The sequence below is a fragment of the Diceros bicornis genome, chromosome 26 (genome assembly GCF_020826845.1).
Source record: "Diceros bicornis minor isolate mBicDic1 chromosome 26, mDicBic1.mat.cur, whole genome shotgun sequence".
Lineage (NCBI taxonomy): Eukaryota > Metazoa > Chordata > Mammalia > Perissodactyla > Rhinocerotidae > Diceros > Diceros bicornis.
In genome coordinates this window covers 26174401-26318579 of record NC_080765.1, presented here as the reverse complement: position 1 = coordinate 26318579, position 144179 = coordinate 26174401, and positions in this window count along the sequence as shown.

Here is a 144179-nt window from a genome sequence, read left to right as displayed (position 1 = left end):
TCCCACCCCACCACGGATGAGGAAGAGGTAAAGAAATACACAGAAAGAGGACTATGGGTTGGCAGCTTGGTGTTAGGCGGCATGAGAAATTAGAGGAGTAGGCATGGTGGGCTGGAAGCATCCTTGGAGTGGACACCATAAGACCTTGGATCTGGTCCCAGCTGGGTCACCAGCTTAGTTGTGTGGTCTCAGACAAGTAATTTAACCTCTCTGTGCCTTTCCTTCTAGAGAATGTGGAAGTGTAGGGTAGATGGTACCTCAGGTACGTTTCGTCGCTATAATTTTATTATGGATATAAGACATATTAAGTTCCAAGGACATTCTGGATGCAATATAAGGGAGAATGAAGATCTATTAAACTCAGAAACAGACACACAGAACATCAGCACAGAACCAGAGTGCTGAAAATACTCTGGCAAAGACCTTGATCAAGGGGAGGAAAGCGGTGATTATCCAAGAAGTCCTTTTACATGTCTCAAGGTCTTCAAGTAATTCAGAATGACTCTTCTCTGGAAGAGATGCCTTTTTATGAGAAAAGGAGCTGGGATCCTTCTCTTTCTTGAGACTTGCCTTGATGCCCCAGGCTGGCTTTAGTTACCTCCTACTACTTGGTCCCATATCACACATCTTAACTTATTTACAAGTGTGCCTTCCAAATACATCATGAGTTCCTCTAGGGCAGGAACTGGTTTTATGATAACAATGCCAACTGAGGGTGCCTCAGCTCTCACTAAAGTGCTTGATCTTGTCTTTTCCTCAAAAAAAAAAAAAAAACCCTATGAGTTATGTACTACATTACTCCTTCTCCCCTCTTTTTACATAGGAGGAAACTGAGGCTCAGAGACGCCCAGGGACTTGTCCAAGGGCATTTAGCTTGTAAGTGACAGAGCCCAGATGTTAACTTAGTTTTCTCAGCTTGCTGCTCCTCGTTCCAGACTACTATATTATGTCATGTCCTGTATCTTATTCATCTTTGTAACCTCATGAAAGATGACGTGAGTGGAGCCATATTAAAATAGAGCCAGAGCAGCCACTTCAGAGGAATTGCCTTGCATGTCATGTTTTCTTTATCTTCCAAACTGGACCAAACGGCCAACATTCCAAGAAGTCAGTAAGGACAGTATCCTGTCTGTAAGGACTGATGAAACTGGACTTTGCTGATGACCAAATTGGTAACCAATCAATGAAGTGCAAGTCTAATCTCACCTCCTCTAGCACCAGTGAACTCTTCTTTAATACGATGCACCTCATCCTCCCTTTTTCCCATAAAAACTCTAAGCCCCTCCCCTGTAACTGGAAAAGTTTTGGGTTTCTACCTGAATCTGTATCTCCCGAACTGCAATTCTAATTGCCCAAATAAATATCTGCTGTTTAAATTGTAGCGATTTTCCCTAAGTTGACACCCCAGATCCCAGTACAGTGTTGGGAACAGAGTAGTTGATCAATAAATGTTTGTTAATGGATGGATGGAAGGGTAGATGGATAAAAGAAAGGATGCAAGGTTGACGGATTGATCAATAGATAAAAAAGACTGAGAGGACAGATGGATGGATAGTTGGATGCAATACCCTGACATATGTAGTGGGGGCCTAAGATGTGTTGGGGAGCCCAGGCCATGCTTAATAGAGAGCTAATAGTCTCCAGTAAGTCCTGTCTTTCTTTTCTCCAACCGTTCATGCAGCTAGAAAGCAGCAGAGCATGGGAACCTCTTCTTCTTGATGCAGCCCATGTTCTTGATCCCTCTGGTATAATTCTGGAGAGTGTCCCCCATATTCAAGGGCCTCCTCTAGAGGTAGAGCTCCATTGCAGGAATGTCTGAGCAATGGGATTCTTGTAGTCAGATGAGTGGGCATCATGGTTTGGGATATGAAGAGGGAAGGATTCAATCAGCTTGGAGCAGATACAGAGACTGGGTCCAGTTCCCAGGGGAGGAAGCTGGCAAGCCTTAAATAATGCAGATATGACAAACTGAGTCTTTGATTTATTAGCTGAGTGTCCTTAGGTAAGTTATTTTATCTCATCGAGCCTCTGTTTCCAAATGAGGGTATTATTACATCCATTTTACAAGATTGTTTCAGGAATTAAATGAAATAGTACATGTATAAAAGTGCCTGATATGAGTTCTTAATAAATGATAGCTGGCATTATTATTATTATTATTACTGAAAAGTCCTTAGATTCAGAAGAACTGCCTTTGCGTCTCAAGTCAGGGAGTTACTACTAAATATGCAGCTGTGGACTGGTCATTTAACCTCTTTCTTTTTTTTTCATTCATCACATATGTACTGTTCTAAGCATCAGGTACTGTGCTAGCTGGAGTGGGTATTAGGGATGCCCTGGTCTTTGCCTGGAGGAGCTCATAATCCAGTAGAGGAGACAGACATATGCATAGCAAATATAACCCAAGAGCTAATGGCTATAATAGCAAACAGGTTAGCACCTTGGAGTCAAACAGACAGGGGTTCAATTCTTGGCTCTATCTCTTACTAATTCACGGACCACAGCAAATCAGTTAATCTTTTTAGGCCTCAGAGTCCTCATTAGTAAAGTAGGCACGATGATAATAGAACATGACTTAAAGAGTAGTTCTGAGCTTTGAATGAAATAATACGCATCAAGTCCTTAGCACAGTATCTGGCACATAGAAAGCAAAAGTTTGAGAACTTTTTTGCATTTGTATAATGGGGACATTAATCCCTATCCTGCCTGCAACTATCACACGGAGTATTAAATGAAGTAATATAAATGAATGGGATTTTTAAGATGTGATGTAAAATATTTGTTGTTACCATTCTAAATTTCTGGACAAGAAGGCGTGTACAGAAATTTCTCAGTATCCACTGTCATTTAAACTGATCACATAATAAATATTTGGTGATGTGCAATTATGAAGGTTGATTCTGTCCTGTCCTTCTTCTTGTCTAATGGAGCTCTGTTTACAGAGCATTCTGCAGCCAAGAGAGAAGGGAGCAGAAGCAGGGATTAGGTGAGCAGGTTCCAGATGAGATTAAAATTGGAATAGCAGGTGATTACATGCAATTTATTTTCCAAGCAGCTATTCCAACTTCATGCCTAGCTCTTTATACCAATTCCACAGGTCGCCTCCTGCCGTCCTCGCAGCAGGCGTGGGCCATGAGAGTGAAGGAGATGATAGAAATCTAAAGCCGACTGGGGTGGGTCTTCAGAGGAGAGAGCTCTTCTGCACAGGCTCGGGGCTGGTGATGGGCAGGGATGGCGCTGAAATGAACGAGGGTAATGGTGAAGAGCTAGCCTGGCTCAGCTCTGCTTGAGCTTACCTGGACTCTTTCTGTTCCTGTAATTCATTCATTCAACAAACCTTTTTTGAGCATCCGCTATGGGCCCAGCTCTGTGCTAGGTGCTGCAGACAAGGGAGTGATCAAGACATCACCTCTGTCTTCCCAGAGCTTATGCAGGGATCCCAAGTTCCGATGCCTGTGGGGGCTGTGTTACATGAGCTGCTTGTAAGGGTAACGTTAGCTGCTGTAAGAAACAAAACCTAACATTTCAGTGGCTTTCACACAGTAAGAATGTTTTACTCTCTAACAAAACAGTCCAGTGTGGGCAGAAGGAAGGCAGGGAGGTCTCTATGCAATCATTCAGGAACCTAGGCTGATGGAGGCTTTTCCATCTTTAACCCTTGCCTTCCAGGATTGCCCTGGGCATCAATATTCAGCTGACAGAGGAGAGAAGAGACAGAGGACCTTGCATGGCTTTTTATGGTCCAGGACTGGAAGTGACCCTCATCACTTCTTCTTAGAGTTCATCGACTAGAACTTAGTCACATGGCCGTGCCTCGCTGCAAGGCAGGCTGTGGAAATGTCATCTAGCTGTGAGCTCAGGAAAAAGAGGGGAAAGGTTTGGTGAGTGAATATTAGTCTCTGCCATAGGAGTCCAATGGAAGTGAGTGACAAAGGGAAGATTAGGACTGTGGTGGTCAGGACAACTGAGCTCTGAAAAGAGCAGATGTGTCTGGTTTGGAGGATCGTTGCCATATGGGAAATGTTGCCAAATCTTTGGCTTTTTCAAGAGAAGCTGAAAATCTGGATTTTTAAGTGTAATTTTCCAGTTCTTAATATTGGCAGTTAACTCAAAAATGTGAAGGCGTGATGGTGTGGGCAATATTCTGCAGGCCAAACTAACCAAGCTGCAGGCCAAATGAGGCCCATGGGTTGTCAGGTTTTGGCCTCAGGCTCATGGTCCAGCTGGAGGGAACTAAACAAGTAATTACAATTCAGTGAGATCAGAGCTGCCACTCCGCATAGTTATTCATTTAGTCCTCTGATATTTAGTGAGCATTTACTATATGCTAGCTTCTCTCCCAGCTGCTGGAGAGAAAGGTGTGAATGAGACAGACACAATCCCGATGTTAAAGGAGCTTACAGTCACTGCGAAGGCAGATATTGAACAAATGCAAAAGAGGATAATAAATGCAATGGGTATGAATGATAAAGGAATCTAAATTGGCCCGGGGGATTAAGGAAGGCTTCCTAAAGGATGAGAAGTTTAAGGGAAGATATGAGGTGTGAGGAGGAGCTATCCAGGGCAAGGGTGCCGAGGAGAAGTATGACTCAGGTACGGGAGCAGCACGTGCAAAGCCCCTGTGGTAAGAAAGAGGACAGTGCACTTGAGAAACTCAAGGAATTCTCATGAGATTGGCAGTGTAGAGCTGCCCTGATACCAGTATATTCAGGGCCCAAGGGTACAAATGGGGGCCCACATACCTTATGCCTAAATATTTTCAATTATCTATTAAATTTAAAAAGTAAAATACAAATGATAATGAATATAAAAATCCAAATCAAAATTGTTTAAATAAAACTGAAATTTATTTCAGCTTTAAGAACTTAAATTCAAACTCGAATAATTTTTGCGAAGTTGGGCTAGTTGTCGATGTAAAGAATAGATATCATGCTTCATGCTTGTCATGAATGGAATGTAGACCTCCATACGTACAAATTTCAGAGTAATATAAGTTGTTTAATATTGCAAATGTTTTTCTCAGCTGCTGTTTCCATATTTCAAACACCGTTCTAATTTGTGAGTACCTCTGGACCTCTGAATTGAAACATGCAGGGAAGCAAGAACATGGTTGCTTGGCATTACTGGGAAATAATGCTTCATTTTGTAAGAATATATGCATTCGTGTTATCTGAGAGGAAGCATGTGACAAGTTAATTAATTCGTATTTTCTCTTACCTAAGTGTTTTCTATGCTGAAATCTCTGCCTTCCAAGGAAGCATTTGTTTCCAAAATCAGCAGTGGCACCGTGGACAATCCTTCATGGCATTTGAATGCATTTGCCTTTTGCTTTAAAGATATAGAGCAGAGGATGCAGAGAAGCATTTCCCTGGGGCTCGAATCGTATTAGTTATGAGGGTGGGTGTTTACGGTATAGGTCTCACTGTGCTGGCATTGAATGCCAGACCTCAAGTGTTCTTAAGAGCTGCCTAGTGTTTTTTAATAAATTTATTTCTCTGTGTGTTCATGATATGTGGGTGGTCTGAATTATGGGAACCCAGCATGGGGGCCTCTCTTTCCCAGATCTGTGTGTGGCACTGACTCAGATAGTAAGGAGGAAAGAGGCACCAGAGAATTTGCAAGAAGTAGGCAGGGACCCAATCATGTTGAACCTCACAGGCCACGTTAAGAGGTGGATTTTATCCTAAGTGCATTGGGAAGCCGTTGAAAGATTTTAAGCAGAGAATGACATAATCAGATTTGGATTTTTAAAATATCCCTCTGAAAGCTGTGAGGAAGAGAGATTTGAATGAGGCAATAGTGGATATGAATTCCCATTCAATAGAGAATTGAATGACCAATTTGGAGGCCATCACCATAGTTTCTCACATCCAAGATTCTGTATTTCTATAGATGCATCAGGGTTCATTGGGGTCCCTTACATGGGAGGACGTTAGCATTCATTGTGGATTTGTTTTCATTGGGGAATTAGGCTTAGCAAATACTTTTATGGGCTTAGGGAAAAGCCCTTTTTTCATATTTAAATATTTGGTCCAAAGGATTCTCCTAATTTGGAGGAGATAGGGAGTTGAGGTGGGAGGAATTGCCCTTCATTCCCTTATGCCTTAAGATGGACAGCCAATTCCGTGAGTGGGGATGGAAGTAGAGATGGTGAGTTGAGAAAGGAGTGAGTTGAGAAGAGGAAAGTGTGTGTGGAAGTCAGGTGAGCATTGGCATCATCTGGGGGGCGGTCCAGGTCTCTCCAGTGGGTGGGGGATGTTGCAGGCTCCCATGGCAACTCCTTCCCCGTGGACAAGGAGTATTTCATTTGGAGGTTATTGACTCTGGTCTCACTTATTACCCTTCTGGAAGTTACTACAAGCCTTAGGGGGAAGGGCATAGAGGAAGAGGATGCCCTGGGATTGAGCAGGTCATCTTTCTCAAACACTTAGTAATTAGCCCCAAACCATTTTATTATTTAGATAAGTCCAATGAGTGTCTTGACCATGTTTAACAGTGGTCAACTTCAAATTTCAGAATGACCTTTAACATTGTCTTTGCCCCCCATCCCATGAATAACCCAGGCTGGCAGATTATCCTTTTGTGGAGTCTCCTCTGTGTATCTCCTCTTTCTCATTCCTTATGTCACTTAGTTCAGGGCTTTATCATCTTGTGGGTCATGGTGTGAAAAGGGCTTGCGTTCTCCTGTCACACCAGACTGGATCTGAGTCCCAGCTTTCTTTGGACAATTGATATAACCTCTACAAACCACAGTTTACTCATCTATATAATGGGAACAATGACAGAGGCTGTTAGAGGAAGAAATAAGATCACGTGGTTCAAGTCCCCAGCATGGTTAGTTCCCTTCCTTCCTGTGCTTCTTTAAGGACTAGTGATGGGTTGGAACTAGCTCTCAGGTGCCCTGGCACTGCTAGAGGGCTGTTCCCTGCTTTAGATCCTCCCTTCTCTCAGGCAATCACTGCTCTCTCTTGAGAGACCTGTCTCGAATTTCTTGAGTCTCAGGGCTCTGTGGAAGAATTCTACTCTTCCAGCCCAGACATCTCTGACACTGTTGGTCTCCCATCCAAGAGACATCCTACCCTCTTCCTCAGTAATAAAGCCTGTGGCCACATGCTCTGGAAAGGAGAACCATATCCCCAGCCTCTGGGGTTGAACCATATTGGCCCAGCTCTCTCACTTATCTTGTGTACATTGCTTTAACTCTCTGAATCTCAGCGCTGACATCTGTGCAGTGGGGAGAAGGACAGATGAGAAGATACATGGAAGGTCCTTGGCATGCCGGGAGCCCTTGATAAATGGTAGCTGTCCTGATTCTTCCATGGGCATCTGACTGCTTTGCCTCTGACTAAATTTAGAGCGATGAGTTTCTAACCACATGGGTTCGGAGGCTGTGATGCCCTCAAAAAGTGCTTCTCACACTTTAATATGCACAGGAATCACATGGGGATCTTGTTAAAATGCAGATTTTGATTCAGCAAGTCTGGGGTGGGCTCCCAGGTGGGAGCCAGATTCAGCAGGCTCCCAGGTGATGGTGCCGCTGCTGGTCCGTGGACCACACTTTGAGAAGCCAAGGTCTATAAGGAATACAACAAGTGGAAGTCTCGTTGATGGAAGAGGGAGGAAGAAGCATGAGACTCAATCTGTCTTCTCTTGGCTTTTTGCTTCTCATTCGGGCTTCTCTGGCTTCTAGCCCCACTGGATGGGGTCTCTGTTGAGTAACAGAAATGGTTGTTAGACTCTGAATTTTGGAGGCCTCACGCCTCAAGGTCATCCAGTCCAGGTAGAGCAACACGGGAGCCACGAGTCATGGCCTGATTCTTCGAGTCCAGTCAGTGTATTTCTGAGTGATGGCTCCTATGAGCAGCAAACTGTTCTCCTAATTTGGGTTTCCACTCAACTGCTTCAGGCAAACCTAACCTTTCAAACACAAGCGCTGTCTGTCTGGGAGTGCTGAGGCACTCAGGACACCGGGAAGAGGTGACTCCAATTAGAAGAATTGCATTTAAGATGCAGCTTCTGATTGGCCCCTGCAAATAGCATGTCCGCCAAAATGGCTGTGTCTGGAGGATGTGTCTGGAAATTCAGTCTTGCGGTGATTTGAGGGAGGCACGTGCCATCTGAGGTCCCAGAGTGGAGTCACCTGGGCTGCAACCTCAAACTTGCTAGAAAATGGCTGTAGGGGTTCGACTGCTTGACTTTGTGTTGGCAAGTGCTGCCTCTTCTATCCACCTCTCAGTGTCTACCACACGGCCTGGCGAAGAGGGGCTTCAAGGTTTATGGCTGTGCCTTTTGATGTGCAATTCCCCTAATCCCCTACCCAATTTGGGGAATATTCTCTGCTCTGACTTGGATGTTCTTCTCTGTCTTCAAAACTCATTTTAGGAGTCACTTCTTCCTGGAAGCTGCCTCCTCCTCCTGCTTCATCACTGGTATCATCAGTATCGTTATTATAGCTGCCGTCCTAATTATTGCTGTTATTATGACTGTTACCCTTTAATGCCATTCCACCAGGTCCTGAGCATTGAGACAGGGCCGTATGCCTATTATGTCATTTGATCCTCCCCACAATTCATTGTCCTCTCCATCTTACTGGGTCTCAGAAGGGCTAAGTCACTTGCCCAAGATCAGAATTAGAAAGTGATGGAGCTGGAATTTGAGGTTAAGTTTTTCTCTCCCCAGAGCCCATGCTCTTAACCTTCCTGTTATCAGTTTCCCAATCTTAGAAGGAGAAAAGTGAGGCTCTGTTGTGCCAATTCCAAGGATTGCTCCTTCACTCTGTATCATCCATACACTGGATAGTATACTACTTAGAAACTTGGCCTGTGGAGCCAGACATCTTGAGTTTAAATGTTGGCTCTGCTGCTTCCTAGATATGTGACTGGGAGCAAATGTCTGAACCTTTCTGGCCTTGGTTTGTTCATCTGTAAAATGGGGACAAAACATCTTCTTAAGGTTTTAATAGGGATTAGACAAGTTAGAAAGTTTGAAAATAATTTTGGCATGTGTCAGCTATTATTATCCAGTTTTGCTATTTTAATTGGCCTTTACTGAGAAGTTATCCCTTTTGTTCATTCAATCACTAATACAGCAAATATGTAGTAAATACCTGCTCCATGCCAGATATTGTAATTGGTTCTAGGAATATTCTTTAATCATTCTTCACTAACTGTGGCCAAAAACAAGTTGTTGCCACTCTTGTAGCCTCAGTTTTCTCCTTTGTCAAATGGAATCAATGACGCCTACCTCATTCGATGATTTGGGTGATTCAGGGCTTGGTTTGTTAGGCAGAATATGAGTGAAAATCCTCAGCAAGCTCTTATCATCCTGTGAATGACATTCAGGTTCAAGAAATATATCATTATTATTTTTTTCTTAAACAAATTAAATTGATCTCTGAGGCTCACCTGCTTGGTTGATGGGGCACGTCCCACTTCCTGCTGGGATCTTATAAGAACCGCATCGCCTGAAGAAAACCGAGGGAGGGCCCATCCTTGGTCCTCAGAGGTCTCCATCCTTGTGTTTCCTTTTGCGGATACCCTAGCTGAGTGTTGGTCCTCCTTCCTCTAGGGGGCGCTCCTGCTCTGCCTGGGAATTAGTGATGTTGTGTCCAGGGCTCGCCTGGCCTGCCCGAGCTTGCCCAAAGAAATGGAGCTCTGAAGTTGTTTTTGGTGGGCGGGGTCTTGGGTCCTGGGGGCTGGATGGCAACAGGGCTAGCGGTCTTCTCATCGTGGACTGGCCCCTGTGGGTGGTCCCGGACTCAGAGCACCTCTCTCTCTGCCTCTGCTGCCCCCTTCTCTCTTCCTCCACTCTCTCTAAAGTAACTTCAACTTGATTCCTTGATGGGCCTGGCTTTTTTTCAGCAAGGCCCCTTTATTCTAGCATGGGAGGGGTCAGGGAAATTACCTTTCTTTCTTCCTTTCTTATAAGAGTATGAAGAACATGATAAATTGATATGTGAATCCAAGCCCATTGTAAATATAACACAAATGGTAGCCATGGCTTCTCTGTGTATCTTACTTCCTCTTCCAGAAAATCAGCTCCCACCTGTGGGCAGGAGAAGGGTTCTAACATTATTTTTAACTAGGTACCAGATATTTTGCAGGCATTATCTCACTGAATCCTCAAAATGATGCTGTCAGATAGGGACAAGTCTCATTTTCCTGATGGGGTTAGAAAACCCACCTGTCTAAGGTCATGCACCTAGAAAGTGGCAGAGCTGGGCCTTGAGTCCAGGTCCGTCTGCTCCGTGTCCACACACTGGTCACTACATTTCCTCATCTTCCATGTCTTCTATTTCTTCTTTGAACCCTATGGCATCTAGTGCAGTGGATTATAATAAATGCTGATGGAAAGAAGCACTTCACAAGCAAAGAAAGTTCAAAACTCACCTGTGTTGACGTCTTGCATAACTTAAAGCAAACGGTCTGTGAAACAGCCTCTTTCATAGACGTCTTAACCACAGCTCATGAGCTTCTCACTCTTCTCTTCAATGACTTAGCACCTTAGGTGTACGGGAGCATTTTCAATTAGGGAGCAATACTGAAATTTAAAAACTCTTAGAAAATTATTTGTTACTATTTGGGAGCCTATCAATTGGGAGCCCTAGACTCAGTGCTAAAAGTCTTTGTGTTTTCTCAAACCATTCTTCTCTGGGAGCTAGGTACTATTATTATTCCCAATGTAGAGAGTATGAAACTGAAGTTGAGAGAGGTTAAGAAATATGCTCGAGGTCACTCAGCTAGAAAGTGACAGTGATGGGGTGTGAACTCAAGTCTATTTGAATCAAAAGGCTGAGTTCTTGATCATTTCATTATGTCAGCCCTCAGGGCTGGACTAATAGGAGCTTTATGATTCCTTCTAGCTTGAAAACAGCCACCTTATGTCAAATTTCTCATATTCAGTGGCACAGCCTAGGAATCCCTCCACTCACTTGGGATCCAAACATGAGGAAGTCAGGGGTTTTGAACTTTTAGGATATGTTTCTCTAGAAACTCCATTATAAAACGTGTACTATAAGGTCTCAGACTAACAGATTATTGCTGGATACTTGGAATATAGGGGAGATGACTCTGTGATGGTCAATTTTGTGTGTCAACTGGACTGGGCCACACGGTACCCGGACATTTGGGTAAACATTTCTGGGTGTGTCGGTGAGGGTGTTTCTGGATAAAATTAACATTTGAATCAGTAGGCTGAGTAAAGCAGATTGCTCTCCCCAGTGTGGGTGGGCCTCATATGATTTGTTGAAGGCCTGGATAGCATAACAAGCTGAGTAAGAAAGAAGCCTTTCTTTCTCCTTGAATGAGACATCAGTATTCTCCTTCCTCCGGACTCAGACTCAGACTGAAACTTACACTGTCACCCCTCAGACTAGAACGGGAACTTACCCCATTGACTCTTCTGGATCTCCAGCTTGCACATCTTGAACTTTACAGCCTCCATAATCATGTGAGCCAATTCCTCATAGTAAATACCTACATCTACCTCTATATCTGTGTCTATCTCTATTTCCTATTAGTTCTTCTTCTCTGAGAACCGAGACTAATACGGCTATCTCTATGTTTTGCAATATGCTTTTCTCTTCCTGGCATTCCTAATTGCTATGATGAGTCCTCATCTGCATGTACATTTAAGGAAACATCTCAGTTTATTACAGGTTATTTAGAAGAACTTGGCCGTGGTGTCTGTTTGCAGTTAATATTGGGCAAGATGGAAAATGGGTTGGTTCTAAGTGGTTTCTAATCAGTGACAACAGATGTTCTCAGGAGGCAGAATTTTCTTTGAATTGGTGTTTTGGTAACATTAAACACAGATCCTAAGGTAGAAAGAAGAGCTTTAGCTTGGGCCATCTGTGCTTTTGCTGCGAGATTCCAGGTAAATGAGTGATGGAGCTTTCTACAGTATCTCAAGAATACTGTAGCTGGCTACCCTGAGGTCACTGGAGCTGTCTCCTGCTTCTCCCCTAACTCTGCGGATAAGAGAAAGAACATCTTCAGATTATAAGAGACTTAAACTTTTACTTAACAAAATCCAAAATACAAAGGGCATGAAAAATCTCTTTCCTCTTATAAGTACCTCCCCTCTGCAAGAGTTCTACTCTTCTTCTTCCTTTGGAGGATGCAGTGGTGTGCTGAAGCCAGTTTATGAAAAGTTTATGAGAACAGACTGTTAAGGATTCAATAATTTTGGAAGCAGTTGTTAAACTGTTGGTAGCTTAAAATTAGCCATGGTGGGATTATTTACATCAATGACTTCTTCAATTGTCACAAATCAGGGTTTGTTTGTTTTCCTGAGAGCCGGTTCACCTGCAGACCACTGCTCATAAAGACTACAGTTGATATTTGTGGATGTTGCCTGCCCACCATCCATTCCTTTGCCTCCTCTGATAACAGCAAATTTCCTTTGGGAAAACACTCTCCACTCATCTCAGGCCAGTGGTTTGGATAGGACTGACCATGTTTACCCCGTGATCCAGCTTGGCCAGTCAGAGCATTCCATCCCTCTGGCCACAGTGATTGGTTCATAGATGGGCATGTGACCCACTTAAAGCCAATCAGATCTAATTATGGCTCTTTTGTGACCACTCTAGGGAAGAGAATCTTGCTGCCATGACAGAGAGAGGTTGTAGGAGCTTAGAAAGAGCACAAGAGAGAAAAAAGCCTGGAGAGAACTCAGGAGAACAAGACGCTGAAGAGATGGATAGCTACCAGGTCCTGTTGACGTGGGTTGAGCACCTGCAAGCTATGCTTGAAGCCAAATATCCCCGAACTTTGAAATTGCTGAGCCAATAATTCTGACTCCATTCTCATCTTTGCTTGGCTTAAACCTGTTTATGTTGGGTTTTCTGTCCCTGGTAAGTTACAAGTTGTACCGAAAAAGGCCCATTTGTTTCAGGGTCCTTCCAGCTTTCGTGCTCTGGATCAAATTCCACGGGACCTGGCAAGAAAATCTAATGGAGGGTCTTAGAGAGAAAGGAAGAGCTTTTGGAGGGTCTTAGAGAGAAAGGAAGAGCTTTTGTCTCCAATTCCTCCTTAGCTTAATGAAACATGCCATGGTTTTCAGCCCCCCTCTCCTCCACACCTACACAAATCTTTGTTCAAATACCAGTTTTATCATTTTCTAGCTGTGTGAACTTGGGCAACTGCTAAACTTCTCTGAATCTCAGTTCCTTCATCTGAAAAGCCAATGTATTAATGTCTAACTCTCATGGTTGATGTGAAAATTAAATGAGACAATTCCTAAAAATGCACAGTATTTTGCACAGAATAAATAATATATTACTATAATTATTGATTAAATAAATGTATGTGTGGGTAGTCTGGGACTTTATAGGACACGTTTGATAATGGAGTTTCTAAGGAAAAATATCTTTCAAGTTCCAGGCCCCTGACTTCCTCATGTTTGGACCCCAAGTGGAGGAATCCTAGACTATGAAACTGAAAATTGGAAATTTGAGGTGATATGGACATTTAGAGATGGAAGGGATCATATATCTCCTCTCGGTCTAGCCCTGAGGGTGGGTTCTATGCTATTTCATTCACGCTATATCCCCAGTGCCAGTTGCATTGTGGGGTTCCAGAACTGTTTGTCAAATGAACAGCCCCCTCATTTTATCACTGGAGAAACAGGCTAAGAGAAGATGAACTTCTGTGCTCTAGTGTCTTCACCTTATGGTGTATGAAGAGGAGATAGATACTAAACATCATCTTAAAATCTGGCACTGGAATTTCTCTTGAGGAAACCACTGCCGTAAGCTCAATGGTTTAGACAAATGCTGTTCAATAGTAATATCATGTGAGCTGCATATGAAATTTTAAATTTTCTAGTAGCCACATTAAAAATTATAAAGAAAAAAGTGAAATTATTTATTTTAATATATTTAAAGTATTATCATAATAAAATTATAAATGAGATATTTTGCATGTTTTTTTGTACTAAGTTTTTAAAATCCAGTGTGTATTTTACACTTATGGAAGATCCCCCTTTGAACTAGCTACATTTCAATTGCTCAGTAGCCACATGTGGCTAGTGGCTGCCATATTGGTTTAAGGAGTGAGACTCAAAGGATTTACTAAGCTGTTTTGCAGGAGATAAGAGGGGGAGTGGTAGAGGCATCTAAGTGGAGAATGTTCCAGCAAAATGGCAGAAAGAGATGTACTTCTTGAGCACTCGAGATACCTCTCTGGGAATCTCCAAAAATTGTAGGAAAGTCAAACAATTCCTTCCCTGTTGATGAGAGTGGTTTTGAATGTGTAGGCTGGAGGGGTTTCCTATTGGGTGTAATGTGGTCAGCCAGAGGAGCCTGTGAAGAATTTCCTCTGTTGCCCTGGAATTCACAAAGTCTCTGGGAGGATTTTGGGAAGGAGTAGAGTTCATTGGGAAATCATGGCTCAATGCAGTCTTATTTAGCTCTCCCAGCTGGTAATGGGACCATGCAAATAATAAAGGATATTGAATGATAAGGGAAGAACAGGGGTTTGTAAGAACAAGGGAGGGTTCCTTGAGGTTGGGATATTTAAGCCAAGTCTTGGAGAACAGAAGAGTCCCAGAGGAGGGGATAATGTGTGTCACGTGCCAGAGGCCAGAGAGAGCAGGGAGAACTCTAGGAGTTTCAGGGACTTCCTTACGGTGGTAATGTGAGTATGAGAGGGTGGTGGCCAGAGAGGAAATCAGACAAGAGGCTAGAGGGCAGATCCTGAAGGGCCCGGTGCGTCATGGTGAAGAGTTTGGATTCAATCCTAAGGCTATGGAATAGAATTTCTATGTGTAAAAGATCTCTCAGGCTGTGGGGAAGGGTTAGAGGGGTCAAGGTAGAGGCCAAGTGGTCAACTGGGTCTTGAAGTCATCCAGTTGAGAAGTGACGGTGGCCCTCTATTGTAGAAGTAGTGAAGGTTCTAGAGATGTTTTAGAGGGAAAGTGGACAAAACTTGGTGACCGGTTTGTGTATGCATGTACCTGAGTGGGTAAGTGTGTGGTGTATGGATTGGAGGGTCAGGAGAGACAGGGAGGAACCCAGGATAATTTCCAAATTTCTAGATTGGACAATGGTGTAGAAGATGACGGCACTTAGCTGGTAGAACAAATATCTAACCTGGAATGAACTCTGAGGGACACTGACAATGAGGGCATTTTTCCAAATTCCTAAATCAAGACACTCAGATTTCTGAGGGAGAGAAAGAGTAACTGAAATCAAGTTTGTCCTAGAAATTCCAGAGAGGCTATTGGCTCACAGAGTTGGGAAAATTGCATTTCCTCTCTCAGCCTCAATTCTTTTTTTCCATTTGCAAAATGAAAATAATAACTCATACTTTTATAACGATACTGACAGAATAAAATGCAATGATAAATGTAAAGGCATTTTGAAAGTAAAGCATTCAATTATTATTATCGTTATGCTTATCGGAAAGGGTTTGGAAAGTCCTCATCATTGTTATAGAAAATCAAGCTTGAGGCCCTGGGCCCTGGTGGATTATGTAGATAATTATTCCAAGAGAAATGGGCATCAGAGACAAAAAACCTGAGTTCAGGAAGCTTAAAACAGTCCCAGACTTTCAACCCATTCATTCATACATTTGTTTATTTATTCAGTTGTTCAGCATTTATTGAGTGCCTACTGTGTGCCAGTCATTGTATTGGGTGCTGGGGGACTAAAGGAGCAAAATCTATTTCCTGTTAACAAGAAGTATTAAGGAGGCATCCTCAGATAACTCTAATTATATACCTTTTAAAAGTTTATTACCACCTATGGAATATTTTTATATAGTATTCAATGCTTAAAAAAAAATCGCCTATAGTGAACATCATTATCCCCATGTTGTTGACACAAAGACTGAGGCTTAGAAAGATGAGCTGCCCTGGCCAAAGGGGCCCATCCAGGAGACCCAGGACTCAAATCAGAGACTTCTTCATCCCAGTTCAATGCTGATGGTGGGTGGCTTGAAATAATAACACCAACTAAGATTCGTTGAATGTTGTCTATGTGCAAGGTACTGTGCTGGTTGGAAATATGTTATTTTAGTCAATTCTCCTGACACCAAAGGAGTTAACATTATCTCTAGAGGATAGGCAGACAGACAGAAAACATGGGCATGCACTTACATACATACACTCAGTTGGTTGAGCACTTACTGTATACATCAAGCAGTTTACATGTATTATGTTGTTTGATTTTCACGACTATGCAAGGAAGTTGGCACTCTATACCATGGATGGGAGTACTGATGCTCAGAGAGGTTAAGTAACTTGCCCAAGTTCAGACAGCGAGAGATACAAATGAAGTGCGCTGAGAGTTCAAAGGAGAGCCATTTAATTGTTGGCCTGAGAAGATAGGTGAATGTTTCCAAACCCACAGATGTGAATATGCCTCTGGTGGATACTGGTAATGGACAAATGAAATATCTACATCAAGCATGTGACCCTGGCAGGGCTGACCTGGGGTAAATGTTTCAAAGTCCAGACATTGGTCTTTCCCCACCATCTGGAAACGGCAGCCTTCTCTTCTCCCCATAACCAGGGAGCCAGGAACCCTCCTGTTCCCCGTCAACTCAGAGGGCCCCAGAGTGCCCCAGGGCAGACCTATCCTCTCCCCAATCCTGACAAAACAGAACCATCAGTGTCTCCTGCCAGTGAGCCAGTTTTCTGTTGTGAAAATGATAAAATGTTACTTAATTTCACTGACCCTCAGTTCCCTCCATGGTGAAACGGGCTTAATAATATTTATTGCATCTGATTACTATGAGGAATGTATGAGATCAAGCACGTGCAGTACTTAACACAGTGCCTGGCACCCAGCAAGCCCTCAGAAATGTAGAATCTTATTGTGGGCAGTACCTCCTAGGTTAATTCCCCACAAGCTTTTCCTTGATGGCATTTTTGTGGTAAAAAACGTTCATATTTGCAGGTAGAATATCTGACTCTCGAATCCCTGGAGCAGCCAAGCTCATTTTATCCATTTGGTCCACTTTGTAGCGGGGAATTGTAGCGGGATTCTCTTGATGCTGACTGCAATGCCAGCTGCTGAAAAACACAACCCCCTAAATCCAGTAGCTTAAACACTACAAAAGTTCATTTCTTGTTCCTCTATTGGTTCAATGTGGGTGTTCCTGGTCACTGGGGTGGTCATTCACAAGATGATTCTAGGACCCAGATTCTTTCTAGCTTGTGGCTCTTCTCCCTCCTCTGCGGCCTTGGAATCTTCTGCACCCATCCAGAGGTTGGGGGAGAGGACGTCAAGTTTGGAGCAATGAGGGAGGTCTTCAAGGGCCAGGCATAGAAGTGACGTGTATCACTTCCGTCCACGTACTTTGCCTGGAATTCAGTTACATGGCCACATGTAACCACGAGAGAGGCTGAGAAATGTGGTCCAATCATGCACCCAAGAAGAAGAGAGAACTCCTCAATCATGTCAAGGAGTTTTCAAATTTGGTCAAGAAGCCCTAGAGGAATTTACCTTTCCTCTTCTGGGTAGTCTGGGAAGACTCTCTGGAGGAGGAGAGATTGTGGGAACTGCCAGGAAGAACGGAATTCACCTTGCTGAGGACCTACTATGTGCAGAGTATGCCTCATACTCTACTTCTGTTACCTTGTTTAATTCTCACAGCAATGACTTGAAGGCAGTTTTATTATCCCCGTGAAGCAAACCCTGGTAAATGTCTAGCTACCACTTATTGAGGGCCTACTGTGTGCTAGGTACCTTGCTTTACACGTGTGATCTTGTTTTAGCCTCACAAAACCCTGCCAGGTAGACATCAATTTGCACCATTTTACATTAAGGAAGTTGAGGTCCAGATGTGTAAGTGACTTGCCCAGGGGCACATAGCTAGTATGTGGCTGAACTGGGGCTGGAATTGAGCTCTGTTTTGACCTCGGAGTCCTAGTTCTTTCCACTGGGGTTTGGAAAGAAGCCCTTGGCTAGGACTTCTTTAAATAGAGGATTGATTTCATCTCAGAGTCCCCATCCCCTGCCTGCTTTCCCCTGAAGTGGGGGCAGCTCTGGAGCAACCAGGGATTTCCGGTGGCCAGGGAGAGATGGAATTGTTGAGGTCTTTCTGGACAAGACTCTGCTTCTGAGTTCAATTTGTTTCCGAATCCAACCTTTGCTACATGCCAAGCAGTGACTAAGCCATTGACTCACTTCTTTTATGGCCTGAGGAGTCCAGCTCAGATGAAATGTGCAGTGCCTGCAAGTTGGCCACCTGCCAGCATCCGGGCCTGATGCTGGGGGTACACCTTTGGATGTTTGAGTTGGGGATACCAGAAGCACCATTTGGGGCTATTTTCCATGCCGTACACAATCAATGCTCATCTGTGCCCTTTGCAGGCCATTGCGTTGGCAGATTTATTTATTTTATTTCAAACCTCTGTTTAGTTTCTAAACAGATACTTTAGGTAACAGAGAGTCTTATAATTTTTTTTTGCAGTTCTTGCTCAGCTTTATACTACTAAGTCTAACCATACAGCAATACCTCAATAGACAATGTTTATTAGGTGCTTATTACATATCAGGCTCTTCTACACTTGTGCTAGCGATGATCCTATTTCATCTGCATGAGTCTCTGAGGTGGGTACCAATATTAAGCCCATTTTAAAGAAGAGCAGACTGAGTCTCAGAGCGTTTAAGTAACATGTCCAAGATCATGCAGTTGGAGTTGGGTTATAGACCCGAACACACTGGCTCCAGAGCCCACTCTTAACTGAAAGGCCTAAACTGAAGGACGGTCAGGGCTTTAATGGTATGCCCTTTTATTGTCTGCTTCTTGAAAAGATTCCTGGGGAAGCTGAGGGTCAAGGAGCCTCAGAGATGGGCTTGACTTGAGCGCTAAGACTAGTTACAGGATGCGGTAGTTATCTATTGCTGTGTAACAAGTTACCCCAAAACTCTTAAAGCAAGACACATTTATTATCTCACAGTTTCTGTGGGTCTGGACTCTGGGGTCACTTAGTTGGGTGGTACTGGCTCAGGGTCTCATGATGCTCAAGGCTGCACTCAACTGAAGGCTTAAGTGGGGAGCATCTGCCTCCATGCGCACTCTGGACTCCCCCAGAGTGAGTGGCCCAAGAGAAAGAGCACCCAGACAAAAGCCATAGCATCTTTTATAACCTAATCTCAGAAGTGACTTACCATCACATCTGCCACATTCTATTGGTCACACAGACTGGTCTAATATGAGAGGGGACTGCAGAAAGGTGTGAATACCAGGAGGTGGGGATCATTGGGGGCCATCTTGGAGGCCAGCTAGCACACCAGGAATTGGGCTCCTACCATGTGCCAGACACTACACAGGTACTTTACCAAATGCACTTTTGCTGAAGGCAAGAAGAAAATGGTTTACATTATGACTCCCTCGCTCGGGGTGAGTCATGGCTCCTTCTGGCCTTCTATTTTCTGCTTGAGCCCTACCCAGGCAGTATAGTGCAGAGGCTAAGACCATGGGCACTGGAGCTCACTTGGGTGCAAATCCTGCTTCTATCCCTAAATAGTCCTGTGACCTTGGGCAAGTTGCTTAACCCTTTAGGTTTCAGTTTCCCCTTCCTTAAAACAGAGATAATTAGAGTACTTCCCAGGGGTGTTGTAGGGATTAAATGAGATAATAATGGAAAAGACGGTGGATGTTAAGACATACTTGTTACAGAGCTTAACACAAGCAGATGTTCCAGAATAAGTTTGAACTGTTACATTTTAAGTGAGAGGGTTGGACTTAGATCCCTCTGGCCATAACCTGAACTTCATAGTCACCCCGAACTGCTCCATCACTAAAATCCTAAATGTAAACACTTCATGCTCATGTCACACCCTCCTGTCCTTCAAACTTTTCACTCAGTTTACTCCCACTAAAGCTGGCCGTTGCCTCTTCAATTTTCTTTATGTCTATCAGCTCCCACATGTCTTCAGTTCCTTCTCTGTCAAGTCTAGGAACCATAATCCATCATTTGAGCTACTTTCTTAGCAATGTCTTCAACCTCCTTGCTCCACTGTCCCTCTCCTATCCCACTGATGGAACCCCCATTAATCCATCCTTCTGACTATCTGTACTTACATCTGTTCTGGTGAGCTCTCCTGGACTAAGTCCCAGAATGTTCTATATTGGCACCACTACAATTCAAAGGATCCATTCTCCAAGTAGCTTAGAATTCCTTTTGTGTTACTGTAGCCAGCTTTCTTTCTTATTTCTAACTTTCCTAACTTGCCTTAAACCTCCTTCCCTACCATGCTTTCTTTTGTTTTTTTCCTTCTGACCTTCTTTCTTTCACCAAATATTGATTGAGCACCTAGTATGTGGCAGGTATATTTACAGGCACTGGAGATTCAACAAGGAATAAAACAAGAGGAATATGGTTCCTACCCTCTGGAAATTTCGAAGAGAAAATATAAGCCATCAGATGGGGACTATCTTTATTTCCTATTTTAACAGGAAGTTGTGGTTATACCCACCTTCAGATTTCTCATCCTCTTCATCCTCTTCCTTCTCCTCCTCTTCATCATCAATACCATCATCTCAATCTCTTATATCGTGCCTACTATATGCTAAGGACTATTCCAAACAATTTATTTATATACATTAACTTACTTAATACATTATATGCATTAACTCACCAAGACCCTAGGAGGTAGGTACTATTATCATCTCCCTTTTTATGCATGAGAAAATGAAACCCAGAGAGATTAAGTAACTTGCACAAGTCACACCGCATTTAGTATAAAATCCATCCTCTACTCTTACAATGGAAGAGGTATTCTGTCCCCTGTTGAAGGTTAATCTGTCCATGTCTATCTTGGATCTAGGGTTGCCAGATTTAGCAAGTAAAAGTATAGGATGTCCAATTAAGTTTGAATTTCAGATAAAAAATGAGTAATTTTTAACATAAGTATGTCCCATGCAATATTTAGGACATACTTATACTAAAAATTATGTATTGCTTATCTGAAATTCAAATTTACCTGGATGTTTTATAGTTTATCTGGCAATCCTGTCTGGATCCCATGCCCTCTTCTCAGGGACTCCACTTCATCAATGCTCTCCACTCCCTGGAGACAGCCCCCTGGGAGTGTCATGGTCACTTTACACCAGTGCAAAGTGCGTGATAGTGCTTTGTGAGTGACATGATGCATCCTGGACAAGACCCCCTGAGGCTGCTTTTTGGGGGTGACCCTAATGGAGGGAGAGTTTGGAGGAGGGGAGCTCGGGTGTGGTAATGACCTGGGATTGTGGTATTCCCTCCCATTTTACAGAATCAAGGTTTTCCTACCCAGCAGGAGCCCTGGAGCTGGAAGAGAGGGGAGCCCTGAGTCTTCTGTATCAACAAGGTGCAAACAAGTGCTTCCATCTCCTCTCCTCGTGCTCCTGGGCAGAAAGCTGTCCCTCCAATGAGAAATGAGATCAGCAGGGTGGAGGGAAACACTCCCTGGTTCTTTATTGAATCCAATCATTTACATCTCATTGAGCCCAATCAAATTAGCCACTTATCACATTAAAATGGCAGAAGAGGGATGTGTCAAGCGGTGCTAATTCAGTAGGAAAGAGGCGCTGACTGAGAGTGCTGTGTCATTGGGATTCTGACACCCATTTTCAAGAGGTGGAAGTCTGACGTCCCCCTCTGCCCACAGTGGTCGTGATGACCTTCCTCAGACAGCTTTGCTGGATGCCAGCCTAGCAAAGGAAGGGAAAATGGAAGTCCTGAGCCCTGAGGAGATGTAGGCTGGGAAGAGTGGGCCAAAGGGGAATGTGTAATGGTATCTTCAGGGAGAACTGTGATTTCAAGATAGGGTGCTACCTGGGATTTGGGGTCAGACTCCAGAGCTTGCCAACTGTGTGATTTTGGGAAAATTACTTGATTTTTCTGATGCTTAGTTTCCTCATCCGTTCAATGGAGTATGGTAATATTTGCCACGGCAATGTTTCCCACAGATGTATTCCAGAGAAAGCCATTCCCTTTTCAATTCTCTTTTAATCCTCTTCATTACATTAAGGAGAAAGACTTAGCTGGGTACTAGCTGTCTTTAACACCTCTTTAATCCTTTGAAAACTCTCTGATCGTTTGATGAGTCTAGGGTCTTAGCGTATGGGTGAGCGTTGGAATCATCCAGGCTTGCATTTGAATCTCCCTGCCAGCCTTACTAGCTGTGTGATCTTGGATAAAGTGGCTTAACCACTCTGTGCATCAGTTTCCTCACATGTAAAATGGAAATAATAATAGGAACCACCTCATAGGTTTGTTATTGAGTGTAAATGAGTTCATGAATGTAAAATGCTTAGTACAGAACCTAGCTCGTAGAAACAATAAATGCTGGTGATTCTCCTTCTTTTCCTCCCTCCTCCTCCTGCGCCTCCCTCCTCCACTCCATCTCCTCGCCCTGCTCTCCCCCTCCTCCTCCTCCTCCTCCTCCTCTTCCTCTTCTTCTTCTTCTTCTTCATTCAGGCTCCTCTCTGCCACTTCCTCTCCCAGACCCTCATGCCCTCTGCACTCCATCCATTAGAACAATTTCTACTTCTTGACTATGCCATACTTTCTCTTGCCTCAGGGCCTTTGCACATACTTTCCTTCTGACTGGAACATTCTTCTCTCAGACTCTTTCCTGGCTAATTCTTACTCCTCTTCCAGGCCTCAGCTGATACATTTCTTCTTCCAAGAGGCCTGCACTGACTTATATTCCCCCTTGCCTGTGGTTCTTTCATATTGTAATGTTCTGTAGTTTGTTTCTGTCCTCTCCTGTGAAGGCTGAGGGCAGGATTCAAAACTCTGGCCTGTCTTGTGTTTTCTTGTACTCCCAGCATCTAGCACAGGATCTGACACCTGAGACCTCACTAGGGGCCTAAGACAATTGTACAGACTTTACATATATTAACTTGCTTAATCCTCACAACTTTCTGAGGTAAGTTTTATTTTATTTTATTTATTTATTTATTTATTTATTTATTGTGAGGAAGATCAGCCCTGAGGTAACATCCGTGTCAATCTTCCTCTTTTTCTGCTGAGGAAGACTGGTCCTGGGCTAACATCTGTGCCCATCTTCCTCTACTTTATATGGGACGCCGCCACAGCATGGCTTGACAAGCGGTGCATCGGTGCATGCCTGGGATCTGAACCTGCAAACCCTAGGCCGCCACAGTGGAGCACGCATGCTTAACCACTTGCGCCACCAGGCTGGCCGCAGTTTTACTTTATTTTTAACAGCTTGATTGGAATATAATTGGTATACAATAAACTACACATATTTAAAGTGTACAATTTGATAAATTTTGACATGTATACACCTGTGAGAACAAAACCACAATCAAAATAATGAACATCTCCATCAAGCCCAACCTTCCCTGTGCCCCTTCAGAATCCTTCCATCTCACCTGTCCTGGCCACTCCCTCCCCAGGCAACTGCTGGTATGCTTTCTGCCACTGTAGATATGTTTGTATTCTCTAAAATTTTATGTATATGGAATCATACAAAATGAACCCTTTTTTGTCTGGCTAATTTCAGAGGGCATAATTATTTTGAGATTCGTCCATTTTGTTGCATGTATCGATGTTAATTCCTTTTCATTGCTGAGTAGTAGTCCATTGTATGGATATACCATAGTTGGTTTATCTACTCACCCATTGATGGACATTTAGTTGTTTCTAGTTTTGGGCTATTTACAAAGAGAGCTGCTATGGACATAGGTTTTATTTTTACCCCGTTTTGCAGATGAGGAAAAAGGGACAGGGAATATATCAATTGCTTAAGGCCACAAAGCTAGTCAATGGCAGAGCCACATGCAGACCCAGGTATGGAAAGTCCAGAGCCCAAGATCTTTTTCCCCCTTTATGTTAAGGAAAGTTTCAAACATAAACAAAAGTAGAGAGACTAAAATAATGCACACGCATGGATCCATCACTCCCCTCCAGCAATCATTAAGTTATGGCCATATTATTTAGTCCTTCTTCCTACATTTTAAATCTTTTTGTTGGAATATTTTAAAGTGAATCCCAGACATAATGTCATCTCATTTACAGATATGTCAGTTTGTATCTCTGACTTACGTGAACATAAGAAAAAACACTTTACTGTGGAAATTTCAAACCCAGCCGGAAGTAGAGACAATAATATAATAACTTCCCTTGTGCACATCATCAGCTCTGACACTCATCAATTCGTGAGCGGTCTTGTTGCATTACACCTTCATCTAGATTTCTCTTTCTCTCCCCTGCCAATTATTTTGAAGCAAATCTCAGGCATTTTATCATTTTATCTGTAAATATTTCAGCATGCATTTATAAAAGATAAGGACTCTTTTAAAAAAACATAGCCATAATGCCATTATCACACCTAAACATTTTAGTTATTTCCTGTATGTCATCAAATATTCAGTTGACATTCACATTTCTCTGATTGTCTCCTATGGTTTTATTGTTTTTTTCTTCTCTCTCCCTTCCTCCTCCTCCCCCCTTTCTCTCTCTCTCTTTCTTTTTTTCTTTTTACAGTCTGTTTGAATCAGCACACAAACAAGGATCACATGGTGCAATTGGTTGAGATGTTTCTCAAGTCTGTTTTAACCTATAGATTCTCCATCTGTCTCTCTTTTTTTCCCTTGCAATTTATTTGTTAGAGAAACCGGGCCATGAAGGCCGTATTTTACATATCCTCCGTGCCATTATCACTCTCAGAAAATTAATAATCCTTAATATCATCTAACACCCATCTGTATTCACATTTCCCTGATTATCTCGAACTCGTCTGTGGATTTTTTCAAATCATCACCCCAGTGCCTTTGGTGGTGATGGTTCTGAGATCTATTCTGCCCCAAAACAGACCCTCTTCCCGTTTGTCAGGCTGTGCTGCATCCTGCAGCATACTCCACAGCCTGGGCCCTAAAACCCGTGCTGAGAGCCACTGGGCTGCGCTCCCTTTCCTGGTAAGCACTCTATGAATAATTGTGGAGTGAATGAATGAACGAATGAGTGAATGAGTATCTAGGAAGAAGCAGATAGGAGAGCAAGAGGTCCTAACATTCCCAAAACATTGTCTGAAGTAGTTTCTTCTATACTAGACTAGATCAATGATTTCCTATTATGTGTGTATATGCACACGTAACAAAATGGAATCTTACACAGAAACCTGCACAAATAAGGACCATGAAGACTGAGTGTTTAAGAGCCTGAGCCCTGACCCCACACTGCCTGAGTCAGAGTCCTGGCCTTACAAGCTGTGTGACTTTGGACCAGTTTACTAACCTCTCTGGGCCTTGGTTCCCTGTTCTGTGAAAGGGGATTTATAATAGTACCCACCTCTGGGAGCTGTTATAAGGATGCAATGAGTCGACGTGTGCAAAGTGCTTAGAACTGTGCCCTGAATGTTGTGAGTCCTCAGTAAATGTTGGCTCCGATGATGATAATAATGTTACTGTAAGGCAGTCTGGGGGAGGCTGACAGGGCCTGTGGATTGCCTTCCAGATGTCTGCGGAGCACAGTTTGACAACCTCCAGCCTCAATGACTTCAAAGTCTTCTCCCTCTGCTCCCACTTTATTTGGGGCTCACTGCAGCCCCCAGTCCCCTCCATCCCCCTGCAGTCCACGTCTAGGAGGTCACCAGGTGGGCAGGAAGCCAATGGGTTACATTCCTTGGCTTGTCCTAATTAAGCCAGAAAATACTTCCCCCAGCTTGCGCCCCCACCCCTAGCCCTGCTCCCATCGCTCCCAGCCACCGTCTTGCAAACATGAACTGACCCAGCGCCAACGTTGTGTTTTGAAACCCAAACCCTGAAACTGATCTCCTGCGACTTGGCTGGCAAACCCAAGTACATCTGCTCTAGAGCAATTAAGAAATTGCAGCCCCACGAAGGAAAACATGCTGTTGAAACAGGCTTCTGTGTGCCATGAGATATTCACGGCCCGCTGATGGGGTGTCACAACATACCCCGGAGCAAATCACGGGCGGTAGATCTGGAGATGCAGAGCAAAACCAGCCATCGATACCCCGAGGCCTCTGTATTAACAGTGAAATGGCTATGACCAACGTTTTCTGAGGTCTCTCTCTTTGCCAGGCACTGTGCTGAGCTAAAGTGTATGTTTTCCCTCATTTGATCTTCGCGGCTCCTCTAGGAGGTAGATGGAATAGTTCCCATTTTACAGATGAGGAAAATGAGGCTTAGAGGTTACATCATTTGTGCAAGATTTTCACAGGAGCAGAGCCAGGATTTGAACCCAGTTCTGTTCAGAGCTTTTAATTGCACCACTAAGCCTCATCTTGGCCAGGAAATATGTCAGTTCATAGGATGCCTTATGCATCAAGCTCAGAATTCTTGGTCTGCTGTGATTAGAAAACTTTGTTTTTCTTCCTGTAATAGGGACATGCTTCTGTCTCTTAAAATGCTTTAGTTCCAAAGATAAATTCAATATAATGCAAAATAGCACTGCAAATCTATAGGGGGAGAAATCTATTCCAGTTTGATGGTTAGTGGGTTAATGTCTAAAGATGTTTTCCTAGAGACGTGTGTGTGTGTGTGTGTGTGTGTGTGTGTGTGTGTGTGTATACATTAGCAAATTCAAGATAGATGCATTTGTTTTCAATTCTTCTTCTCAGTACCCCACTACTTGTTGATCAGTTATCCTAAACCCATAGGTCTAACCTCCTTCACCCCAGCTCTGCTTTCCTTTTCCATCTCCACCTCGGTCTGACTCCACAGTTTTGTCCTGATTTCAGCGTGCTCAGGAAAACCACATATATTAAACACACACAGACACACACATCCTAGCACACTCCCAGCCTGAAGCACCAGTGTGAATTTACACATCTTTGACTAATTGGCTGACAGTATTTCAGTGGTGTATTGGAATTTTTCCTTAGACAGTAAGCCAGAAAAATACAGTTTTACTTGAACTTGGCCCTCAGGAAAATCATGTCTTTGTGTGTCGGGGGCAGGGGCTGGGCGGGCAGTGAGAGGAGATCTTACTGGTAGCCAGTGGGCTGAAAATACAGTGGGTGTGTTCTAGAGAGGAGGTGCCAATTTTTTTTTTACCAGCAGAGATCCTTTGGGGATTTAAGTTATAAACAAATTGGTTGCAAGCTGGCCTTGTTAAAGAAAAGAAAATATATGATGGGAACAAAAAGTCTTCAGGCTGCTGGCGTGGTCAACGTGGAGGTGACCTGAGTGGCATTCTGTCTCACCTGGAAGTTTTAGAGGTCAGAGGACCTGCTCAGGGCACACCTGGAGTCCCCTGGACTCCTCTTTCTCCCACACCCAACATCAATTCTGCCACTTCTACCCTTGTGAGGAAGGAAGATAAAGATATCCTCCTCCACTGACATCTGGGTTCAACCCAGATGTCAGCTCCTATCTGGATGATGGCAGAAGCCTCCTGGCTGGTTTGCGGCTTCCTCACTGGGAGTCTGTTTGCTGCACAACAGCCAGAGTGACGCTGTGAAGACATAAGTCAGATCGTGTTGTTCTTCTACTGGCTCCCACCTCACTTGCAGTAAAAGCCAAAGTCTTCACCTCGACTGTCAAGGCCCTACAGAGCTGGCTCTGTGCCCTCTCACCTCCATTCACTTTCACTGCTCTCCTTCACTCCCTGCCCATCACATTGGCCTTCTCACTGTTCCTTGAACACACCTGCAGTCAGGCTCCTACCTCAGGGCCTTTGCACGTACTGTTCCTTCTGCCTAGAATGTTGTTTCCTCAGATAGCTACACACTGCTTCACTTTTGTACTTTATTCAAATGACTCTTCCATGGACTTCCTCCTGACCAATCTAAAATCTTAATTCCTTGCCTTCAACTCTTTATATATCTTCTCTTTTTAATTTTTTCCCCATAGTGCTTATCATTATCTAACATATCATATACTTTACTTGTCTTTCTTGTTTATTGCCTGTCTCACTGCCCCACGCCCCCTCCAGCACTTTATCTGTTTATCTGTTCTGTTAACTACTCTATTCTCCATGCCTAAAACGATCAAATGAGTGTCTTAGCCCGTTCAGGCTGCTATAACAGAACACCATAAACTGGGTGGCTTAGCAACAACCGAAATTTATTTCTTATTCTGGAGGCTGGGAAGTCCAAGATCAAGGTGCTTTGGCAGTTTTGGTGTCTGGTGAGGGACCACTTCTTTGTTCGTTGACTGCCATTTTCTCACTGTGTTCTCACATGGCAGAAGGGCTGAGAGAGCTCTCTGGGGTCCCTTTTATAAGGGCACTAATCCCATTCATGAGGCTCCACCCTCGTGACATAATCACCTCGCAAAGGTCCACCTCCAAATACCATCATATTGGGGACTAGGTTTCAACATAAATTTTCAGGTGGGGGTGGGTGGGGGACAAAAACATTCAGTCTATAGCAATGAGTTTATATTTTTTGCATAGTCCATACAAACCCACATTATCTACACTAATCGGTACAAGTTTTATAATGAGGATTTTTTTTTTTGGTTATGATTAAGCTCCCTCGCATGGAACCATAGTAGACAGTCTGGCTATTGAATTCTATTTTGTGGTTGGTGCATGGCACTGCCTTTAAAATCTGGTGGCCCCCCAAGAGATAACTGCAGAAGGAAGACACTTAGATGAAACTAGAGAAATAGAGAGTCACCTTCATGAGATACTATGGTTACAGGGCAGGGGAAGACTCGAGTGACCCCAAATGCTAGTGAGGCAAGATGGTATCCAGTTGAAGAGCACAGGCTCTTGCTTCAGACCGCCTGGGTTCAAATCCTGGCTCCACCTCTTACTAGTCGGGTGATGAAATCTGGGCATATTAATGTCTCCAAATCTAATTTCTCCATCAAAAAAATAGAGATGATGACAATAGTGCCCACAGGAGGCTTCAAGGATTCAGGGAAACAAGCCATGTACAATGGGTAGCAGGTTGATTGGAATGCAGTGGGAGCTCTATAAATGTGTCCTGTGGTTGTTAGCTGAAGAAAGAGAGATCAGTCGCTGATGTCACTGAGAAAGAGGCCAGGTAGGACAGCAGAGGGCTTGGGTGTGACACTTGGAGCTCACACACTGGGAACTGCAGAAGGGGGTCTATTAAGTCCCCAGAGCTCAAAGCCTCCAAAGTTGGAGTCATCATCCAGTTCTCAACTCTGGCTCTGGGCAGAGGATGTCTTTCTGGGCTGTCCTCTCAGGCAGGCCTCCCTTTCTTTGAGACTTGTTGTTTTCTGTGTTCAACGGGGAGCCCCTGTGGGCGGGTGCGTATTGCATGACCCTACCCTTAGGGTGAAGCTGATTAGACTTGACCCAGATTGGAACAATCTGATCTTGGCTCTCGGTTTCTGTTGACACTTGAGCTGGGAGAATGTGTGAGCTCATGAGCTGTGGGACAGCCATGTTTGGCCATGTGTGCTGAGAAAGTCTGTTTCAGAGAGGGAGAGATCTGTCATTCGGGGGCTGTCTGTTGTCTCACCTTCCTCCCTGTGTTTGGGGAATTTCTCTTTCTGTCAGCGTGGTGAGAGCAAAGAAGCCAGTCACAGAAGCCCAAAAGGCCACATCCTTGTTTCCAGCCTTCCTGGCCGCTGGTGCAGGGGCCCGTGGTGGTTGGCCAGCTGTGCTCAGCCGCCTGGGGCTTGAGTCTGGAGCCAGAGTTGCCAGGAAGCTGGGACACACTGGAAGGAACTAGGGCTCCTTAGAGAAATGACTGATTCCTGGCCGGGGGCAGGAAAAGTACATGATGAACCTGGAGTATTTTTTTCATACCAGGAAGCAAGGAAGCTACCCAAGACCACTGGGGTCCACCAAGAGGACTCAAGAGAAAAGTTGAAGGGACTTCTGCCTGCCAAGGATAGAACAACTTGAGCATCAAAAGGAATATAACTGCAATGGACTGAAGGCATTTCTAATATGTTTTAATTCATGAGTTTGTGATTGTACTAGCAACAATAAAACTCACAGGTTCCCTTTGGAGGCTGCTAGTTGACCAATGCATTATTTTGAAAACTGCTAGGTAAAGGGAACGAATTAAGCATCCTACTCTCCCTATACCAACGGTCTTTTAACGTAACCAAACAATTGAAAGGCAAGATTATCCTTATAAGTATTCTAGCTAATACATGAAGAAGGAATGATAGAAGTTCACCATTTTTAATCCCTAACGAGATCAAGTATTTAGGAAGTGACTGCCAACGGCTGCTGATGTCCAGCGAAGGGGCAGACAGGCATCCTGTCCTCTGACAGAAGTGCGCTCCGCAACCGCGAAACAGTGACCACGCCTGAAGCGGATCAAGCCTCTAGATCTAACTACTAATTTTCAGGAAATACAGAAGACAGAGGAGCATGTTAAATTAAACCATGGGGATACCAGCAGTAAAATGCAGACTGTGGGAAACTCTGCAGGACCTGATGGCTTAAACAAATCAATTGCAGGGGGAGAAAGAGAAGGCAGAAGGAGAAGCTCTTATTAAAAGAGGGTGGTGAGGCATATTAGCCGATTGCAAGGTATGGGCCTTATTTTAATCCAGAATTTAACAAACGAATATAGTGAAAATATTTATGAGACAATCAGATAAATTTGAACTCTGACTGGACAGTAAATGATATTGAAGAATCATTTTTAATTTTTAAAGTGTGATAATAGTTTTGTGGAGATATATATATATTTCTATAGAAATATTTCTATATATATCAATTTCTATATTTATTTCTATATATTCTATATAAATTTATATATTTATATTTATATGGAATTTATATGTATTTATATATATATATATATTTCTCAATCAAGGGCAATTTTGCTCCCTAGGAGACATTTGCCATGTCCAGAGACATATTTGGTTGTCTCAACAGGGGATGAGGAGGGCTACAGGCATCTAGTAGGTGGAGACCGGGGACGCTGCTGAACACCCTGTTATGCACAGGGCTGCCCCACAGCAAAGAATGATCTGACCCAAGATGTCAATAGTGCTGAAGTTGTGAAACTGTTCTAGAGACACATGTTGAAATAGTTATGGATAAAATTATAGGAGGAATGATATTTGCTTCAAAATATGATGGGGATTGGGGGAGAAGTGAGTGGGGATACAGATGAAACAAGATGGGCCATGAGTTGAGAATTATTTAAATTGGTGATGGGGGTTCATTATACTATTCTGTCTACTTGGATGTATGTGTATCTATATGTCCCTATATATGCGCGCGTGTGTGTGTATACATATATAGTATATACATGTATATGTGTGTGTGTATATATACCATATATATATACCATATATACACACACACATATATACACACACATATATAAAAATTTCCATAATGAAGGCTTTTAACATGATGCAGGCGTAGTGGAGACTGCATTCTGGCAGCAGCGCCCCCCAGCACGTGGCGCCTGGGGCCAGTGGTTGAGGGAGTGCGGGCTGAGATGTTTGGTTATCCGTGGGGGCAGCAGGGATGTCCTCACCAGGCTTGGTCTGTAGCATGATTTGGGCCGCCTCTGTCTGTCCAGTCTCTCCTCGTTCTCACTTTCTTTTGTCTTGTTCTTTGGGCTTCTTGGAGATTCTCTGAGTCTTCTGATATCCTTTCAATAAATTCCCTTTCTGTTTAGATCAGCCAGAGTCAATTTCTGTGCAGCCAAGAATTATGGCTGATGCGAGAAAAGAATGAAGCAGATGTATAGAGAGAAGCTGATAAGACAGCATGGGAGGAGAGAGCGAGAGAGGGAGAGAGAGAAATTGGAAGAGAGAAGTATATATAAAATATATTTGAGAGAAAGAGAGAGGATCCTGTGATTTTTGTCTTTCCTGTTCTTCATTCCTATCCTTCTTGAAGCTAAAGTTTAAGTCTTGTCTTTGGGTTCCCTGAGACATCCTTGCAGTTTTTTGGTAATAAACTATTCTTTTTGCTTAAGCAAAGGCAAGTGGCCCTCTGTCACCCACAACCCAAAGAACCTCAGTAGATTCGTCGATTACATGCTCACCACACCACCTTCGTGCTATGTCAGCTTTTGCTCACGCCAGTGCAGATGTTCCATAAATATTTGTTTAATGAATAAATGATTACAATTTGGCTCCAGACGAGGAACGAATGTGCTGTTCATGCCAGCAGAGGCATTCTGGTCCTTCTGGCACTTCTAATAATCCTTGTAAATGAACACATTTGCTATGCGTTCGTTCTGGTATATACGCCAGTCTCTCTTGAGTTTTGCCAGCATGCAACAGACTCTCTGAACACCACTGACTAGGATCCTGAGTCCTTGGGCTCATGAGGCTAGACGGAAATGAATCCGCCAAGACAAGGTCATCCATCAGGGCCTCTTGAGAGGCAGCTTGGCATCCTCTCCTGGTGATAGTCCTGTATCGATGGGCACAGCCCTTTCAGACTTCATTGATTAACATGCCAAAGAGGAAGAACGTAGAGGCAGGGTAGCCTAGAGTTTAAGAGAACAAGCTTTGATTAAACAGCCTTGGGTTATAACCCTAACTCCACCACTTGCTAATGTATTACCTCAGGCAAGTTATTTAACCTCTTTGTGACTCAGTTTCCTCATCTGTAAACTGGGCTATTTTAAGGATTAAGTGAAAAAAATATATATACACATACATACAAACAGGAGCTGGCACATAGGGAGCATTCTATAAATGGTATTTTTATTATTACAAACATTTTGGTTTTTATTATCAGAGGGAGGTTCTTCTGGTATAATGACCACCAACCAGGAGATGCTCAAAGTAGAAAATGGTAAACCTTTTGGCCCACTTCAAAGTCTGGTTGTTCCTATTATGTCACTCACTCACCAGCTCAGTGATCTCATGTTTGGTTGATTCAGTTTTGGCCACACATTAGTTATGCAGCATTGGTCACTCCCAACACCGGGCTGGTGGGGAGAGTTTGTGTGTTTGGGCTCTGGGGTCCTGCTGACCTGGACTCCACCACCTTCTATCTGTGTGAACTCGGACCCGGGACCTAATCGCTCTGAGGAGCAATTTACTCCTCTGTGATAGGAAGGTCATTATGCCTATCCCATGAGGTTGTGGGTGAGAATTGGTTGTAATAATATGGGTAAATGCTTAGCACATGATTGGGGAGGAGTGACAACAAATGTTTTACTTCATTCTATTTACTTTTCTTTCCAGCTCTCAGGATTCATAATGACTCATTTCTACCAAAGAGGTCTTTTGATGGTTACCATTGTTTCCTGTTTTGGGGAGAGGGTACTCAAAAGTTCCTTCAGGGTCACCCAGTCTGAAGGGATAAGTGGCAGTCCCTTGGTCTGCTATCACAAATCACTGCTTCAGATCATTTATCTTAGGAATCAACAAATGAAAACCCGTGGGTCTTCAGACTTGCCCTCTGGCTCACATGGTGTTTTTAAAATGGGGAAATTCCACTGAAAATTCCACGCTTCACTTGAGCTGAGTTATGGATGGTCTCTCCAGCCAGGACAAAGCCTCCATTTCCCCAGAGTCCCCACCACTCTCTCTTGTAAGACACCCAGCCCACTTCACTTGCTTCTTATACCTGGCTAGTCCCTGTAGGCATCTGAGATCATGTCTGTGGAGGTTTTAAAACATGGCTTCCAATTCTTTAACACTCCACCCATCAAGAGGTAGGGTCTATGTCTCCTCCTCTTGCACCTGGGTGGGCTTGTGACTACTTTGACTAATAGAGTGTGACAGAAGTGACACTATGTAACCTCTGAAGCTAGGTTAGTAAAAGGCCAAAGCTTCTGTCTGGTCATCTTGGGGTGCTTGCTGGGAAAGCTAGCTACCATGTAAGAAATTTACTACTCTGAGACATCTATGCTGGAGGGGCCATGGTAGGTCTGCCTGGTGACAGCCCCTGCTGAGCCCCAGCTGATAGCCAGCATCAACTGCTAGCCATATGTGTGAGCCATCTTGGAACTGGGTCCTCCAGCCCCAGTTGAGCCTTCAGATGATTGCAGCCCAGCCACCGTCTGAGGGCAACCATTTGTGAGACTAGAATTCCTGGCCCATGAAATTATAAGCAAAAGAAAGTGGTTGCTGTATGATGCCATTAAGCTTGGGGTTATTTCTTTCACAGCAAAGATATCCAGAACAAATATCCTGGTTCGGTCTACTTTGTAGTCCTTGAATTTGCAGAGGGTACACCAGAAGATAATGGAAGTTATCCTTTTTCCAATGGAGAGAGTGAGAACTAGAGATCAGAGTGTAGTAGTGGGTTCGTTCATTCATTCTTTCAACAAATATTTATTGAACCTCTACTATGTGCCACGCATTTGATAAGTGCTGGTATTTTGGCAATGGAACAAAGTAGACCAAGATCTTTGCCCTCAAGGAGCTTACATTCCCCATAAGGAAAAAATATAATTACAAATTAGGAAATATGTACAGATCTTCCTCAACTTATGATGGGGTTGCCTCCCAACAAACCCATTGTAAATTGAAAATATTGTAAGTGGAACACACGTTTAATACACCTAACCTACCGAACATCATAGCTTAGCCTAACCTGCCTTAAACATGCTCGGAACACTTAAACTGGCCTACAGCTGGGCAAAATCACCTAACACAAAGCCTATTTTATAAGCGAGTGTTGACTATCTCATGTAATTTATTGAATACTGTCCTAAAAGTGAAAAACAGAAGGGTTGTCTGGGTACAGAATGGTTGTAGGTTATGGGTTGTTTACCCTCGTGATCGCGTGGCTGCCTGGGAGCTGTGGCTCGCTGCCCCTGCGCAGCGTCACGAGAGAGGATCATGCTGCATATTGCTAGCCCAGGAAAAGAGCAAAGTTCAAAATTCAAAGTACGATTTCTACTAAATGTTTATCACTTTCACACCATCATAAAGTTCAAAAATCGTTAAGTTGAACCATCATTTAGTCAGGGACTATCTGTTATATATCAGCTGATAAGGGCTATGGAGAAAAATGAATGGGAGGGAAATAAGAGAGCTGAAGCAGGGATGGGGGTCCTAGGACTCTTACTGGTGGCCACTGAAGTATCTTAAGTGTCCTGTTCAATTACAATAAGAACAACAACAACAGTAATAATAACATCCATTTTTTGAGTGCTATGTATTGCTCTTATATGTATAGCTCCATTGAAATGTCACAACAACCCTGAATGGTAGGCATGATTATACCCGTTTTACAGATGAGGAAACTGTGGCTTGGAGAGGTTAGGCCACTCACCAGAGGACATATCACTGGCAAGTGATGAAGGAGGATGAATAGCCCAGACTGCTGACCCCTACACTCCATTTTTCCCTGAACTGCTCCTTCTCTCTTAAAGCTCCATTGTCAGTGTGGTGAATCAGAAATCAAACTGATGATCTCTGACTCCTCTGTGCAATGTCAAATGAACAGAAAAAGAGAAATAAAAGAGAGAACAGGGGGCCGGCCCGGTGGCGCAAGCAGTTAAGTGCGCGCGCTCCGCTGTGGCGGCCCGGGGTTCGCTGGTTCGGATCCCGGGCGCGCACCGACGCACTGCTTGGCAAGCCATGCTGTGGCGGTGTCCCATATAAAGTGGAGGAAGATGGGCACAGATGTTAGCCCAGGGCCGTCTTCCTCAGCAAAAAAAAAGAGGAGGATTGGCGGATGTTAGCACAGGGCTGATCTCCTCACAAAAAAAAAAAAAAAAAAAAAAAAAAGAGAGAACAATTCCCTTTGGAGAAGAAACAGGAAATGAAGGGACACACTTGAAAGATTATGTATTTAATATTTATGCCTCTTCCTCTTGTCCTCAAGTTCAGTTTAGCATCCGACTGTCGAAGCTGACAATTTATGAGAATCTCGGGCAAGTAACTGCTTGAAACCTCCCTCGGACTCTAGCCATGGCAGGCAATTCATCCAAAAGGCTGTGGGGCTTTTAGGATAAAATACTTTTCCAATATTTTTTTCCCTTCTGCTCAAGCTTTTCCCAAAGGGTGACAAATGGTAGTGGTTTGCCAAGTAAGCGCTGTATATGGTCTTGAATGAGACTGTCCTTACACCTCAAGTCACTCTTAAGAGAAAGGGAAGTGATCAATCTCCTTGTCCCCCATCCTCCAAGCTTGAGTGTGTATCTCCAGAACTCCAGTGACCATTCCAAGATTGTCTCTTCCTTGGGGTCTCTATCCCTTCCTCTCCTTTTTCCCTTGGCCACAGGAGAGAAAAAAAGTACCACTTTTCTTTATTCCCTGTAAATTATTCAGAGTTAGGTTTTCTGGGGGAAGAAAAGCCTTGGATAGGGGACAGGATAGTGTGAGATGCTTCCTTGGAAAAGTATGAAATTGACTAAGGTGCTACTGGCAAGGAGGATTCTGGGCCAGGGAGTAGACTCCCTCCCCACCATGGCCAGGTCGGGTAACTAATGGCTGCCAGGCCCTGTTCTGGGCATTTTGCACGTCTTGTCTTCCTTAATTGTCCAACCACTTCTGAGGGAGGGATAATGATTAGCCTTTACTGTCATGGCTGGTTGGTTGGCTCTCAGAGAGTTGAGGTGCCTTGCTGAAGGCCATACTGCTAGGCTAGTAAGTTGACGCAAGGTCATTCCAGGCATAGGAAACAGCATGAGGAGAAGTGAGGAAGTGAGAACTGGCTTGTGATGGCTGCGGTAACTGGGCGTGGCTGGAGAGCCAGAAATGGGTAAAGGAACGGCAGGAGATGAGTTCAGGAAGGACTTTGGATACTCTGACCTGAAAGACAGTGAGATCCCCTGAGGGATTTTTAAGCCAGGAGTGACATCACTTAATTTGGATTTTCAGAGATCATTCCAGACGATGGGCCAGAAGAGGACTCTAGTGGAGAAAGAGTGAACACAGAGGTGAATCTTGTTGCAGGGACCATGGCAGGCAATGTGGAGGGTTTGAAGCAGGACATGATATGGTCTGGGTCCTCAAGGAAGACACAGCCCAGTGGGGAAGAGGAGGCCTGCATAAGAGGGAGATGTGCCAAGTCGCATATGCTTGGAGCATCCAGCTTGGAACAACTGGTCACCTGGGCTTATGGGGCCAAGTGTCCTATGCACGGAGCAGCACATCCAGATTGGATCAACAGATTCTTCCAATTCTTCTTTGGTCAATAGAACCACGTGAGTCAGCTTCCCAAACTCCTGCTTTATTCTTACTGTTCTCCTCTTCCCAAGGGGCATGTGTATGTGTGTATGTTTGAACAGGGGACCAACATCATAGACACTGAACCGGGGAAGAAACCTTATTTTTATTTGTAAGTTGCTACCCCCTCCTACCCCAGCCAAATTCCATCATCCCTCAAAAGTCACTTCAGCACAGTCTTTGTCATTAGGTAGATCTGAATTCAAGTCCAAGCCCTGCCACTGCACTGTGTGACCCTGAGCAGATCACCTCATCTCTGTGTACTTCAGTTCCCTTATCTGTAAAATGGGAATTATTATGCTGTCTTCTTCCTAAGGTTGTTGTAAAGATGAGATAAGTCACATTTATACATTTATCTCAGAACATAGCGTGGAGCAGGTGCAAAATGTACATTAACCATCGCTTCTTGCCTTGTTATTTGTGGCCTTATTCCCAGATGTGACAGTTTTGATTCACATCCTGACATAATCCCAAAGTCTAGAGAGCCATTTTGTTTTCTACACAAATAGATCTACAGATCTCAATGAATATAAGAAAGCCCAAATACCTGACCAAACAGACTTGAAACTGTCCTCAGTGGTCTGGAGCATCTGATTCCCAAGAATGATCTAAGGATCCCCCATGTAGCCACGTGGAACTAGCTCAGGAGCATCCCGGGCCTCAGTGTCTTATGACTCTTCTCATCACAGAAGCCCACAGCTGAATTTCCCAGCAGGGATCATTAATCATGCCAGCCACTGATACCGCAAACAATGGGGCTGACGTTATTTACCAGGCATCAAGGACAAATATGGTTCTTGGTTATTTTCTTTGCTTCCAACCCACTAGAGGGAGGAGAAGCAAACTCCTACCTTCCTATGCAGGAGGTCATTGTAAGAGGCAGACCATGGATTAGCTTCTCACCTCAATCAGAAGCTCAGTCCTTGCTTCCTTCCACCCTCTTCTTCCAACAAATAGCAGCGAACGCTCACCTGCTGGGAAATGTTTGATGGGATTGAGGGGGAGGAAGGGGAAGGGAAACCAGTATATATTCCATGTCCTTTCACTTTGTCACCATCTGTTAACTCCAGGTTTCACCGAATGTTCACAATCATCCTTTGAGGTAGGTACTGTCATTTCCATTCCCACTTAGATTTTACATGAAGAAACTAGAGCTCAGAGAGGGGAAGTTAAATGCCCCAAGACACACAGCTGGTAACAGACTCAAAGAGATTCAAATGGCATTATATCGAACTTCTTCTGATTGGTTCTCACAATTATTCTACTATTCCATTTCAACAGATGGGGAAACTGAGGCTAGAGGGTGTTAGATAATTTGCTCAAGGACCCACAGCAAAAAAGTGGTAGAGATGGGTTTTGAACTTAGGTCTGTGATCCTAAATCCCAGGCTACTTCCACTATATAATCTACATCCTTGCTACTCAAGGTGCGATCTGTGAACCAGCAGCATCAGCGTCACCTGAAACTTGCTAAAATGTGGCCTCTTGGGACGCACTTAGCTCTGCTGGGTCAGAGTCTACATTTTAGCACAAGATCCAGGGTTGTGGGTACACTGAAGTTTGAGAAGCAATAGTCTACACAGTCCATCTTTGCTGTGGAAAGATGCTCGCTAAGGACAGAGGCACCTTGGCAGCTAGTCTGTAAAGATGGCCCCAGCAATCCATCCCCTCCCTCTATGCGTATGCCACTCTTCACATCAAGGGGTGCAACTTATTTCCCTTGAATCTGTGCTGGTCTTGTGACTGGCTTTAGCCAGCAGAATGCACCAGAAGTGATGTTCTGGGATTTCCGAGCAGTTTCCACTTCTTGGAACCCAGCTGCCATGTTTGAGAAGCCCAAGCTACATGGAGGAAGACACATGGATAAGAATGGAGGCACTCTGGTTGGTAGCCCCCTCTGAGCATCCAGCGAACCTCAACTGTTAGCCAGGGAGTAGACCACCTTGGATGTTCCATCCCAGCTGAGCCCCAGACAACTGTATCCCCAGCCAACACCATGTAGAGCAGAAGAATCGCCCAGCTGAACCCAGTCAACTCGCAGAATCAGCAGAGATAATAAAACGCTTGTTGATTTAAGTCACTAAATCTCAGGTGGGTTGTTATGCAGAAATACGTAACTGAAGGAGAAATGGGTAGGGTGCCGCCATAACATAAACCTAAAACATGTGGCAATGGCCTTGGAACCAGGCAGCAGGTGGAGACCTGAAGTTCCTCGAGGAGACTGTTAGTGGAGGCTGGAGGGGCAGTGAGGAAATGGCTGTTGGAGGCAGGAGAAAATGGGACTTGAATGATGAACTGCCAGAACACTTACCAAAATGTTCCTTGCAGTAACATGGAGATAGAAACGGTAGCTAATGAACCTGTCACTCTGGTTAAGGAAATTTCCAGGTAGAATGTTCAAAGTGCCAACTGACTTTTATTAGCTTAGAGTTAATTATTTTTATTAATTAAAATTCAATAAAATTAAAAGTCCAGTTCTTCAATTGCACTAGCCACATTTCAGGGCTCACAAGCCACATGTAGCTACACTACTGGAGACGGCAGAATTTTATAGAGCATTCCCGCTGTCACAGAAACTTCTGTTGGACTGCCCTCATCAAGTATTAGTAGAGAACTTTCAGGGAGTAGACCACACACTCAAAAGGAGGTCTGCTACTCAAAGTGTGGTCCCCGGACCAGCAATGTCAGCATGTCCTGAGAGCTTGTTAGAGATGAAACTTCTCAGGCCCCATGCCAGACATACGAGTCAGAATCTCGGGGTGGGAGTGGGGGAATTGGGGGTGGGATTGGAGGAGGGTGGACAGGAATCTATAGTTTAACAAGCCGTCCAGGTGATTCTTATGCACGTTCAACTTTAAGACGTACTTAAGAGAGTTTAATAAAAGGACTACTAGAGAGTTGAGGGCAGGCTTAAGAGAAGCAGCAAAGAACAGTGAAACAGGAACTAGCAGAGACCGAACAGTATTAATGGGACCCAAGGAGAGCAGGTGCCCTGGAAGAGAGCCCACCCCACAGACCCTCAGGCAGCTGAGGGACACTGTGGTTCCAGAGCTGGGGCAAGGCAGGCAGTGTTAGGGGGAGGGTGGCAAACACCCTCACCCCTCTCTCCTCTGCCAATTGATTGATTGATTGTGTGTGAGGAAGATCAGCCCTGAGCTAACATCTGTCGCCAATCCTCCTCTTTTTGCTGAGGAAGACTGGCCCTGGACTAACATCCGTGCCCATCTTCCTCTACTTTATATGGGACGCCGCCACAGCATGGCTTGACAAGCCGTGCTTCGGTGCGCGCCAGGGATCTGAACCCGGGCCGCCAGCAGCAAAGCGCGCGCATTTAACTGCTACGCCACCGGGCTCGCCCCTGCCCTCTGATTTTTTTAACTGGAGTCCCTATTGGCCCCAACTGACCGAAAGCCAGAGGACAAAGGAGGCTCCTCTGCACAGAGCAGGCGCTGGGGGGTGGAGAACGGATCTGAAGGGGCAGATGGAGTCGAACCAGCACACATAGTTTTGATGTGTTAGCTATATTTTTTAATACACATTTGATCTATGAATGTATAACTAATAACATTAAAAAGATATTAGTACCTTTGAAAATCATCCTATTTACATCTCGAGGAAACTTGCTATTGGCAATGAGGTTTCTCCATACAATTTTAAGAAGGGAACTAACCACTATTAATGTTTCCTTCCACTTGATTTTTCCATTCCTCCCCTCGCCTCTCCTCCCCTCCCATCTGCCTCCCTCCCCTCCTCTCTCCTCTCTCTCTCCCCTCTCTCCATCCATTTTTATATTCTATAACAATATTATAGTAAATAAAGTGTCATGTCCCGTCTTTTTTCATTTAAAGATGTTTTGAGCATTTCCTTGTGCCATTAAAGATTCTCTAAAACCATGTTTTTTAGTGGCTGTGCAGATGGTTTAAAGATGATTGTTATTGTAAGCTGTCTCAAATCTTTTTGGAAAGTAGGTGGTGTATAATGCATAAATTATAAATGAAAAGCAAGTTGTTCTTAATTTTACCTTCAACTTGTAAAGCGCAGAAGCTTTTTGAGGATCTGTTTCTCCAAAGCCACAGAGACAGAAGGGATAGTGACAATGACCAAAAAACACCACGAGGTGAAAGGGTGTTGAACTGGGGATCCATGCCCCAGACTCTGTCCGGTTTCTGCCCGTGTGACCCTGGAGAAATCTCATTGGTCGAATGAGAGTGCTTGGACTAGCTGAGGTTCAGGATCCTCTTTAGTTCCGACTCTGATTTCTGATATGCATCTAATGCCCTTGTAGACAGAAAAAAGCCAAGTTTCAGAGACTGCTCACATCCTCCATTACACCCTGGCCCCAGGCACCATCATCCCTCACCTGGTCAACCGTAATCACAGCCCCCAGTGGTCTCCTCCTTCCTCTCTTGCCCTCTATGGTCTATTCTCCACAAGGCCACTGGAGTGATCTGTTAAAGCCTGTGTTAGACGATGGCTCTCATCTTATTACCCCTTGTCCTGGCTGATGAGGCCGCCTGTGATCAGGTGCCCCACCGCCTTTCCGATCTCATCTCCTTCTGCTTCCCACTGGCTCACTGCGCTCCAGCCAAATATGTCAACCACACTCCCACTTTACACCTGCTGTTCCCTCTGCTTGGAATGCTGTACCTTCACAACACATACCTTATCAGAGAGGCCTTCTCTGACCTCCCTCTGTAAATAGCCCCGACCCCCATCGTTCCCTACACCTTTCGGCAGTTTTATTTTCTTTTATAGCTCTTATCCTGGGCATGGTATCTGTAGGGACTTACTTATTATTTGTCTATCCCCAGTAGGATGTAAGTTCCTTGAGAGCAGGAATTTGGTCTATTTTGTTCATTGCTATATTCCTTGCACTTGGAAATGAACTTAGTAAGTGCTCAATAAAGTCACTTAGTAGGAAATCAATAAAAATTATTGAATGAATGAATGAATAAAAGCTTTCTGGGGAAAGTCAGTCCTCAGGAGGAAAAGGTGCACAAACACCTCAGCCTCACAGTTGGAATGGATGGTTTGATGCTCAGCCTGTGCTTAGGGCTTGGATATTTTGTACAGAAGCCATGATGTCATTCTCTCTGTCACTCATCTTTACATTCCCTCAGGCCACCTCCTAACGGCTCCTCCTGGCATCTCCTCCAGCACTTTGCCCGAGTTCTAATTCTCCTCCTGCTCGTCCCCGCCCCACCCAGTGGTCTGTGATCCCCTCTGCACCTCGCAGACTGGGGCAGTAACCACCTTTCCTGTTTTGACGGCATTTCATGGCCTATAATGCACTCTGCCACCTGCGATGTTTACCTCCGGACAGTTCCTGGAGGTAGCTGCCAATGTCTTCATTTCAGTCACTCCCTCAAGCCACACAATTTCTTGAGCACCCACCCTGGTGGGGACTTGGGGACAGCAGTGAAGAGGCGGAGATGGTTCCTGCTCTCATCGAGCTCAAAATCTGGCTGGAAGACCGACATGAAACACATAATAGGATGAATATTTCCTGAAATTACAATTATCCTAAGTGCTGCGGACGGGGAACAGGTAGCACTTACTGAGCGTCTCCGCAGCTTATGTAGTTAATCTCATTTTATTCTCACATCAACCATCTGATGTGAACCTAACACAAGTCCTGTTTTACAAACGAGGAGATAGAGTCTCAGAGGATACTTTTCCTAAGGTCAAATGTGTATATATATATATATATATATATATATATGTGTGTGTGTGTGTGTGTGTGTGTGTGTGTCTATATAATACTTACATATTTGTATAAATATATCTTTATGTTATGTATATTTATTTAATGTATATAAAATATATTTAATGTGTATTTTTGCAAATATGTAAATATTATATAGTTGTATATATATGTTGTATATATTGTATAAATTGTATAATATATATTGTGCATGTATAATATTTACATATTTTTTATATTATTTATATGTTTATATACTGATGAGGATGTGAAAGCTATGCTCCAGGAAAGTGGGGTGATTTGCCCCAGGTCCTGCAGCTCCTATGTAAATGAATTTGGGTTAAGAGTCCAGGTTTCCTGACTCCAAAGCTGGTCTCCTTTCACTCGACCACAGCTGCTGCCTCCAGCTCTGACTCCTCAAGCCCCTGCCCTCGTGTCCAGAAGACGAGAAAATCCTCTCCAGGATTAATGGGAGAAGGGCGCTGCCCTGCTCTCCTCCCAGGCACCGAAGTGTACATGCTGTCCCCGCATTACAAGCGTTAATTCATTAATCGAGAGACACTCGACCCCAGAGCACCTGGCGGTCCAGGCGGCATTATTGCGCCCATTACTCAACACCCGGTTCAGCACCTGCCTCCTCCCAGATCCCTGCCGGAAAGCTGGGCTGGAGGAGAAAGCTCCAGTCGCCCAGTCTGTGCAAACCACCGCTATCATCTGTGTCTATTCGGGTCCACTTTCAACTCTATTGTCTTCTGTCCACACTCTGGCGTGGCAGGCACCTATGCCGTGTCTACCTGATTGGAACTGCCAGCAGAGTCTATTATCATGAGCTCCACGGAGCCTCCATCCCAAGGCTGTGCTGCGCTGAGGGTGGAATTCTGCTCTAATGAGAACATAACTCAGAACCTGCCTGCCAGACTAGGAACCGGGGAGGAAGCAAGCTGGTGTCGTGAGAGTCTACCGTGAATTAGGAAGTAGAGAAGGAGCTCTGAGCCCAATAAGTCAAGGTGATAGATAACAAAATTTGATTTTCACACATCCTCCAAGCACCTAGATGTTGGATAGGAGATTATATGATTTTATTTTATATTATGTTCATAGTCACATTTTTCTTTATATATGTATTTTACTTTACTACACACACACACACACACACACACATATACATACCACTTTTTCTAGGGTGATTAAGTTATTAAAGTGGAGAGTAATGAACTGGATAAAGGACAATGGAGGAACTGGCAGGAGGATTTAGAATTTGAAGATCAGTCATAGAATCCTGGCTCTGCCACCTACTCTCCATATTCAATCCTTTTAAGTCCTCTGGGCCTCTCTTTTCCCATCTACAAAGTGCGAATTATGACACAAGCTATTGCTCTTTGGGTATATGTAATTAGATGCAAAGGTTTCTGAGGAACTGGATCCTCACACTCACCTCTGCTTTCCTGTATGGTCTACACAAAAGGTTGATGTATACAATGAACAAGAGCCAAAGGACAATTAGCAGAGAGAGAGGTGGGGAGGAATGGGTCACAGAGTAGCGCCTGGATGGAAGGGTGGGCCGGGCCTCCACACTGGGTACAGACAGAACCAGGACAGGGCTAGGAGACTAGCTTTGACTTCTGCCTGGTAGCTGGCCACATGGAGGTACAGGGACAAAGGAAGATGAGAAAGGAGTAGGGAATGTCTATGCTCCCTTCCTCTGAGGCTGGAGTAAACTCCAGCCAGAAGTAAGACCCTCTATCCATCTTGCATAAGGAGGAGGAGAGAGTGCAGAGAAAGAACTGCTAGGACCAGTCCTGCTGGGTCTATAGGACAGAGCTGAAGAGAGCAAGTTTGCCTTTCAGTGTAGTGACCTGCTGCAAAGCTTGACCCAATGAATATCCGATTAGCAATTTCTCCGCCCCTGGGATTGTGTGACATACAGATGATGGGCTACAGAAGGGCAGAAATTCTCTTCTCCCTTGAGGAAGAGGCCAGAAATGTGAGCAGAGAGGAATAAACACATCATCATTTGAAACATGGTCTAGATTTGGTCTTTATCATTGCATTAAAAAGCTAAGTCAGTGGTCAACTGGGGTATAGTTCTCCTCTTTGGGGGAGGAACAGAAGCATAAGTAGGTAATTCTGTCTCTACTTTCAGGAGAATTCCCTCCTAACACACCTTTGGGTATTTTCCTGGAACCAGGTGGATGGATGGTTCCGCTCTTGCCCACCAGAATTCTCTGAAATGGATCATGACAACACGTTCATTAAGTGAAGTCTCTCCGCACGCCAGAGGCTGGAAATTCACTCTCTGTTCCAGCACCCATCTCAACTTGTACCCACGATGTTGTCCAGCATAGCTCCCTAGTGATCACACCCTGTCCCAAATGGAAACCATATAACTCCTTTCCAGTTAATTCCCCTTTTCCTTATGAATTAGAGTTCAAAGAATTTGAAGTCTGAAATTCTCCCCTTCCCAATTTTTACTCTGCTTTGCCTTAGTCTGAATAGTTTCATTCATCTTTGTGAATAATAATAATGATAGTGATAGAAGTAGTAGTAATCATTGTTATCGTGTGTTGATCACTTACTATAAGCCAAGGACTGTTCTAAGCACTTTCAATATTAGTTTATTTAATGCTCACAACCACCCTATGAGGTTGGTACTCTTATAACCTTCATCCCCATTTTGTAGATGAGGAAATTGAGGCAGAGAGGGGAGAAGTGATTTGCCACGTGGCAGGTGTCTCCCAAGCCCACACTCTTAACCACTAAGCTACACATCTCCGTGTCCGTGGGGGTCAATTAACAGACAGTGTTATCTGGGGAAGGTGAAGACACAGAAAATAGGAGGTAAAGGAAGACAATCTCTGTAGTGCATGCTTCACTAGGATGCTAGTCACTTTATAGCAGTTGTGTGGAATTTAAAAATCATGAATTTAAACTCAGTTGGGAAAAATCTCCCATGTAGAGGCTGTCGCTCTCTGCTGCCCTTATTCTGGGGAAGAATCCACCTATGTGTTGTAGCCTGCCTCCTCTTTCGTAGAGTGGGACTTGTCTAAGTAATTTACACTGGCTGTCCTGCCACATTTGGATGTCTTCTGATGTGGCACCCAGTCTCCAGGGTCTTCTTCCCTTTAGAATCCTTCCTAAATATTTAAAGCCTCTGATTTCCATTTCCCTTTGGGTCTGTTGAGGACAAATCCCCCCACTTCCCCTTGGCCACAGATACCTTGTATTGGACAACTCTCCAGACAATGCTTGATGCCTGGCATTCTCCAAGGGCCTCGTTGCCTTTGGTTGTCTCTATTTTTTGATCTTTGATTTTTGATCTGACTATATCCCAGGGATTTAGGTAAATGCAAGGAAAGTCAATTGCTGAATGGGAAATTTAGCAAACTGGCTTTTGGGGAATTGGTTCTTGTGGAGTTGGTGTTTGATGTACTGGTTTTTCTGTGTATTGGCCTGATTCCGTATCTCATAGTTCATTATTCCTTGGTCTTCCTTCCTTGAAAGGAAGGAAGGAAGGAAGGAGAGAAAGGAAGGAAGAAAGAAAGAAGGAAAGGGGCCGGCCCGGTGGCGCAAGCAGTTAAGTGCGCGCGCTCTGCTGCGGCGGCCCGGGGTTCGCTGGTTCGGATCCCGGGCGCACACCGACGCACTGCTTGGCAAGCCATGCTGTGGCAGCGTCCCATATAAAGTGGAGGAGGATGGGCACAGATGTTAGCCCAGGGCCGTCTTCCTCAGCAAAAAAAAAGAGGAGGATTGGCGGATGTTAGCACAGGGCTGATCTCCTCACAAAAAAAAAATAAAAAGAAGGAAAGAAAAGAAGAAAGAAAGGAAGAAAAGAAGGAAAGAATTAAGGAAGGATGAAGAAAGAAAGGACCATCAGTCCTGAGGTAAAACTAACTAATTAACTAACTTATTGACTAACTAAAGCCTAGCTCCAATTTAAAAAGAAAAGAGTGTAGCATGCACACATCTAATTCCCTGACACATCTAAGATCTCAGCTCTTGTGTTTAGGAAAACCTTTTCTCTCAGTTCATCCTTCCTTTCTCCTTTGCTTTGTCATTGTCCACATCCAACTGCAAGACCAAAATTTGCTTCTAAAAGTGATCCCTGACTTTCTGAGCAAAATTGGTGCCTGACATATGTCCTGAGATCCTTGGATTTTTCCTTCACTACAACCCAAGGAACTCAAGTGTCTGTAAACTGCTTTGCAAAGAACTGGACACTGTCAAGGCTCGATAATGATGATGATGACGACAATGACGACATCAATGTTAAACACCTATTTATTGAACTCCAGTTGTGTGCTGAGCTCTATACTCAGCTCTGTGGATGCAGACTTGAATAATAATAACTACAGCAAATTTTTATTGAGTACTTAGTATATGCCAAGCACTGTTCTATGTGTTTTACATGGCTTAACTCACTTGATTTCACAAGCATCCCATGAGGAACCACATGACCATCACTCCAGAGCATGAGGTGTAGAGCAGCCCAGTACCTGCCCACAGTCACACAGCTAGCAAGTGGGAGAGCAGCTTTTCCCACTGGTCTCCACTGCCTTCCCAGCTCCCCCAGAGCCTGTGGTCTAGCCTGGGGCAGCAGTTTGGGTGGCCGGCTGAGTAATGAGGTGTGTGGGGAGCCACAGTGAAGGAGGACTGTCTAAATCTTCTTAGAATCACTGTGTCTAAGAAAGTTCTTGAGACATTACTAAACTGAATTGTGCCTCCCCAGATTCCACTTGCTCAGCCTCCATCAATAATTTTACAACCCAAACAGCCGAGTCATGAAGCGGGTGGCTTGTCTTTGCTGTTGCACCATCTGTTTTTAATGTATCTTCCCGGGAAACTCAAGGAGAAGGACTCCACGTTGCCTGTCTCCCTGCCTACTCTCTGGGCAGTGCTGAAAACAGGGCCCTGGAAACCTCATCCGATGGTCACTGGGGACACTGACGGTCCCATCCACATGTCAAGGCCATGCCTTGCTCTGCACCTTTACCTGCATGGTTGCCAGGATTTGATCTCTGCTTTCCTGTGCCTTCCCATCCTTCAATGCTGAATGCTAAGCATTCAGTACCCCAGCCTCTTCAAAAGACCCAGGTTAAGTCCCCTGCAGGCACTTTGGCTCCAGGATTCGACAGACCACCCCCTGCTTATACTCTCTGACCAATCCTCATCCCTTATTCTTCCTCTAGACACATTTCCAGCCTTGACCCAACTCAACTCATTTATGTACCTCCAATGGGTGAGGAGACCCATTCGTTCTCCTTCTTTCTCTCTCTCTCTCTCTCAATTAAAGGCAGCTCTCTCCTTGTTGATGTTCAAGCCAAACACCTTAGTGATCTCTCACACCCACATTCAGTCTGTCTGCAAATCATATTGGCTTCCCTTCAAATACATCTCAAGTGTCTTGAGATGTCCAAGAAGACGAGAAGATGTCTGACCACTTCTCAGCCTCCCTGTTGTCATCTCCTGGTCCAGGACACCATTATGAATCTCTGGATTGTTACAGCAGCCCTCTAGAGGGTCTCCCTGCTTCCACCTTCGCTCCCTAAAGACAGAGTGAGCCTTTTAAGAAATGGCATATCCCATCACTCCTCTTCTCACTGCTTCTGGGGCTCCTCATCCATTCAAAGGAAAATCTCAAGTCTCACCTTGACCTACAAGGCCATACTTAATCTGACTCCTGACACCTTCTGACCACAGCTCCCATCACATCCCCCTCACTCCTCCAATCTCAGTGCCTTCTTGGAAGGTCCTTGAATTTACTAAGAAACTTCCCACCTCAGGGCCCGTATGCTGTTGCCTCTTCCTGGGATATTCTTCTGCCACCTGCCCTCAAGGCTTCATTTAGGTCTCTGTTTAAATGTCACCTTATCCAAGAGCTCCCTGTCACTTTCTACCCGCTTCCATGGTTTATTTACCTACATAACCCTTATAACCTTCTGACAGATTCTATATGTAGGATACATATATATATATATATTTAGGATATATCCTATGTGTTTGTCATTGTCTCTGTCCCCCAAGAAAGCTCCATGAGGGCAGGGACTTGGTTTTATTCTCTGCTTTATCCCAGGGCCAAGAACAGCACTTGGCACGTGGTGGAGCCTCAGTAAAGATGTAATAAGTGCCTTGATTTGAGAGGCAGGATAGCAGAGTGGTTAGGAGATGAAGTTATGCAGCAAATCTTCCAGAGTTTTAATCATAGCTCTGCTGGTTTATATCTGATGATCTTGGACAAGTTATTTAACCTCTTTGTGCCTCGGTTTCTTCATCTGTAGACAGGGTCTAATAATACCCCATAGAGTTGTTGGGAGGATTAAATGAGTTATTACTTGTGGGACACTTAGACCAGTGTCCACACATTCTTACTGTGCTCTATAAATGTTTGCCTTTATTATTATTGAAGTCCAGTTTTACTTTTGGTGAGTGAACTGAGGAAAATCACTTTAACATCTTTGGGCTGCAAGTGTTCAGTAGCCCAAGCCCCCTTGGGGCTTACTGTTCAAGCCCCAAGTCCTTGAAATGACTAAAAACTTCCTGCGTGATTCACCCCTACTTCATCTCACACCCCTCTCACCTTCGCTCATGAAGTTCCAGCTTCTAGCCTTTCAGTTTCTAGAATCTACCATGCATATTCCCACTGCAGAACTCTGTGCATGCAGGTTCCTCTGGCTGCCAACACCATTCCCCTGCCTCTTTATCTGGCCCCTACTTTTCATTGACATTTCCTCAGGGAGCCTTCCCTGGCTCCTAGTCTACGTGGAGTCCCTCTGTTATAAGCCCTCTGCTGTGGTCTGAATGTTTGTGTCACCCGCAAACTCACATGTTGGAATCCTAACACCCGTGTGATGATGTTAGGAGGTGGAGCCTTTGGGGTGATTAGCTTATGAGGGTGGACCCCCCGTGGATGGGATTAGTGCCCTTATAAAAGAGATCCCAGAGAGCCTCTTAGCCCCTTCTGCCATGTGAGGATACAATGAGAAGTCTATGACCCAGAAGAGAGCCCTCACCCGACAGTGCTTGCACCCTGATCTTAGACTTCCAGTTTCCAGAACTGTGGGAAATAAATTTCTGTTGCTTGTAAGCCACCCAGTCTGTGGTGTTTTGCTGTAGGAGCCCAAATGGACTAAGACACCCTCCTAGCATTTTGCACTCCCCCCCATAGCACGTATCATGCAGTAACTAATTACTTTATTGTGTTCTTAGTTGTTGAGGACGTCTGATTTCCCAGCTACACCGTAAGTCTCCTAAGGGCAGTGCCCCTCTCTGGGTTACCCACCGCCCTATCTCCCTCATGCCTGGCATGGTGCCTGCCGTAGAGTAGATATTGAATAAATACATAGTGAATGAGTGTTGAAGGCATGTAAGGCTAGGCTCAATTATTTAAAATTCCCCTTCAGGGCCGGCCTTGTGGCTTAGCGGTTAAGTGTGTGCGCTCCGCTGCTGGCGGCCTGGGTTCGGATCCTGGGCGCGCACCGATGCACCGCTTCTCCAGTCATGCTGAGGCCGCGTCCCACATACAGCAACTAGAAGGATGTGCAGCTATGACATACAACTATCTACTGGGGCTTTGGAGGAAAAAATAAATAAATAAAATTATTAAAATTCCCCTTCATTGCTAAAATGCTCTGTTTGGGAACAGTTGGGAAGGAATTCAAACAACCTTCTCACTTAGATGGTGGCAGATTGTTGAGAGTAGTGAAAACAAGCCACTGGCATCACTGGTTTTTGGAGAGTTTTGCTTTCCACCTGGGAATTCTGCATCCTTCCTAGGGGATGAGTGATTTTCCTTAAGCTGGTCACATTTGAAACCACTCAGTACCACTTGAAGCCCACTGTCACCTCTTCCTCCACTCTGGCCCTAACAATCATCTCTTTAAGGCTCAGGCAGCAGTCAATTTAAGGTAGCAATTAAACAGAACCAAATTGCTCTTTAAATACCATAAATCATTTAACAGAATAGCTTTCATCTGCCAAACAGAATTAATCCTCAAAGCTAGAAAAATGCTCCAAGTGCATATATGTGTGCTTAAGTGTATTTTTTTCCCTTCTGAAAAATAAATGGAGAGATTTTATTTTAACTTTTTGCTATGAAAACTTTCCAGCACACTCAATAGTGGAGAGAACTGTCAAACTCCCATGCACCCAACACCCAGCCTCAACAACTGTGAGCACGTGGCCAAGCTTCTTTCATCTAAATCCCCAAATTCCTTTTCTCCTTTCCTGGCTGGAATTTGCCCAAGTAAATCCCAGATATCATATCATTCTGCTGCAAACATCAAAGGCAAAGGCCTTTCTTTCTCTGCAGTGCTACAATGCTATTAACACACCCAGAAGACCAACAATAATTCTCCAGTAGCTTGCAATACTCAGTCCACACTCATTCCTCTGAAATGGAGTTATGAAGGCCGGGCATGTGTTTATGTAGGTGCTCTCTGGAGAGAGGAGCAGCCTCTTCCAACTCACCCTCAAGGATGGAGAGGATTTTGCAAGGATGCCTGTGGCCCAGCGTGGGAGGGAGCTGCGAATGCGTGCCTCGCTGGCCAGATGTACAAGATCAACAGTCAATCACTCCAGCAGCAGATGCCGTTGTCAAAGCACCTCGAGATACCATTTGTGTCAATCTGGTTGTGTTTGTCTGCCTGACTCTCTGATTCATCCATCTGTCACTCCATTTGTCTATCCGTCATACTAATCTATCCAAGCATCCACCATCTAGCTAGCACTTACCCTCTCTTAAATCTGTTTAAGTGATTGTTCTAAGCTGCCCATAGGTACATGTAATTAATCCCATTGCCAATAATAACTCAAAGCCCACTGGTGTTTACTCTACCTGCTCACGCAGAATCTCGGTCTCCTGAACTTCTCCCCATCTTCAAACACATTCTGCAATTTACTTACTTGATTTCCTGCTTCTTATTCTCTCTGGAATGTTAGCTTCATGAGGGCAGGAATTTTGGTCTGTTTTGCTCATTGTTGTATCTCAGAGCCCAGTTCAAGACCTGGAGTATAGTAGGTGCTCAACTCATATTTGATGAATGAATGAATAAATAATTCATTATCATCCCCATTTTACAGACAGGTGATTGGAGCTCAAGGAGGTTAAAGAACTTGCTCGAGGTCATGCATCCAGAAAAGGGAAAAGCTGGGCTTTGAAAACAGATCTGTCCAATTCGTAAGCCTCATGCTCTTCCCAGATTTTCATATTGCCTGTGGTAAGTTAAATATCCCACGGCAGTAGATAGACTCTGGTTGCATTCTACCATCTCTTCTGAGAGTTCCTGTTGTTGTCAAACCTAAAATCCTCTGAGTTGGTTTTTATTCTAATCACATAGAAGACATGATTTGAAAAAATCTGGATTATTAATACCCCCACCTTTTTCATTTTGGTTCCTTTTTTCCTTATATGTCTTGGTCAGAATCAGGAAAGTTGATTTGGATGTGATGTGGACAAGGAAAACAATGCAATGAAAATAATCTGGAACCTTCTTTTACTGGCAAAAGACTTTGGGGATATATGTTTTGGGAGTGGGAAAGTCCATTGACCAAAAATCCTGCTCATTTTAGCAGATATTTCTTGAGCACCTACTGTATTTCAGGCACTCTACTGGCTACTAGAAATGTACCCGTGAACAAGACACGGAGGCTCATCTCTGTGGTTGCAAGATGACCTCCAGCAAAATATTGGGCCACCTGGAGCGTGCCTAAATATAGTGTATATGAACTTTAGTTAAAGTCTTTTGCATACTTGACTAATCATTTTAACCAATTATTTAATTATTATGTAACTAATTTTGATGTATTTAATTTAATCATTTAATTACTTATTTTTAGCTAATTTTTAAATTATTTAATCATTAAGTTTTTCTGATTTTTTAAAGAAATGGTCATCTTACTTTATAGTAACTGTGTGGAATGTTGTGGAAAATGTGAGACTATCAAGGTTTTAAATTTTACTTTTTGAGCCATATGCCATTGCCATTTTGTTGGTAAAAATAAATGAAATGTTGGCAATTTCATATGGTTCAATTTAATAATTTTATGACTCTAAAACTAAAATACTGGACTGTCCTGTTTAATCCTGGGGATCATATACTGGAAATAATATCATAATCTAGTATTGGAGCTATAGTGAAGTATATCCTTAAAACTTGAACATTGTGGTATGGTTGCCTTTTGGAGGTTATTGTGGGGAAGACATATAACTTCAGAGAGAGTCAGAAAGGTGACGTGAAAGTCACCTTAAAAAGACTGAATGGGTATCAGGCCTGTAGAATGTTAACGTAACCTGATTGAATGTATTAACAGAGCCAAATAAAGAAAGTGTCAATCAAAAAAAGATGGGCAAGAGATGGGTACAGCATGGAAACAAGAAAGGAGAGAGATGATTGTCATACACAGCTCAACACTGTCAAGCTAGGAGGAATTGTTGACCAATAGAATTTTTCTTCTTTGAGGTATAATTTACATCCGATAAAACCGTCACTGTTCAATTAAATGAATTTTGACAATTGTACACAACCACTAAAAACAAGATATATAGTACATTTCCGTTACTCCAGAAAATTCCCTCAAGCCCCTTTCCAATCAATACTCTCCTTTCTTCCAGGCAATCACTTTCTGATATATTTTACTTTGGAATAATTTAGCCTACTCTGGAACTTCATATAAGTGGAATCATCTGGTATATATCCTTTTGTGTAAGGCTTCTCTCACTATATAATGTCTTTGAGATTCATTTACGTTATTGGGCACAACAATAGTTTCTTTATATTGCTGAGTAGTATTCCATTGTATGGATATGCTACAATTTGTTTATCCGTTCTCCTGTTTACGATTGACCAATAGATTTTTTTATTGCAGTAAAATATATATAACATAAGTTACCATTTTAACCATTTTTAAGTGTACAATTCAGTGACATTAAGCACATTCACATTGTTATGCAACCATCACCACTATCCATTTTCAGAACTTTTCATCATTTCGAACAGACACTCTGTACTCTTAAACAATAAGTCCCCATTCTCCCCTCCTTCTAGCCTCTGGTAATCTCTACTTTCTGTCTTTATGAATTTGACTACTCTATGTACCTCATATAAGTGGAATCATACGTTGTCTTTTTATGACTGGCTTATTTCACTTAGCATAATGTCCTCAAGGTTCATCCAGGTTGTAGCATGAGTCAGAATTTCCTTCCTATTGAAGGCTGAATAAGATTCCTTTGTATGGATAGACCATATTTTGTTTATCCATTCATCCAATGATGGACTCTTGGGTTGTGTCTACCTTTTGGCTGTTGTGAATAATGCTGCTATGAACACTGGTGTACAAATATCTGTTTGAGTCCCTGCTTTCAATTCTTTTGGGTAGATACCCAGAAATGGATTTGCTAAATCATGTGGTAATTCTATGTTTAATTTTTTGAGGATCTGCCATACTGTTTTCCATAGCAGTTGCACGATTTTACATTTCCACTAGCAATGCACATCAGTTCCAATTTCTCCACATCCTTGTGAACACCTATTTTCATTTTAAGACATTCATTTAAGTGTCTTTCCACTTATTTATGTCTTTACTTTCTTTCAGCGATGTTCTTTAGTTTTCAATGTACAAGTTTTTCACCTTCTTGGTTAGGTTTATTCTTAAATATCTTATTCTTTTTGATGCTATTTTCAATGGAATTGTCTTCTGAATTTCCTCTTCAGATTTTTTATTACTAGTGTATGGAAATGCAACTGATTTCTGTGTGTTGATTTTGTATCCTGCAACTTTGCCGAATTTACTAGTTCTAACAATTTTTTTTTGTTTGTGGAGTCTTTAGGGTATTTTACAATAAGTATGTCATATGCAAACAGAGATAATTTTTCTTCTTCCTTTCCAATTTGGATGACTTTATTTCTTTTTCTTGCCTAATTGCTCTGGCTAGAATTTCCAACACTATGTTGAATAGAAGTGGTGAAAGAGGGCATCTTTGTCTTATTCCTGATCTTAGAGGAAAAGCTTTCAGTCTTGCACTATCGAGTATGATCTTAGCCATTGGTTTTTCGTATAAGGCCTTTACCATGTTGAGGTGGCCAATAGATTGTGTATTGGCAAGACCATATCTAATGGGGAGCTGAATGCAGAGAGTTACAGCCACATGCTGTTTGAGTATTTTTTTCCATTGGCACAATAAGTTGCTAAAGGGTAGAGCATGTCCATTGAAGTATATGAGATAATTCTGTGAGGTACCTTATAGCAGCATTAAATAACATTGAGTCCCAGTCTCCCACTGGCAGGATTTAATTTCTCACACAAAATTATTTTTCAGTTCCTCTGACTATGTCAATGAGAAAACCTCAGTCTGGTGGTACTACATCTTTAACACTAAGTAATTGTATTTTTTTTTTAATGAAGAGAGAGCAGATTTCAGTTTCTGTGCATTTAGCAAACCACAATATCTTATTAGATATTAATGGTATTTTCTTATTTGTGTTTATTTTGCCTTCTATTTCTGGCAAGTGATGCAGATTTTCCACTTTTTATATCTGTGAAATAATTACAGAGATACAAATTTTTATTTTAAAAATAAGTGTATTCAAATAATAAACAAGGGAGTTGACCTTTAAAAACTCACGTAAATGCATTGGTTTGATTAAAGACTAACTTTCTAGTACCAAAGGAGGGGTTGGAAGCAGGTTCTTTTCCCACCAAGTGACTGGGGCTTTGCACAGGGAATGCAGATGTGCAAGGTGTAGATTAAATAGATATGAACTTCACTGATACTCTAACTTTCCTAAACCTAATCAGGAAGAAGCAGGGGTCCCCAGTCAAAGAGGAGAGTAAAGAGCTATAATTTTTTAATCTTCAGACTGATCATTCTAACAACTTGTGAGTCCCCAAGGAAGCTTGTGTTTTATCTGTGTCCAGTCACTGAAGATCAGAATTTCCACCAGTGAATCTCAGCCGAGCAATAGTAGTGGAATGGACTGAGTGGGCATCCCATTGTTTCTGGCTGCTCTGGAGTGTTGGCCATCTGCACATAGCCCAAGCTTATTAATGGCGGCCAAGGTTTCCAAAGTGAGGCTGCCCAGGCACATAAAAACACGAATCCTTAAAATTCCATAATTCTGAAAGGCAAGCACGTTCCTACATTTCAACATACTACTGGTATCTCTTCTCAGTCGCCATATGATAAAAAAAGTTGCAAAGCAAGTTTTACATTTGGGGAAGACTTATAGGCTTCAACTATATTGGGAACCATCTAGTGACAAAAGCAAAAAGGCTCTTGATATAAAGAAGTATTTGTTTGGGAGCTCCTAGCCCTACCCCACACAGGGATTGTCCAGGACCCGTTATCAAGGTAGTAAATAACAGTACCAGTGAATAGAGCAAAAAGTCAGGTAGGTGGCACCTAAAAAACTGAAGTTGAAGAGATATGAGGCAGGATCACCTGTGCCTGTGAGATGAAGGCATCAGTCCATCTTATCTTGATGCCACTGAACATTTGATTCATCTAACTCCTCTAGCTCTGTGTATCTAATCATCAGATGACCTTTCAATATTACTTGGTTGTTGACAGGGAGAGAAAATGCTGGTCACATGGAGTTAGAGGAATTCAATCTGTTCAATAATTCAATAATGATTTTGCATTGAACACTATTCAATTAACTTTTCGGTTTTAAACATTAATCTTGAGAATTTGGGTAATTGTGGATGTGCAACTGAAAACAGATCCATTGTTGGTGTGCTGGAAAAATCAGAGATTCAGTCTGCAAAGCTGAGGTTTACGTGTGGGACTGCAGGATAAGCAGTGAGGTAACAGCTGGCTTTCCCCGGGGCCTCTACAAGGCACTGGCTGGAATTGAGATACATCCAGAGTGTGGTTCTCTGAAGGACCAGCCGGATCCTGGTCCAGTGTAGGGAGTCCTTTTGTGCCATTCAATGCCTCTTTCAAGTAACTGCTAATGTGTCCTAGCCTCCCTCTTCAAAATAACAAATAATGGACTCAATATAAGGAATTATGAAATGTTTAATGGTTGAGAATAGTTACACGACTTTGGCAAACTAAGAAAGGGTGATCAGTTCCACTTGGGTGGAAAGTGATTGGCTGGCTTTCTTCAATTCTAGATACTTTTCTATTTACATTATTATATGTTGCATTTAAACAACCTTCAACGCATTTCCTCTTCTCTTTTCTCTTCTCTCCTCTTCTCCCTCCTTTCCCTTCTCTTCCCTCTTCTTTTTTCTCTTTTTCTCTGTCTTTCTTCCTGCTACAGATATTTACAGAGCACATGCTTTGTTACATCCTGTGCTGGGGGCAAAGGAAAAACAATGCAGATAGCCACTAGTCTCTTGGACCCTACAACCCGGTAGGGAGGGAGAGGGAGATACAGATCAGTAGCCATACTAATCATTGCTAGTGTTTGTTGAACAAGTTCTATGTACCAGGCCCTATTCCGAGGGCTTTACACTGATTAACTGAGTTATCCCTCACAACAACACGATGAGAAAAGTATTAGTATTACCCATTATACAGATGCGGAAACTGAAGTGCAGAGAGGTTAAGTAACTTGCCTGGCATCAAGGGATTGGAACTCGGGCAGTCTGGTTCTTGAATCCACATTCTTCAACACTAATCATATATGGCATGAGAAACACCATAAGAGAAGAAATGCAAGGGTGCCATGGGATCATAGAAGAGAGGCGCTGTGTGTTGTAATGGAGGTGCCAATGATATGATTGGAAGAGAGAAAGCCAGATGTCACGGGTAAAGGACACAAGATCTTACTGAAAGAGAATAAAGCTGCACATGCCTGGTAGCTTCCAAGGCCTCACAAAGGCACCCAGCTACCGGTAATACTGCCTGTCTGATCCTCAGAGGGACTTCCTTATTAGTAAATGGTTTTTCCTATTACTGGTCATCGTGGGCAGCTTGTGCCCTCTTGACAGTTTGGGAGATGCTAACACTTTGCCTGCTTGCCCCCCAAGGGTGGGTCCCTGGTGACACCCGGCACATTCCTGCGTGTCTACAGTAGGGCGAGGTGAATTCAAGGACGTTTTCTAAAAGTGTCACCCCAGCAGGACCAAGCCTCATGCCTGCATGGCAAGTCTCCCCGCAGCCCCTGATTCAGTCTTCCTGCCTGATGGGGAGGTGGGGGCAGTAGGATTTTTTACATGACAGCCCTGGCAGGGAAGGGAAGAGAGAGTTGGGGACATCTGGGGTACTGCAAGTAGTTGAGCAGGGATGGGGGAGGGGATGGGGCCAGAAGCAAGGGGCACGGCTGGAGGGATAATCAGAGGCCAGGCTGTGCAGGGCCTTGCAAGTATGATCCTGAGTTTGAGCTGTGTCCTGTGAGCAACAGAACATTCTAGACACCTTTGAAAGGCCCTATGTAATAATTATGACTTAGATTACTAGCATTTCCTATACACCAGGGACTGCACTAACCACATGTATTAGTTTATTTATTCCAGGCAACAACCGACAGTATGGGCTCTATCATTCACCTCATTTCACAGGTGAGGAAACTGAGGAACAGAGAGATTAAGAAACTTGCTCAAGGCTACTCTTTTAGCAAGTGGTGGAGCTGGGCTTGAACCGAGAGATTCTAATTCAGAGTCTGCATGTTTACCCCTTATGCTGTGTCTCAGAAGTGGTCAGGGGGTACCAGGCTGTGGGCAGTTAGAAGCCCTTCTCTTCTGATGGGCAGATTTCTGCATGTCTGTCCAGGTCTCCCTCACCTTCGTCTTGAACCAGCTGAGCAGCTGAAAATTCCATCCCCTGCAATTCGGTTTCAGAGCGTATATGACTGAGCCAAGATGAATTTGGGTTTAATCTTGCATGCCTAACGAACTCGCAGAGGTATCTCAGAAATTCTCCTGCTTCTATTAGTGAGATAGTGTGCGAGGCTTATTTCCACTGACAGGCAGTTTTATCATTATTTTTAAAGCAGGGACTTGTCTCGAATAGTTCAGGCGGTGTCAAAAGAAGAGATAACAAACCTCCGAGAATAAAATGTCAGTTCATGGAAGGAGCTAAAGATCAGCTCGTCCAACCCCCTCAGTAGATAGAAAGGACAGGAATTGCCCCCCTGGCCCATTCCACTACACCTTCGGCCGTCTGTTGGCGGGTTGCCCTTCTGGCTGCCTGGGGAGCAGGGTGGCCTGAGAGAAGAGGTGGGGGCTTTGGTATTGGGGGGCCTGAGTTTGAATTCTGGCTCTGCCAAAGTTCTGCTAGTTGTAGGACCTTGGGCAAGTGGTTTTACCTTTCTGGAATTCAGAATCCCCATTTGCAAAATTGGGTAAGAGAAATGCTTTCCCAGCATAGTAGTGAAGATTAAGTGCTTATCACAATGCCTGGTGCATAGTAGGTACTCAATAAATAGTGGTTTCCTGTCCCCACATGCAAGTGAGGAACAGGGATAGGAACAAGGCCTGACCTTGGGGAACTTACTGTCTGACAGGGGAGACAGACCTGCAAATAAATGTGCTCCTTGCTGGAATAGAGGAATGTACAAAGTGCTGTGGGAACAGAGAGGAGGGAGAGTCTAGCTGTGCTTGGGGAAGTGAGGGAAGGCTCAGAATAGGTAACGTTTATCTAGGGCATTGAAGGATGAGTAGGAGTTCACCATGTCAGTATCAGAGAAAAGATTTCCAAGTAGAGGAGGCAGGATGGTCATGATGCCAATGATGCCAACTATGATGTTGATGATGACGATGATAATGACAATAATGAAAAACAAAAGCAAGAGTTGTAAACTCCTCAAGAGGTTGAGTCCTGCCCACAGATGTGCTTTCTCTGGCTAGTTTAAAAGTTTGAATTCGACTGCATTTTCTCTCCGGTTGCCTACAAGCCCTACCACTTGTTGGGCCTTCTACCTGGCCTGGTTTCTACCTCTCTGTCCTCTGTCCAATGTCTGAGGCATTTGAGCGTGGAACCTTTAAGAACACAGTGGTGAACAGCTTTGACTTTGGGACAGAAGAGATCTAGGTTTGAGTTCCAATTTCTCCATGTAATTATGTAAGATACACAAAACGGTGATAGTGTTTGTACCTACTCAATTGTTTGGTTGGGAGACTGCAGTGAAAGTGCCTGGCTGTGAAGGGAGCTGCCTTTCCTGCTGGATTTGGCAACAAATGATTTTGTGCTCTTGGGTGGTGTGAGTGAATCCCCAGTTTTTAGGCCACTTTTGTGTCCCATCCAACCTCTCATCGTGGCATGTGTTCGGGTCTTCTGAGAAGCAGGTGCCAAATTGGGATAAGAGATGCAAGAGATTTATTTGAGGAAATGCCTGTGAAGGATAAAGGGGAGAGAGCAAGAGTTCAGAGGGAGAGACGTCAACCATGAGGCAGGTCTGACATCTGTGAAAGGATGGATTGGGTAGGAGGAACCTCAGATCATAGTGCAGCTCTGGGCAAGTATGGGCAGGCCAACGGGGAGACCCAAAGCAGAAGTTGCCCAGCAGGCAGGCAGGCTCAGGTCCAGTCTCAGATCTAGTACCCGTTCCCTCATCCCTCGCCTCCACCGCTCAGTCATTGGCTAGGAGCAGCCCAGGGAAGCATGGCCACGTGAATGTGGCCGTAGATACAAAGGTGCCGTGGCTGGAGGCTGTCAGCCAGCCCTGCTCCCTGCAAGAGGTTCTCTTGAAGGAATATCTGACCAGGGCACCTCCGTGGTCACTACAGCAAGCCTCAGTAAATCCTTGTTCAGTATAATCGAATCGTCTTTGCAAGCTGCAGACTCAACGCTCTGATGCTTCAGTGCAGTAAGCATTTATCAACGTTGTTCTGGGCTGCATTGTGTCCCCTCAGAATTTTCGTGTGTTGAAGTCCTAACCCCCAGTACTTCAGAGTGGGACTATATTTGGAGATAGGATCTTTAAAGAGATAGATAAGTTAAAATGAGGTCACGGGGGTGGGCCCTAATCTTATATGATGGGTGTATATTCCGGATGATTATATATAAGGATATAAGAAGAGGAAATTTGGGCACAGACACGTACAGAAAGAAGATGATGTGAAGATGATGTGAAGGGAGAAGGGAGCCATTTACAGGCCAAGGAGAGAGGCCTCAGAAGAAAGCAACCCTGCCAATACCTTGATCTAGGACTTCCAGCCTCCAGAATTGTGAGAAACTTAATTTCTGTTGTTTACGCCACCCAGTCTGTGGTACTTTTTTATGGCAACTCCAGGAAATGAATACAAACATCTAGCTAGACGCTGCATGATATCCACAGGAGTATGGGGCAGGGCCCCTGCTCTTTAATAATAGGAAAAACCATTTACTGATAAAAAAAATCCATTTATTGAGCATGGGCCCTTACCGTAGCATTTGTTTCCTGGGGCTGCCGTAACAAATTACCACAAACTGGATGGCTTAAAACAACAGAAATTTATCCTCTCACAGTTAGGAAGCCAGAAGTATGAAATCGAGGTGTTGGTAGGATTGGTTCCTTCTGGAGGCTCTGAGGGAGAGACCATCCATGGCTGTCTTCCAGCCTGGGGTGGTTGCCGGCCATCCTTGGTGTTCCTCGGCTTGTAGAGACATCACTCCAGTATCTGCCTTCATCCTCACATCACTTCTTCTCTGTGTCTTTGTGTGTCCTTGTCTGTCTCTTGTAAGGGCATTCTAATTGGATTTAGGGCCCGCCCTAATTCAACATGATCTCATCTTGATCCTTGTCTTAATTATATCTGCCAAGACCCTATTTCCAAATAAGGTCACATTCTGGGTGGACAGGATCTTTTGGGGGACACTATTCAACTTACCACACCACGTATTATCTTATTTAACTCTCCAACAACCCTATATGGTAAGTAGAATTAATACAGTAAAGAATGGAAGTTCAGAGACGTTAAGTAACTTGTCCAAGCTCACACATCTGGTACGTCATCAAGGCAGGATTTGAGTTGGGCATTAGGTTCCAGAGTCTTCATGCTTCCCCTATCTGTTGTGCTGCTTCATGAAGAAAGGAATCCTAATAGACCACCCTCCACTCTCCAAGCAACCACTGATCTGATTTCTGTCACCATAGCTTAGCTTTGCCTGTACTAGAACTTCACATACACAGAGTCAGACAACATGTAGTCACTTGTGTCAGGGCTTCTTTCACTCAACATAATGTTTTAGAGATTCATCTATGTTATTTTATGTATTATTTGTTTGTTCATTTTTATTGATGAATATTATTCCTTTGTATGAATATACGATAACTTGTTTTTGATGAACATTTGGATCATTTCCAGATTTTGGTTATTACTAATAGAGCTGCTATGAACATTTTTATGAAAGTCTTTTTGTGGGCATATGTTTTCATTTCTCTTGGATACCTAGGAGTGAAATCATTGGATCATTCCAGGTGTATGTTTAACTAACTGCCAAACTGTTCTCCAGAGTGGTTGTTAACGTTTAACAAGTCCACCAACAACGCATGAGAGTTCTGGTTGTTCCATGTGTTCATCAATATTTGGGGTTATTAGTCTTCACTTTTAGCCTTTCTAGTGGGTATGAAGTGGTATCTCACTGTGGGTTTAATTTGCATTCCCCAGAAGATTAATGATATAAAGCATCTTTTCATATGGCTTGTTGGCCATTTGAGTGTCTTTGTGAAATATCTGTTTAAGTCTTTTGCCCATTAAATTTTTTTTTTGTTGTGGGTTGTATGACTTGTTTATACACTCTGGATACAAGTTCTTTGTCAGACACATGTATTGTGAATGTTTTCTCCCAGTCTGTAACTTACCTCTTTATTTGTTTATGATGTCTTTTGAAGAACACAAGTTTTAGTTTCGATAAAGTTTAATATATCATTTAAAACATTTTATGGTTAATGTTTTTTCTGTCCTGAGAAATCGTTGTCTAAACTGATGTTTCAAATATATTGTCCTACATTTTGTTTTAGATTTTTTTATATTTTTAGCTTTTAGGTTTAGGTCTGTGATCCATCTGGAACTAATTTTTGTGTTTGGTGTGAGGTAAAGTTTGAGGGACCTCTAAATCCACAGTTAAATGATTTATCCATGTGCTATAAAAATAATATTAATAATAAGCAGAAAAACAACAACAATAGAAAACTAATATATGCTCAGGACTCTTACAAGTATAAATGGCAGAATATCTAACTCATAATTTAATAAGGAAAGAAAGATGTATTGGCTCATGTAATTGAAAAAGTTCAGGAGAAGATTTAACAGTTCATAATTGATTTTTAATTATAAGTACAGGGACATGGAAGAATTGGAAAAAAATTCATTCAAGTAATTTTAGAAAAGTGGTAAACATGCAGGTATGGCTGGATCCAGGGGCTACAAGGATGAGATCAGCATTTGGTTTCTCTTGCTCTCCTCATCTCAGATCTCTCCTTAACGTGGTGGTCTGTGTTTTCAGACAATCTCTCTCCTCATGGAGGTAAGACAGTTATCAGCAGTTCTAGATGTACCTCTTATCCTATCAGCAACCCCAGCTCCTCAGTAGTTTGATGGACTACATTTTATTGATTTTAAAAAACTGAGCTTCTAAAATGCCTCAGTATGGGATGATGCCATCTTTCAGCTTGCAGCCAATGCCCCCAAGGCCTGGAGAAACCTTTGCTGTGGGGTTATCCACTTGCAAGTTTGGATTCTCTCCATTTTCCCAGCACAGCATCTTTTTCTCAATTGAAAAGCCCTGAGTTATTGACAAGTCACTGTAAAGCAGGAATTCAGACCTCTGGAGTCAGAAATAATAAGTTTCTGCTTTCATATTTTACTAGCTGTGTGACTTTGGGCAAGCTGTTTGACCTCTCTGAGACTCCGTTTCCTCATCTGAGAAAGGGGAATAACAATAGTCCTCACCTTTTAGGATTGTTGGAGGAGGAAAAGGAGATAATGCATGTAAAAAAATTAGGATGAAGATTGATATCTAAATAAATATCAACTATTTTTATTGCAGAATTGGACAAAACAATGAATTCAAGTCACTCCACGGGGAAAATAAACATACAGGCTGGAGCTTTGCTACTTCAGACTAATCACGATAATTTTGAAATATCTGATTTATAGACTGCAAGAGAAGGCAGAGAGCCAGCCTCCTGCTATCTCTTATAGGCTCTGTCCAGTGGCCCCTGTATATAACCATCACTAGCCAAATGAGAAATGATGCTTTGATTCATAGAAAAACACCCCTCTGGCTCCCCCAAATTCAGTGCTTTCAGGTAAAAACTAGAATAAAAACACAGCTTAGATCCAAGCCCAAATTGGGGTCTCTTACTTGAAGGCAGCTACTTGGTCAATGCAAGGTTGGCCAGACTTACCACCAAGGTAACACAAGGATGCATAAACAGAGATTCTGGCTGGTGGGGAGGGTGCTTCCTGCATGCAGAGAGAAGAGGGGAGGCAGGTCTGCAGTGCTGAAGTGCAGATATTGAAAAAGGAAATAGAGAGGGAATGAGGCAAAGAGGGTGCACCATGCATTGGCAGTAGCTGTTAACATGGTCTCCTGCCCACTAGTAAAACAGGCTCTCACTGATCAGAAGCAAGTAAGGGAACTGAGAAAGGGCCAGAGGCTCTCTACACTGAATTTTCTTGCAAAGGGTGAAAGGGAGATGGGAACATCTCTCTCTTAAAAAATCTGTTAATTCAAAGCAGTTTTATGACCTTTGAAAACCAAACTCAAATTAACATAGTGTTGCTAAGTAGAGAGACTTTCCTGCTGTGTCTTTTATAATGAATAAACACCATTCATTTGTAATTAGCAGCACCCAGCTGCATAAGGGCAATTAATATGCTAACACGACTTAAAACAGTAGGTCCTCTTAAGAATTTCAAACATCAAGACTTTCTTGGTTTACTCGTGTTTGCCTTAGTGATTCTGAAATGGCAGGAGCTTTTTCCTTGGCTCTTTTGTGATCTTGCTCATGCCATTGTGTGGAATACCAAGGTTTCCATAATATGGGGACATTGCCAGGGAGGGCAGTGTCGCCAGCCACCTTCCTTTCTGCATCTCGGGTTTTTATTCTCTATCCAGAGGCGTTATTGGCTCGTGTAATTGGAAAGTCCAAGAAAAGATTTATCTTACTGCAAATTTTGCTTTTGTTTCATTAACCAATTGTGATTTGTCCTTGCCTCTTTGCAGAAAGGATTCTAAGTGATCTAAGTCCTCCAAAATCCTTTACGGCCCTCACTGGGAATGCTTTGAGGAATTGGCCTCCCCCAGGGGAGCAGAGAAGGAGGCAAGCTGGGACTTAGCTTTGCCATTCTTCCAAGGGGGTTCAGGGTGGGGTGGGGTTGGGAGCATCTCTCATCTGTGGGGTAGAGCCAGACCAGCCTCAGCAGCTCCTGATGTCAGCAGCTTACAGACCACTAATCAGCTACCAATGCTGGCACCCCGAAGTCCTTTACCACTAGTTCCGGGGGACCGTTTCTTCGAAAGGATGCAATTTTCAGATGCATGAGCTTTTGTAAGAGCACATGCCTTGCATATGTCAAGAAGAGCCTATAATCTTATATTCATCCCTCATTTGCCAGGCCAATCCTTTTTTATAGCATGCAGAGAGACTTCAATTTTGGTCAAAGTATCATGAATTCTTTACAGAAAAAGCATCCAAATCAATGAGCCGCTATGGCACAGCCGTGATGTGGCCAGTGAGGTGGCGGGAGGAATTTCGTCACTGCGGGAGGCCTTCAGCCTCTGCAGCTTGATGTCAGGAAAGAACACATCCTGTGGAGACTGCAGACTTGAGTTCCAGTCCTACCTCTGCTACTGAGGAGCTGTGTGAGCCTGGGCAACGAATTTAGCTACTTGAGCCTCAGTTTCCTGAGGACGACATGCCCTACTGCAAAGGATGCTTTGACAGCTGGACTTTGCCTGGGACATAAAAGAAAGCTCAATAATAGCTTTAATTATTACGAGAGGTAGCCAGGCACAGCGGAGTGAGCTTTTGGAGTCAAACTGACCTGGATTCAAAGCCTGATTGCAGTTTTTTTTTTAGCAGTGTGACCTTCAGCAATTTATTTAACCTCTCTGAGCGTCCGTTTCTTCCTGCGCTAGTTGGGGTTGATATGACATACTTCACAGGGCTGTTGGGGATTAATTGAAACTGGATATTCAAAAGCATCAAGCTGGGTTCCTGAAACATTAATAGGTGCTTGATAAACCTTGGCTTCCCTTGTTTACTGGTTTTGGAGAAGCAAAGGTGGAGAGTGAGGCAGCAAGACAAGGCTAGGAATCTTGGCTACATCCCTGGCAAGCTGTTTAATCCAGGGCAGTTACTTAACCTCTATGAGTCCCAGTTTCCTCCTCTGTAAACAGGAGAGTATAATATTATTTATGACAGGGTTAAATGGGAAAATATGGTTAGTATGTGGCACTAACAGCAATAACAGTTCATATTCATTGAGCGCTTACTTTGTACCAGTCCCTGTTATGTAATTTACATATATTAATTCATTAAATCTCTATAAAAATCTTGAGACTAGGGACTGTTATGAGGCCCATTGTACCAACAGGGAAATTGGGGCTCTGAGAGTCATGTCCAAGACCATTTGCTAGTGAGTAATGGGGACTGGATTGAAATAAAGGCAATCTGGCTCCAGATCCCAAATCCTTAACCGTTGCGTTACATAAGCTTATTTCCAACCCTTAAAGACTCATAAATGGATTTGGAAGGAACTAACAAAAAGGAGCTCTATGGCCATATTGGATCATAGCATCACGGACTGGATGCAGGCATGGCCTTCCTGGTACGGCCAAGACACCTTTTAAGGACCAGTCTTAGCTATTGGATTCTGAGTGGCCAGGACTGGGAAGGGAGGCTTTCTACCCAAGGCCCCACAGGATGCAGAATCTCTAAGTTTGGGAGACAGGTAAATGGCACGGAGACCAGGTTTAGAGAGTAAGTCCCATGGGTCAGAGTAGGATTAGAGTTGGGACAACGGAGGCAAGAATTCAGGGTCATATTGCCCAGGCTTTCAAAGAGCAGGATCCAGGTACTCTCAGAGGTTCCAGGAAGCAGGAACTACTGGGCAGTCTCTTCAGGGAACCCTTGCTGGATGAACCAGGACTAACGATTTTCTCTTTCTCTCCATCCTGAGAGAGAGTCCAGTTGGCTTGGGTCAAATGAGAGGGGCAAGCTGCTTTGATGGACATTTGCACTGTAATAATCAGGAAAGGTGAGGATGTGCTACAGTAACACCCTGCCCTCACTCCCAAATAACAATGGCTTAAACAATAAAGGTTTATTTCTTACTCATGTCACAGTCCTGGTGAAAATTGGGCAGCCCTCCTGGTGGTTCTCTTCTAAGCAGTGACTCAAGGATCCTGGCTCCCTCCATCCTGCCATCTTCGACACAGAGCCTTTATGTTGCCACAGAAGGGGAAAAGAGAGTGTGAGTGGTGACCTGGATTTTTTTGAGCTATACTTGGCGGTGGCATTCATCACTTCTCTATACCTCCCATTGACAGAACACAGTCATATGGTTTCAACCTCACAGCAAAGGAGGCTGGGAAATGTAGTCTCCCTTTGAGCCAAGGAAGAGGAAACAGATGGGGAAATAGCCAGCCATTTTCTGCCACACCCACCAACAGTGTGTGCAGTCAGGGAGAGTTAGTTCTTCCTCAAAGAGAACTCACGATTCTGCTACCCAAAGCATGGGAATGCTGGGTAGGCAAAAACAAGATGAGGGAATCTAGGAGGGCTTCCTGGTGGAGGTGGTGCTTAAGCTTTGTGGATAGCAGGAAGTAGCTAGGTGAAGAGGGAGGAGCAGAAAGCAGCCATCCCAGAGGGAGTGAAAGCATGCAGGAAGGCCTGGACAGGAGAGAAAGCATTTCTCTTGCCTTCAGGGAACATGTTTGGTTCATCATGGCTGGTGCACAGAGTAGTGCCCTTGTGGGGCTTATATTCTAATAGGTGATAAATGCTGTAGGAAAAAATAAAAATTAGAGCAGGGAAGAAGGTTCTGGAGGGCTGGGGTGTGGCGAGGGCAGACAGCAGTATTCAAGAGCGTAGTTAGAGTGGGTCTCATTGAGAGGGTGGAGATTAGAGCAAAGATTTGAAGATGGTGAGGGGATGAGCCACGGGGAAGTCTAGGGCAAGGGAACAGCAGGCAGGGGGAACAGCATTTGCAAAGGCCCTGGGATGGCAGTGTGGCTGGTGTGTTTGTGGATCAGGAGGGATGCCAGAGTGGCTGGAGCAGAGCAAGTGGTAGGACATGAGGCCACAGAGATGATGGGAGAGGGGAAGGGGGACAGATCATGAGGGCTTATAAGCTGTTGTCAGGCCTTTAGCTTTTACTCTAAGATGAGAAGCATCCTCTCCTAAAAAAAATCAGAAGACTGGGCTACACTGAGCCCAGTTCCTCCAGAGCAACAGGTGGCTGAGTTCAGAATCAGCTTTCTCCTTGGCACTCGCTCTCCAGTTCGCCACAGTCTCTGCTGCTCCCTACTGACACCCATCCTGGTGTGCTTCATTCACTTCTGTTTCTTATATGGCCCCCGTAGGCATTTAAGGATGCGATTCCTGCTTTGCAGTTTATGTGTCTTAGGCAATGGCATCCTTAGGAATTGACTTCCTTTGAGTGAAATCTTGGTTCTGGTTTGCAGAGAAAACAAATGCATCATGGGGGGCCCGTGCTAGCCTGGATTGATGCTGGCTGGATCACAAGTCGTTAGAGGCAAATGGAGTCTGATGTGGGAAGATCTATCACAACCTCCACCTTGTCAACTCGCCTCATACTTCAGAGACTCCTCCTACACTCTGTCTCCGGAGCACTTAGCGCTGATGTGGAGCTTAATTAAAAGAACACCACACGCCAGCTTCCCTCCGCTGAGGACAGATGGGCTGGGCTGGGAAGAGGACACGGGATTCCCCAGGCTCCTCAGCAAGGCTGGTTGAATTGTAATGTTGTCAGAGCTGGGGCTGTGGACACTTGGAAAGCAGATGGATTAGGATGGAAAGTTTAAAAGTTGACGTACTTTCACATGGGGTAGCTTTGGTGTAATTTTGGTCAAGGCAGAGGACCCTGTGGCACTTTTCAGTGCTGTGATCTGGGGCCTGGACTCAGCCTCTGCGGTGTTGAATGAAGACTTGGGAGGGGGCATGATTGTAGAAGGGATGAGCCTGAATTACAAATAAGACTTAGATCTCTGGTTCTCAACAATGGTGTGAGGTAGGGACTTTTGTCTCTTTCTCCAGAGTAATGACATACAGGTGATGATTTAAAGGAGCTAATGAGATATTTTCAAGACTTGAGCCAGTGGTTCTCAGCTGCAGCTGCTCTTTAGAGTCACCTCAAGAACTTAAAGAAAAAATACTGATGCCTTGGCCTCATCTCAGGCCCGTCGAACCAGAATCTCTGATGGTGCAGCCTGGACATCAGTATCTTCCAACTCCCAGATGATTCTAAAGTGCAGCCAGGGTGGACAACCAGCGCTCTGGTCATTTGGGCACCACTTTTGTGGATTTTGTCCTATCCTAGCCCCAAAATAAAAATGAAAACAAAATAATGTTCCCAAATGCTAGCTATTTACCATTGCCCACCAAAGGCTGTGAGCCCAAGGCCCACTCTGATAGAAAGAAGATTAGCATCAGAGGCACCAAACCGAAGCTCTCTCTTGGCTGTAATCAAGAGTGAAGAGGATTTAAAAGAGGACCCCCTTCTTACTGTGTGCTTTGGCGCTATTTAATCCCATGGCCAGGTGCCCCCTCATATCATCTCCGCTGTGTACCTGTCACCAGATGCTGAGCCCTATACTTAGAGAACACACTAAAGAGTGCACGTGCCTGGCACCCTGGCAGGTCGTGTCCTTCTTTCCTTCCTTCTTCCTTCTGCTTCTTGCCTTTTCTTTACTCTTCTCTCCATTTCTCTTCCTTGGGTTTCATCTCTCTCCCTCTCTCCTTCCCTTTGTCCTCCCTCCCGCCCTTTCTTCCTTAAATTTCACAGAATCACCTATACGTGCCTATACCTTCCTGTCCATCCCTCGCCTTGGGGCTCAGCCCCTCCATTGCTCCTCTGCACACATTACCCGCCCTTCCGTACCCCCAAAGCACAGATCTGAGCCGGTATCTCTCCTGCTCTAAAAACCCAGTGACCTCAAACCTCTTCTTAGCCTGGTGCCTGAGCCCTCTCCTACTAACCTTCTCCTCCAGAACTCTCCCCACTGACCAGTGAAGCTGGGCTGCACCTTGTCCGCTTTCTGAGCCCATGTGGACCTTCTGTCCGTTTACTCACGCTGTTTCATCTGCCCAGATGCCCACCTTCCTGCATCCCCGCCTGTCCAAATCTACCCCCGCCTCCAAGGCCTCCCAAACAGTTCTGGATCTGGAAGCCTTCCTTGGTTCCCTTTGTGGACTGCCTTTAGCACTTTATCCCAATTCTTGTATGGCCTTCCCACTTTCTGCCCTATGTGGGGTGGATTGGAGGGGTTTAGGGGCAGGCTCTGCAGCTCTGCCTGCTTTCCGTTTTTGCCTCTGCCACTTGCTGACTGTGATCTTGGGCAAATCGCTGAAATTTTGTATCTTACTTTCCTCATCTGTGAAATGCACCTACTTAAGGTGATGGAGGAGAGGAAATGAACTAACACACAGTGCCCAACACAATGATCATTACATGATGACAATTTGCACACATGTCTAACCCCTCTGAGCACCCTTATTGTGCAGGATCCCAATCTGATTCATCTCCACGCCACCAGTGCTCAGTGCCAGGCCCATTGTAGGTACACAGGACATGTCTGTTGAAGGAACAAGCAGACAGAATGTATGTTTGCCTGCCAAACAGGATCTCAGTTCCTAAGGAAACTTGGACCTCATGGATGGATTCTGGAAGTCATTCTCTTGAGTCATCGAGAGCATGCGTTCCGGAGCCAGACATCCCATGTTCAATTTCAGATTCTTCCACTTCTCAGCTGTGTGATCTGGGGGGGAGGGACTCTTCCTGTGCCTCAGTTTCCACATCTCTCAAGGGGTATAACAAAAGTACCTCCCTCATGGGGCCGTCGTGAGGATTACATGAATTGGTTCTGGCAAAAAGTCTGGGAAGACTGCTTGGCAATCTGGTGAGCACTCAGAAAATGCTGCTGGTGATTGTTGCTTTCTTTTGTGTACGTAATAAATGTCAAGCTTAGAGCATCACATCCTCTGCTGTCCCCCACCCCTGCACAGACGTACACTCCAGAGTGAGAAACCCAAGGAGGAGAGAGAGAGACCCAAACCTCTGTGGCAGGGGCAGAGGCAGATGTGACAGCTAATTACCTCTTGCCATTATGGATTCTGCCCTCCTGCCTTGCTCAGAGCTCCTTTCACAAGATGATGGAGGTGTCATGAGGACATCCGGGCATTATTTAGATGGTATAGCAGACTAGTAAATTGGCTTCCTGGCCCTGAAAAACCTCCTCTCCCATGTCATTTTTCCAGGAATCCCAGCGACTCATATTTCTCTGTGATGCCAGCTGGATGATAGAACTGAGGCGACCCCCTCTTCCTCTGGGCCAAGGGTGTGGGGCAGGAGTTTGCAGACAATTCATCCAGGCCTCCCAATCTTTCTTTGTCTGGGCTGGCTAGAGGAGCGATTTATTTCTGTGAGGATAATCTGCCTAAAGCAAGAGCCAGCCTCCTCTTTCTCCCTTGTTGTTTGGAGATAAATAAATAACAAGGAGGGAGTTGTCACACAGCAAAGGAACTGAAGCCAGCTGGAAAGAGAGAATGGTAAACCCAGGGCTGAGAAGTGGCTGGGAAACCTTTGTTCTAAGGAAACACCTGTGGATTTCATGGGAGTTGGGGGCTGTCAGCTCTCACTCCAAGCCCTCAAGTCCCTGGGAAACAGGAAAGGAAGAAGCCTTATGTACTCTTTCCTGGGTGGCATCCTTCACTGAATTTGATTCTCACAATGTAAGTTAGAAAATATTCTCCATATTTAAGTAAACAGAAATGGAAGCTCAGAGAGGTTATGTGACTTGCCCAGGTCACTCAGCTAGTAAATAGTTGGCATTCTAAATCAAATCTATCTAATTTTTTTTAACCATTTCATGCTGCCATAAGAGACAAAGAAAAAGAGTTGCCACCCATGGGTCTAGAAAACCAGGATGTTCTGAGGCTTCCTCCACTGCTGTTACCACCAGCTGACCTTTAGTGAGCAGTTACCCTGTGCACTGTGCACAGAGCTAAGCACCCACAGACATCATTCCATTTCACCCTAACATCGCCCTTATGAAGTTGATGGTATTACGCCCATTTCACATCTGCGGAAAATGAAGCTCAAAGTGCTGAAGCAACAAAACTCAAGTCTGGATTCTTTTCACTGTGTCCCACCCACTGCTTTTTTCCCTATTGGTTGGAAGCTTTGGGGGATGTAATTTATCACTGGCTGAGGTAGCCTGGGAGGCCTCTTAGCACAGGGCCAGGAAGAGCCCCAGAGTATCCCATAGAACAGTAGTTTTCACACCATGCTTCATGGGGCTCAAGGGGTCCAGGGTCCATAGAGGGTCCTGGGAGGAAAGGAGAGGGTGATGGGAGGCAGCAGAGCTCTGGGATCCTGAGTCAAAGCAGCCAGAGCTGCTCCTCCCTCATCTGTGACGTAAACTGGGCTTCCACACCCTGTTCCAGTTGGGGAAGGCATTCCACAGTAGGAGCCTGGCTGCAAGCCAGAGTCAGACAGCCCCGGTTCAAGTCCTGTTCTCCATTTACTAGCTTGAGCAAGTGACCTTGGGCAAGGCACTCAGTCTCTCTGTGTTTCGGGTTTATCAACTCTAAAATGGAAAAGATAGTAATAGCACCTGCCTTACAGACTTCTTTTGAGAGTTAATGTGACAGCACATGAAGCTGTTCAGCCTGGAACATAGGAAATACCAATAAATGCTAGCTTCTCTCCTCCTCCCTGTCTTCTTTACTTAATCCAAATGTTGTTTGGGGAAAACACTCATTTTCCAAGAAGGATGGAAGATTCTGAATCATTTCTTCCTCCATCTAATTAGCCATTCAGCTGGCTTAACTATTGTGCGAGTGCCTTCTGTGTGTCTACTACTGTGCCAGGGGGTGGAGTTATAAGAATAAAGTGGGGGCAGGATGCAGAATGTTCCATGCTATCTGCTCATGCACCTGTCCATCCATTTATCCATCTGTTCACTTGTCTGTCCATTTGTCCATCCACCCTTCCATCCACCCTTCCATCCATCCATCCATCCATCCATCCATCCAGCCAGCCAGCCAGCCATCCATCCATCCATCCATCCAACCATCCATCCATCCATCCATCCATCCATCCATCCATCCATCCATCCAACCAACCATCCATCCATCCATCCATCCAACCATCCATCCATCCATCCATCCATCCATCCATCCATCCATCCATCCATCCAACCATCCATCCATCCATCCATCCATCCATCCATCCAACCAACCATCCATCCATCCATCCATCCATCCAACCATCCATCCATCCATCCATCCATCCATCCATCCATCCATCCATCCAACCAACCATCCATCCATCCATCCATCCATCCATCCATCCATCCATCCATCCATCCATCCATCAGGTGTTCACTGAGTACTTACTGTATGTCAGGCAATGTGCAGTGACCTGCTTGGGTATTTTACCATATCTTGGGTTTATTTTTAAGCTTGCCTCCCTTCTCATACCAGTCGGCCTTCAAGATCTTCTTAATCTTGGCTCTAGCACCTTATGTGTCCTCCTAGTGTGCCAGGCAGCCACAAGCATGCAGTGGGCAGACTGCCTATGGAGGGTGAGATGTCTGCTACCCTAGTGGTTTTGGGTATGGACTATGGTATGGACTCTTTATAGGCACTTCCATGATATCTCATTTCATTTGACATTTTGTTGTATTGCACAATCCCTTATCTTGTTCTAAATGCTCTTCTGAAAGGAAGGAAGAATGTGTTCTACACACAGAACAAGGGGCATCCCCAATGATGGGGACATATGAAGACTGGAACGTGATCCGCACTACCTTGCATAGCAGATTGACAGGTGTTACTCTCTCTCTCTTTCTCCATGTGTGTATATATGTTAGTGACATAGCCACATTGGTATATGTGTGCTTTGTGTGTGTGCATATGAACCAGTGTATGAATGGATATGCAGATGTGCATAGGATTGGAGTGTGCGCATATTCAAATGTGCATGAATGTATACACATGAGCGTGGATATCATGTGCATGCATTGATATATAAGTGTGTGTTTCTATTTGAGCTTGTGTGTTTATATATGAGTATGGGTACATGAGCAGCTGTATCCATGAGTATAAAAAAGAGACTGCTGGTTGTTCCCCACATCCATTATTCTATTCTTCTGTGGTAATAGACTTTTTGCTAGGTGTGTGGCTTCTCGGAATAAAGATTGCTTTCCAGGCTCCCTTGCAGCTAGGTATGGCCATGTGACTATGTTCTGATCAATGGAATGTGAGCAGAAGTAATGTGAGCAACTCTAGATCATGCCTCTAAAGGGCAGGGGTGTGCTTTCCCCACTCCTCCCTTTCCCCACTCCCACTGGCTGGAATGCAGGCATGGGGACGAGCCATCTTGGACCATGCAGTTGAGAGCAATACCCTGTGTGTGTAAGGGAGGTAACAAGATAGAAGGATCCTGGGCTGCAGACACTCTGAAACCTCTTTGCTAGCCCTGAATTGCTTATGTCCAGACTGTTTCATGAGACAACAATGAACATCGTATGTAAGCCAGCTTCTTTTGGGTCTCGGCTGTAGCAGCTACAGCAGCAGTACTAAGTTATATCTCAACTTAATACAATGTGAGTACACGTGCATAGTTCTGGTAAAGATAATTTCCTCCCCGTAGAGTTTTAATGTCTCAAATTAGATATCTGCGTGTTATCTGGCTAGAAATGTTCTGCTTGGAATCTTGCAAATTGTGTAGCTTCTTTGTAAAGGGAAATATGTGAGATTGCAGTGTTGAGGATCCAGCTGTAGGGCCATTTGAGATGTCCAGGAGAGTAAAAATGGGATCTCTTCTAGTTAGAGATCTGACCACTGCCTGTATGACCTCGAGCAAGCCCTACCTCCCTCCCATCCAGGCTCTGGTTTCTTCTCATTAGAATGAAGGAGCTGGACTGTGTTATCCCTATGGATCCTTTCCAGCTCAGAGGTTTCATGCTAGCAGTTTTGGCATTAGGAATTCTCTTGGATTCTGGCTCCTGGAAGTTCTGAGTATATTCCTAAGAAGACATATCCAGCTGGAAAGCATATGACTCCTGATGCTTCAGGTTGGAGGCTACGGGAGACAAGTTCTGCAGCCAGCAATACGCAAAGAGGCCCAGAGACCTTTGGCTTCAGATGCCCTGAATAAATGTTTGAAGACTTGCAGGTGCGTGGCTGCCTTAGCCAAAGAGTATTTGTGAAACAGGTGTGAATTTGCTCAACAGTGCTAGGATGCAGAAAACTTCACATTTCTTCATTTTTCTAAGTCAAATTAAATCCAGCTCTGAGCCCCCACCCACATGACTGATGAGATGTGCAATATCTCTCATCACTGGGCTGCCTCCCCCACCTCATGGGATTGTATCAAATCCTGGACCTGATTTTGGTGCCAGCAGGAGCTTGGTCCTCAGCCGTCTGTTTCAGGAGATGCTCTCCACGGTGGCTCAGTTGAGTTATGGCTCAGATATAGAGACCTCCCTACAGCCTTCAAAGTCATGGTTCTTGGTGATCACTCCTAGGATCCAGGCATGAACCCAACAGAGTTTGCCTCCTTTGGGGCACTGAAAGAGAGAAGAGCACAGGCCTCCATCACTCATGGAATCTGCCTCCCTCCACCCTCTTGGTCCTAGGAACTCTGGTTCTCTCCCAGGGTGACACTGTTCCCTCCTCCATTCACAGCGCCAGCCCTTCTCCCCTCGCCCCACTGTAGCAACTCCAGCTTAGTTCCACGGTCAGTCTCACCTGCTCACTAGAGACATGAATGGGGACTTTCTTCAGAAGGACTCTTGAAATTCAAAGAAGCTCTGGCCACCCCCCTTCCCCTCAAGACTGGCCTAGACCTTCAACTGACACTTTCCCAGAGAAATATAACTTGAGCCACATATGTAATTTAAAATTTTCTAGTAGCCACGTTAAAAAAGTAAAACAAAGTGGATGAAATTTATTTTAATAATATATTTTATTTAATACAATATATTCAGAATACTATCACTTGAACATGTAATCAATATAAAATTATCAATGGGATATTTTACACCTGTTTTTAGTACTAAGCCGTTGAAATCCAGTGTGTATTTTACACTTACAGCGCGTCTTGATTTAGACTAACCACATATCGAGCACTCACCCACATGTGGCTAGTAGCTCCCACACTGGACAGTGCAATCTTTGAACAATAAAACAAACCCAAAATGTGGCTGTTCTTTCAGGAGATGGGGAGAAAGAGAAACTTACTTTTTCATCTTTCTCTCCTCTAGCAGAGAAACAAGACGAAAATTAATATCTCAATATGTTATCTTGACACATTGGGTTACAGAGAACAGAAGTCACTCAAAATAACATAAGCAAAATGGGAACTTTTTTGGAAGAATACAAGAGCATCTCATGGAACCTAGGAAATTCAGCATGGCAGGAACAGAAAAGCCAGTGGCACCAAAGGCAAATTCTTTCAATTTCAGTCTCTGGTCTTTTCTCTGGAAGTATAACTTTCTCTGCCTAGCTGGGGCTGCAGGATGTCTTCTGTCTTTCTGGACTAGGGCTTATCTTCTCTCTCAGAGATTGACTTTCTCCATTTTCCACCTCAAGAGGGCATGACTGGCCCAAGCACGGCCCCCTGGCCCTGAATTTACATACTGCAGAGGTCCAGTACTCAAAGCCGACTGACCCAGCTTCTCCATGAGAGCCAATTCCAAATTTGTGAGAGGAAGAATTTGATTGGCTTATCTCAGACAATAGCTTGGCTTTCCCTGGTCAAGGTTCTCCCTCATCCAATGAGCTGTGTCTAGGGAGGGGTGGAGTCACTCACAATGGAAGAGCTGTAGCATCCCAACCTAAGGAGGAGGAGGCAGTTCTTAGAGGACAGGGATATGGGCTGGCGAATGCCCACAAAGCATCTCGTTCAATCATGAGTAAGGAGATGGAACACTAAATGCTCAAGCCTGCTCATTTTCTACCCAGTAAAAATCCAGCAGGAGCAAAACAGACTCCAGACTTTTGTGTTGGACAAAAATGGTGGCTTGAATACAACCAAGTTCATAGCAGCGTTATTCTCAATAGCCAAAAGGTGGAAGCAACCCAAATGTCCATCCGTGGATGAATGGATAAACAAATGTGGTATATACATACAATGGAATATTATTCAGTCCTAAAAAGGAAGAAAGTTCTGACACATGCTACAACATGAAGGACCCTTGAGGACATCACACTAAGTGAAATAAGCCTGTCACAAAAAGGCAAATACTGTGTGGTTCCACTTATGGGATATCTAGAATAGTCAGATCACAGAGACAGAAATAGATTGTGGTTGCCAGGGGCGGTGGGGGAGAGGGAAATGGGGAGTTGCTTACTGGCTACAGAGTTTCAGTTTGGGAAGATGAAAAAGTTCTGGAGATGGATGGAAGTGATGGTTGCACAACAATATCAATGTACTTAATGCACTTAACTGTACACTTAAAAATGGCAAATTTTGTGTTATGTATATTTTTACCACAGTTTAAAAATATTAAGTTAGCTTGACTCCTGGGTTTATTTTAAAGAACTGGTCATTGGCTAAGGGAATTAGGAAAAACCAGGTCCATTTTCTTTGGGATTTTCTCCACTCTCACAAAGAAGTTTTGTGGAATCACATTTGAGATCATTAAATCTCCTTTGCTCACGTTAAGTTATACACAGTTCTTTTGTTTTTTGGTTCAGTTCTAAGGCTTGTTTATAAACAAACAGGAAGTCCCGGTGATAACATAATATTTTACATTCTAGGTTTAAATAGAACACAACTGTGCTCAGAATGGGCACTCCTTGAAGGGAGAATCTATGACAGGTTATAAAAGAAAATATATTAAGTTATAAATCTTTGCAATCTGTTTCTGCCCTGGGCCTACGTTGCTCAGTGTCTTTTCTTGTACAGTGTCTAGGCGATGGTGGAAAACGAAACCCAGAAGAAGCCAGAGAGCTGAGCCTGAACAGGGCAAGGAGAAAAAGAAGAAAGACTGCCAAGGCTTGATTTTTGAGGGAATCTTAGGAAGCATGGAATGAGGGAAGAGAGACAGGCTGGGGGAAGGATTTTTGAGTTTTGCTGTGTTCCCTTCGCATTTTTAGCAAAAAGTGCAGCAAAGATGTAATTACTTTTCAATTACTGTTTATCTGAATGTCATAAGGAGATGAGGTAAGGCACAAGGTGGTAAGACTGTATCTGGGTCACATTTGCATCCCCAGGACCTAGGAAACTGCCTGTTCTGTGGTTGTGGCTGAGTTGGGTGAATTTGACAGAGGAGTGAATCTTGTGCACTGCCATTAGGATCTTGTCCTTAGCTCCCTTCTCTCCCCTTCTCACCTCCCGTCCCCCAGCATCTTGCGAAAGGCCCTTCTGAGGTGATCAACTGAAAGAAGCAAAAGCAGTCCCTTCCTCGAAGGAAATACTGCAGCAATGATCACTTGATGTCATTCTGGAGCTCCATGAAAGAGCTGAAGCGAGAAGAGATAATGGCAGTGACAGAAATTATGTGGAGAATAGCTGTATATCACTTCGTTTAGTGCAGGGGGAAGTCAAAATGTTCATAAAAGTCCATTTGATCTGAAAGCAAACAACTTAAGTCATTCAAACTCGGTCTTGTTGGACCGTAAAGCCTCTGGCAATATTTCGTATAAAGGACTCTATAGAAAAATAAATTATATTTATTGAATTGAACTTCAAGTAATAACCCTGCCACCTGCTCTTTTTTTCCTGGCCTTCCACGTCCTATGAATTTTGATGAATTGCAGAAATTTCTATGGCAACATAATCATTTAAACAAAAAGCTGTCCAGGTAATAACACAAGCGCCTTTAAACCGGAGGAAAACTCATTCGCCAGATAGGTCTGATCGTTCTTTATTCTCTCACTGCTCTGATTGCCTTTCTCCAAAATAATGGTCAGAGGAACACCTTTTTGTCTAAGGCTCCAGGTGTTCCTTGGAGTCTACCATTCTGTTCTACAAGGGACTCACTCCTGGATGCTTTTGGCCAGACTCCTTCCACCTCCAAGCTCTGAATCTTGGCTTTTGGTGGTCAAGTCGGATGCTGCACTGGTCCAACCCAGTGCCTCCTTCATACAGAACAGATGCGGGGAGCTTGGCTGAGGAGCATCCCAGAATCATGCCAATCTGTAAAACGGCACGTTCTTGGAATCCCACATACCTGCTTCAATCTTTCTCTCCTGATCCTGATTTGTCTGCATCGCCTATTCTGAAGACTCAGCTCAGGCATCACTTCCTTTAGGGAGTCTTCCCTGATTTTCCCCCTAGCCTAGCTTATGTTATGTGTCTTTCCCTTAGGCTCTTTGTGGTGAGCATTTGTTGAAATTTTGAATTCTCAGGATCTTTTATCTCCCTGTGTTTGAAGGCTTCATTCATTTATTCATTCATGTGTTCAACAATATTTATTGAGAGCCTCCTATGTCCCAGGCATGGCATGGAGACACAGTAGTGAATAAACTACACACAAATTCCCTCCCTCTGGAGCTTACATTGGAGAAGGGTGAGATAGACAAGTATATAAATAAGTAGACACACAGTATATGAGATGGTGATAAGAGCCACAGGGGAAAAAACAGCATGGAAGGGTGATAAGGAGTGGGTGGTGGTGGGAGGGAGGTATTCGAATTTTAAATTGAGTGGTCTCACTGAGAAGGTGACATTTAAGCAAAGCCTGGAAGGAGGACTTCCTTTAACCATAAGAGTTTTAGTGGTGGGAGACGGAATCAACCTCTAACTGTAGAGACTCAACAGATGAGATGCTCATCTTCCCAGCATGCCTTGCAGCTAGAGTGAGGATGAGTGACCTAAGATAATTGAATCCAAAGACCTTGCTTGGGGATCTGCAAAGCTAAAGAAGCTTGGACAGTGGAGAAGCCGTCCTGGCACAACTGTGGCAGCAACACACTGGCTCCAGGGAGATGGGGCAGAAGGAGTCCAGTGCAACTTATGGTGTCCAGTGCTGGAGTGGTGCTGTTATACTGTAAGGGCCAGTGCTTGCTGACTGCAGCTGCAGAGTCCTCACCATGGTAATTTGAGACTGAGGTACTGGCTACAGCTGAGCCTTCTTTTTCCTGCTTGTCTTCTGAGCCTTCTTCTTTAGGCTCTCTGGTGCTTCTGTAAGCTCCCTGGTATCTTTCTTTTCTGCTCAAATAAGCCAAAATTGGTTTCTGTTGCTTGCAACCAAAAACTCTGACTGGCACAACCCCATTCCATCCCGTGCTTGCCTCCATCAGTGCTTCGATTTCGATGTATTGTGATGCCTTGTTTATCTGTGTGTCTTTTGTTTACCATGAGCTCTTGAGAGGAGGGACCACATGTTTATTATTCATTGTCATGCTTCCGGTTTCTAGCCTGTGCTTGGCACACAGTAAGGGCTCAGTATGCTTTTGTTGAATCCACGAATGAACAGAAAACAAAAGAATGCATAAATGGAACTTCTGAGTCCATGGTTTTCTTTATAGCATCCTTACTTTCAAACAAAAAGTCCAGAGGCCATATGCAACCATGCCAGTGAAGCTCTGTCACTCAAGGCTAGTGCCCATCTCTTGCAGCAAACATGCAGATCAAAGGGGAGTGCTTTTTCATTGCTGGCTAAAGCAGCTTTCCATTAGGGTGCCCCTGCAGAACTCATTGCTTTTAGGAAGGGGAAAATATGGCTAAATGAGTCTTCAATCTCAGTTAAAAAAAGGGGAACTGAAAATCTATTGAATGCAGAATGGAACAAGGACTCTGGACTCTACTTCTGTAGAGCTGATGATCTTGGGTGCATCATTACATGGGTCTCAGTTTCTTCTTCTGTAAAATGGGGGGATTGAGTTAGATCATATTTTTCACTAGGTGCACTGTTGACAGTATGGGCTGGATAATTCTGTGTTGTGGGGGTGGTCCTGTGCATTTTAGAATGTTTAGCAGCAACCCTGGCCTCTAATCAACAGATGCCAGTAGCATTCCCCTCATTGTGACAATGTCCCCAGATATTGCCAAATGTCCCCTGGGATATAAAATTGCCCCTGGTTGAGAGCCACTGAATTAGATGTTATTTAAGCAGATTATGAGTTCTAGAGTTGGAGCAAGAGTTGGGACTCGTCCTCTGCCATATCCTAGCCCCTAGCCCTGTGTGAGGCATCATAGCAAATGTTCAATACAAGCTGAATGAATGAGAAGAAATACTCAGTTCCTTCCAGCTAGATAACCTCTTTGGCACCAAGAGAACCATCTAGATAGTAATGATACTCATTACTCATGTGACCACCCTTCCTTCGGTACTGTTTAGCATTCCTGGATAGAAATGAGCCAAGGCACTATTAAAAAATGGGTCTATGGGGCCAGGCTGGTGGCGTAGCGGTTAAGTTCATGCGCTCCACTTCGGCGGCCCCGGGGGGTTCACAGGTTCAGGTCCCAGGCACGGACCTATGCATTGCTCATCAAGCCACGCTGTGGCGGCGTCCCATGTAAAGTAGAGGAAGATGGGCACAGATGTTAGTCCAGGGCCAATCTTCCTCAGCAAAAAGAGGAGGATTGGCAACTGATGTTAGCTAAGGGCTAATATTCCTCACCAAAAAAACAAACACAAACAACAACAACAACAACAAAAAATGGGTCTATCTTTCCACACTGGCAATGAAATAGTGACTATAATTGTTAGGAAGGGTCCACTCAATCGTGATAGCTATCTCAAACCATATCCTCAAAAGTTAACTCTGAATTTTATGAGTATGACAAAAAGGTTAGTTGAGAAGAATGAGTACAAATTTTGGAATGAGAATTTTACATAGTTTGTGGTTCAGTTAGCAAAGGATTATATATAAGGATTAGGAATATTAATTTCCAATTCCTAAATTGTTCATTATCTTTTGCTATGTGTGATTAAGAAAGTGCTTTCTTTTCCAGTCTATCCAGGACTTTCCTTCTCTTATTTTTCATCTTCTACTTATCTACCTTTTGGCATTCCGCCCTGTCTGATAGGGATTGCACTGACTATGTAGATCAATTTGGGGTGTATTTCCATCTTAACAATATTAAGTCTTCTGATCCAGGAACATGAGATGTCTTTCTGTTTCTTTAGGTCTTCTTTCTTTCTTTCAACAATGTTTTATAGTTTTGTGCTTCTTTTGTTAAATTTATTCCTAAGCATTTTACTGATGCTGTTGTAAATAGAACTGTTTTCTTAGTTTCATTTTTGGATTCTTTGTTGCTAGCATATAGAAATACAATTGATTTTTGTACATTGATCTCATATCCTTCAACCTTGCTGAACTCATTTATTCCTTCTAATAGTTTTTTAGTAGATTTCTTATATGCAAGAAAGAGTCTCTAGTGGATTCTTTAATGGATTTCTTATATGCAAGATCATGTCATCTGAAAATAGAGATAGCTTTACCTCTTCTTTTCCAGTGTCAATGCATTTTATTTCTTTTTCTTGCCTAATTGTCCTGGCTAGATCCTCCACTACAATGTTGAATAGGTGAGAGGGGACATCCTTGTCTTGTTCCTGATCTTAGGGGGAAAAGATTTAGTCTTTCACCATTAAGTATGATGTTAACTGTGATTTGTTTTGTAGATGCCCTTCATCAGCTTGAGTTTTCCATTCCTAGTTTGTTGAGTGTCTTTATCACAAAGGGGAATTGAATCTTGTCAAATGCTTTTTCCGTGTCTATTCAGTTGACCATGTGGTCTTTGTGCACTGTTCTATTAATGTGGCATATCCCATTACTTGATTTCCAGATGTTAAACCAACCTTGCATTTCTGGGATAAATCTCACTTGTTCATGGTGTATAATCCTTTTTACATATTGATGGATTCAATTTACTACTATTTCCTGAGAATTTTTGCATCCATAGTATTAAGAGATATTGGTATGTAGATTTTTTTGTCTTGTGAGGTCTTTGTCTGGTTTTTGTATCGGCAAGACTGGCCTCATAGAAGGAGCTGGGAAGGGTTTCTTCCTCTTCTAGTTTCTGGAAGTGTTTGTGAAGAAATGGCATTAATTCTTCTTTAAACATTTGGTAGAATTCACCAGTGTAGCTATCTGGTCCTGAGCTTTTCTTTGTGGGAAGCTTTTTGATTACTAATTCAATCTCTTTACTTCTCATAGAGTATGAAGATTTTCTGTTTCTTTTTGAGTCCAGCCTGTTTTTACAAATGGAGTTTTACTGGAACACAGCCATACTCATTCATTTACAGATTTTCTATGGCTGCTTTGATGCAACAATGGCAAAGTTGAATAGTTGGGACAGAGACTGTATAGCACACAAAGTCTAAAGTATTTACTATGTGGCCTTTTACAGAAAAAGCTTACTGACCCCTCTTGTAGAACATGAGATTTTTCAGGAATGCATATGTTGCACAAGAGTAAATATGCTTATATTTAATGAGCATCTATTGGGCGGCACCATATTAAATTGCCATCTGTATAGGTCAAAAATGATCAAATATTGGCACTTACATATGGTCAACCTAGTATAATTTGTCAAGCATATGAAAATTAGTGGAATACAGGCTGTGCTCTCAAGGAGCTATTGGTTTAGTGGGGAACACACACACATAGGTACACACACACACACACACACACACCTGATGTCAATGAGTGTAGTAATTACTATTACAGAGGCACAAACTAAGTATTGTAGGAGCACAGAGCAGTGTGCGAGTAATTCTTACCAGTAGGGGTAAGAGAAAGGGGCTGGAAGTTGGAGAGAAATGGCTGTGTTTCTGGCTGCTGGGCATTTGAACTGCACCTCGTAGGACATGTAGGATTTCATCAGGTAAAGAGAGTCATTTTCCAGAGTTTTCCTCAAGGGTCGGGTGGGGTTGACATTAAGCCATCAGAAACATGCTACATTTCTTTTTTGTCAAACAGAATTGCTGCAGACAATTCACTATTGGAAAATAGTTGCTTAGAATGGCAGGATATTAAAGATCAAATGAGTATGACTCCCTAATTTTTCAAATGAAGCATGGAGGCAAAGTGATTTGCCCAAGGTCACCCAGCTGTTGATCAATTGTTTTATTGCAGGACCAGAACCTATGTCTCCTGACCATCAACCCATTAGGCTACTTGGATGTGCAAGACAGCAGAGTCAGCAAAATCATTTACTGGGGACACGATGCAAGCAGACCTGGGTTTGAGTTCTGACTCTATCACTTACTGACTCTGTTGCCTGTTACAGGGTTTATGAGCCTGAATTCCCTCATACGTGGTCCCCACAGAGTAGAGGTTCAGAGCTCAGAGTCTGAAACCAGCCTCTCTAGGTTTCACCCCAGTACCACTACTTACTAGATGTGTGACCTTGGGCACATTACTTAACCTCTCTGGGTCAGTAATATGGGGAAAATAATAGAACTTACCTCACAGAGCTATAGGACTTAAGTGAGTTTAGGATTAAATGCATAAGGCACATAGAATAATGTCTCAGACATATAAAGTATTATATGTTAACATTATTATTTTGAAAAAAGTGATCATAGGACTGTTATAGGACCAACGAGAGTGATTTAGGTGAAAGCGTTTTTCTAAACTTGCAGAACAATACAAGTAGAATTTATTATTATTCTCTATGTGAATTAGACTGGCAGCCCAGAGAAGGAAGCTGATGACTGTAATTTATTAAAGCCTTATGTGCCATGGGCTTTACTTATATCATTTAAACATCACAATAACCCAGAGATGGTTATTATTTTTGGCTGACAAGAGGGGCAGCATAGCAGAGCATAGGAGGAAAGTACAAAGACTTGGGGCCAGGCTGCTGGATCTGAATCCTCCCTTGGCCCCTTACAGGCTGTGCAAACACAGGTGAGTTGCTTTAACTCCCCGTGCCTCAGTTTCCCAGTCTGTAAAAGAGAATGATGAGAACAGTAGTATCTGCTTCCTAGGTTGTTCTGAGGATTAAATGAGTTAATTTTGTGAAGTGCTTAGGACAGTGTTTGACACGTTATAAGTGTTTGTTTAAGAAAGAATGAAAGAAGGGAGGGAGAGAGAGAAAGAAGGGAGGGAAGGATGGAAAAAGAAAAGGAAAGAAGGAAGGAAGGAAAGAAGGAAGCTACGCTCAATGAGATTAAGTAGCTTGTTCACCACACATGATTAATACACGCATATGTTGGGATGTGGAACCAGGTCTGCCTGGGTCCTCTCTGAAGCCTGTGCCCCTTCTGCTCAACCAGGCTCAGAAGAAAGGCAGGGACAGGAGATGTGTTTCAGGACATGAGGCAGAGCCAACCTCCCAGGTTTCCAACAGAGCATCTCGTTCCAAATGGATGAATGATCAGGGAAGGCATGAGCCATTAACTGGTGTTCAAAAAGGATAATGGTCAACTGGATAGCTAATCCACTTCATATCCAACCAGGGTCTCTGCGGCCACCTGGTGGATAGGTCCTTTCTGCACTGTGTTCCTTGCCTAGGACTTGCTGTGCCAGAGCTCACAGCTCTGACTTTTCGCTCTCCATTTGGCAATACTTGGGGAGCTCAGGCAGAGGCTCAGGGGCTTAGGGTCTGGATCTAGAAATTGCATACCACTGGCAAAGTTTGGAATTCTTCCTTCCCTGGCATCTCATTTTTCCAGCCTTGAGATGCTCTCTCTCAGCTGGTGAGGGTCCTGGCTGAGCAGTGCAAGGCTGAATCATCTATTGAAGTCTTCATTTGTGTTTTGTTTTCCTGGTATCTTATTTACTGGAATTTAAGATGCTATTGGTTTTAAGATGCACCACTATTTTATATTCCACTAAGAAAGAATGAAACACACTACCAATTAAGCTATGACATAGGCTTATCACTTAGAATTTTAATTTTATATTTGTGAAAAAGCTTGCTAGCCTCTTTGAGACATGCATAGATTTGAACATGTATCACTCTTATGGATATATAAAAAAGAAAATTTAAGCAAAAAATTATCTAGGGTAGTCCTAAAACCTCTTCACATTCAATGCAAGACTCTTGTGAATCACTTTTCAACTCAGAGTCATCTGTGGTCACCGGTGTCTGTGTTTTTCCATTCAGTATCAGCCTCTGAGCTGTTCAGAGTGTTGGCGATGTGGCATTTCTCAGAAGAGTGCTCCACTGTTGTCTCTGGGATTTTCTTTCAAGCCTCTGACACTCATTCTACAAGTTTTGATGTTGATTTTCTTGATCTTATTAGGATGTTGCAATGAAAGGTTTTCAGATAACAATCAAGACTAATAGCCCTTTCTTAGATGGTCCTCAATGGTTTGTTGACTGAAAGGTCAAGGAGTTGTACGTATCCAGTCATGCCACCTGGAGTAACAACCTAATTTGAACATGCTTAGGAAATGATAATTATGTCCTGACTGCCACTGACCAATGGCTATGGTAAGATACCAACAATAGTGAGATGCCACATAATATCAGAGATGTTAAAAGGCAGGAAAAGATGTACATCTTAGAATAGATGAAATAAGGTGTTTTCCAAGAAGGTAGCCACTCCTTTGTATGTCCTTGCCTGGAAGGTGAACCCTCTTCCTGGCTTTATTTGGGAGTTTGTTGGGGAGATAATACTAGGTGGGCCCTGAAAAAGTGAGGATGGGGAGGCAAGTTCTTTTGGGGGGTGGGGCAGAAGTGAGAAGGGCAGAGAGCAGAGAAGAGTGAATTCCCCCCAGTCAAGGAAGGTGGGCAGGTTCTGTGAGAGGCTGGAACTGTGACTGGCCCCCACACAAAGCCTTGGGGTGTCAAGACCTCACGGGGGATGGTCAAGATGCGTGCACCCATGGAGGTGCTTAGACACTGGACTTCAGCATCCTCTGGGGCTCCCATGCCCAAGCAAGACCCATCATAGTAGAGCCGCCTAACTCTAGAAAACAAAGCGGCTTCCAGAGTGGGCCGCTGTTTCTAAGAACTTTGAGGCTCTTTCCTAATCCTGGAGAGTGAGAAGAAGCTCTGATAATGAATTTCCACCTGGCCAATGGGATGAGGCTGGAATTCAAATTCGATTTAGAGAAAGTAAAGTATAGTCATGCACTGCATAACAATGTTTCAATCAACGACAGACCGCATATACCATGGGGGTCCCATAATATTGGTACCACACAGCCTAGGTGTGTAGTGGGTTATACCATCTAGGTGTGTGTAGGTACACTCTATGATGCACGCTCAGCGACGAACTCTCCTAACAATGCATTTTCCAGAATGTATCTCTGTTGTTAAACGTTGCATAACTATACCGTGACAATTTTTGTCCACTTAGTTTATAGAATAAGATCCAACTTCATATCTGATGCATGTCTGTTACATATAGTAAAGAGCTCTTTTTTTTTTTTTTTAAATTGAAAAGCTGCTCTGGACAGAAATAATCCTTGAGCCTAGCCCCAGTTCCCCCCAGAATTTCTCTGCGTGGCTTCACTGGGCTTTATACAGTATTTCTCAGTGGGTCACTAGAGGCCTTTGGGGCTGGACAAGTCCTGCACATTGCAGATTGTTTTGCAGTCGGTTCCTCTCACTGTCAATGGTGCCCCCTTGGTCACTATGACCAAATACTCCCCACATTTCCAAATGGCCCCCATCGGGTAGGTGCCACCTCTGGTGGAGAACCACCAGGATAATGGGCTACAGCCATGGCGTTGCTGAGTCACGTGAGCAACTAGTTTAAACTCTCCGGGCTTACATTTCGATCATCATTGCCATTGTGATAATTTAAAGATAGATTCTTCACAGGGACAGCAAGGAAGTATGTAAAAGAAAGAAACAAAGAAACCGCAAAGCAACCAACTGTATAAAAACATACTCTCTAGGAGAAAGCATGGGAGAAATCAAATATGCGTTATTATTAGTGCTGCAACGGTTATCCTTAGAATTGCTAAAAACACAAGAAATTCTAAACAAGTGCCACTTATCTGGTTTCTGCTCAACATATTCTGGGAAACTGAAAAAAGAAAACACGGTCATAATAATTACTTAATTTCACACGAGTGGTCATGAGAAAACCACTCCTTTTAGTGAGGGGAAAGAAAATGAAAAGAAGTTTTACTTCTCTAGCATTTTTATATGCCAGTTACCGCAGTAAATGTATTACGTGTATTTCCCATTTGATCTTCACTGCAATGCTGAGGTAGGTATTGTTGTTCCCATTTCATAGATGGGGAAACTGAGGCTCAGGGAGGTTACATCACTTGCCCAAGGTCATACACCTGGAAAGAGGCAGAGCCAGTCTTCAAAGCAAGGCTTCAAGACCTATAATCTTTTCATCACAAAACACTCTCCAGGTCAAACTGAGGAGGATGTCTATCAAAGCAGCTTTTAAGGCAGCCTAGTTGGAAGGAAAATTCAAATGATTGAGGGGTGGTCAAGGCATAGCTGGGGAGGTGGTGCTGAGCATGGAAGGTCAAGTGAGCTGAGCACAGGAGAACCGGCCTGGTGTGTGTGTGTGTGTGTGTGTGTGTGTGTGTGTGTGTGTGTGTGTGTGTGTGTGTGTGTGTGTGTGTGTGTGTCTGTGTGTGTGTGTGTGTGTGTGTGTGTCTGTCTGTGTGTGTCTGTGTGTGTGTGTGTAACGATTTCATTCCGACCTTATCGCCATTTGCCATTTACTGTCCCCTGTTCAGCTCAATTACAGCCAGTTAGCAGATGTGGAAGCTGCTTGCTCTGTTCTGGGCACTAGGTCGTCACTGCTCCATTCCTGGGATAGTCTGCACCAGGTGTCTCTGCCCTTCCTAAATTTTTCCTGATGTTGCATCCTTTGCTTTCCCTTTGTACAGGGCAGCCACGTCCAGAATCAGTAATTATATTATCTGTGCTCCAGTCATGCTGGACACATTTCAGTTCTCCAAAAGTGCCAGGTTCTCTCAGGACTCCAGTCCTGTGCACGTGTGGGTCCCGTGGCTTGGAGCACTCTTTCCTCTCCCCAGCATCTATGCCTGGCTAACTCATCCTTCAGATCTCAGCTGAGACATCACCTCCCTCTGGAAGACTTTCTGATGCCTGCAGGCTGAGTAGGGATCCATGCTGATGTTTCCATATCAGCTTGTGTCTACCCGCCCCCATCAGGGCACTTACTTATCATCCCTAAATGATAACTATGGTTATCTGGTTATCAGTTAGTCTACTTTTTTAGGTGGTTAGCATTATGAGGGCAGAGACTCTGTTTCTTTTATTTGATGTCTGATTTAAGTGTTTGAGATTCAACTTTGCAACTATCTCGTTAGTTACTGACAGTGTTGGTACTCCTTTTTTAAATGCAGAGGAAAGTTCCAAAAACCTCTTAAAGGAGAAGATCTGACTACACTTACATGAAATGAGCGCTGCCCACTTGGTTTAGTTTGATGAAACTGGAAAGCTTTCTTCTCCTAACTCACAGTTGTTCTTCTGACATTAGGCCATCCATTCTTTTGAGTTACAGGAAATTGTCTTCTGTTGAGATGCACGTGTTCCTGGGAGGCTTGATCAAGTCCTTTGGTATGAATTAGGTTTTCTCAGTGGTCCCAAATCAGGCTGATCAGAGGGACAGCCAAAGGAGCTTAAAAATACAGAGACCTGGGTCTCTATCCACAGAAATTCTGATTCAGTTGTATTCCAGAATGAATGGTCATTAGCATACTTGTACTCAGCCACCCTTTTAAAGGGAAAGCTCCTACCGCCTGTAGAACAATGTATTCTGATGATAATTTACAGGGTTAGATCTAGTTATTGAATCCAGTTTATCACAGATTTACAACTAAATTACAACTAAACAGATTCCTAGCTTGGCAGGCAACTTTCTCAGTATGGCGGGAGCAGAGGTTCCCTTGGGGCTCAATTCTGCTGTGTTGCTTTGAGAGTCACTCCTGGAAGCTCAGTCTAGAGACTGTTTCTTGAGTTCTCCCAGTGATTCTATTTTTTTTGTTTTGTTTTGTTTATTAAGGTAACATTGGTTTATAACACTGTATACATTTCAGGTGTACATCATTATACTTCTATTTCTGCATAGATTACATCATGTTCTCATGTTCACCACCCAAATACTAATTACAACCCATCACCACACACATGTGCCTAATTATCCCTTTCACCCTCCTCCCTCCCCCCTTCCCCTCTGGTAACCACCAATCCAATCTCTGTCTCTGTGTGTTTGTTTTTTGTTGTTATTATCTACTACTTAATGAGGGAGATCATACAGTATTTGACCTTCTCCCTCTGACTTATTTCACTTTGCATAATACCCTCAATGTCCATCCATGTTGTCACAAATGGCTGGATTTCATCGTTTCTTATGGCTGAGTAGTAAAATCCATCTCTGCACAAAGTGCAGAGCCCAAGAGATTTGTGCTTTAGTAGCCAAAGTGGATTATGTTCTCTGCAACCAAACCCCAGAAAATCCCTATCCATTCTAATTCAGAGGTCAGACTTCATCATTCACGTCTATATCATTGACAAGCTGGGGGTCTTGGGAAGATGACACTCTATAGGGTCTTCTCTCTACAAAGTTTTGACCATTGAGCAGGCTGCACCATGATTCCATAAAGCCCAGAATCTTTGCTTCCTCATCCTAGATGAAGGTCCACCAATGACCCATCTCTTCCCTTTCTAGAACTTTTAATCTTTTATCAGCAGTTAACCTAGTGTCTAGTACAGCATAGGTGCTTATAAACAATTGTTGACTGAGTCAATTAAATAATGAATTAATGAGTAGTGGATGAATGAGTGGGGGAGGGAGCAATGCGGGTGAAGTGGTAACACAATGTCTGGTACGGAGGAGGGGCTCAATGAATAACTACAGAATAAATAGATAAAGGGATAAACAAATAAATGATGTGTTAGTACATGGTGCGTAGTACATAGTAGGTGCTCACTGAATTTTTATTGAATGAATTAATGAATCATGTTTATGAAATGCCTAGCATAGAGCCTGGTCTATATCATTCTAAAAGAAGTAAATGAATAATAATTTCCTGTACCTGTATGGATTCTTTCCTCTATCACCTCTACCTCCACTCCCTCCTGTTCACCTTGGCCAGGTTCCTGTCTCTTGCCTTGGAGTCTTCCTTGGCCCTAAGCCATCCATCAACATCCATTAATCTGTCTTCTGTCAGCTAACTTCTGGCTCATCCCCAACCAACACTTTCAAGTATCCACATTTGCATACCTTACAAAAATGAGGAGGTGAATAATAGCGGATGCCACCTACTACCTACGTATTATGTCTGAGGCACCTACTAGGTGCTTTTTGTGTATTATCAAAAAGCTTCACTATAGCATAATTATCTCCAGTTCACAGATGAGGACACTGAGGCTCAGACAAGTTAAGTATCATGTCCAAGATCACACAGCTGGTAAGTGACAGAGCTGGTATTTGAACCGTGGTCTCTTTAATGCCAAAGCTACTGTTTTCTCCACAACCTGATGATTATGTAGCTACAAACAGATGTGAAACAAGCACACATTTGCATCTGAATGCACATGTGTATCTACACTAGGGTCCTTCAACAGCAGATCAGTGAAAGTCTGGACTGAATAATTCTTTGCTGGGGAGCTGTCTTGTGCATTGTAGGATGTTTTGCAGTGTCCCTGACCTCTACCCACTAGATGCCAGTAGCACACTCCACCCCAATTTCGACAACTAAAAATGTCTCCAGATATTGTCAAATGTCCCCTGGGGGCCAAAATCTGCCCTAGTTGAGACAAACTGATCTACATAATTGAAGAGGAAGTAGTGCCGCGTGTTTGGAATGTTGTAAGCAGAGAAGGTGCTCAGAGATGTTGGGACCCTAAGATGGCCAAGACCTTGGTTTGGCTGATGATCAGACAGCTGGGAAGTCCTCCCCGGGAATTAGGGGTCAGCTTGCACCCTGTCGGGACGTGGGAACATCATGTGAACTCAAGATCTAGGATAAGGAGCATCTGGGCCCATCGGAAGCAGTGGGGTGTAATGGGAAAATGGCAGGCTGGGAGGCAGGCGCAGCTTCAGGCTCCCTACTAATTCATTGTGTGGCCTTGGGCCATTCTCAATCATCTTATAACAGTATTAACATTTATTGATGGTTATTATGTGCCAGACACTGGTCTTAATGCTTCATATGTATTTACTCATTTAATCCCTGTGACAGTCCAATAAAATAGCTGCTCCACTTTTACGGGTAAGGAAACTAGGCAAGAAAGGCTAAGAAATAGGCAAAGATTACACGTGGTGGAGTCAGGAGCCTCTATTTCCGCCGTGTGTAAAATGAGGGATGGGAATAGCTGATTTCTTAGGTATCTTCTAGGCTAAAAATTCTAGGTTTCTAGGCAATCATTGATTTAACATACATTTATGGAACATAAATATATGCTGGACAGTATGGGGCATGAATCCCCTTCAGGGAACTTACAGTTATAGAACAGGGGAGTAAGACAAGCACATTTTTATTTAAAAAATTGTTAGGGCCACGATTCACTGGGTGCCTGTTAGATGTCTGTCGTGTGTTAGGCATTGGACCTGAGTTAACTGTAATTCTCACAATAATCCTGTGGGGCCATTATCATCTTTTCTCAGATGAACAGCCGAGGCTCAGAGAGGTGAAGTGACCTGCCCGTGACTATCAGAGCAAAGTGAAACCAGAGAGGTTTAGAGAAGTTCTACTGGAGTGGAGGTGGTGGGAGGTGAGTGTCTCATTCCAGGCTCAGGTGGCCCACCCTCCCTCTCCGTCATTTGGGGGAGGGTGTGGAGGAGGTCAGTGCAGGCTCCAGACTCTAAAGTCTTGGCTTCTTTGGCTCCAAGGCTGTTGGAAACTCCAAGTGTCTTTCCCTCTCTCCTGAAAAAATCCATGGAGGGAGAGAGACTCTGGGTAGACGCTTTGAGGAGTCAGCAGCTCCATCAGTAACAATCACAGAGCAACTCTCTTCCCAGCTTGTTCCCAAGAATGGCCAGAGAGCCCAGGTGTGATTGGGGACCCTTTTCTCAGAACACCAGATGGTGCTGTCCCCATCTGGTATCCATGGCCCTCTTGTCCCTATAACTGCTCCGTGTTGCATCTACAAGTCTGGCAAGGTCCTTTTCCCATGCCTTGTTCGTGCTCTTTCCTCAATATGGCCTTCTCTTTCCAGTTCCCCCTCCCCAGCTAACACCACTTGGCCAACTCCTACTCATCGTTTGTGACTGCACTCAAAGTCACCTCCTCCCAGAAGCCTTCCACAATTCTCCCAGTTTAAATGGTAGTTCCCTCTGAACCTCCTTAGCTGTTGGTTTATATCTTTATTTTCATAATCATTATTCATATTCATGTCTCCCTCAGTCACTCAGAGGTTCCTAAAGGGTAGGGACTTGTGTTTTATTCTTAAACTGTGTACCCCATTGTGCCCAGTTGATAATATTCATTTATTCATTCATTCATTCCCAAATATTTTTTGAGTACCAAGCAAGCACTGTGCTAGACTTTAGGGTAGGCAAGGTAAATTTTCTCTACTATCCTGGAATCCAGAGTCTACTTTAAGAGAAAAACAATCTAACAAAAATCGTGACTGAGTGTTCTAAATGTTATAAAGCAGGTACATACAAGGCACAGAGTGTAACAAAGCAGGGAGGCTGATTCTACAGGAAGTCAGGAAAGATTTTCCAAAAAAATGTTCCAGTTGGGCTTTGAAATATAAATATAAGTGGGAGCTTGTCAGGTAAACAAAGGAGGTGGAGACAAAAGTCTTGATAGGTGGAGGGAACAGCCTGAGCAAAGGCCTGGAGGCATGAAACAGTGACGTGAGTTCAGGGAATTGTACCTTTAGCATGGATGAAGAGTAAAATTTGTGCAGGGGTGGCAGGGGATGTGGCTGAGAGGTAGCGATTAAGGGGGTAGAGAGTAAAGGATTCTGTATGCCCTACTGAAGAGTTTGAATTTATTCTTGTAGGTGATATGAAGTGTCTGTCAATGCCACAGGCCAATAACCTGCCACCACTATCCATAGGCACAGTCTTGGCAGCCATGTTTGTTCTGGATGAGCCCACATCCTTGAGCATAGCTGATTGGACCAGGGATGGACATCAGCTTCAAACAGGACAACCCAAAATCATCTCTCCTAAGATTTGTAATTGGATCTGAGAAAGAGTTGAATCAGTCTCTTTTTGTGGCTAATATTTGACATGTGAAATCACAAGGTAAGCTCCCTTTTTAGTTCATTAGGGTGGATGTTATGGGCTGAATTGTTTCTCCCCCAAATTCATATGTTGAAATTCTTAACCTCCCAGTCCTAATCTCAGAACGTGACTGTCTTTGGAGCTAGAGTCTTTAAAGAGGTAATTAAGATTAAATGAGGTCTTTGGGACAATATTACTGGTGTCCTTATAAGAAGAGGAGATTAGGACACAGACACACAGAGGGAAGACCATGTGAGGACACCGGGAGAAGATGGCCATCTACAAGCCAAGGAGAAAGGCCTCAGAAGAAACCAACCCTACTGACACTTTGATCTTGGTGTTCTAGCCTCCAGAATTGTGAGAAAATAAATGTCTGTTGTCTAAGCCATCCAGTCTGTGGTATTTTGTTATGGCAGCCCTAGAAAACTAATACAATGGGTCTCTAGCTAACTTCCTAACTTCCATTTGGACATCTAGCTTGTGGTCTGTAGGTGGATCTCTTCTCCACTCAGCAGTCTCCAAATGATGGTCCATCCCATCACCTCACAGTCCACAATGGGAATGTTCTGAGGCTGGTGGGGGAAGAAGGGCCTGTTTCCCTCCTTATTCTGGAAACAAACTTTCCTGCTGTTCCCAAACTGAATGCACGTACACTGGACTCTAAGGGAAGTTTGAGCACTTCTTTGCTCAAGGACTCAGGGTTCAGGTGCTAAGTAGCAAACTATACAATGTCAGGGGCAGCTGGGCCTTTAGTCTGACCATCTTGACCACAGGCACCGCTCAGAGCACCCTGGGGACTGGACTTTAAAGTGTGTCCCACATAGATGCTCCCCCACTTCCCTCATGCTCTCCTTTCTCTCCTCCCGCTTCCCTAGCCCTCTTCCTTTATCCCCTTCCCTCTAGGTACTCCTACCCTCCTGCCTTCCCTCCCATTCTTGAATCCAGCCCCCACACCACCAAAATCAAGTCTCCATACCCACCAGTCCCTTCTGGTGGCAGACTTACCAGCCTCGGGCTCTGATAGGCAAGGACACTTCTCTTCTGCCTTGGTTACTGATGTCTGTAGAGGGCAGTTCCAACTCAGGGCCAGCTGCCTGGGCCGTAGGGACTGTTTTTTCCCTATGGCGAGATTGGAGCATCTCCTTATACTCTGCATTTCTGAAGCTGGTTGTTCCCTAGAGTATTTGAAATGAAACTGATCTCATCACCCCAAGAATTAATTTATTTCCAAAATATACCCCTGACACATACACATCCTTCTGATCTGCGTGAGAATTTAATATTCCTCTTATTAACATAATTTTACATTTATTTCTTGTAAGCTAATACCCTGGCCTCATTATGTTCTTATTTGCTTCTTTCTTACCCAGAGTTAAATCATAAATCCACTTAACTTGGCAGCGAATGCTCATGTCATTCCAAGTTCCATATGTGTTGGAGCCTAGCTGGTCTTATTTTACTTCATTGTATGTGTGAGCCTAGAAACGGCGAGGTGGCCATAGTATACCTGCCCTGGAAATGAAGGGGCACAGAACTGAGAAGGGCAAGGATAATGAAGCAGACATCCAAGAGAAGCAGAGAAGAGTGATGGAGATGGGAATATGTTCTTAGCTTCAGACTGTGTTCTGGTTTCTGTTTCCAAAATCTTCCCGCCCTCGGGTGGCTGAGGAAGAGATGGATGTCATCCTGGATGTACAACCTCCCTTCTAGAGTAATAGTAGAACTCCAAGTTTTTAGTGCAGTATATTGTTGCCCAGATTTAAAGACTACATTTCCCAGCTTCCCTTGCAGCTCAGTGTGGCCATGTGACTATATCCAGGACAATAGGATATGAGTGGAATTGATGTGTATAATTTCTGAGGTGTACCCTTAAAGCCACAAGTACTGCTTGCTTTTTTTACCTTTTCCTTCTTTCTGCTGGCTGGATAGCAGATGTGGTGGTAAGCATTCTTAGGCCATGCAGTGAGAACAATACCCAGGCACAGCAGAGCAAAAAGGTGGAAGGAGCCTGGGTCTTGGACAAAATAGAGTCACCTCATGGCCCTGGCCTGCTTATATCTGGACTATTATATGGGAGAAAAATAGCTAACTTGTTTAAGCCATTGTTATGTTGGGACTTTGTTACATCACTGAGATTTATAGCCATCCTGATTACTGCAGGTAGATTTTTCTTTTTCTATTTTCTTTTTTGGTCTGGCCACTATCTCTTTGTCTGTTCCTGCAAATTCTTCAACTCAACCTGAAGTAATAAAGCCCACTTTTCCTTTCTTGGTCACTCAAATGAAAGCAGTAAAGCTGGGGCTGTCATAGCCATGATCCTACTGGGTGGAGCCTCATGGGAATGGGGAAATGAGGGCAACCTTCAGAGAGAAACAGACATGAGAGCTAGAGAGGCATTTGAGCTCCTGGTTCCAGTGATACCTGAAGCTAGATCTTCCCCCATGCTTTCTACTGTTTCCTTACGTGGCCCACTATATTGCTCTTCTGGGATTACGCTCATTGAAGTTCAATTTCTTTCTTTTACTCCCATGCTATCAAGAGTTCTTACTAACTCCCATAAGCCATCATAAATTCCCTCTGTCCTCACCTTTTCCCCCCTAAAGTTTGCTGGATTTCATTTTTACTGCTAGCTACCAATGAGTTCTATGATAGAAAGGAAGCCAACGGTAGTTTTCAACCAGATGAGAAATGGGTCAGATTTGCCTTTTAGGATACTCACTGGAGTGGGGGGTGGGTATAGGGGTTTATCTAATGCAGAGTTTAATTCTCAGCAGCCAGGCATGAGCAGAGAGTATCCTGCAGGACCCTGTTAGTTGCCTAAGCTTCAAACTTTCATCACTACCAGAGTGGGACAGTTCCTCTCATTCTCCCAGGATTCCTGAAGGCTCAGAGCACAGCTGCTGCCCCTTCCCAAAGAATGGTGTCAGAGTCACCCCGAGCCTGGATAGGAGGTATGGGTTAAGGACAGGGGCTGCATTTCAGAGAAAGACTTTTGCATGCATCTCGATTCAATAAAAGTTACTGAAGCAGAAAGATTAAGTAAGTAACTTACTCGACACCACACAGCTTTTAAATGGGAGCCCAGAAATTGAAAGTAGATATACACCTTAGCTCCCTCCTCTGTCAAGTGGTGATGATAATCTCCATCTCACCAGATTATCGTGGGGCTTAATTAAGATAGTGTATGTTAAACAGATTGCCTAGGTAAATTCTCAATAAATATGGTAGCTTCAATTATTTTTTATAATTATGATTTTTACCAGACAACTCTCTGAGCCCCCTGGTCCCAGCCACAGGAGTTTGACTCCAAGAGATGGGAGGCAGGGCTGCCACACTGCACAACTCCATGCCTGTAATGAGAAGGGAGTCCTCTACAAGAGAGCCGCCAACTGCAGGCATCAGCCCTGAAGGCAGATAAGAGAGAAGGGATCTTAAAGGTGATTCCACTTTATAGAATTTCCCAAGGAAACAACCATTTCCCTCTTCTGTGGGAAGTAGAGGCATTTTAGTTTTAGTTCAGAAATGCCCTCCCCCCAACGTGGCCCCAGCTCTGCTCCCAGCAGGAAGACGCCTGGATGGGGGAGGTCTGACATGCTTAGAGTTGCCTGAAGGTTCTTTGAAGCTGCAGCTGCTCCCCTCCGTGCTGCACCCCTTGGGCTTCTCTGCAGCTGGGCCCAGGGAAAAGCTTTAATTAATGCTAGAAGAAGGACCCCCACAGCTGCATTTGGATTCTTCCTGACAGCTGAGGTGAAGACTCAGGTGCTGTGGGGGGAGTCTGCCCAGGGTCACTTTCCTACTGTAAACCTCCTGTGGTCCACATGGCCCTCTGGGCGAAGGCCAAAATCCTTAGTGTGAGGAACAAGGGTCCATGTGACAGAGACTCTCACCCAGTGGGCTGTAGCACCCTGGTGAATTCAGACTGTGCACAAGAGGTCCACCAAATTCGATCAGTGTTTACGTGACAGCATAAACCAAGGGGCACGTTTGAAGAATGTTTGATGGTCACTATTAGGCAAATTTGCAAGGTGGAGAGGAACACTATTTGCTCAGGACAGAAGGAATCTTGAGAGGCAATGTAGGAGAGAGAGAGGAGATAAAGTGGCTGGTAGGGGTGAGAGACTTGAGATGTTTCAAGGCGAGAAGTCGATAATGTTGCAATTCTGTGGTATGCAAGCTAATCCCCCTTCCCTATGCTTCCACTGACTCTGCAGGAAGCCACCTACTTCTTATCAACAGATTGTGGAGTGGACTTATTTTGGGGATGTGTTGATAAGATCCCAGTTCTGGAGGTTGCCTATAGGAAGCCCGTTATACCTGGTTACATTTGCAATTTACTTTTGCCACAATTTAGCATAACACCGCAAATGGAGATACTTCCAGGATGAATATTGCTCTGTGCATATCTTGCAATATGAGAGGGGAATGGCCTCAAATGCAAGCTCCATAAAGGGAGAAAATGTTGTCCGTTTTATTCACTGCTGTATCCCCACTGCCTAGAACAGTGCCTGGCATACAGTAGGTGCAGAACAACGATTATTCTGTGATCTGCTCCATTTACCTCTCTTGCCTCTTCTTCCACTCTACTCCACAACCCCTCTGTTTTAGTTCCACTTTCAGTTTCCAGCTTTTGGAATGTGCTCTACTTTATATATGATTCACTCATACATTCATTCAGCAAATATTTACCAAGGTCCTGTTCTGTGCCAGGCATTGTTCTAGAAGCTGAAGATACTTGGTGAACAAAACATGGAGTTACCTACCGGTGTGTACAGAGAGCATCAACCCAGTCATTAGGTAAGTAAATATAAAATCACAGGCCGTGACAAATGCAATGAAGGGCAAGTATGAGGGACTCTAAGATCATATGAAAATAGGATTTGTTCCAGGCAGAATAGGTGATATTTGATCTGAGCTCTGGAGGCCTCCTGAGCCACTGAAATAACGAAAGACTATCAGTGTGGCCGGAATGGTTGAGAATGGGAGGTATGTTTATATATGAGGTTAGAGAAGTCAACAGGGGCCAGACCCTGCAGAATCTTGCAAGCCATATTGACTGTTTTGGTCTTTAGCTTGGAAGCAATGGGGAGCCGCTGACGAGTTTTAAGCCAGGTGGCGATGTTTAACATGATCAAATTTGCTTTATGAAAAGATCATTCTGGCTGCAGAGTTCCGTGAATTCCCTGCCACCCATCCCCACCCCACAAACCAGTCTGGAGCCATGCAATCAGTTTGTTGGTGGGGAGGACAGCCACAGTAGGTGACTGAAATCTCAGCCATGTATTTATCGACTCTTGGCTGCTGTTCATAATGAACTCTGAGCTTCCCTGGGGGTCCCTGAGTAGATTTACTGAGAAGAGGAGGAAGGGCAGGGGACTGTGAGGGATGGCTATGGGGCTCCGTGTTCTGTTCTCACATCTGTCTCTCTCTATTGACGCCCGCTGCCAGGATGATGTATTAGAATTCAATAAGCCTCGCTCCTCTTTTCCTAGAAAGGGAAGGGCTGGCAGGGGGAGAAGCAGGCCCCTCGCCATCAATGAAGAGGGAAGCAGTTCAAATGAATCATTTTATTAACTAGCAGGGAGAACCCCTGGTCGGTGTAAGACCATTGCTGTGTTATTAATTCCAGTTCTCACCAAGCAAGTTGACTCTTGGCGCTTCTGGCGGCAGCGAGACCTGCCATCCTGAGGTTGAATAAGATGGCTGCGCATCCCAGTCTCTCGGTTCCAGGAACCAAAGTGGAAAGCCTTTTTCTCTCTTTGCCTGGGATGCTGATTCCAGGAGTGGGAGCAACATCCCAGCAAAATGAGAGCGATCGGACAGCGCTGTATCTCCTGCCCAGGAGCGGCTATGATAACGCCCTCGGATGGAGGGCCCCTTGCCCTTGACTTATGAAGCGAGGCAGTGGGTATCAGGTTCAGCCAGAATTGCTCTTAGGAAGAAAAAGCTACCTTTGTTGGGAAAACAGCTCGGAGCTGAAGTTTATTCCTGGAAGCACCTGGGTGAATTTCCGGGGTTGTTGGGGAGGAGGGGAGCAACACGAGGGAAGACAGTCAATTTCACGCCAGATGAAGATAGCGATATGATGGAAAGTCCCTTGCTTTGCGATGTGCTCCTTTCCCATGACCCTCCCAGCAAATTTCTGAGAGTCTTCAAAAATCACAAAAGGGTGGATAGGACATGACGTCTCAGAGATGCTGGAGAACCCGCTGAGCTCTGCATCTCCGTCACGGCAGCGGGAAGCCAGGCAGCGTGGGTGTGCTGACTTGGGTCACGTGCTCACCTCTGGGCCAATCACAGTGGCTGGATAATGTGACGCTCTGATTGGCTTGGGCCTGTATCACGTGCTCTATGGCCGGAAAAGGGGGTGGAGTCCCACCAAGCACGGGGCTGATAGCGTGCGGGAAGGGGCTTCTCCCATGCAACGCCTTGTGTGATTTGCTTTCTGTGTGTCTCTGCTGCTTTTGCCTTCTGTTTCTCTCTCCTTGTTTCTTCGTCTACTGCCTTCAGTGGTAACCGGAGGTACCCATGACGGGGGGCTAATATATGTCACGCCCTGTGCTAGGTAATTGACGTGTTATCTAATAAGATGAAGGGACTTATTTTTATTATCCTCATTTACATATAAGAAAACTTTGGCACAGAGAGGCTACACATGTCCAAAGTCATGTAGCTGGTACTGGGCAGGGAGGAACCAGCAGGATTTTACACCCAGGTTTGTCTGGCCAACGTCCTTGCTGGCAGCCATGGCTGAGCTGCCCCTGCCTCTCCTCCCCTCTGGTTGGGGACCGGAATGGATAAAACTCCCGCCAGGGGAGAGCATGGCTCTGGCTGGTTCCACCCGATATGGCGAATCTCGAGCAAGGATACCTCACTGGCCCACATAGGTGGATTTGTAGTGCTGCCCGGAACTGGGCCTTTGATTTCTGCTCCAGTCCCTTGTGACTCGGGGGGCGCAGCTTACGTGACCCAAAGCCCAGAGACTTGAGTGGAAGGAACTGCCTGTGGCCATTTTTCAGCATGCTGACCGTGGAGGCAGATGGTCTTGCAATTCTGTCCTGCCAGGCTCAAGAATTCCTCAATTTATCCAAATCCAAGGATTTGACAACTTGATGCTCTCAGACCGTAGCCTATTAAAGCTGGTCCAGTGTCCCAATTTTGCAGAAGGAAAAACTGAGACCCTAAGAGGGGAGGGGATGCAGTTAGCTAAGGTCTCATACAGGAAGTTTGTGACAGGAGGTCTCTGGACACAGACTCGAGGACTCTTTCCCCTGCAAAGGATTGGTCTCCCAGATGAGGAGAGGGAATTAGAAATGCCACCCTCAAACACTTGGTGACAAGAGGAGTTTGTTAACTTTCTTCTTTCCTACCTAGGCTCACTCTGCCCACTATCTCAGAGTTTTTAAGAAAAGGCTGTTAAAAAAAAGAAATCCAGTCTCATTCTGATGTTTTATTAACGGAGACTGCTGGTATTTCGATAATTTTAATTAGGACTGAATTTTACTGTATTCAAACCGCAGGGAGCATCAAGGAAAGGGACCCACTGAGCAAACCAGAGATCAAATGAATAGATTAATTAAATATCACCACGTGGGCAGCTGGAGGCAAGGACTTGCAGCCCCTCCCTCCCTGAATGGGAGGAGGAAGGCAGGAACTGTGGATACAGGTGTAGCTGGCTGGCTCAAGACATAAGAGTAAGTTTCAATTTCACACCAGCCACCAGTTCTTTTTCAGCCAAGGATTGGGTTTCCTATGTTAAACGCATGATGTACAGGGAGATTTCCCTGTCTGGTCACTGCTTCCCCAATTTCCCCCCAAGATACATGATGTTGTGGCTATTTTCTCTAATGAGTTTATTTTCTTTAGTGTTCATGTTCTGCTTACTGTGTGCCGGGTGCTGTTCTCAGTGCTTTGCAAAAATCAAGTCATGTAAGCCTCACAGCAACTCTATGACCTAGCAATTAGTATATCCCCATTTTAGATGAGGAAACCAAGGCAGAGAGAGATGAAGTAATTTGTCCAAGGTTTCATGGCTGCTAAGTGGCAGAGCTGGAGTCCAAGTACAGGCTTCCAGGCCAGAGTCTGTGGTCCTAACCACTGCCCTTCTCTGCCTCTAGGTATTGGTAAGTGACTTATACCTTTGTGAGTCCAAGACTGTAAGGTTGGGGCTTCCTCTGTATCCTTAAGACTCAGCCTCCAGTGGGCCCCTCATCTCATCAAGTCAGCAGTTAGCCCTCAGCAGGGCCAGAATCTTAACTTAAGATTAACTCCTTAGCTCCTGTGGTTGAGTCGATCTCTGGCTCTTGATCACTTGGCTTGGAATCCAGATTCTACCACTTGCTAGCTGTGTGACCTTGTGCAAGTTGCATCTTCTCTGTGCCTTAGTATCTTTATCTATAAAATGGGGGTAATAATAATAATAAAGAATAAATGAATTGATATGTGAAAATCCTTGAAACAGTATCTGGTGTGTGGAAAGCACTGTCTAAGGGTTTGATTTACTATGACTGTTATTTTTGTATTATTATTGTATTCTGCTTCCCCAAAGGCTTCAGATTCCCTCAATTCCTGACCCTGAGGTTCTTTTCTGTTTTCAGCCCTGATTCACCACTCAGACCTCAGGTTTGAGCTGTTCCTCTGGCTCAGTACTTTGCCTTCTCACCTCCATCTGGATGTGTTCTTACCCCTTTGTGTCACAGCTTCTTGGGGAAGCAGCTTCCCTGGTCTGGCCCAGCCCCTGGTGCCAACATCTGTCCCGTCACTCTCAGAATCAGCACTATCTATGGGCCAGTTGCTCATAGATGGACAGAACCTTCTGGGCTCCTAGAAGGGCTCTGTTTTTAATAATCACAAGAGTAATGATGATAAAAACAAAGCAAGCCCTGTTTCTAAGACTGCTGGTGATCAGTCAACCAATCAAGAAATGTTTGATGAGAATTTTTAAATCCCATTCATTGCGGGGATATGAAGGATATAAGACAATCCTATATTTAAGGATTAAAGAGTTAGCACAGGGGTAAAATTCCAATAACAAAATTTTCCATTTTGACCCTTTTAAAGTTTGTAACTCAGTGGTGTTAAGTACAGTCACAGTGCTGTGCAACCATCATCACTATCTGGTTCCAGAACTTTTGTATCATCCCAAATGGAAACTCCATACCCGTGAGCAGTTACTCCTTACTCCCCTTCTCCCTAGCCCCTGGCAACAACTAATATGCTTCCTCTGTCTATGGAGTTTATGGATATTCTAATCTACTTGCAGACACAAATGAAAAAAATGGCTAACAGAAAGAAGCAATGTGTACTGGGATGACACAGCATTGCTTGTGATTAGTTGTGTGACTCTGGAGCCAAACTGCCTGTGTTTAAATCCTAGCTCTGCTGCTTCTTGCTGTGTGGCTTTGGGCAGATTAATCTACCTTTCTGGACCTCAGTCTATATATACATAAAATATGAAATGAGGACTATAGAAGTCCCTCCTTCACAGACCAGTTGTGAGGATTATGTGTGTTAGTGCAGGTAAGGCTCTGAGAGCAGCATCTGGCTGTACTACATGCTATGTGAAGATTTGCCATGGGCACTGGCGTGGATGGTAAGTCCTGGCAATCCCCAGCACCTAGCATGATGCCTGGCATTCAGTAGGTGCCTGGGAAATATTCGTTGGATGACTGAATAGGAGTTTAGGAAAGAGGGGAGACTACCGTGGGACACGCAGACTATATGGGAATTCTATACTCAATGTTAAAAGCAGTCCACAGCTTCTTGGCAAACCTTATTAAGAACCACCTGAGTGCTGGATATTGTGTGACCTGTTACAGGCAGAACAGAAAACCAGGCTTGTCCTCAACGTGAATATGGTGATAATGATTATGACAATAATTAATCAAAATACCTGTTATTTGTCGAAGACTTAACATGTGCCTGGCACTGTGGTAAAAGACCTACCTGCATCCATTTGTTTAATTTTATTTATGACTCAACCTGTGAGACAAAACCCACTAGCACAGTATAATAATAGCAATGAAAAGGCCACTTTTTTTTTTAACAGAGCAAAGTGTCAACAAGTGCAAATGAATTCTGTGATCATTGAATCCATATGGGAGGTGGGGGTGCTGAAAACCGTCAGGTGAGGACAGCCATGGAATTCTGATGAGACATCTGTATCCCTGATCCGGCCAGCCTGTTAATCATCTGGATATTAGCTGCCTGAGATCGTGGTTGCTTTTGGTTTGCATTTTTTTTTCCTCATCCTTCAAAAGTCACCTTTAACTCTAGTATAGGATGGATCTTATCGCGCTTGCTACCTCTTCCAGGCATGAGTTGAAGGAATGTTTGCAGATGCTTCGGCAAACCGGTTCCCGGAGACAAGGTGCTCTTGTCTGTCTCTGACTCCAGGGCAGTGCTCAAAGCCTGGCTAATTGGATCCAGGAAGCGGTCATAGAGGTGGGCGTCAAGGTGCAATGGCCTGAATCAACCCCAGATTAATTAAAAAGTGTCCAAGTGGATTGAGTATTTCATGACCTGAAGGCTGAAGTCAAGGTCTCTTTGGGATGGGACTCAGATGTGAATGTGTGGTTGGGGGTGAGGGTGGATGGGGAAGAGAAGGAAGGAAGGGAGGGGAAGAGGAAAGAGAGAGGGAGGAAAGGGAAGGGGAGGGGAGAAAGAGAGAAGGAGTGGGGTAGGGAGGAATGAGAATGAATGTAGGAGTTAACCAAAATCAAACTAATGTCTCACCTTCATCACTGGGTGTTGGTAGAGGGTGATGTACTTTTTGGAGGACTTTCATGATGTTATTTGAGCTGATCCTTTCAAGAACCCTGAGAGGGCAGATAGAGTGTGTTCCTGGTCACAGCTTACCACCTGGAGGAGCCTGGAGTCCAGAGGGTCAGCCCCCCACCCAGGCACTGTGGGATCCAGATGCAAGCCCAGGTCTCTAACTCCACCGTAGACTTGACAGGAAGCCTGCAGATGAAGGACATTTCACACTTTCCGAATAATGCGTTTCCAGAATCTTGGGAGACATTTCTTCCAGAAAGACATGTTTTCTTCTTTCATTTCTTTCTTTCTTTTTTTTCTTGTGTGTGAAATACTTCAATTATTTATTTAAATTATTTTATTGAGGTCACATGGGTTTATAACATTCTGTAAATTTCATGTGTACATCATTATATTTCAGCTTCTGAATAGACTGCATCATGTTCACCACCAATAGCCTAGGTTCCATCCATCACCATAACACACGTGCACCTTTACCCCTTTTGCCCTCCCCTCACCCCCTTCCCCTCTGGCAACCACCAATCTGTTCTGCATATTTGTTTATCTTGCACATATGAGTGAAGTTATATGGTATTTGTCTTTCTCTATCTGACTTATTTCACTTAGCATAATACCCTCAAAGTCCACCCATGTTGTCACAAATGACATGATTTCACCATTTTTTATGGCTGAGTAGTATTGTATATATATCACATCTTCTTTATCCATTCATCCATTGATGGGCACTTGGGTTGCTTCCAAGTCTTGGCTATTGTGAATAATGCTGCAATGATCATAGACATGCATATATCTTTTCAAATTAATGTTTTCATGTTATTTATCAAGGGATTAGTTCAGTAGAAAGAACACTAAATTGAGAGGCATGTGGATTCCTTTGGGAGACCAGGAAAATCTTTGCCCCTCTGGGTCTCTCCTCAGGCCTTGGCTATATTCTTTCTGTCTCTGTGTCCCTGTTTCGGTGTGTGGGGGTCTGACCATCCCTGTGTCCATCTGCCTTTCAGTGTGTCTGTCCTATGTGTCCTTCTTTACCTGTCTCGCTGCCTCCCCTCTGTGCCACCGCCCCCCACCGCCATCTGCTTCTTCTCTCTGGCCACCCATCTCTCTGCCCATCTGCTCAGTTCGTATCCCACTCACTTTTACCTCCTCTCCTCTTCCCCTACCTCCTCTGCTCAATTCACATTCAAGTGTCTTTGCCACTTACTCTGCCTCCTCCTTCCTGTCTTCCTACTCTCTTCCTCTCAATCCTGCCTCTTTCCTCTCTCCTTCCTCTCTTTCCTTTTCCATTAAGGAAATTTTGTTGGTGGCTTTAGTCAACCCCAGTCAATAAGCATCTCTAGATACCCTACTACATGCCAGCCGTTGAACGGGGGCCCCCTGGAGATGCAGACCCACCTGGTCCCTGTCCACAAATGGCTCTTAGTCAATAGGGTTTAGCAGCTTAATAAAACTTTTATTTTGTACTTAGCCTCAATCTGCATGTGGCTTTGATTGTGGTCACCTGCAGGGGGAATGGTCTGGATGACCCAAGCCACAAAGTGAGAGGGAGGCAGGAGGCTGGTACCTGAGTGGGCAGAGTGGGTAGGGGTCATGTCACTGTACTGTGCAGGGCAGTGCCACGAAGGGGGCAGCACCTGTTCTTTCCCACCTGGGAAGGTGGCCTTTAGCTGTTCAGTGGGTCAGGCCTGGCTCTGCCTTCACCTTCATGGAGACAGTCCCATCACCTCTCTGTTGTCTCCAGGCTCTTTTCAAGGACTAATATGTTACATAATCAGTGTGGCCTGGAACCTGTGATTCTACTTGGTGACTTCTCAAATAAACCGCAAGACTGAGGGAGCCTCACGGCTCTAATTATTTTGCCAATTCCTTGTTCTGCATATCAGTTTCCCTCCCCGCACAATTCATAGTCTATACATCTGGCTGGCAGGGAGGACGCCTGGGGAAATTACATGGTTTTGCACACGAGATTTGTTAGACGTTGGAGGAGAGACTATCTTATTTCACTTTATAATCTCTTATTTATGGGTTTGTTCTTTTCTTAATATTAATGAGACTTACTATCTCCAACTTGCTGTGACAGCTTTATCAACAATTCGTGGCTGCATTTCCATCCAGGTAATAGAACTGCAGTCAAATTGAATCGGCATAAATAACAGGAAAATCCACTGTTTGGGGATGTCTTCAAGCCCAAAGGGCTGGGTCTTGCAGAAGCTGCCTCCTCTGGTGGGTGGTATGTGTATTCACTGGATACTCTGAGATCCAGAGCCCGCAATGTCCAACGCCGATGTGGTGGGACGTCGGTCCCTAGCCTCTCTGGGCTCGGATTCTCTGTGCAGTAGATTCTTCTTTTTGAGGCAATAGGTGCTGTAGGAGAGGCACAGGATTTGGAGTCAGACTCCCTGGTTTGTGTCCTGTGTCTGTGAATTAATAACTGTGAATTTCCTGATTAGTAAAAGAAAAGAAGCTGTTTTAGTAACTGTAGCATTTATTAAGCTTTACGTGTAGCCTTCCATTAATTCTCACAATTACTGTAACAGATTTATTTTCTTAATGAAGAAACTGAGTCATACACACATGCTCAGGTGTTCACCTTCATTCACTAACACATACTTTAAAAACATATTTTATGATTGTGTATTATATTTCACAATTAAGGGTTTCACTGAAGCTTGGAAAGGCTGTGACATTTATCCTGAGTTGGGTCCCTGGAGGGTAAGGGGCTAGGCAGTCTGCGATGAACAGCTGCACAAGGTGGACACTGCACAACTCCAGGAAGGACCATTCACTTAGGACAGGGGTCAGCGAACTATGGTCCTCGGGACACATCCAGCCTGACACCAGTTTATACAAATAAAGTTTTATTGGGACACAGACAACACTACTCATGTATTAACTATTGTCTATGGCTGCTTTCATGCTGCATTGGCAGAGTTGAGTAGTTGCAACACAGATAGTATAGCTTACAAATTCTAAAATATTGACTGTTTGGCTCTTTGCAGAAAAAGTTTGCTGACCCCTGACCCAGATGACAGTTTGAACTCCCTTGAGTTGTTCAACATGGGGGCCCTGGAGCCAGGATTTGAACATGGGTCTAGTTGAGTTCTGAATAAGTTTTTTTTTTTATTGATGTTTTAATTAGTTTATAACATTGTGAAATTTTGGGTTGTACATTTTTGTTTGTCCATCACCATATATATGTCTCCCTTCACCCCTTGTGCCCACCCCCACCGCCATTGCCCCTGGTAACCACAATACAGTTTTCTCTGTCCATGTGTTGGTTTATATTCCACATATGAGTGAGATCATACAGTGTTTGTCTTTCTCTTTCTGGCTTATTTCACTTAACATAATTCCCTCCAGGCCCATCCATGTTGTTGCAAATGGGACGATTTTGTCTTTTTTATGGCTGAGTAGTATTCCATTGTATATATATACCACCTCTTCTTGATCCAGTCGTCAGTCGAGGGACACTTAGGTTGCTTCCACTTCTGGGCTATAGAGAATAATGTTGCAATGAACATAGGGGTGCATAAGCCTCTTTGGATTGTTGATTTCAGGTTCATTGGATAGATTCCCAGTAGTGGGATAGCTGGATCATAGGGCATCTCTATTTTTAATTCTTTGAGGAATCTCCATACTGTTTTCCATAGAGGCTGCACCAGTTTGCATTCCTACCAGCTGTGTATGAGGGTTCCTGTTTCTCCACATCCTCTCCAACATTTGTTGTTTTTTGTGAATGACTAAGTTTTTTGTACCACAGGGTAACTGTGAGAACTTATGAGATGGAAATCTCTCTGTCAAAAATATTTACACACGGCCTCAAAGATTTAGGGACAAGGATGGTCCTTGCAGCACTGTTTTCCACCAGGAGGGTTTAGAAATAATCTGAAAATCCATCTATAAGGGATATGGCTAAATAAAAGCAGGTACATTCGTACAATGACAGATCACGCAGACATTAAAATGGATGAAGCAGACCCATATGTACTGAAAGCTGTCCATAACAATTCATACAACCATACATCTGCATAATTGTGTAAGTGCTATAGCTACTGTATTTTGTTACTCTAAAAGGACACTTATTTCAAGATGCATCGTTATATGTGCCACTAAGAAGGGACAAAATTGGCCACCATACAATGCCTTTCATTGTAAGATGCATCCTTATTTCAGAGATTTTAAATTTGAAAAAAAAGTGCATCCAAGATTAGATGAAATGTGGTTTGTTTATATATTCATGTAAGAATATGTGTATTTATGAAAATGCACAAAAAAGAGTCTGGATGGATATACACCAAAGGACGTAGAGGTTATCTGCAGGGATGTAAGTGGAATTGAGGGGTGAAGGGGGTGAAGAGAAACTTTCACTTTTTAATTTTTATGCCCCTGGATTGTTGAAAAGTTTTACAATGAGTGTGTATTATTTATGTAATTTTAAACAGTATTTTTAAATGAAAAAAATCTTTTAATTAGATGATACCTATAAAGTGACTCATCGAGTACCTGGCACAAAATTGGGGGACAACCAGTTTCATTCTCTTCCCTCCTCTCTGGTCAACCACCAAGAAATCATTCAACGAAGAGAGACAAAATATTGGGAACATTTTATGAACAACAGGTGTATTATAAATTTAAGGTGACATTGCTATTTATAAAAGGTTTCTTTTTGAAGGTAGGTAGTCAATTTTTTTATCTTCCATTTTCTGTTCTTCTGCAAAGACAATTTTTCTGTTAATTATAGCCTATAATGAACTCTATAAATACCATACTATATAAAGAGATTTTGGGTTCTAGGCTTCCAGGAAGAGCATATTGATCAGGATTTTTCCATGTGCCTTTACTGCATAGAAAATTTAGGAAACAAATGACGTATTAGTCATAACCATAGGAAATACTTTAATATAATTTCAAAATGAAAGGAAGGTTTGCACACAGTCATTTTTTCATATCCATTCTACATACTGCTGAAGGAGAATGGAGACAGGCCTGTTCAGAATAGAAATTAACCCCCAAATCATCTGCAAAGAGGAAATCTAGCTTGGAAATTTCCCACATTACAAACAGAATAGGAACATTGATACAAGTTGCATTTTTTGTGTTGCTTTTCCCCATTTTGAAACACAAACTGGCAATTAGCTATGACATAATGTAAGTAAAAAGACTTTTATACATGGAAAAGGGACATTTATATTAAAGGAACTGGGGGTCATAGATTTCAAAGTTGTAAGAGACTTTGAGAGTCACTTAGTCCAGCCCACTGTCCTATGCGGGAATCCTGTACTATAATCTCCATGGCTGTGGCTCAGCTTTTGCTTGCAGCCTTAGGTACTTTAGAGGACTCTCTGTTTAACTGAATGATGAAAGTGTAGCAGTAAGCCTTGGGTGTCAGGGGAAAGGGACAGCTAATACAATCTGTAGGGTTCAAGAATACTTCCTAGAAATGGCAGACATTGTAGGTTGTTTTATCAGTTAGAATGGCTTTTAGCCACATGTAATATAATACTTAAATAATGGTGGCTAAATAAGAAAGACAATTATTTGATATAACTAAAAATATCCAGAGAAAAGCTATCCCAGGGCTACTTCAGTGGCTCAAGGATATCATTAAGGAGCTAGGTTCTTTTCATCATTCTACTCCACCCTTATCAACTTGTTAGTCTTTCATGCTTAGGCTTATTGCTCCATGGTTGCAAGATGGCTGCCAAAGCTCAGGGAATCATGCCCTCACATGATCAAGTCTAAAGACAGGAATCAGAAAGTTCACCAAGGAGAGAGAGAGAGAAAGAGAGCTCTTTTCATGTCATTATACTTTTATCAATGAGGACCTAGATGAAGCCCTCTAGAAGACTTCCCCTTACGTACAAATGGATAGAAATAGATCACATGTCTCCCTAGCTGCAAAGGAAGCTGGAAAGTGAATATCTTGCTTGTTTAGCCTCTGTAGTGGGAGATGGGCAAAAGTGAAGCAGTGTTGAAAATGACTCCTGGGTTAGCTAATTAAGTGTCTGACGTAGTTACCAACTGTGCCAGCTATTAATTCCTCACTTCTTTCTTGATTTGTTCAGGATTGTGATTTAGGGGAGGATAGGTCCTCTCCAGTCCCAAGAGATGAATCGTGATTGGACTAAGAAATTCAATTCCTCATGCCAGTTAGGAATGAGGATGGGATGCAGTTCTGGCCAATGAGATGTGAGAAGATATCTCCCAGAAGTCTGGGGGAGCTTCTAGGAGATTTAACCCCAATCTTAGAAAGGAAGGGATATGCTCTCTTCCCCTCTTTCAAAATTTGAACATTTTTGTTTGAGATTCTGGCACCCGGAGTTACTGCAGCCCTATTAAACCATGAAAGAATAAGTGTAAAGACAAAACTCAACACATTGAAAATGGAAGACTAAGATAAAAAGGGCACCTATCCATCTGAACTCTGGTACTTCCTGCCTGCTTACTTTTTATTATGTTTGATTGTTATCTTTGATTTGCTCAAAAAAGCAGATACTGGGGTAAAGAGCTAATATGCCCCCTTGCTGGAGGATGCAGTATCAGAGAACAGGTGTGAGGGAGAGAGAGCGTGAAACAGGGAAGGAGGAAGGGCCAATATGAGAAAGCATTATCAAGTTGGCTACCACTAAGTGTGACTGTCCTCTAGGATGCCATGTCACTGCGCCTCGGGACAGTGCTTCTGGGGGGAGAGGGGGACAATTTATCCACCAACCCTCCCATTGATCAAAGATCTGCCTATGATGTGTTAATTGCCTCAAACTTCTGGGTTTGGCAATGCGTGGGTACCAGCTCAGGTCCACAGTGTCCAACAGCTTGGTGTTAACAGGGAAACCTTGGAAAGGAGATGAGAAATGTGTAGTCCAGGTGCAGGGGTGAGTTGAGGTACAGTCAGATCACATCTAATTCTGATGGAATCTCCAGTGATGGATAGAAGGAGTCAGGAAATATGGTGTCTAATACTGTCCATCCCTTGCATCAATAAGATCCTCTCTTGACCTCCACTTTTGAAACCAAGATGCAGTTACTACTTCTTTGACAGAAAAGGTACAAGTCTGATTAATCACAGAGTCCCCTTCAAGGTGGTAGCCAGATAAACTCTCTGCAAAGACACAAAGCAAGGGAGTTTGTGAAACTATGATCCCTGCTGTTGCAGCTGGTTGTGAGCTCATAATTCATATCCATTATCTCCACCTTCCACTACCATGCTAGATTTCTCTGGGCCCTGTTGCCTTGCCCTTGTTGGGCTGTGGTTCCTGAAACTGCCAATTTTCTATTGTCACAGGGCATGGAAGCACCAAAAGACGCCCCAGTGAATTCTTGCTGCCCCCATTTTGTAGTTGCACCTCTAGTTCTTCATGTATTTGGAATCAATGAACCTCACCAGCGCTGTCACCCCTTTCCTTGGCTGCTGGCCCACTGGCATGAGGAACCCAATGCACTGATAGGATCAGAGTGGCACATAAGAGGGATCTAACTCAATAATAAATATCCTGTTGTTTAAGCCATTTTGAGTTGAATTTTGTTTTGTCCTGGATAAAGCATCCTCACTAATGCCTCAGAGGAAGTGACAGCTAAAGTTGAGATCTGAAAGAAGAATGAAAGTTAAAATAGGCAAAGGTGACAGGCAAGTAGGTTTCAGGGAGACAGAAAAGCACTCAGAAGAATCCATAGGAGAATAAAAATGTGAAGTGTTTGCGGAGCTTAAAATGGTTCAGTATGGCCAGAATCAAAATTATTTAAAAAGTTGCTTGTTAAAGCTTCTTGTGTAATGTTGGCAACTCGCAAAGGAGAGGTTAGTGCCTTCAAGAAACCATCATTAGGAGAAAACTTGGGTCGCTAAAATAATAGCTGAGGTTGCCTTGAGAATTAAATAATATTGGCTCATATCCCTAACGACATCTCATGCTATTGGATTAGTCTTCCCCAAGATTTTCCTCAGTTGTATAGTGTATGTTCACACTTCCAGCTCTAATTTCCATTACTATTTGGGGCATTTGTCTTTTGCTTTCTGTGGCTGTGCTCTTCTCTCTTCTCTGCACCAGACCAAATATGCAACAAAGATACTTTCCCTTCCTCTCCAAAATTCCAGTCCACCAAGGGAGCTGCATAAAGTCAATATTCACTTAATATTTGGGGGAGGAGAGGTAATAAAAGGGGTTAAAGCCAATGGCTGAAGAGGACATCGTTATTGTAAGTTCCCTCTGCCAGACCTGCCAGAGTATAAGGGGACTTCTCATTGGAGAACATCATTCTTCAAGTTTCCTGTCTGCAGCCGTGATATTATCCTTCACCTCTAGGAATATCCTCACATCCTCGCTACTCATCTTGCCCAACAGCTTCCAAATCCCCCCTGTATTGTTATACAGAGACTCAGCTTGTCATGGATGTCCTGGTCCTTCCAGACTCCAAGGACCGTCTTTCCACAACCAAAATTGTTCATTAAGATGGTTTTGCTAAACAAATTCAGCCCTCTCCAAGAGTCTCAACTCTTAATTTGAGAATTGTTTTATCCACACTTCATTTGAGAGAGAAGGAAAACCTGGGAGTGTGAAGGAGTTGATCAGGGGAAGTTTCTCAGTGAGGATACTAATCCTTAGCTGAGTCTCAAAGGTGAAGTTGCAGTTAACTAGAGAAAGAGGTGAAGAGAGAACATTCTTCTTGAGCAAGGACATTGAGACATGAGAGTGGTGAATATCTGTCCACTTTGTCTCCCTCCTCCTCCTCCTGGAGCATATTTTAACCTTCATCAAATCATTAGAGCCAGTGGATGAAAGAAAGAACCCTATGGACCTAATCTGAAAGGACACCAGTCCAGAGACCACCAGCCATTGTCTCTAACAGGGGAGAGTTCCCTCAAGCTGTGAATGTGTTCACTCTTAGGGTGGAAATACAGTAAGATGCATTGAACGTTCCTTTTAACTTCCATCCAGCTTTCCTACAATGTGGAGGTTAAGTGTACAGACCTTGGAGCCAGGCTGCGTAGATTCAAATACTGGCTCAACCACTTGCTAGCCGTGGGATCTTAGGCCAGTCACTGAACCTCTCTGTGCCTAGGTTTCCTAGTCTGTAAAATTGGGATAATGATAGCACAGGGTTTTCTGAAGATTAAATAAGTCATGTCTATGTCAACTGCTTAGAACAGTGCCTGTCACAAACTAAGCCGTTATTAAATATTAGCTCTTAATGCAAATCCTTAACTCGGCTCATTGACAATGCTGGTGACTTGTGGTGCCTCATGTGGGAGCCATGAAAATTAGCTCTGGTCCAGGCAACTTCTTCTACCGCACAAGTTGTTATAGTAGGAAATGGAAATGGATCTGATGTCATCAATTAATTTAACGGACATGGCTTGCCTAACTCAGACTTCTATTGTTTATAATGGGAACAAAATTGGGAACCAGAAGCATGGATATAAGAAGAAAAATCATCTTATACGTTGCAAAGGAACACCCAGCTGCTTTACAGACCAGTTATCTGCTTGCTGGGGACATGTTCTTTAAGCTTCCTTTGGTTGCTGCAAACTGTGATGCTCAAGGGAACTTCAAAATATGCTGATGCCTGGGTCCCACCTCCATGAATTCTGATGTAACTGGTCTGGGATGTAGCCTGGACTTTGGGATTTTTAAAAACTCTCCAAGAGATTCTAATTGTGGCCAAAGTTGAGAACCACTGTTTTAAAAAATCCCACTAGCAGACCACACCCTAGACAAATTCAATCAGAATCACTGTGGGTGATTGGTGGGCATCAGCATTTTTAAGAGCTCTCCTGGTGATTTAATGTGAAGCCAGTGTTGAGAGCCACCATTCTCGAAGTTCACTGATTTGGGTCTAATCTCAAGTATTGCTAAGGATTTGCTCAGCGATGTCTTGTCAGTTTTATAGCTTGCAATGACAAAATAAACACATCTATTTTTAAAAAAGAAAACCTTTGTTACTGAAATTTCTGCTAAACCCTCCTCCCCCAACTTTGGCTTCGCAAGTCTGATGTTGTATTTATAATGTGATTTTTGGTAATGTGAGATTCCTTAAGATCACAAATTTCATGCCGGTAATAGTAATGGACTGCTTTGCTTTGATCTCCCAAATTTGCCATTCTTCTGGTAAAATTATCCCCAGAATTTTCTTTGAAGAACCACTTTTCTTTAACTTTTAGCCTATGTTTTTTGCTTGGCTGGGTGAGAAGAAAGAGGTCCTGATTAGTCAAAGCCAATTGGCACATCCCCTCCCTGTGGGTGTAGTGATTGGGTCTAAGATGAGCACGTGATCACTTTCTGGCCAATGAAAGTTGAACTCAGGTTCATCTGTTGGGAAAGAGAAGCTTCGTCTCGGTAGGACGTGAAGCTGTGAAGGTGTGAGCTCTGGAGCTGTTGAGAGCCGCCGGGCAGTCTGAGAATGAAGCCCCCACACAGAGGAGAGCTGAGCAGAGAGTCGTGGTGAACTTTGCTCTGTTCACTTAGCAAAGCTCCTGAAAACAGCGAGGCCAGATCATGCTCCACTTTTTCTCTTATCTGAGTCAATGAATACTGTTTCTGTGAAAGCCAGTTTGAACTAGAGTTTTCATTTAATCGCCATGAGGCGTCTAACTGACATAGCAGAACAGAGGGAAGAATTTTAAATAGCACGGTTTCAGCTTTTAAAAGGAATTTCTTGGATACTTCTTAATTTGGTCCTTGCCACGATGCTATGGAGTCACAGTAGCAAGGTGCTAGACTGTCGTCTCTGTGGGGACAGGAAACTCGGGTGCTTTGCTCCCTCTCCTCGTCACCTGACACAGTGCCTCACACGTGGCAGACACTCAATAAATAATTGTTGAGAGAATGAGTGAATTCAAAGTGTTCACAATGTGGTTTCAGCCTTACTCAGGAACCGCTTTTATCCAAAATGATCCATTCACCATTCCTTGAATGGGCCTGCCATTTCTAGGCTTTTACGTGAGTTATTCCTTCTACTTTGAATACTTTCTCTGCTTCCTCTGCCTGTCAGATCCTATTCATCTTCAAGACCCGAGATAAATGCACCTCCTTTATGACGCTCGCTTTGGCTCCCACCAGTTTGATAGAATGACTTTTCACTCTTCAAATTCCTGTGGGGAAGGTGATAAAGACTCAGACCGGGGTTGGAATCTCCACTGTGTCACTTCCTAGCTGTGTGACCTTGAGCAAGCCATTTAACTGCTGAAAGCCTGTGTTTCCTCAGTACAAAGTTGGCATAAAGAAACCTGCCAACCTCAGATGCCTGTTGTGGAGAGCAGGTGAAACACAGTGTACCAATTTTCTGTGGGTTCTAACACAGAGAAGATAGCAATTCTAAGAGGTACTACTATTATTGCTGTTTTACAGGTGAGGCATGGTGCAATTAAGTGACCTGCGCCCAAGGTCAAATGACCATTCATACACTGGTTCATTTATAAATCGTTATTTATTGAGTGCCTACTGTGTGTCAGCACTGTGGGTGCTAAGGATACAGTGGTAAACAAGACAGATAAAATCCCTGCTCTGATATTCAGGAGGGAAAGTGGATCTGACATAAACAGATAACCGTGTGTGTAATGAATGTTACAAACGGGAGGTGTAGGGTATTACGGGGGGAAATATCAAGAGGTTGGAACTTGGCCATAAGACTTCCCTGAGTTATGACATTTAAACTCAGGTGGGAAGAGCATGAGGCCTCTTTCCTCTGTTACAAAAGAGCCAGGGTCAGGCTCTTCCTATCCCTGCTGATCCTGGGGCTCTGGCTGGGGCAACCTGGCACCCCTTCTCTTCAGATCCCTGTCTTGGCCAGCCCCAGGGGTGTGTGGCACCCCCTTCCCTATAAGGTGGGGAGAATGGGAGGAGGACAGTTTTCTTCATGACTCTGGCTTGTCTGTTTCTGGCTCTCCTTATCAGTGCTGCCAGTAATTACATCCGTCCCCTCACCCGCCTCTCTTCTCTGACAAGACTTCTGATGATACTTCATTGTTCTCTGAAATTACCTTCATGAGATTTTAAATAAAAATGAGTAATGGGGTCTTACAGCCTCCACATTGGCTCGATGCAATTTTTCCTTCCTTCCCTCCACACCACAATCAACAATGTCGAACAGCCCCTGCTCAAAGACGAGCTTTCCGAGAGGCTTCCGGCAGAGGATGAGTGAGATTGAGGGGTTATAAATGGGCAGCACACAGTCTCTTGATGCACACAGTAGTTAAAAAACCTGGGAATTTCACATGAAAATCCACATTTCTGGCTTCTCCTGAAAAGTCAGAATTGGCAGTACCATTCCAACATCTCCAAATGGCAATACTCAGCTGCAGTTAAGTGACGGCTGTCTCCTTTAGATGGGGCATGCAAGCTGCAGTTCACCTCAGACCCCCTGCTCCAATTGTATCCCTAGCCCAGCTACTTCAGTCATCTACCATACTTTCTGGGTCTCTGAGAGCATTTAAGTTTGCATTGAATTTTAATTTGGATTTAAAGTAAATCTGGCACATTGTAAGTGAATTAAAAGTAGCTATTATTAATAGTAATCATGGTAATAATATTCAAAGAGTACAGCCCTAGGGCGGGATAAAAAAAAGATATAGGACCTTTTCTGCATAGCAGTTGGGTAGGAATAGTGATAACTCAACCAAATATTCAAAATGATACCCTCCCTTCTTCCTAATCAACACTCCTACCTTAGAACATTTCTTAGTAAATTGCACAACATCCATACCCATAATAGAAACAGAGCATGTTGCAGCTAGGTGATTATTATTATTTACCATCATCACATAATTAGACATAATTTCAATAATTGCCCAAATGGAAACTACATGAATAAATATTCCTTAGGAAAACACAAATTAATGAAAAGAGAATTCAAGCTGGTGGTGAGATCTGCAAAATCCAGAGGGCACTTTCCCTTTAGGGTCAGGCCAGGGTGATATGCACAGAGGAGAATCATCAGGCATATGGAACAGCCAGGCATTTGGGTCTTCTTGTGAATGGATTCAAGGCAGTGAGTTTTCTCTGGGTCAGTCTCTAGCAGAGTGGCTCTGTCCATCAGTGAGGGGGAATAATAATTTAGCTGAACTTGAATCTGTTTTCTACTAAACTTGTGAGTGTCCTTCTGCTCCAGCTGATTCCTTCCTTCCATCCTCCCTCCCTCCCTTCCTCGCTCCCTCCCTTTTTTCTCTCCATTCAACAGTCATTGAGCAGCTGGCCCCTTGCTGTGGGCACTGTCCTAGGTGCTGATAATACAGTGGGGCACAGGACAGGCATGAAGCGTGCCTTGTTGAAGTTTAGGATGTAGACCCTCCTCCCCTTGGCTCCTGGGAAATTAGATTTAGTCTGTCATCCCACACGTTCTTGTTGATCACCTACTATGTTCCAGTCAGGGACCTAGGTGCTGAGTAGTTTCTGCAGCAATCAAGTCAGATATGGCCTTCCTTTCTTGAAGTTCACATTCTAGAGGGAGGAGGAGACTGATAAAATAAATCAACAATCAAAGTAAGAAAATAGCAGGTACTGACAAGTGCTATGATGAAAATAAAACAGTGTTAGAGGTATCTGAGGAGACGCACTTACCAGAGAGCCTGGCTTGTGGACACTTAATAAAGGTCTGTTCCTGTTTTCTTCCCTATCCAGACAACTACCTGTGATCCCTCCCTTCTCAGTGGGTTCCATTATTCTCTCCCTTTTTGTCTTGAGGTCTGCAGTCAGAGAAACTTGGCTTTGAATCCCAGCTCTGCCACTGTTACGTGTCCTTGGGCAGTTTGCTTAATGTCTCTGAGCCTTACTTTCCTCATCTGTAAAGTGGGAGTAAGGTAGAACCTGCCCCTCAGGACTGAAGTGAGGAAGAATGAAATATCGCATGTAAAGTACTTATGCAATGTCCAGCACATGTTAGGCACCCAGGAAATATTTATTTTTAAGTGAGTGAATGACCTGAATCCTACTTGTGCTTTCAAAGTCAACTCAAACCTCACTTCCTCTGTGGAACATTCTGGTTGCCTCCCCCCACCCCCATCACCACCACGGTGCACTCAGTGCCTTTGCTGTTCTAGGGCAAAGTTGTACATTGTTGATTTATTTTACCTGCTAATTTTCTGTCTCACCAAACCTATCTAAGCTCCTTAGTCTCTTTGGTAACCCCCACTCTCATGCACCTAACACCCTACTGAGCCCTTGGTAGGCAGTCAATACATGTTTATTGATTGACAACATGCAAACGAGTTGGTTTTCTTTGTCCTGTTGCTTAATCATTTTCTGCAGACCAGGTGAAGGGGAGACCTGTGTGTCACGGTGTTAGGTCACATTAGGAACCCCCTCACTCCTTACAATGATGCTGACACTCTCGTGTGTAAGGCTACTAGGACTACAGCCCTCAGATTTATAAAGACTGAATGCAGTGGATAACATCCACCTTTCTTGCATGAAGGAGAAATAAAGGATAATCGCACGGCTTTCTTCGGCTCCATTTGTGTGTGTGAGGAGCGTTACACTGGCAGTAATTACAGAAAGGAAAAGAAATGGAATAAGTACCAAAGGAAGAATTAATTGTACTCAACCTAGTTAAAATCCCATAGAAAGAATTTTTCTCTTATTTGGAAAGGTGATCTAAGATGACCTTGAAGTCATTGTATTAACCACTGTACTTTTCATTTTAAGGGGAGTAAATGGCAGAAAGATCATTTGGGAAAGGCAACCCTTCACTTACCTTTCAGAAATTAAATGACCTTGATTTCTGAACCACTTCCTCCCAATGAAATGAAATTGCATTGAACCCTGTCAGTTAACAAGGGGAAGATAATCAAACCCAAGGAGGAACTCACCCAACTGATTCCCCCGGAAGGAGGTGGGGGCCTTGGGGAGGAGAAGAGGAGCAGAGAGTGAGGGGTTTGGGGTTTGGTCAAAGTTGATTGAGTTTTTCATTTTGTTTAAAACAACAACAACACATTGAAGAAACATAACCTTTCTCCCCGGGTGGTGTTTACACTATATCATGTGTCTTAATGGTGGAGAGGGATTTTTCTACAGTCTAGCACTGTTTAGAAAATTTCCAGGCAGATTATCTGCCCAGAGAGAGGTTGCTGCTATCAAGACATAAAAGCAACAATCGCTATCGTTTGTGTATTTCTGATTGTACCAAGCCCTTTGTACACATTATCTCATTTAATTCTCACAACTATTCATACTAGCTGCTATTTTACTCCCCATTTTGCAGATAAGAAAACCGAGGCTCAGAGATGTTAAGTAATTTTCCCAGAGTCACAGAGCTTAACTGAATGGCAGGGCTGGGGCTAGAATCCAGGTTTTCCAGATTCTGAAACCACCATGGATCTTTTGTCTCAACTAGGCCAAACCCCCTACAGTGTGTTTTTCTCAGGTAAGATGTCAACGATGCTATAATCCCATGTGGGAGGTGGCTTTGGCCCCTACCACTCTGGTTTGGTAATCATTATATATTCTGTTACCTGTACTCCACAGCTGCTCAAGGTGGTTGTGTAGTATAAATTGGCAGGTGTGTGAGAAATGCCTTAGGTAAGGTCAGAGGAGACCGTATGACTCTGGCCCTCATGGACTGATAACAGCTTATCTATCCAAATTCAGAGAATAGAGCCAACAGCTGACGTAGCTAAGGAGACAGAGCAGCACAGTACAGTCATTGTGGGTGCCGGCTCTGCGGTCTGACCACCTGAGTTTAATCCTGGATCCACCACTTCGTACTTGTGCAACTTTGGGCAAATTAAGCTCTTTCTGACTCTGTTTATTCATCTTTGGAATGGAGAAAATAATAGTTCCTACTTTATAAGAGTATGGTGAAGATTAAATGAGATAGTTATATAATTATCATATAATTATATAATACAGTTAAGTGCCTAGTATATATTAGCTATTAAGGTACAAAATTTGATCCCTGGTCATGGGAAAACCTGAGCTTCTGGAAGAAGGTAGAAGTGGTCAGTTCACAGGAAAATGATCACCAAGAGAGACTTGTTTAGGAACAAGTTGGGCTTGAGCCAGCAGGAGGAAAAGGGAACTAGGAGCTAGGAGCTAGGCAGTGGACAGGTCCACAGCACTTGCTGCATTCTCAGCAGATGTCCCAGGTAGGTGTCCATGAGATAAGCCCTTGCTAGGAAAGGCCAGGCCAGAGGGAAGGAGAAAATGCAACTTAGGAGAATCCCTATGTCTTTCCATCCTTCAGTCCATTCATCCTTCCATCTTTCTATCCTTCTACCCTTCCATCCATCGATCCATCCATCCTTTCATTCCAGAGTCTGCCGTCCTTTCTAGGCTTCCATCCATCCTCCATCTTTCTGTCCTTTAGTTATTCCATCTGTTCATCCATGCATCCCTTCTACTCACCTATCCTTTCATCCCCAGTGCAGCATAGTGGTTAAGAGGGTGAAATGTGGAGGTGGAGAGCCTGGATTCCAATCCTATTTCATTTGCTACTCGCATGAACTTGGACAAATGTCTTAACCTCTCCAAGCTCCAAGTTCCCCACTTGTAAATTGGGACTGTCTCCTGAAGGCAAAGGGGGGTGACTGGAGGGTTTTGAGCAAAGGAGTGACACAATCCTATTTGTGTCTTTTCAAGTTTTCTCTGTCTGCCGTGGGGAGGATGGAGGGAAAGGGGGGGCAAGATCATGCACAGGGAGGTCAGTTGGAAGGTGTTGCAATTAACCAGGGCAAAAGGTGATGTAAACATGAGCCAAGTAATGACAGCGTCCACTTATTATGGGCTTGGGAGGTGTCAGAAATAGTGCCATGTGCTAACCTTAAGAGTTAGATACTCTTTTATTATTTCCATTTTACCGATGTGGAGAGTGAGGCTTAGAGAGTTTAAGGGACTCACTAGGATCATGCAACTGCTAAGGAGCAGAGCTAGGATTTGAACACAGATCACTAGACTTTGACACATCCTTTGCAGCTCCAGGCTACCCCCTGTGCAAGGACCGCAGAAGCCAGGATGAGGAAGAGGGGCTAATTCCAAGAGACATTGCTGATGTCAAAGCAGCAAGATGACTTGACCAACTGATGGAGGGAGGCACAGGGATGCTGGTAAGCTGGCTCTCTGGGAAGAGAAAAAGCCCTGGTTTATAGTGTTTGCTGTTTTATACAGCATAAATACTCCCACCATGGCTGATTTGAAGTTACTAACATGATGTCACTGAATATGTAGCTGGGAAGAGACAGTGAGTTTAGAGGGAAAAGCCAAGGATGCCTCAGGAGTTCTCAGCTTGTGGCTGAGTACAGGGAACTGTGGTTAACTGTTTCAAGGGGGTTCTAATTTTTCCTTGGGTCAGATACAGTTTTCAGAATCCCCTGAAAGTTGGGAAACTTGCTTATTGTCACAAAATTCTCAAAGCATTTCAAGGTTTTCATTCTTATATCAAAACCCTTATGCTACATAAAGAACTCCAACATCCCAGTGGCATTTTTTTTTTTATAACTTTATTTATTTATCTATTTTTCCCCCAAAGCCCCAGTAGATAGTTGTATGTTATAGCTGCACAGCCTTCTAGTTGCTGTATGTGGGACACGGCCTCAGCATGGCCAGACAAGTGGTGCGTCAGTGCAAGCCCGGGATCCGAACCTGAGCCGCCAGCAGCAGAGCGCGTGCACTTAACCACTAAGCCACGGGGCCGGCCCCCAGTGACATTTAATAATAAGTCAACAATAAGCATATATTGAGCTCTAATGTCTGTGGCTTGGCCAGGGCCTGGCTGATCTAGGCTGGGCTTGACTCAATGGCTCTGCTCCATGTGTCTCTCCTTCTCCACCTGGGACCAGCAGGCTAGCCCAGCCGTGGTCACATGGCAATGGCAGAAACACAAGATAGTACATCGAAACACTCAAGGTCTCTTAAGTCTTAGGCTTGTAGCTGGCACCCTGTCAGTTCCACTTCATTCTATCAGCAAAGCAAGGTACATATTCGGAACCAAAGTCAAGGGGTGGGGAAATATATTCTGTCCTTTTAGTGGAAGGAAGCACAAGTTCCATGGCAAAGAGCATGGATACAAGGAGGTGTTGTGTCATTGAGGCCAATGATTCCATCCACCATAAGGGCGTCTCTCTAGGTTGCCTGTGGGCAACAGTCAGACCATTTCCTCCCCCAGGGTATGTCTAGCCTCTGCCCCATCTCTGTTTTTCCTTTACCTTGGTGGGGAGAGGGTGGGAGAGCCTTGAGGCCTGGGCCTCCTTGCTTTCCTCCTCTGCTGCTGGGAAGGCTGGTTTTGCCTCACAGTTGAGACCTGAGTATTACGTCATCCCTCCTTTGCCATTTTGACAAGCCAAGCGACTTTCTCCCCACTCAGGGTTTTGAGCGAGCCCTTCTGAAAGGTGCTGCAGATGCAACTTTCCCTAATGCATCTTAAAATTAGTGCCTTTTTTTTTTTTTTTTAGAAATAAGCCTTATTTATACCATGCACACAACAACAAAAAAGGGAAGATAATTAGGCACACACACTGCAATCAAGCGTATTGGGTTTGTTGGAATCATTAAACTTAATTACTTTCATTTGTTATTCCTGGGGGCTATAATATCAGTATTAAATGCCAATGGAATCTGCTGTATGTTTGATTTAGCTGAAACAAGGATTTGTAATTTACTGCCTCTCCGAGAGATTTTTATCAAAGCGAGGAAAGTGCTGAGTGCCTCTTGCTTTTCATGGGGCCTGCTGGAAAACACCTTTGCTGAAAGACTGGGATGTTGTCTTGCAGCCTGTCTCAGTGTCCTGCAAGATTCTGTCCTTTTAGATTCCTGCCCATCTCCAGGTGGAATTAACCACAAGCACCAACCACACATATTAAGCCCTTACACTGGACAAACCTCATTTAATCCTCACAATTACCCCATTTTGCAGAAGAGGAGACTGAGGTTCCAAGAGATTAAGTAACTTGCCTGAGGTCACACAGCTTGTAAGAGGCAAGTCCAGGATCTTTGCTAACACGGAAGGGTCCTGAGTTTGGGATTGGTGTTATCGCTTCTTTTGTGGTTCCCAAATCTTGGTGTTGGTTTCTGCTCCAACTTCTTGATAAGTCTTATCAAAGACATCTTGATAAGTCTTATAAATTCTCTCAACCTCAAGTTCCAATAAAAGCCAAGATTCATGAACATTTGCCATGTGCCTGCCACTGTACTAAGAGTTTTAACTACTTTGTCTCAGGCAATCCTTCCAATAATCTTATGCTATAGCATATGCTTAGTATATGTTGTTGTTATTATTGTTACCATTACTATTATACATCAATACATCTATGTGTCAGGCTGATGGCAGCATCTGCATCAGTTAGGAGTGTGTTCAAATGCAGGTTATAGCTGCCCACAGTGATTTCACCAAATAGGGCTTTATTTTCCCACATAACAACAAATCCAGAGCAACAGCCTAGGCTGTTATGGCTCTTCATGGTGCCATTAGAGACCCAGACTCCTTACAGTTTTTTCAGCTCGTTCATCCTTAGAGGTTGGCCTTCTCCTTCGTGGTTGCAAAACGGTTGCTCCACCTCCAGACATTGCATCTGTCTTCAAGAGAGGGAAAAGGAGAAGGTGAAGGGCCAAAGGCCAAAGCACCCTCCTCTGTAGGTTCCCCATTATTATTTTTGCAGGGTCACCCTCTCTGAGGTCTACTACCAACATCTCTCTGAACAGCAGTATGTTATGGGGTCACTCCTCACTCAAAGGAGCCTGGGAAAGACATTTTATTTTAGTTGCACATGTGGATGCTATGAACAAACAGGGTTTCTATGGTAAAGAGGAGAATGGCTATGAGCAGGAGAGGGAGAACTAGCTGTGTGTGGCACAATATCTTGAGAAGAATAGATCAACAGGCTTTGCTTATGCAGTGCAGGCTGAGGTTTTTCCCCTTGAAAAGCTTCATTTCACTCTCTATTATTTCCTTTAATCCTCACACAACCTTTTGAAGAAGTTAGTCCACTTTCGTTCCGAGGCGGTCTCAAAGAACGTTTTCCTGGTCAGTTTTTTTCAGCTTCAGAAATGAGGACCAGGAGGAGGGGGAGGGGCTGTCTCTGCCGTGGACAGACCTGAGCAGAGCTCATATCTCCACAGCCCCACCTTGACTGCCCATCATCAAACAGGGATGGCAGGCTGGGGAGAGCCTTTTGGACTGGGAATTGGGATGGAGGATGGGTGGAGATTTAATTATGCGATTAGCTAGGCTTGGAGTCAAAACTCTCAACATGCTCCTAATTGATTGATCATATGCACCACCTGCCAGCCTTCTCGCCTCCAGAGGCTCCCAGAATGCACTGTAGGTGCAGGAGGGAGCATGGAGTCTACTCCTGCTTGGGGAATTGGGGAGTTCCCCATTAAGTGGGTGTGCAGTCAATTAACATATGAGCCCAGGGACCCTCTGAGCATGCCTTGTAATGTTCAATTAGTAGAGTAGATGAGGGCTGCTGGGAAGAGAGAGCTGTCTTAGTTTATTGATTATGTGTGTTGGGGGAGGGCGGCACTTGGTACACAGCAGTAATTGCCAACAGCCATTTCCAGCACAGACAAATTCTGTATTCCAAGGAGGAATGGGTAGGAAAACAACAATAGCAACAGAGCTCAATGATGATAACTGACATGTGTCTGTAAAGAGTTTTTGTTTGTTTAGAAATTTTTAATTATAAAAATTATATATACTAATAATATATATAATAGCATTTCTTGAGTGATACCATGAATGACACACTGTGCTCAATGCTTTATTATGTTATGCTACTTAATGCTTATAAGAGATTATGAGAAAGTTAACACCCTATATTTCAGATGAGGAAAGAGACGCTCAGAGAGGTGAAGTGACTTGCTCAAGTCACACAGCTAAGAAGTGGAAGAGGAACAAATTGAAGCCAGTTTTGTCTGACTCCAGAGCCTGTACCTTTAAACATTAGTCATTCTATCCCCAACTCATGTCATTTTAGGAGAATTGGGTCATGCTAACAATTATAAAGAAAGTAACCATCCAGAATCCCAACACTGAGGGACAGTCTGTGCCTGATATACTAATCTTTCCTCCCACTGTCTTCTTGGCCTCCAGCCCCCTTCTCATTTCCCTTTCATCCCCCCCAACTCCCCTTCACTATCACCAGCACTGTTTAAACCAGGAATAAATAGCTGATGCAGGCAGAGCCAGTTACATCTGTCTCTCCTCAATTTAGAACAGAGTCACAGAGACCGTTAGCCGGGGAAAGGGAGGGCTGCTGAACCACAAAGGCATGTGGACCCGTTGTGAAGGGTCCCAGTGTGAAGTCCATGATGGATCTTGTGTGAAGGCAGAGGACAGGATGAGAGGCAGATCTGAGAGAGCGTTTGCTTCTGATACAGAGCGAGGTGAGAGAGTACCTAAGATCGCAGCTCTTTGAGGCCAGCCTGAACTGTCCACAATCCAGTACGTACAACCAACCCTCTTTTAACTTAAGCTTTCTTCAGGAAGTTTCTTCTTCCTGGTAACCAAATGCTCCCTGACTAAAGTACAACTACTGCTAACATTTTGGAGTGTTTCCTTCTAGTATTCCTTCCTTCCATTCTTATCTATAACCCCAGATGCAGAGAGCTCAGTTACTCATAATTCCAGATCATAGCTCATAATCATCATTGGCTTATGCAACACCTCTCTTATTTTATTTAGTTTCCCCCATTCATCCTGTCTCTACGCCCAATCCTCTCTCTCCCAGGCTTTAATGTTTTTTTGATATACATTCCTAATATACGTTTACTTATAAAATCTGCAGGGTTGATTTTTGTAGGTATATGATTTTAATATACTTAAATGGTGGCATACAATAAATCTTAATCAGTTTTCTTCCCTTTTTTAGATTTAACACTATGTTTTAAAGTTCTGTCCCAGTTTTTCTCCCTATGTATCTTCTCATGGTTTAAACCATCTTTTGTGTATAATTTCAGACACACTTTTATTTTTACTTAGTACTCTAATGAGAGGGAGTTTTGTTTATTTCAAGGCCAAGTACCTAGCTTCCCACCACACACTTTTCTCCTAAGAACTCATATTGGAGAATAGCTTCAAAAATACCCAGTGTTGTGAGGTTGTCTTCTCTTCAAGCCATATAAGGAGACGTTTCTCAACTTTTTCTCCCAGTTTCACTGAGGAAGATGATGGAATGAATTGACAGAGAGGATTCTGGGTCTGAGATCTGAATTCTTTGCTCTTCTGCCTGGATGGAGAGCTGGCTAGCTGGTGGGGATTTTAGGAGCTGGATGACTTGGTGGACTTTACCCAAGTCTGAGCTCCAGCCTCTAGGAGTTCTAGGAGATGAGATGGGTGGCTAGATTAATTAGGGCTCTTTTGATTGAAATGGTGGAAACTCAATTCAATTTGGCATAAGCTAAAAAGATCACTTACTGGCTTGTGTACCTTGACAGTCTGTGGTAGTGCAGGTTTCAAGCTAGGCTGTATCTAATGCTGAAAATGAACTGAAAAGGGAATCAGGGACCAGTCTCTCTCCATCTCTCGGCTCTGCTTAGTCTGTGTTGATGTCATTCAACAGCAAGTTCTCCCCAAAGAGAGGCAGGAATGGCCATGGACAGCTTCAGGCTTACACTCCATCTCCTTAGCAACCCAGCCAACAGACAGCACCTCTTTCCCAACGATTCCAGCAAAGCCCACAAATTCATTCCAATTGGGCTGGGATAGATCACATGCCCGTCCCTGAACCAGTCACTGTGACTGTGCTGGGTCTGGGTCATGTGAATGGGATCAGCTCCATCTGAGCGTGTGGATGGAGAGAGGGAAAGGGGTACCAGTGTCCCACTACAAGAAGAAAAGGGAGTGGACGGTGGGCAGGCGATAACTGATAGATATATATCAGTATGGAACCAGAGCAGTGCAAAAACTCCTTAAAGTGCACATCTAGGGAGTGGGAAGAGTAGGAACGAGAAGTAGCAGGTTGCAGCAGGTCAGCGGGGACCTTGAAGTATATTAGTTATTATCCAGTGCTAACCCTGCACACAGATCCCACACCCATCTTAAAGGCAAGGGTCAAAAGGAACTGGAGAATAAAGTGTAATCTTTAGATCCAGACAGACCTGGGTTCAAATCCGTCTCTGTTTGACTCAGTGAGCTTCATTTTCCGTAACTGTAAAGAGGAGATTCATATGTAAATGCAAGACAGTGATATAAAGACAGCACAGTGCCTGGCCCGCCACAGACTCTCAACTGTTATGGTTATTTCCTTTCCACTCTCATATACCACTTATCACCATGTGTCAAAATCTTATGTTTGCATATTTATTTCCTCATTCTATTGTGGATACTTTAAAGGCAAGAGCTGTGGGTAACTTACTTCTGTTCCACCAATACTTAGAACATAGTAGGTGTTCATTAAATATAATTAGGTAAATAAACTTTGCTTATTTGGAGTCTGGCTCGGGATTAATTAGAGGGGTGGCTAGTGACAAGAATGACCCGGATAGTACCATTCTTTGAGAAATTCCATTTTAACTCTCATTTTAACCTGGACCAGAGCTTTATATCTGCACTTCAAGCCAAATCTAAATCCTACCCTGGATGCCCCTAAATGCCCAGTCCCTGGTGGACACTAGCCAGACCTTGGGGTTGACATAGAGAAAGGTCAGCTCATAGTGAAATTGGGGAGGGTTTCCATGTGAGCAATAGCCCGTGTGGTGTTTTATGAGAGCCCGTATAGAGATGAGTGCTCTTCGTAAATTTAGCATGGCAAGATTTTAATAAACGAGGCCATTGGGATGTGTGGGGTTTTATATATCATGCTTCGTATTTATATTCCTATCAACTTTCCTCGCTTAAGCAATATATTTATTATAGTCCATTTCACCATTTCTCACAAGATAGATACTGTATCATGTCAGACAGATATAAGTGGGTGGGCTTGGGTCTGAAATAATGAAAAGGCTGGCAGAAAAATTTGGAGCAGAAGGCATGGGAGTAGTTTATGCTTTGGAAAACCATTCTCCGTTTTGCTCAAGCAAGTGGGACAACGGTGGGCCTGGGTGTCTTGCTGTGTGGTCCTAGGAAAGTCACCATCCCCAACTCCCAGCCCCTAGTTTGGGCCTCAGTAAATGAAAGACTGGAGTAATCCTCTGATACGCTGAGAAACCTTCAAGACTGTCTCATTCCTCTAAAATGCATACAACATTCTGTACCCAACATCGTCACATTACAGAAGCCTGATTGGTCCAGCTTGAATCAAGTGATCTTCCTCCAAACCAATCAACTGCAAGGTCAGATTGTAACCTGGTGCCTCTGACTGCGGCCACATTAAGATGAGGGGATGAGTGGGAGGGTGGAAAGGTTTCTAGGATAAGAAGAAGGGGCTTTTGCCAAGAGGTGGATCCTCTAGGCATCATATACAAAATGGTTTTGATCAGTGTCCTCCTTTTCCTCTCACACTCCCACTTAGCCCTTGAAAACATCTCCTTGCTGTGGTTTCCTAGGCATGTAGTGATCTGACCCCCGCCCACCGGTACAGACGTGCCTGTCTCCACTTCTCAGTTCACTTTCTTAAGTTCCAGACATACTGAACTACCTGCAGGCCCCTGACTCTGAGGTTGTCCCTCATGCCTCTAGGCCTTTGTACATACTGTTCCCCCAGGCAGGAATATCTTTCTTCCTATTTTCACCTACTGATCCTCAAAATAGCTAACGGATTGTCTAGTTCAGAAAACTTTCCCTGACTCTCCTTCTGCACATCGACGCCCTCCACCAAGCTGAGGAGCTGTTGGTTTTCCCTAAAGCATTTTGCTCATATTCTCTCTCTGTTTCTCTGTCTCCATCTCTGTCTCTCTCTCTTTCATGCACACACACCATATATCCTTTGCATTGCAATTATCTGTCTACTTCTCTGTCCCACCTATTAGACTATGAGCTTCTTGAGGTCAGGAACTATCTCTTATCTCTGAATCTTCGACACCTAGCCGAGGACTCAACACATAGGAGCTCAATAACTGTTTATTAAATGATAGAAAGGCCTCTAGAGCTGAGCCCTTCACAGATCATAGGGAAGGTCTGCAATTAGAATTCAGAGCTAGGCACCTAATGACGCAGGGATTATGGCCATGTAATATCTAGTGGAAAATTTTCAACAAGAGCTTCTTTGGTTTCTATTTAGGGGAATTATGTTAATGAGCCATCTTGCAAAATCCCTGAGAATCATGTTCCAAACTTAGCCCACTGGGTCTCATTTAGATGTAAAGGATAGCAGAAGCACTCTGGTAATGAAGACGGTTTCTGGCCTCAGGTTAGCATGTGCTGCCTTTATTGCACCCCAAGGACCTCCTATCAGCTGGACACAAAGACCAAACTCAGCAAACCACAGCCTTGGGGCTTTTCCAAGTCCACTGTTACCTTTCCCATTGCAGTTACTAAGTTGTCCCACTCTGAGGCTCCCTGTGTGTTTAGTCCACTGATCATCTTTATGGTGCTGTCTGATATTAATGTCAAGTATTGATTCTTTGACTCTTGTCTCAACAAATGTTCACTGAGTGATCCCAGCGTCTGGGGAGATAGGAATGGGGTCACATGGAAGCTTCGGCCTTCAAGGTGTTGACACATGAATATTAGCCAGAAATACAAGATGACAGGAAAGAATGTGCAAAGTTGCTGACTTATTTGTTCGATCTATCTTTCTGTCATGTAGGGGGCATCTCTGTTTACCCACTTAGTTTTAGTAGAATGTTCTTACAGGACTCTGACTCCCTGACCACAATGGCTTAATTTAAAGTGGGCATTGGACTTCCCCAAGAATTGATCAAGGGAGCCAGTCTGCCTCCAACTGTGGGCATTGTAAGATGTATAATTCAGGAGCTGTCACATTGAGAAAGAGGTGACACGCAAAGGGAGCTGAGATGAAGATGGAGGGAGAGTCTCTCCTAATTCTCCTTGTCCTGAGGCCCAGAGTGTCCCTGCCTCTCATGAGGTTTCATTGTTAACCATGTTTCAGGGATTAGGTGAAGCGATAAATTGCCTAACCTTGTTAAAGGTAGTGATAATTTTCTCATAATATCCATTCTTCCCTTCTTCTTAAAGACCCCTGAATTTTAGCTGTCCATGTGCCTGCCCAAAATAAAGACCATATTTCCTCCTTGCTTCCTTACAACTGGGTGATGATATGTCTAAGCTCTGGCCAATGAGATGTAAGCAGAAAGTTTGCATGTAATTTCTGGGTTGTCCCGTTGAACAAAAGGGTGATCTGCCTCTGCCTGTTTTACTTTTCTCCTTTCCTGCTGACAGGAATGTCGATGTGGCCATAAACTACCTTACATCAAAAGATGTAAGGGGCCAGCCAGGGGCTGGCCCAGTGGCACAAGCGGTTAGGTGTGCGCGCTCCACTGCGGCGGCCTGGGGTTCGCTGGTTCGGATCCCGGGCGCGCATCAACGTACCGCTTGTCAAGCCATGCTGTGGTGGCATCCCATATAAAGTGGAGGAAGATGGGCATGGATGTTAGCCCAGGGCCAGTCTTCCTCAGCAAAAGGAGGAGGATTGGCAGATGTTAGCTCAGGGCCGATTTTCCTCACACACACACACAAAAAAGATAGGACAGTACCCAAGGGATGATGGACCAACAAGACCACAAGAAGCTGGGTCCCTAACATCATGGAGCTGTCATGTCAGCTTGGGAATGCTTACACCAAGACTATTACACGTCAGAGAAAGAAATCTATTTTATTGAGCCTCTAGTGCTCTGGGTCTCTGGTACAGCAGCTGAAATTATATTCTAAATAATGTAGTGAGTTTCTGTTGCTTGCAATCCCGAATCCTGAATAACTCCATTATTTATTGAACACCTACTACATGCCAGGTTTGGAGGGTACAGTAAAGGAGGAAATAAACCTGGGCCCTGCTTTCATGGTGGTTACAGTTTAGCAAGGGGATATGGATGTAAATCAATTAATTACATGAAAAGCTTTATTATTACAATTGGGACCAATGCGACGAAGGAAAAGATACTCCGAGAACAAATACCACAAGAAGCTGACTGACTATGGACGTTAAACATTACTTTCAATGAGAAAGAGTTTGTCAAGCCAAGATGGTGGACTGGGAGAGGAAACAGCCTCTGTAGAGGCCCTAAGAAGGGAAAGTGCTCCTTCAAGGTTCAAGGAAGTTGAGGGAACAGGTGCAAGGCATAAAGATAAGGCTAGTGAGGGAGGGAAGAAAGTGACCCAAGGTGATGGGGGGCTGGCAGGGGCCAGATCCTGCCTTAACATTTAAGTAAATGTTAAGAGTTGGGGCTTTATCTTAAGAGCAATGGGAAGCCATGGAGGGCTTTTAGGCAAGATCAGATGTACGTTTAAAAAATGTAATTCCAGATGTTAGTAAAGAATGGATTGGGGGATCAAGAGAGGATGTAGGGAAAACAGGAGGCTACTGCAGTGGCTCTGTCAAGAGATGATGGTGCCTTAGATTAGGGAGGAGGTGGCTGAGATGGGGCATCTTATCCTGCAAGGTTCTGAGAATTTCTCAAAGATGTCAAGTCCAAGGCTGTGCCTTTAACTCTTCTGTAATGGGTGCCATTGTCTGCCACCCATCCCCCATTCCCACACACCCCCCCTCCCCCGCCAGCATCCACTTGCCCCTTCCTAGCAGACCTTTGCTTTTGATTACCTTCCCCTCCCTGACCCAAGCACGAGCCTTGAAGCTGAACCCAGCCCCAGAACAAGGAGTGAATCTGATTGGTCTGAGGCTAATCCCACTCCCCAGTCAGAGAATGGTTCAGAATGAGCATATGACCCCAAAGTAGCCAATAGGACATGACAGGAAATTTGCTAGGGATATCTGGGAAAAGTTAGTTGACAGGTCCTAAAGGAGAGTAACCGGAATAAGTGACCTCTCTTCTTGCCCCCAGTGATTGTCACCTGAAAATAAAGTAATACCAACCTGAGAACACCAGCCCCGAGGATGTCTAAGAGAGAATTGAAAAGAACCTGGGTCCTTGATAACGCTGCTGAGTGGCTGAATCAACCACTCCTGAAACTCACTTTCTTTGGGACACCCTGTAGGGAAGATGAGACAGGTTGCAATCACTGAGGCCATTTTGAGCCCTGAATTCCGTTACTTGCAGCTGCAATCGTCATAACTGACATCTTCCCAAATGCACACCCAGAAAAACTACTGGGCACCCTGAAGCTGTTCCTGGCCAAAGACCTGGATTCTGTCACCCATGGCATTCATTTTGCCTGCTCAGCTTGTCTGAGGTGGGGAGGAAAGAGGAAAAAGGGAGAAGGAAGATATTGTAGTCAAGCAGAAAAGTTGAGATTTTGCACTGAAGGCAAGGAGCAGACCCTAAAGAGGTTATGAGAAGAGCAGAAACAGGAAAGCGGTATATCAGAAAGATGAGCTGCAGCCTCCCACGGGAGAAGCGGAAGAAGAAAGCCTGGGAGAAGGAGGCCTGGGTGGGGCTGATGCTGTAGTATGAGTATGAGGTGATGAGGACGAGGCTGAGATGGTGGCTGGAGGCACAGTATGGAAAGAAAGGCATGGATTTGAGAAATACACAGGTATCTTTCCCCTCCCCGCCAGGAGCTGTGGGGAAGGAGGAGCCCTGAGCTCCTGATCTCTGTTGGAGCTTCCCAGGCTCTTGGAACACTTGGAGATAAGCTGTGTTTAGAGACTTCTGGCTATTTAGGCAATCTCAGACACTCCCTCTTTCAGGAGGACCCCCTTTGTGGAAGTCTCATTTGTTTACTAATTTAATAGCTTTTTATTGAACATTCTTATAGGAAGTACAAATACACAGTATTGGTACTAACACTCCAGTTTTGTTACCTGTGGCAGACATCACTAATCAATTGTTCTCTTCTTTCCTAAGGAGACCAGACTGGGTATGTACTCTAGGCATTACTAGTTGATCTGAGTTGGTTGACTGTGGTGAGATCTAATGGTCTCCTTGACTACCACATGCAAAACGATGTGCAAAGCCCTTCTACTAGTTTCCTGTGGCTGCTGGAACAAATTGCCACAAACTGTGTGGGTAACTTAAAACAACAGAAATTATTGCATGGTGCTGGATCTTTTACCTGTCTGTGCCTCCGTATCCTCCTTGTAAAATGGAGCTTACAGAACCTTCCTCACTGGGTTATTGTGAGTGTTAAATGGTAAGTGCTCAATGAATGGAATGTTGGCTATGACAGTCCATGGTGGCTGGGTTCCCGAGCGTGCCCCTGGGAAGCTCTTCAGGGAAGCTGGTCTGATAAAGCATCCCTGATTGTCTCTCAGCCCGGCAGTTCCAGAGAGGAGCAGGGGTGGGCTCCTGCAGGCAGATTCCAGGTCTTTCTGTGCTACACAGAGCTTCCATTATTAAAGTATTTTGTGGAAGCAACCGGCTCATGGGATTCTGAGAACTACACCTCCAGCTTCTAAAAGGCCCTTTGTTCAACTTGGAGGTGGGGCCGCTTAGACACTGAGGAGGCCCAGAGGGGTGGTGGAGGCCCCCAGTTGTCCAGAGAGGTACTGGGCCTTGGTTCTATTCCCGTTCTCTCACTCTTCCTCCCCACCTCCCGCTCTTTTTCTCCCTCCCCCTTCTCCTTTCTTTCCCCCTCCCCCTCTTCCCCTCCCCCTCTCCCTTTCCCCTTCTCCCTCTCCCCCTCCTTCCTCTCCTCCCCCTTTTTGCCCGCCCGGGAGGCAGCTGGCTGTGCTGGAGAGGGCGATTCTCTTTGCATCTGGTGGGCTGAAGCAGCATATTGACGAGCGCCTGCAACTGTGAAGTAGAGGGAAGTGTTCTGCACTTCAGTGGGATAACAGGTGTTATTTCTCCATGGATGGTGGGGGATGGAGCTGTCACTTCTCTTCTGTTGGGATGCAGGAGAGGTAGAGGGAGTCTCCCACTTGACCTGTGCCATTGGTGGTTTCTGGGCACTTATTGTGTACTTACTGTTTCCTTGGAACCTTACTTATGGTATCTCACATAATGCTCTTCACATGCAGTCTCCCGGGAAAGGAATGGTTATCCTTAAGTTCATTAATGAAAAACTCAAGGTGCTGCAGAGGGGCGATATCTCGGAGCGAGGATTTCCGCACAGATGTAACTGATACTGAGGCCTTAGTGTCTTCCTCCACTCCATCTGGGCTTTGGGAAGCCATCCTGGAGGAGTGGCATTTAGCTTTTTCAGATCATGCCAAATGCCACCTCCTTCATGTACTAGACCAGAGGTTGGCAAACTTTTTCTGTAAAGGGCCAGAGAGTAATAAATATTTTAGGTTTGCGAGCTGTATCCTCTCTGTTCCAGCTATCAACTCTGCTGTTGTAACAGGACAGTAGCCATAGACAGTCCGTAAATGAATAGGCATGGCTGTGTTCCAATAAACTTTCTTTACAAAAACAGGCAGCCAGCAAGCATGCATTAATTAGTCAATCCCTGAAGTAAATAACCTGAGTCTGACTCCTGCCTTTTCCAATTACCAGCTGTGTGACCGTATTTAATTCGTCTGTGCCTCAGTTTCCTCATCTGTAAAATGGGAATAATAACACCCCATAATAATCATCGTAATTGTAATACCTCATGAGATTGTTGTGAGGATTAAATGAATTAAAGTCCAAAGAGCTCTTATAAAAGTGTCTGCCATGGAGTCACGGGTCAGTGCCAAGCGGCATTATTATTAGCATCATTGTCATCTTCAGCATCATAGAAAGGACCTGGAGCTATAGAATGGGGATAACACCTACTTCACAGGGTGGTTGTGAGAACGAAGTGAGAAAATGGATGCAAAATGCCTAAGCGGTGCTTAGCACATCGTGAGTGCTCAGTGGCCCTGCAGATGGATCCCCAAACTCATGTGCTCTCCTCTCCTGGCTGCTTTGATAAGCCTCTTCCTGGTATAAAAAGAGGGGAAAGACCCAGTCACATGGCCCCAGGCTGCGCAGAGCCTTCTTTGGGAATGACGACAGTGTGGGAAAGAGTAAGGGAAGTGTCCATCACTAAGCAGAAATTCAGGGCTGCAGAGAAGCCACAAGGCTCCGGTCTGGGAGAGGGGATCTCCCAGTGGTCTGCGGTTCCCCCAGGAGTTGGGCTTAGGGGCTTTGGAAGGGGACTGCAGTGACCATTTCCTATGGAGACGCTCACCACTAACTGCCTCTGTGACGGCAACAAAGGGAGAGCTTCACCGCCCAGCCCTGGGAGGAACCGTCATTGTTGGTTGCTGCAAAGCCTCTCCTGGCTTTTCAGCAGGTGACATGACCTTGTGTATTTTGAGGACTTAGTCGATGTCAACATAGGTTAGAAATCTCTGTGCACGCTCAGGTTTATGGCTTCCCACTGGCTGGATTCCTTTCGGTTTGATGGAAGAAGGCAGGCAGAGAGGGAATTTAGTGTCCTCTGCAATTCCAAGCTGCTGGGTGTCTGCACATGAATCTGAGCCTTAACGGAGGAGGAAGAAGGCAGGCAGATGCTGAGCTGGGGCTCTAGAGCCAAGAGATTGGAGATCAAGTCCTGGCTCAGCTGCTTGCTCTCTGGGCAACCTTGGGCAGCTTGCCCTGTCAGCACATCAGTCTCCCCACCTGTAGATAGGGGTGCTAACAGGACTCAGGGAAAGTGCACCTGGAAGCCCTGGCCGAGAGCCTGCCACATATTAAGCTGCCACCATAATGAGGAAGATTGCTGGACCTAAGGACATGCGGACAGATGGACCTGGATTTGAATTCCATTTGACCTTGGGCATGCCATTTGACCCTGAACTTCCTATTCTTTATCTGTAAAATGGGTACAATAATTATGGATTAAGTATGGTAAAATGTCTAAAGCACTTTGTTCAAAGCCTGGTACACTGTAAGTAAAAATAAGTGGTAGTATTTGTTATTTTTATTATTATTATGGGCCTGACTGGGGCAGGCCTCAGATGTAACTGGAGCGGATGGCAGGATGTGGGCAATCTAAGGGAGAGAAAACTCCTTGCCCTTGGTCCGGCTCACATGGGTGGACCAATGACACAGGAGCGGGAGGTTGGAGCTGTGCTCTGTGCCCCTGAACTTCCAGCCCGGCTTTGAATAGTTTGACCCTTGGCTTTTGGAACCGTCTTCTCAGGCTCCTGCTGGAGTTTAGGGCTCTGAGATTTCAGCTCGATCAAGAGAAGAGTGCAGTGGTGCTGGGGTTTAGCACCCAGGCTTTCGTGTCCCACAGCCCTCCCTGAGACTCAGTTTCTCCCTCCATTTAAAAATAATGGTGCCGATACCTACTTGGTAAAGGCCTTTTATAGCCCATACCACATACAGTTACAAATGCTGTAGACATACTGAATCATTTAATTCTTACAACACCCTAAGGGGTAGCAAATATAATCCCTATGTATTAGTTTCCTGAGGCTGCTGTAACAAATTACCACACACTTGGTGGCTTAAAACAACAGAAATTTATTCTCTCATGGTTCTGGAGGCCAGAGTCTGAAATCCAGGTGTTGGTAGGGCCGTGGTCCCTCCAGATGTTCCAGGTGAGAATCTCTTCCTTTCCTCTTCCAGCTTCGGTGGCTGCTAGCATCCCTTGGCTTATAGCCCCATGGCTCCAGCCTCTGCTTCTGTGTTCACATTGCCTTCTCCTCTTCTGTCTGTGTCAAATGTCTCTCTGCCTCACTCTTGTCAGGACACTTGTGATGGCCAATAGGGCCCACCTAGATAGTCCAGAATAATCCCTCATCTCAAGATGCTTAATCACATCTACAAAAACTTTACCATATGAGGCAACATTCAGAGGTTCCAGGGATGAGGACCTGACATCTTTGGGAGCCGCCATTCAGCCCACTGCACTCCATTTTACAGATCCGCAGGAAGGAGGTGGCAGAGCGACCTGGCTCAGAGTCTGTACCCTTAACCACTGTGCTATGTTGCTTCCTGTAGGTTGCCACTCACGGGTGGTTTTAAGGATTGAATGAGACAATGCACCAGAAACCCTTAGCATAGTCGAGGCAAAAGGTGGGGAGAGTCAGGGATGGGGTAAGGGTCTGGGATGAGGCTCAGAGACGCCTGTTATGCACCATTACCTGGTAGTTAATGAAGAAACCAGTGCTTTCGAGGCTTTGCCAGAAAATCCCCATGGTCAAGTGCAAACCACATGTAAATGATGGCTGCCGGATGCCATACCCACATGTTGGAATCCCTGTCTCTAAGCACTGCAGACATCCCTTTCTGCCTGTCAATGTCAGAACAAATGGATTTTTGCTCATTAGAAAGCTCCAAACCAGAGAAGTCACAAGATGTAACTCACCCTTTCTCCTGACGCCTTGCCCCGGTCGCTGCTCTGGTCTCCAAGCTCCTCAGCATTTGACTGAGAGGAAATGACTTCAGCCATAGGTTGTAATCCATGTCAATGAGACTGATGCCTTGGCACAGGAAATCTCTCTTGCCCTCTTAATCTGATTCGCCATATGGTCTGCAGCCTCTGTGACCTAGTGTCCTTAGCAGAGAGTGATGTCCTTTCAGATGTGATTTTGTGCCAACGTGTATGATGAGTAAGGCTCACCCCGCCCCAGACAGCCTGAAGCTCCCTGAGGTCACACACAAGCCAAAGGCTTTGGGGTCCTTGGCTTCCGGGCCAGATGTTGTTCTCACATTAATGCATAACATTTCAGAAGAGGGATTTTCTGTTCCTGCTCGCTCCTAAATGCTGCCCCTGCAGCCTCCCGGGGAGGACCATGTGCTCCAGATGTGTAGGGTAGCCTACTCAGCACCTGGGATGTGGAGCTCCCTGGGGCCTGCATTTGGGAATATCAGGACCTATAACAGCTCTTCTGACCCCAGCCCCTCCTCTAGACAATGGGTACGTGTGGGCACACTGGGGCAGGACTGAATTAGCGGGGGAGAGTAGCTCCTCTGGCAAAAAGGCCCAGCTCAGCCCAGTGAACACCCCCTGCCTAAATACCAATGAGGAACACTCAGTTGTAGATCGGCACAAGTATGTTTCCCCCCTACTGGCCAACATCCACTGTGTGTCCTCTCTCAGTTATTTTATAGGGGATATGTGGATGTGGGAAGATTTTATCTGCAGAACTCGTTGTTTTGTACATTGTTGGATGTCTCCTTAACAGTAACATCAACTCTTATGCGTTGGGTGGGGCCTCTGCGGCCAAGACATGCTTCACATACCCAGTACATCATGGGACACGGGCAGCCATGCTGAACAAGAGGGCAGCCAACAGCTGTAGTTAAAATATAAAACACGAGCAACACGAGGTCTCTGCAATACTGCTTATCGTGCCACCTGCACTGTTATGAATGTTCATTAGTGACTCATTATTGATCCAATAGGATCACCAACAAATAGCCAATCAGAACCTATCAATGCCAGGGTGTGAGTGGGCACCAGGAACATCAAAAGAGAGACAGCAGAGCAGTGATTTAAAAGCCAGGCAGGCCTTTGTTCAAATCCAGACTCTGCCACTTCTTTGATGTATGACCCTGAGTTAGACTCTTGATTCTCTGAATCCTAGGTTCCTAATCTGTAAAACAGAGATAATGACTATTTCTTTCTGACAGGACTGTTGTGAAGTTTACATGAATTCGTGGTTATGAATTCTTTAGTATAGTCTCAGAAGAAAGTAAGCTCTTAATAAGTGGTAGATGCATATAAAAGAGAAGAACCTGTACGATTCTTCCTTTTGTGCACATCTCACAAGAGCTGATGGGAGGCTGTGGGTCCTCAAGTTGCTCACAAATTACAGAGCGGACATTTTAATCCAGGCTGCTATCCTTGCTGGTGCTCTCCTGCCTATTCAAGATGGCTGCCAGTGTGTCCCACAATGCACTGGGTATGTAAAACACGTGTTAGCCCCACTAGATCAGTAAGACTCCAACTTGCCAGGATCCTTGATTAACGGAAATAGTAGGCTTCAGCTAGTGGAAGGAAGCCCCTGTCTTTTCTCCTTTTCTTCTGCATCTTAGACTCTAGTTTTAGACCTGGATGATGGTATCAGGGACTCAGAATGGTAGCTGGGGCCCTGAAAGACCCTCACACATCACAATGAGAGGAAGTACAACATGATTTAGTGACAGGGGCACAGACTGGGGTTCAACTTGCGTGAGTTTGGATCCCAAGTCAGCCACCCACCAGTTGGGAGAATTTCAGCGAGTCATATTGTTTTTCAGAACCTCCGTCTTGCAGAGAGAAATGGAGTACCAGAGGAGTAAGATACTTGTCTAAGGTCACACAGCGAACAAGCAAAGCCATTTAATTCAACCCCAGGATGGTCTGGCTCTAAAGCCCAGCCTCTTGCTCCCATATCAGGCTATCTATTCCTACATTCTACTAAAACTATTGTTTTAAAATGTAGATTTCATTGTTGTTCGAGCATGATGAGACCAACAGATCAACAGACGACTACCATTGAAAAGAGAGTTTGTTACAGTTCCTAAGAGGAGGGGGCACCCAGGCTGTACAGGGCCACATGGGGAAGCACCAGGGTTGGTCAGGAGGCAGAGGAGCAGGAGGGAAGAATGGGCACAAGTCTTTATTGTCATTTCCATGGGAAGAAACAGGCAAGGCAGGTTCAGCAGGCTTAGGATTGACTAGTTTGAATGATTTCATTGCGCTCTGGGTTGGGGCTGCCCTGAGTTGTCTCACACCTGGCCATGGGTCGATTAGGACAAGGGAATATCACCAGGAGTGTAAGAGCTCAGTAAAGGAGGTGGTTGGGGAGCATGGGTTTTGGATTGGCTGGTTTGCATATGAAAGGTGTGCTTGCAGGGGAGTAGTTGGCTATCTCTGGGAATGAGCTAGCCCTGGGAAGGGCAGTCTTTCCCAGATCAGCAAAGCCTCAAGATGTCAAAGCATCATAAAATACAGAAAATAAAAAACATGATTAATACAACTATCCTTGGTGGACTTTCCAAGTGACATAGGCATTCTCATACCTGTGGGGTTTCCAGATGAATTTGCATGATTTATGCCTATTCGTAGTACAACTGAAACCATGAGCTACAATGAGATGGCTTTAGCCATCCAATAATCATCTTCAAAAACAATTACAGGTACAAAATATAGACAAAAATCCCCAATAGCTTTCTTATAGATCAGCAAATATCAATAATAAAATAAAATTAGAATAAAATTCTGACCACAATAAAAATGTAAAATGCTTAGACATAAACTTAATAAGAAATGTGTATATGCTATGTTGCATGAAATTACAAATCTTTATTGAAGGATATAAGAGGTAAATAAATGGAACTCATGTTTTTAGTATTGGATACATGCCAATTTATCCCAAATTATATAAATATTATGCAATGTTAATTAAAATATTAGCAGAATTTTCTTTATTACTTGACAAGATACTAAGATTCATCTTGAAGAATAGATATTTGAAAATATTCAGGGATTATTTTGAAAAAACAAGAGCAGTGAAGGGATTCGTTTGATCTGACTAAGAAAGTGTGTTTGCCTGACACAAATATAGAAGTAGTTTATATATTATAAATGTGATGTTTCAAACCAGAGGGAAGGGTTAATTGTACATGAAAAGGTATTGGAAAGATGAGCTAACTGTAGGGGAAAAATAAAGTTAGATCCCTTCCTCACACCTTATTCCAAAATAAATTTCATCGTATTGTTTAAATACTCATATAAAAAATAAACAAATAAATACAAAATGTATAAAAAATATTAAAATATGTAGGTGAAGGTTCCATTCTCTTGGAAGAGGGGAAGGCCTTTTGGAGTTTGAAATCAAAACCAGAAATCATCCGGGAAAAACATTGTTGGAGTTTATTACACACAATTTATAAATCTGCACAGGTCAAGAGAACAAAATTAAAGGACAAAAGTCACAGTAAGAAGACTCTTTGTGGCATATATGTCTTTACCATTTAAAAGGATGGCATAGCAAATTACCCCAATGGGGAAAAATGAGCAAGATCTATAAATATGCAAATTCACAACAGAAAAGGTATGAATGTTTAAGAAACATTTAAACATAATGAAATGTATTAACAATGAGGCAGCAATGTGATAACCATTTTTTCTGCTATCAGATTGTCATAAATTTGAAGATGGCTAATACTCAGAACTGGTGAGGTTGAAAGGAAATAGGCGTTGTCAGGCACTGCTTGTGAAAGCAAACTCGTCTTTTTTTTTTTCTTTTTTTGGTAGTGTGAGTCATAAGTCTTTAAAAGACCCATATCCTTTGAAACAGCAATTCCATATCAAGAAATTTGTATGAAAGAAATAGTAAGAGAAGAGCACTCTTCTGTCTGTAGAGGGATAGTGGCCATATCTTTAAATTATTTTTTAAAATAATAATGAACAAGTGGAAACAACCTAAGTGTCCAGCGATAGGGGATTAATTAATTATCTCTAGTACTTTTATACAACAGGATATTATGCAGCCGTTAAAAATTATGATGTGCGTTAGACAAACACATACAATCACACACAAGACAGATTTCCACACTATAATTATAATTAGAAGAAAGAAGTTTGCATAATACAATCAAATAAGGAAAATACTATGCATAATACAATCCCATTTTAGTAAGAAATAATATAATCCTTTTTAGGAAAAAAGATCTAAAAGATTAGACACAAAATTGTTAATAACCATTATTTCCAGGTGGTGGATTAAAGGTGACTTTTTTATATATATATATATATATATATATATATATATAACATATATACTGTATAACATATATACTGGACTTATTGCAAGGGACATGTATTTTTATAATCAGGAAAATGTTATAAATCTATTAAAAAGTAATGTCTCAGCTGTTTTGCCCCTTAACGGGGGGCATTCAGGTGACTGATAGGGAGGGCATGGAGGATGAAGCTGGGTAGAAGGATTCTCATTTTCCTGCCCTTGATTCTGGTTGCCATAGGCTGAAAATGAGGAGAGAAATTCCGTTGCAGAGCATTCATTGCTCTGACCTTTACTGTTAAATGAAATTAGAAGGCCTGTTGAAAAGAGAATGTTTTCCCTCCAAGTTTGCTATAAATATTTAAAGTGGAAAATATGGATTATGTCAAATGCGGTTGAGGAAACCAACACAGAAAGCTCTGTGCAGACACGAGCATGGGGAGGAGGGGAACCGAGGAGGAGGTGTCCATCAGAAAGCTCAACTGACTTGAGGTTACTTCCACAGATCGATGGTGCTGATGTTACTGCAGACGTGATGGGCCTTGCTGCACAGCCTAAGTCTTATTATGCTCCGCCGTTGGCATCCGAGTGTTGGGCTCATGAGGGTAGGATATGATTTATTCTGTTTAAAACGCAAGCAGAGAAGGATGACATCCTCACTGGAGTAATTACGTTCTGGGGTCTCTAAGAGGGTGATTCCTCTCATTAAGTGGCATTTGCTCCCCTCAGCAAGTCTTGGTGGCTGTCTATCATGAAGATATATTAGCACATTCATGGGGTCTCTGCTTCTCCCAGGCCAGAAAGGCACAGAGATGTTAAACAGCTCCCCATGTCCACCAACCCACCCAGGTATGTTCAGAGATTAAATACCCACCCAAACTTCCAGCTCAGCAAGGCTTCTAGGACTCTGGGTGTGGCTATTTTCCCCTATGGAGAACTAAGATGCTGGGATGTTGGAAGCAGAATCAGAAAGAATAACAAGATTGTGTCACACCATTCATCTGCTCATTCGTCGAGTATTTATTGGGCGTAGACTATGAGCCAAGCATTAGGGCTTCATAGATGACTGAGGTTGTGATCCATGCCCTCAAAAAGAGTTCACAGTCTAGTGAGGGAGATAAATATGTGAACCAGTAATTATAGTACCATGTGCTCCGTGGGTAAAAGAAAGGCCTACAAAATGTCATAAACACACAGAGAAAGAGGAGGCTAAATGTGCTTTGGAAAAAAAAAAATGGTGTCAGATAAGCCTTCCCAATAGAAAGGATTTTGATCTGGACCTTGAAACGTGAATCAAGTTCACCAAGTTGAAAAGAAAGACTGGGGAGTGGTGGCCAGGACATTCAAAGAATAAGTGTATGCAACAATTTGATACACTGAAGTCCATCAAGATGTTTTGAACACATAAGAAACTCAATAGATATTTGTTGAATGAATGACTGTGCAAATGAAGAAATGATATATGTGTGCAAGGAAAGAGATTAATGAAGTTGAAGCATAGAGTGCTTGAGGTGTGGATTTGGGGAGTGGAGGCTGGCAAGGAAGCCTAGGGTCAAGTTGTGAAGGGACTTGAATATTTTCCTAGTGAATTGAACTTTTCCTTGTTTCATAGCTTTTTCAACTCTTGATCTAAACAAAACTATACATGAGAAATCCATGATGTAAAAACAACTGCGTCTTTCAGGTTCTCTTCTTGTCCAAATCTTCCAGATCTTCCAGCCAAAATTATCTCCTAAAGATTTCCAAATGACCTTACCTGGGAGACTTTGGAGTTGGAGGCTGTATCAGTTAGGATGAGCTAGATTATGTGTCTTAACAAACATCCCCAAGTCTTAGTGCTTAAAATGACAAAGATTTATTTCTTGCTTACGTTCTGTGTCATTCTTGAGTCACTGCTCTCATTCAGAGATGCAGGTAAATGGAGCCTCCACCATCTGGAGGTGGGAAGGACATGGTGAATTGTACACCAGCTCTTAAAGGTGTCCACCTGGAAGTGGCAGAGCTCACTTCCACTCACATTTCATTGGCTACTGAAAGTCACATGGCCTTA